The following is a 144,179-nucleotide window of genomic DNA, read 5'->3' as shown; positions in this document are numbered from 1 at the left end:
GAATCTGAACCTACATCTTCTCTGTGCAAACCAGAATCCTTTCCCTTTAAAAGCATAGGAATGATTCTACTCTGTAAATTCAGCAATCCCTGTGTAAAGATAGAGATGAATCTCATTCACTTCTGATCACTCTTCCTTACATTCTTTCTATGGACACATGTACCTTGACAGTAACTCTGTGGTATGACAAAAGGAGCACTCATCACACGCACATAGAAGCTATGCACATTCTTTCATTTCAGTATCTTTTGTGGCATACAATATTCTAGCTTAGATTCATCTTCACAGGCACATAAGATAGTGATGTTACATATCTGTATAACTTCAGAATATCTTCCAAATTAAGATAAATTACTAACCTTAATTAATCATTATCCAATCCTCTCCTAACATTGAAGGGTATGACTCCAAGTGGCCAAAGGGGAATCCTGATCTCCTAATTGAAAGAGTTTTCTCCCTCTTCACTGTGTTCTCAGTTCAATTTCCATCTCTAACATACAATGGTTATGAGACACTGGACCAGTCACTTAACCTGTGTGTGTTCTAGTCTACTCCTGTATAATTCAAAATTTTAGAGAAGCTATCATTCTACAGTGAAATCACAGATCAATCTCTGTATTGTCAAGTTATCCTAGAGCACATTTTCTGGATCGTATCCTCCGAAAGATCCACCTCATGTCACATATCTGTGGTATGCAGTTAATGAATAAACATTTATTAAATATTATTAGTGTGTGAGATGGTGTGCTAAAGACTGGTGATATAAAAAGGCAAGACAGTTCCTGAAGATTGCATATAGTAACCCCAATACTGAATGATTAACTGGGAATAGTATCTATTCTCAGCAACAGAATGATTCAAAATAATTAATTTAAAGGACTTATTATGAAAAGAGATGTCCATCTCCAAAGAAAGAACTAATTTTAATCCAGATAAACCCATGTTTCCTTTATTTTTTTTGCTTGATTTTTTTTGTGTTTTCTAACTTACATGGAAATGTGTTTTGCATGAATATACATACATAACATGTCAAATTGCTTGCTTTTTCAATGGGGGCATTGGGGAAGAAGATTTAGTACTCAGAATTTGAAAAAAAGTAAAAATTGTTTTTAATATAATTGGGGAAATATAAGATGCATTTTTATTAAAAAAAATGTGAACTAAATTGAAAACCTAAAGCTGGATCCTCCCTTCATCATTTACTAACCATATGAGTTTAACCAAATCATTCCGCTCTATGGTGAAGTCCAGTTTCCTTTACTTCAGGTTCCTCTTCTGTGTAATGAGGGAGATATCAGTGATGGGTGTGCCCCATCAGCTATTTAAGCCTCCCTGCTTTTGAATGGTGATGACAGTGTTTCATAGCAAAGTCTCCCAATCACTATAGATGCATAGGAATGTCTCATAGATTATACTATCTAATTGATCCTGTTTCCACACACACTGATGGGAGTGTCACCTTAATTTTACCATCTCAGCCCCATCATCTCAGATCTTAGATTGAGGTTTGGATTACATGTTAACTAGCCTCAGAGTTTAATGGCAATAATATTTGCATTGAAAAGTCTCTTTCATCTTAAGAATAACATAAAAATAAAAGCAGTTTAAAACATAAATTATAATTAATTATGGCTTTTAGGATAGCTAACTATTATGTTCATTTAGCAAATGAATTGGATTGACAGAGGTGGTTTAACAGCTGACATTGAAAGCTGACATTTAGAGGCTCCCTTTGGAGTTACAAAGCATTTAATTCAGATTATCTCAATCAAGCCTTGGGACATCCCTGAGAAGGAGGCAAGGAAGAGATCACTATCCCAATTTTACAGAGGAGGACATTGAAGCTCTGTAAGGTGAAGTTATTTGCTCAGGGCCACACAGCTAGAAATTGTCAGAGGCATGACTTTAAACCATTTCTTTTAACTTCATTTCTAAGGTTCCTAGACACAGGTTTCTGAAAAAGAAGTACTCAGAGCAGCCCTATGGGCAGTCTGAAGAAAGTCCTTTGAAGCCAAACTAAATTAGCAAAAACAGAAAGACTGACTAGAAGATATATAAGCATAAAAAGGTATATGTGAACAGAAGAGACAGAACCAAGAAAGGTGATCACTAAAAGTAGGGAAAAAAAGAAAGAAGAAGAGAAACCTTGAGATAGAAAAGATGTCAGAAAATGCTGATATGCTCCACCCATTCATTTCTTTCCTCCTCATTTTCTTCCTCTCCTTCTACTTACCCCTTCCTCCTCTTCTTCTTTCTTCTTCTCCTTTTCTTCTTCTTCCTTCATTTTCTTCCTTCATCTTCTCCTCCTCATCCTCTTTCTTCTTTCCTTCTCCCTTCATCTTCTTCTTCCATCATCTTCCTCCTTCATCTTCTTCCTTCATCATCATCTTCTTCCTTCCCCATCATCTTCTTTTCTCTTTCTTCTTCTTTTTCTTCTTCTGCTTCTGCTTCTGCTTCTTATTCTCCTTTCTCATTATTTATTTTATATTTTCTTCTATCTCACATTAGCACTTTTCTTCCCTCTTTGATGCCTGTATAAAGAAAGTCAGCAAGTCATAGCAAGTCATGATCCAGACTAAATTTGACCTCCATGGAGTAGACTGGCTTCATTTGGAATTTCTCCTCATCTGAGGGAAGGCAACCAGCTAGGAAATTGCTTGGGAGCCATAGTATTTCCACTACCCCACTATTAAGTGACAAGAAAACTTTGGAACCTCTAGGACTGAAGGCATAATCTATCTATATTTGTGAAATATAATGAGAAGTATCTACTCAAATACAGAATTCACTGACTAGGTGAAACTAGAAAAAACTAGCAAACTCCCTGAATTGGATGTAGTCTCTGGAATGTACACAGAATATATACAAGATACCTGAATATGTGACCTTGGACAATTCATTTCCCTTCTCTGCTGCTTAATGTCCTTAACTTTAAAAATGGAGATATCATTTTCATTATCTATGTAATTGTATCACAAAAGAATTATGGAGAAAGCTATGTAAACCTTAATTTTATGATCTAGGGAAATAAAAGGAATTATTATCTTCCACCTTAGAGGATTAGTGGTAAGGGTTAAATAACATTATGTTTATAGCAATACTTAGAACAATTTAATACAGTATACATATGACTTCCTAGCCCCTGGTTCTAAATTTTGCTGCTTCTACTTTTAGCCTTTTCCATATCTCTTTCTCTACTGGACCTTTGGACTCCATAGCAGCAACAATCCTGGGTCCTAAAAGATGTCCTCTAGCATTCTACTACCTTGAATCAAAATTTTTATTCACTTCCTGCTACCAACTCTAAACTATGCTATCCTAGGAGGAGCTCATCTTTCATGGCCGCCTTTTTATGTGCTGTCTTCTCTTATTAGAATTCAAGCACCTTCCATCTCCCAAATGATAAATGGTCAGAAGATATGATCAGGCTATTTTCAGGAGAATAAATAAAAGCCTTCAATAGTCAAATAAAAATGCTTTAAATCATTATTGATCGGAGAAATACAAATTAAAGCGACTCTGAGATACCACCTTACACCTAACAGATTGTCTAAACTGACAGAAGAATTAAAATGACAAATACTGAAAGAGATGAGAGAAGATTGGATCATTAAGGCCTTGTAGATAGAGTTGTGAATTAGTCCAACTATTCTGGAGAACAATTTGAAACTATACCCAAAGAGTCATAAAATTGTATATATCCTTTGACCTAGAAGGTCTGTATTACAAAGAGATCAGAGAAAAAAAGACCTATTTGTACAAAAACATTTATAGCAGCTCTTTTAGTGTTGGCAAAGAATTAGAAACTGAAGGGGATACCAATCACTTGGGGAATGGTTGAACAAGTTGCACTATATAAATGTGCTAGAATACTATAAGTCCTATAAGAAATTAGCAGAATGGTTTCAAAATATCTGAGAAGACTTTTCTGAATTCATGCAAAGTGAGCAGAATCGGGAGAACATTGTTCACAGTAACAGGATTCTGTGTGATGATCAACTGAGAAATTATAATTAAGACAATGGCTACCTAAGAGAATCTCAAAAGATCTATGTTGAAAAATGCTATCTGTTTCTGGAGAGCAAAATTATGAACTCTGAGAAAAGATTGAAAAATACTGTTTTCTTTGTTAAAATGTTAAGCTTTTTGTATCAATGTTCATTAGGAAGATTGATCTATAATTTTTTTTTTGCAAGGCAATGGGGTTAAGTGACTTGCCCAAGGTCACACAGCTAGTTAATTATCAAGTGTCTGATATCAAATTTGAACTCAGGTCCTCCTGACACCATGGCCAGTGCTCTATTCACTGCCCCAACTAACTTCCCAGTCCATCATTTTCTTAGTCTCTTGATTCTTACTGATTTAGGTATCAGCACTATTTTGGTCATAAAAAGAATCTGACAGAACTCCTTCTATCCCTGTCTTTTTAAATAGTTTATGTAGAATTGGAATTAATTGTTCCTTAAATGGTTGGTAGAATTCTCTTGAAAACCCATCTGAACCTGAAGACTTTTTTTTAGAGAACTTATTGATGATTTCTTCAATTTCTTTTTCCTAATTGGGGTTATTTAAATATTTTATTTCCTCTTCTGATAATTTGGGTAGTTTGTATTTTTGCAAATATTCATCCATTTCATCCAGGTTATCAAATTTATTGACTTAAATTTGGGCAAAATAGCTTCAAATTATCTTCCTCCTTTTTGGTGACAAGTTCACTCTTTTCCCTTTTAGATTGGTAATTAGTTTTCTTCTTTTTATAATCAGATTAACCAAAGTTTTATCTATTTTATTGTTTTTTAATAAAAATCAATTCTTAGTTTTATTTATTAGGTCAACAGTTTTCTTGCTTTCAATTTTATTTATCTCTCCTTTGAATCTCAAAATTTCTAATTTGGTATTTAATTGGGGATTTTTAATTTGTTCTTTTTCTAGCTTTTTTAGCTGTATATCCAATTTGTTGACCCTTTCTTTCTCTGTTTTATTCATATAAGCATTTAGAAATCTAAACTATAATCTAAAACTTGCATTGGCTGCATCCCACAAATGTTGGTATGCAGTCTCATTGTTACCATTTTCTTTTTGAAATGATTATTTCTATAATTTGTTGTTTGATCTACTCATTCTTTAAGTTTTATTTGCTTTCCAATTAAATTTTGGTTTATCTTTCCAGAATCCTTTATTACATGTAATTTTTATTGTATCATGATTTGAAAAGTATGTATGTATTATTTCTGCCTTTCTGCATTTGATTGTAAGGTTTTTATGCCTTAGGACAGGGTCAATTTTGGTATAGGTGTCATGTATTGCAGAGAAAAACTCAGTTTTCTCCAGAGGTCATACATAAGTTTTCTAAAATTGTATTCAACTTCTTAACTTCCTTCTTGTTTATTTTATGGATAGATTTATCTAGTTCTGAGAGGAGGGGGTTAAGATCCCACACTATTATAGTTTGCTATTTAGGTCTCTTTGTAATTTATTCAGCTTATCCTCTAAAAATTTAGATGCTATACTACTAGGTATCTTTTAAGTAGACGTAGTTTCTTTCCTTAACCTTTTTTTTAGGTTTTTGAAAGGCAAATGAGGTTAAGTGGCTTGCCCAAGACCACACAGCTAGGTAATTATTAAATGTCTGAGGCCAGATTTGAACTCAGGTACTCCTGACTCCAGGGCCAATGCTCTATCTACTGTACTACCTAGCTGCCCCTCCTTAACCTTTTGAATGAGATCTAGTTTTTCTTTTGCTTTGTCTGAGATCAGGATTGCTACCCTTGATTTTTTTTTTACTTGCACTGCATCAGTCTTTTATCTTTACCTTGTGTGTATCTCTCTGCTTCAAATGTGTTTCTTATAAACAACATATTGTAGGATTCTGGTTTTTTAATCCATTCTTCTGTCTGATTACATTTATGAGAGAGTTTAACTCATTCATATTTACTGTTAAGATTACTAATTCTGCATTTCTATCCATGCTATCTTTCCCTGTTTATACTTTTCTCTTTCCTTTCCTCTCATTCTTCTTCACCAATGTTTTGATTCCTTTACCCTTTCTTTAACTTTTCTTTTAAATTTTAACTTTGAATTTACTTTCACTTGTACCTTTGCCATCCCTTTTATCAGTCCTATCTCCCCTTTTTTCCATTTCCCCTGCCTTCTCCATAGGGTAGGATAGATTGTTAAACCCAATTGAGATTCTATTGGGATTCTATTGGCATGCTATCCCTTTTCTGGACCATACCTATTGAATAAGTTTTACTTTGTGTTCACACCCTCCCCTTTTTTCCACAACAATAATGGATTTTTGTGACTCTTCACCTGGTGTTATTTATCCACTAATGCCTACCTTTCTCCTAATGTAGTCCTTTTTATTGCTTTAACTATGTCTTGTACTTACATCCCCTTTGTCAAAATATACTCTTTTTATCTGACCTGGTAGGAGAACTATTCTCAAAAGCTGATTGATTAATTACTTGAGTGTTTGATAAGCAATATTGCCTCATAGTCACAAAGTACTTTCCCCCTCTTCTCTCTCTTTAGAAATTCACTTCTCTCAAGATGATCAAGTAAAGGCAAGGACTCTTAAAAGCTGACACCAAACTATTCCAAATACCTTTAAATAATGACTCTAACCAAATTCTAGAGTGACAGAATCTATAAAAAGGACTGAGCAAAACAATTTTCCTGCCAAAGGCAACTTGGAAGATCTGTGGGAAGGGTCTATTGCATCAGGAATAGAAAGGGCCCACAGCATAGGGCAGTTGCACTGGAGTAAACCAGTTATAACCATCTAGGAACAGACTCTGTAGCACCTGGGTCCTTGGGGCACCTGGGTCTGTGGCAGCAGTGTCAGTTTCCAGACCTCTCAGTCCAAGGACTTCCAAGGACAAATGGGAAGGGCATCAGGAAAGCACTACCACACCAGAGTGATAACAGAACCTAGTCCAGACCCCAAGGAGCCACCTGGCATCTGGGCATGGACATTAAAGGAGTTTGGCAAGATTGTAGAGGTCTTTTTGCTAAGCCTGGGGCAAAACTTTGTTGCTTTGCTTATACTCAGATCCAGGTCACAGTCTGGCAACCCAGTCTCAGGAAAATGATTTGAAGTACAACAGAGCCCACTATTTGCAGTGGAGTGGAAACTCTCCTCAGAGTTCGAAGGCAGAAAGGAGTGCTTATTGTCATCCAAAAAATAGAGCACAGATCAGAAGGGTAGTTGTAGCTTCACATAAGATCTTGAAAGAATTGAAAACTTGCAGGTCCCTGAAGGATGTCCTTGAAAACAATTGCAAAAAACCTCAAAAGCTTGGGAGAGTACATCTTCTACTGTGGAAGCAGAACCCCACCTTAACGAAGAGTTAAAACTAAGTCACAAGTTAAGGAATGAGCCAACAACTGAAGAAAAAATCCAGCCACAGAAAATTACTTTGGTCTTATAGAGGATCAAAATAAACACTCAAATTATAACAAAGTGGAAGCTTCAGAAACCAAAGTTTTTAAGAACAATATGAACTTTTCTCAGGCTATGACAGAATTCAAAAAAGATTTTGAAATCAAAATAATGGAGGTAGAGGAAAAATTGGGAAGAAACCAATTTGGTTCGAATGGAAAAATCAGGGTGGCTAGGTGGCATACTGGATAAAGCATCGGCCATGCAGTCTGGAGTACCTGGGTTCAAATCTGGTCTCAAACACTTATTACCTAGCTGTGTGGCTTTGGGCAAGCCACTCAACACCATTTGCCTGGCAAAAATCTAAAAGAAAATAAGTGCTTAAAATGTAGAATAGAACTAAGGGAAACTGATGACTTTGTGAGAAATCAAGAAAAAATAAAACAAAACTAAAATAATTAAAAACTAGAAGAAAATGTGAAATATCTCATTGGAAAAACAACTGACATGAAAAACAGATCTAGAAGAAAGAATTTTAAAATTATTAGACTACCTGAAAGCCATAACCAGAAAGACCTTATACTTCATTTTTCAAGAAATTCTTCAGGAAAATTGCCCTGATATCCTAGAAGCAAAGGGTAAAAAAGGAATTGAAAGAATCTACAAATCACCTCCTGAAAGAGATCCTAAAATGAAGACTGCCAGTAATATTTAGTTAAATTTCAGAACTCCTAAGTCAAGCAGAAAATATTACAAGCAGCCAGAAAGAAATAATTTAAATATCATGGAGCTAAAGTCAAGATAACACAAAATTTGGCAGCTTCTACATTAAGGTCTTGTAAGGCTTGAAACATGACATTCCAGAAGACAAAAAAGCTTGGATTACAAAAGAGAATCTACTACCTAGCAAAACTAAACATACTCTTTTAGGGGAAAAGATGGACATTCAGTGAAATAGATAATTTTCAAACTTTTCTGATGAAACATAAAGTTTGATCTGAAGATCATGGAGAGGGTGGAATGGAAAGAGCAAATCATGAAGGACTTAATGATGCTGAATTGCTTGTATTCTTCCATGAGAAAATGACACTGATAACTCATATGAACCTTCTCATTTATAGGGTCAATTAGATGGAGCATTTATAGCAAGGCACAGATGGGAGTTGAATTTGAAGGTGTAATATATTAAAAAGATGGAGTTAATGGGGGGCAGAAAGGAAAAGGAGAAGTAGAATTGAATAAGTTATTTCTCATAAAAGAGGCAAGAAAAAAGCTTCTACTGTGGAGTGGAAGAGGATGAAATTGGGGAGGGGGGCAGATGAGTGAGTCTCACATTCATGAGAAATAGGGGATAGCTAGGTGGTGTAGTGGACAGAGCACTGACTTTAGAGTCAGGAGAACTGGAGTTCAAATTCAACCTCAGATACTTACTAGTTGTGTGACCATGGGGCAAATCACTTAATCCAGATTGCCTCATATCCAGGGCAATTCCTAGTCATTCTGATTCATATCTGGCCTCTAGACCCAGATGGCTCTTGAGAAGAAAGTGAGACTGGTGAATCAGCACAGAATCCCCCTCATTCAAATCTAATTCATGTCCTTGCCATGATATCACCTCCCTGATGTCATGGCCTTCTTTGATAATGAAGGACAAACATCATCATCAGAAGTGGCTAAGATAAGGAATAACATAAATAGTGAACTGGGTATAAAAATCTATCTTTCCCTAGAGGAAAATTGGAAAAGGAAAGGGATGGGATAAATGGGATGATGAGGAGAGGGAGGCTTTAGGTGATAGAAGAGAGGGAAGACTGTGGGAGAGGGTAGTCAGATGAAACCCACATATTTGAGGAGGGACAAGGTAAAAGGAGAGAGAAATGAATAAATGGGGTTGGGGGTATGGAGGGAAATAAAGCTATCAATAGCAACTGTGGGTAAAAAAATATTGAATCGAGGCAGCAAGGTGGAGTAGTGGATAAAGCACTGGTCTTGGAGTCAGGAGTACCTGGGTTCAAATCTAGTCTCAGACATTTAACAATTACCTAGCTGTGTGGCCTTGGGCAAGCCACATAACCCCATTTGCCTTGAAAAAACCTAAAAAAAATATTGAATCAATTTCTCTTATGGACTTATGATAAAGAGTGCTATCCATCCCAAAAACAGAGATGATAGTGTTTGAATGCAGAATGAAGCATATTTTTTCTCTCACTTTATTTTTCTTAAGGATTCTCTTTCTTTGTGTGAAGCTATGTTAACTTTTACCATATGACTATTGGAGTAATGTTTTTCAGGGCTACAAATTTTTTTTTAATTTTTTTTTAAATTTATTTATTTCGGGCAATGGGGTTAAGTGATTTGCCCCAAATCACACAGCTAGGCAATTATTAAGTGTCTGAGGCTGGACTTGAACTCAAGCCCTCCTGACTCCAGGGCCAGTGCTCTATCCACTGTGCTACCTAGCTGTCCCCTCCCACTGTACCACCTAGCTGTCCCCTATGGCTACACATTTTTAAAGTATATCATACTATGGAAGGAAGGAAGAGAATTTGGAACTCAAGATTTTGGAATTAAATGTTGAAATTTGCTTCGAGGGGGAAGCATTTAGGCAGTACAGTGGATAGAGCACCAGCTCTGGAGTTAGGAGGACCTGAGTTCAAATGTAGTTGGGGAAAAATTTTTAAATTAAAAAAAAAATTATGGGACAATCCCAGATTCAGAACAATGTCTTAAACTGGGTCCAAATAGCATAATTTAACAAAACAGTTAAGTAAAATAAAATTTAATGGCTTTGCCAAAAAAGAAATACACTTCTCAAGAATCATGAGTCACATCAAATTATAATCATTTTATACCTTATCCCCTTTTCAAGTACCTTCCCTGGACACACACACAATCAATCCTCATGAACCAAAGCATCATGCAAATCCAAATCATTTTATGAACCATTTATACCCAACTTCATAATTCAAGCAAACTCCCTCCAGTTGTAGACAAAACGAAATCTTTTTATGATGTTTTTATTTTTCTCTCACTGTCTATAGCACTCCAACCATAGCCCTACAGTTCTCCCCTACTAAAGTATTGGGTACATTCTCTCTCTTGTGGTCCCTTTAGCACCCAAACCATGATTCTAAAACTCTAGTTAACTAGAGTTTGGATTAATATAAGATCACTTCCTAATTTCTTTTGGCTCAAACTTTCTAAGTAAGCTCCTATCCTCTGCCCCTATTGTACTACAAACCTCTGGGTATCTAGTAAAGCAAAGTCATTTCTGATTAATTTATATGTAGAGCCTCTAAGCACTCTTTTAAGTTGTCCAGTGACACAGTCTCTCTTAAGAACTTAAGAACTGGTTGGAAGGCAAGGAAGACGCTGGCACAGGATGGCACGGACTGCTTGCATCAAGAGAAAATGCTGAGCTCTCTGAGCAAGGCAGAATTAAAGTAGCTCAAAGGAAATGTGAGATACATAAGTTTAGAGCACACATCCCAGATGTTCACTTGGACTATTGGTGTCCAACCTGTGGTAGAGTTTTCCGAGTTTATTGATTGGTCTGATCAGTCATTATTGGATGCTCTGTAATTTGTCTCAAACAGAGTGATGGTATTTTGGGCTTCTTCAGTAATGAAGGACAAGAACCCACCATACCCTTATCCTCTAAGTTCAATAAGAACTACAAGTGTTATTTTCCCTTGTAGGGCTATATAAAATTTAATTGTCTGGACTAACGTGTTTTTTTTCCCCTTTCCATTTACCTTTTTATGCATCTCTTGAGTCTTATATCTGAAGATTGAATTCTGTGTTCAGTTCTAGTGTTTTTATCAGGAAATTTTGAAAGTCCTCTATTTTCTTGAATATCCATCTTTTCCCCTGATAGAATATGCTGAATTTTGCAGGGTAGTAAATTCTTGATTGTAATTCATGATCCTTTGCCCTCCAAAATATCATATTCATATCATATTCCAGGTCCTTCCATCCATAAATGTTGAAGTTGAAAAGTCCTGTATAATTCTCACTGTGTTTCCTTTGTATTTAAATTGCTTCTTTTTGCCTGCTTGCAGTATTTTCTCCTTTAATTGAAAATTATGGAATATGACTATGATAGTCCTTAGAGTTTTTATCCTAGGGTCTCTTTCTGGAGGAGTTCTATGCATTCTTTCAAGGATTATCTTGTCTTCTTTTTTCTCTTTAGAAAGAGTTTATTAATTTTGAATTTTGCAATTTCCCCCCATTCTTGCTTCCCTCCCCCCACCCCCCACAGAAGGCATTCTGTTAGTCTTTACATTGTTTCCATGGTATGCACTGATCACAGTTGAATGTGATGAGAGAGAAATCATACCCTTAAGGAAGAAAAATAAAGTATAAGAGATAAAAAAATTACCTAATAAGATCACAGGTTTTTTTTCCTAAATTGAATAGTCTTTGGTCTTTGTTCAAACTCAACAATTCATTCTCTGGATACAGATGGTATTCTCCATTGCAGATAGCCCCAAAGTATCGCTGATTGCTGCACTGAAGGAATGGAAAAGTCCATTAAGTTTGATCATCACCCGCTTGTTGCTGTTAAGGTATACAATATTTTTCTGGTTCTGCTCATCTCACTCAGCATCAGTTCATGCAGATTCTTCCAGTCTTCTCTGAATTTCCATCCATCTTGATTTCTAATAGACTAATAGTATTCCATCACATACATATACCACAGTTTGTTAAGTCATTCCCCAATTGAAGGACATTTACTTAATTTCTAATTGTTTGCCACCACAAACAGAGCTGCTATGAATATTTTTGTACAAGTGATGTTTTTACCCTTTTTCATCATCTCTTCAGGGTATAAACCCAGTAGTGGTATTGTTGCATAAAAGGGTATGCACATTTTTGTCGCCCTTTGGAGATAATTCCAGGTTGCTCTCCAGAAAGGTTGTATGAGTTCACAGTTTCATCAATAATGTATTAGTATTGGGGGCGGCTAGGTGGCACAGTGGATAAAGCACCGGCCCTGGAGTCAGAAGTACCTGGGTTTAAATCCGGTCTCAGACACTTAATAATTACCTAGCTGTGTGGCCTTAGGCAAGCCACTTAACCCCATTGCCTAGCAAAAAAAACTAAAAAAAAATAATGTATTAGTATACCAGATTTCCCACATCCCTTCCAACATTGATCATTGTCCTTTCTGGTCATGTTGGCCAGTCCAGTCTGAGAAGTGTGAAGTGGTATCTCAGAGATGCTTTAATTTGCATTTTTCTAATAAGCAGTGATTTAGAGCAATTTTTCATATGACTATGGATTGCTTTGATTTCCTGATCTGTAAATTGCTTTCCATATCCTTTGACCATTTATCAATTGGTGAATGGTTTTTATTTTGAAAATTTGACTCATTTCTCGGGATATTTTACAAATGAGTCCTTTGTCAGAAATACTAGTTGTAAAAATTGTTTCCCAATTTACTACATTTCTTTTGATCTTGGTTACAGTGGTTTTATCTGTGCAAAAGCTTTTGAATTTAATGTAATAAAAATTATTTAGTTTTTTTAGTGATGTTTTCCATCTCTTCCTTGATCATAAACTGCTTCTCTTTCTATAGATCTGACAGGTAAACTATTCCTTGCTTAAAATAATGTTTTTTATGTCTAAATCCTGTACCCATTTTGACCTTATCTTGGTATAGGGTGTAAGGTGGTGGTCTAATCTAAGTTACTTCCATACTAACTTCCAATTTTCCCAACAGTTTTTATCGAAGAGAGAGTTCTTATACCAATAGCTGTACTCTTTGGGTTTATCAAACAGCAGATTACTATAATCATTTCCTACTATTGCACCTAATCTATTCCACTGATCTACCACTCTATTTCATAGCCAGTACCAGACAGTTTTGATGACTGATGTTTTAATATAATTTTAGATCTGGTAAGGCTAAGTCACCTTCTTTTGCACTTATTTTCATTACTCCCTGGAAATTCTTAACTTTTTTATTTCTCCATATGAATTTACTTACCACTTTTTTCTAACTCATTAAAATAACTTTTTTGGAGTTTTGATTGGTAGGACACTAAACAGATAATTTAGTTTTGGTAGAATTGTCATTTTTATTATGTTAGTTAGGTCTATTCATGGGCAGTTGATGTTTGTCCAGTTATTTAAGTCTGATTTTATTTGTGTGAGAAGTGTCTTGTAATTGTTTTCAAAAAGTTTTTGAGTCTGCCATGACAGATAGACTCCTAGGTATTTTATATTGTCTGAGGTTACTTTGAATGGGATTTCTCTTTTTAGATCTTCCTGCTGTATCTTGCTAGTCATATATAGAAATGTCATGGATTTATGAGGGTTTATTTTATATCCTGTGACTTTTCTAAAGTTGTTAATTATTTCTGGTAGTTTTTAGATGATTTTTTGAAATACACTCGCTATACCATCATGTCATCTGCAAAGAATCTCTTCCTTCTTAATTCTAATTTCTTCAATTTCTTTTTCTTCTTATTATTGAGGATAACATATCTAATATGATACTGAATAGTAGTGGTGATAACGGGCATCCTTGTTTCACCCCCTGATCATATTGGGAATGATGCCTCAAGCCTATCCCCATTGAATATAATGCTTTTTGATGGTTGCAGATAGATACTGCTTATTATTCTAAGCAACAAACCTTTTATTCCTATGCTCTCTAGTGTTTTAGTAGGAATGGGTGCTGTATTTTGTCAAAAGCTTTTTCAGCATCTATTGTTATAATCATGATTTCTGATAGGTTTGTTATTGATATAATTAATTATGCTAATAGTTCCCCTAACACTGAACCAATTCTCAATCCCTGGAATAAATCCTACCTGATTGTAGTGTTTTATCCTAATGATAACTCCTTGTAATTGATTTCCTAAAATTTTATTTAGGATTTTGGCATCTATATTCATCAGAGAGATAGATCTATAATTTTCTTTCTCTGTTTTAACTCTTCCTGGTTTAGGTATCAGCACCAAATTGGTGTCATAGAAAGAGTTAGGCAGAGTTCTGTTTTCACCTATTTTTCCAAAGAGTTTATGTAGAATTGGAAACAATTGTTCCTTAACTGTTTTATAGAATTCACATGTAAATCCGTCCAGCCCTGGAGATTTTTTCTTAGGGAGTTCAATAATGGCTTATTGAATTTCTTTTTTTCTGAGATAGGGTTACTTAAGTTCTTAATTTCCTCTTCACTTAACCTGGGAGACTTATATTTTTTAAATATTTGTCCATTTCACTTAGATTGTCAAATTTATTGGCATAGAGTTGGGCAAAATAATTCTGAATTATTACTTGAGTTTCCTCCTCATTGATGGTGAGTTCAACTTTTTTATTTATGATATTAGTAAATTTGATTTTATTCTTTTTAATCAAATTTACCAGAGGTTTATCAATTTTGTTTTTTTCATAAAACCAACTCTTGGTTTTATTCTTGCTTTTGATTTTTTTAATTTCTTCTTTAATTTTTAGAATTTCTAATTTGTTGTTTAATTGGGGGTTTTTAATTTGTTCATTCTCTAATTTTTAGTTGCATATTTAGTTCATTGATTTCCTCTTTCTCTAATTCATTCATGTAAGCATTTAAAGATATAATATATCCTCTGACAGCTGCCTTGAGTGAATCCCATAGGATTTGGTATGTTGTTTCATTATTGTCATTATCTAGGATGAAATAATTCTTTTTATTAATTTGTTTGATCCACTGATTTTTTAAAATGAGGTTATTTAGTTTACAATTAGTTTTGAGTCTGTATCTCCTTGATCCAGTATTGCATATGATTTTTATTGCATTATGATCTGAGAAAGATGTATTCACTATTTTTGCCTTTCTTCAGTTGATCATTAGGATTTTATGTCCTAGTACGTGGTCAATTTTTGTGTAAGCTCCATGTATTCCAGGGGAAAAAAAAGTATATTCCTTTCTATCCCCATTCAGTTTCCTCCAAAAGTCTATCATTATCTAAGTTTTCTAGCAATCTAATTATCTCCTTAACTTCCTTCTTGTTTATTTTATGGTTAGATTTATCTAAATCTGAGAGCAGGAGGTTGAGGTCTCCCACTAGTAGAGTTTTGCTGTCTGTGTCTTCTTATAACTCATTCAACCTCTCCTCTAAGAATTTGGATACTATACTATTCGGTGCATAAATATTTAGTATTGAAATTACTTTATTGTCTAGGATACCTTTTAGGAGGATATACTTTCCTTCCTTATGTCTTTTAATGCTATCTATTTTTACAACTGCTATAGCCTGAGATGAGGATTGCTACCCCTGCTTTTTTCACTTCAACTGAAGCAAAATACATTTTGCTACAACCTTTTACCTTTACTCTATATGTATCTGCTTCAAATGAGTTTCTTATAAGCAGCATATTTTAGGATTCTGTTTTTTAATCTACTCTGCTATTCACTTATGTTTTAAGGGAAAGTTCATCCCACTCACATTCAAAGTTATAATTATTAACTCTTTATTGCCCTCCATGCTATCTTCCTTCACTTTGTGTTTCCTCCTTTTTCCCCTTTATCCATATTCCCCAGTATTTTGTTTTTGAATACCACCCCCTTCAGTGTATTAGCCCTCCTATATATCAATCCGCCTCCCCTTCTCTTTTCTCCTTCCCTCCCTTCCTTATGTTAGTTCCCCTTTTTCTCCTCCATCCCATTCCCTCCCTCCCCCTTTCCCCTTTTAATACTTGAAAGGTAAGATAAGTTTCTTAAATTAACTGAGTGTTTGTGTAAGTTAATTTTAAGACAAGTCTGATGAGAGGAAGATTCAGGTAATTCTCAGCACCTCCCTTCTTCCCCTCTATTACAATAGGTCTTTTGTACCTCTTCATGTAATGAGATTTACCCCATTCAATCTCCTCCATCCACCCATTTCCATACTGTACCCATTTTTTAAGGAAATATTGTTTTTAAATCATTCCATTTGAGTCACAGAAAGGTCATGAGTGTCCATCACTTCTAGCTAAGTATATTCGCTCTAATAGAGTCAAAATTCTCGAGAGTTATGAGACTCTTTCGCCCAGGAGGGATATAGTGAGTTTCATCTAATTGGATAGCAGTTTTTTTCTTTACCTTTTCATGTGTCTCTTGAGCCTCCTGTTTGATGTTCAAATTTTCTATTAAGCTCTGTTTTTTTCATCAATAAATTGAAGTCTTCCATTTCGTTAAATGTCCATCTATTCTAATTCTAATATGAGCCTCCTCATTTGATAGAGCAGGTAGAAGGAGCTTTTATAGATGAAGCAAAGGAGAGATCTGAATTTGAAGATATAAAATATTGCAAAAATGGAGTCAATGGATAAAAGGTAAATGTAATGGGAGTAAGAGAAAGAAGAGGTATGATAGGCTAAGATACATCAAATAAAAGACTTTTTTTGCAATGAGTTTTCACAAAGATATGGAAGGGGGAAGGCAAGGGGGGAATGGGGGAGGCTTCACTCTTATCAGAAATAGCTTAGAGTGAAAACAACATACACACTCAATAGGGTGTAGATAGCTGGAGTAAGGAGGAGAGAAGGGGATGGTGGAAGGGGGGTGTGGGTGATGGAGAAGAGGGTAGATCATGGGAGAGAATAGTCATATATAATGCACTATCTTTTTTACTTTTTGCAAGATGCTGGGATTGGGTGGCTTGTCTGGGACCACAGGGTTGGGTGCTTGGTCGCTCTCTGGGGTGGTATATGTGCCTGGGGGCCTCTTGGCCCCAGGGTGGTGCTTTGTCCACTGTGCCACTCGGCTGCCATACAGCACATTTTGGAAGAGGGATGGGGTGAAGGGAGATAGAGAATATAGTATATGGAACCAGGGAGAAATGGATGGAGGGAGTTACAGTCAGAAGTGGCAACTATGGAAATGTATGGAGGTGGTTTCTGTGATATACTTATGATAAAGAATGTGATCCACCTGAGAGATAGAGCTGATGGTATCAGAACACAGGCTGAAACACATTTTTTTCTCTCTTTCTTTTACTTTATTTCCCATGAGGTTTTATATTTTTGTTGGGGAGGGGGTATTATGTTTGCTCCTCAACAAGAATATTTTAGAAATGTATAAAGAAATGTGGAGTTTTAACAGAGACCAAAGACTATTACCTTTAGGATATTTCTCTCTCATCACATTCAACTTGGATCAATGTATATAGACAATGAAAACGATGTAAAGACTAGGACTGCCTTCTGTTAGGGATGGGGGAGCAAGCAAGATTGAGGCAAAGATTGTGGAACTCAATCTCAATGAATAAGTAAGTAAATAAATAAATAAATAATGTCATAAGAAGTAATGAAATAATGTTAAAAGAAACTGGATGACATTCTTGAATTGAAGCAGAGTAAAGTGAGCAGAACCAGGAGAACAATTTATAAAATGGAAACTATAATATTAATAATATTAAGAAAAACAACTTGGAAAGATCCTAGATATATGATCTAAAACAATCACATACATTTTTGGACATGTTCAATGAGATAATTTGCTTTACTTACCTATGTATGTTATTATATGGATATGTTTTTCTTTCTTTTATTTTCTTTCTATTCTTTATTTTATTATAAGGATTTGTTTTTCTTTCTTTTGGTGCTGTTGCTTATTTGGGGGGGGAGGGATAACTGCTTTATATTTTTAAAATATGCTTACAAATTTAAATCAATGACATATCAGTGAGGTCAAAGACTGTTTCATCTTTGTTCCCCTGGAGCCTAGGCTCTCAATAAAAACTCATTAATTGAAAAGAATGCTTATCTTTTCCCCTGGAAGAGAAGACTCAGCTTTGCTGGGTAGTAGATTTTTGGCTTCATTCCAAGCTCCCTTGCTCTTTGGAATATCTCATTCCAGGCCCTTCAATCCCTTAATGTTGATGCAGCCAGGTCCTGTTTAATCCTTACTGTAGTTCCTTGGTATCTAAATTGTTTCTTTCTGGCTGCTTACAGTGTTTTCTCTTTTATCTGATAGTTCTGGAATTTGGTCACAGCATTCCTTGGTGTTTTCATTTTAGGATCTCTTTCTGGAGGGGATCAATGTATTCTTTCAATAATGATTTTTCTCAGGGCAGCTAGGTGGCTTAGTGGATAAAGCACTGGCCTTGGAGTCAGGAGTACCTGGGTTCAAATCCACTCTCAGACACTTAATAATTACCTAGCTGTGTGGCCTTGGGCAAGCCACTTAACCCCATTTGCCTTGCAAAAAAAAAAAACCTAAAAAAAATAATGATTTTCCTCTCTGGTTCCATGATATCAGGGCAGTTTTCCATCACTAAATCCTGTCATATTATTAAGTCCAGGTTTTTTTCCCTTCAATGTCTTCAGGAATAACTATAATTCTTAGGTTGTCTCTCCTCATTCTTTTCTCAAGGTCAGTGGTTTTGCTGATGAGGTATTTTACATTTTCTTCTATTTTTTCAATTTTTTTTCTGGTTTTTGTTTAATAGACTCTTGCTGTCTCATGAAGTCATTAGTTCCCACAGACTCCATTCTTTTTTTTAGAGAAGAATTTTCTCTATTTACCTTTTGAAGCTCCTTTTCCAGTTGGTCAATTATATTTTTGAAAGAGTTTTCCATTTGAACAAATGAAATTTTGAGAGAATTATTGTCTTTTTGCATTTATCCAATTGTATTTTCCAATGATTTGATTTCTTGTTGCAAGGTGTTAATTGTCTCTCCCAAATTTTCCAACTGATTTTTAAACTCCTTCCTGATTTCTTCAAAGAAGTCTTTCTGTGCAGGAGATCAGATCATATTCTCCTCAGAGGTACTAGGTCTCTCTGAGTTAGGGTCTTTTCCTTCTAGGAATTTCTCTATGGACCCTCCTTTTCTCTGATGACCTTTCTTCATTTTACTAAGACCTTATGTTGTTATGGGATTGGTTCACAGAGGTTTGGTGTTGAGATTCCATAGAGGCTTTACTCACTGGACTTAGTAAATTCCAAGTGGGCTGGCTAGTAGACTCTGTTGGCTGCTTTCTCTGGAGTGGATGTGACCTTAATTTGAGGCCCTCTCCCTTAGCCTGGAAGGGGTGGATGAAGCTGTTGAGTACTTTTATCTTTGTCCAATTGTGGATTTTGCCCTAGGTCAAGGTAATTGCTCTCCCTAGTCACAACTGAGGGGACTCTGCTGCTCTTAGCCTGGGGCAGAGGTGGGCTGTAATTGTGTTTGTTTTGGGAAGAGGATTCATTTGAAATGAAGGTATGGCTGCAGCTCTCCCACACTGGAACTCACCCTTCAGCTCTGCAGGCAAGTTCCAGATTGTCAGTGCCACAACCAATGCCTCTGCCTTTAGTTTCCCCTGTAGCTGACCAGGCTTGCCCCGCTTTTAGGCTTCCAGGCTCTAGTCCACCCCTCTGATTAGGCTAGTGGAGCTCTCAGGCTCTGACCCTGTCCTGTGCTCCCAGCAGAGTCTTCCCTCTGTTCCTGGATTCACTCAGGATCCTGGAGGACAAACCTTGAGGTAGATCTTCTCCTAGTTTCTCTTTCTAGGTTTTGCAGATCAAATTTCTGTTAAGAAGTTTGTGTCATATTATATATTAGTGAAGATCCGGAGAGAAAATCAGAAGACTAGCACTGTGCCTGTCTTCTCTCCATCATCTTGGATAGAAGTCTATCTTTTCTTCTTGATGTATTATATTGAGACAGTTTTCCCTGATGATTTCCTGAAAAGATATTTCTCAAGCTCATTTTTTGGTCTAGTCTTTCTAGTAGACCAATAATTCCTAAATTATCTCTCTTGGATCTATTTTTCAGTTCACATGTTTTTCCTAAAAGATACTTTATGTGTCTTCAATTTTTTCAATCTTTGGATTTTGTTTGATGAAATCTTGGTGTCTCATAGATTCATTAGTTTCTATTTGTTCAATTCTAATTTTTAGGGTTTTATTTGCTTCAGTTAGCTTTTGTGTTTCCTTTTCCAGTTGGTTAATTTTATTTTTTTGCTGAGTTGCATTTCATTTTCAATTGGCCAATTTGAATTTTAAATTAATTGTGTTCCTTTCCAGCTGGTCAATTTTAATTTTTGAAGAATTATACTGGTTGGTTATTTTTACTTTCAAAGAAGTTGATTTCTTTGGACAATTTGTCATAAGTTTCTTGCATGACTCTCATTTCTTTTTTTCCCATTTTTCATCTTCCTTTCTTTGTTTTTCCAAAAAATCTTTAAGCTCTTCTATGAGGATTTAGATTTGAGACCAATTCATAGACTCTTTTGAGACTTCCTATGAATATAATTTGGCACTACTTTCTTCTGAGATGCTATTTTTATTTTCTCTGTCTACATAGTAGTTTTCCATGGTTAGTGCTCTTTTAGGCTTTTTTGGCTCATTTTGATTGTTGAACTCTGCTTCTCAGGTATAAGGAGTACAGTACTGAGCTTATTTTGCAGCTTCTGGGGTCTGATACCTGGCTTTTCACTGGTCAAGATACTGCCTATGCAACCCTGGCATTGCTTATGCAGAGATTTGTTCGCAACCCTATCTTGTCTTTTGCCACAGTGTTCAGATTTGTCTATGGTTGTGACCCTCCCTACTGGCTTGCTATCCAGCTGCCAGGACCTGTGCTGCTGTCTAGCTACTGGGACTGGACTGCACTGTGGCTAAAAGTCTCCTGATGGCTTTCTTGATCTTTCACTTAGAGAGGCTTTACTTCCAGTGCCCCCTTCCATCACTGAAGATCTTCCATGTTATCTACAGTTGAAAACTTATTTAAATCTTTTTTTTAGGGACCTGTAGCTTTAATGTCTGGTTAGATGCTTTATTTAAAGTTTTGTACAGGAAAGCTCTGGGAGCATGCTAGCTGAATGCCATCATCTTGGTTCCACTCTGAAATCAAAAATTTTTTTTACTTTATTTTTATCATGTGTTTATTTTCTTTTGCAACATGGCTAATATGGAAATATGTTTTTTATGACTTCACATGTCTAATTGATATATCATCTGCCTTCTCAAGGGGTACGGAGAGGTAGGAAAGAGAATTTGAAACTCAAAATTTAAAATAAAGAATGCTAAAAATGTTTGCATATAATTGAGAAATACACATATATACATACCTATAAGTTTTTAAAAAATAATTTAAACCTTTTGATGTCCTGAGTTATCTTACTTCCTTTTATTGATGATTCCCAATATTCAACAGAGCCAGACACTGAAAGTACTCAATATCTATCTATCTATCTATCTATCTATCTATCTATCTATCTATCTATCTATCTATCACCAGGGAAGTATAAATATCATTATGCATAATTATTATTCTTACTTGATTCAAAGATCTTCCATGTAATTATTGGCTTATGTTTAGAAGGTCGTCTGAGTTGGGAAGGGGATGAGAGGAAAATGATTAAAAAATAATACAACTTACAACGAATGATCAATTGTGGTCCCAGAGAAGATATGAAGAAACGTAACTCTCTTCTTTTGTTTGATCAGTGATGTACCACATGTGTGGCATGTGATATGTCCTGTCAGCAATGTCCTCTGTGTTGATTGAGTTTACCTACTTTTTTTTTTCTTTTTTGTTGTACTGGATAGAAGGGTGGAGTGTATTGAAATGACTGATGGAAAAACAAAAGACATCCATAAAACGTTTAAAAATAAAAAAATAAATCACATAAAAATAACAACTAAATTATTGTGCCTTTGTGACATCTGGATAGAAAGTGAAAAATTCAGTAATTTGGATTTCCCAAGTACCCACTACCCAGAAGCATGGAGACCAAATGTCAGTGTGCTTGGCTGAGTTTTTGTTTTTTTAATTTTTATTCATATGACTGGTCTAATGTAAACACAGTTGCTATGTCAGAAAAAATCAGAAAAGAAATTTTACATTCAAAATACAAATCAAAATTCTATTTTTATGGAAGGACATATACTCCCTCCTTCCGAGAATGAGCAGGAAGAAAAAAATGCTACTAAATACATTCTTATGCATTGAACTCAAATAAGATCTTCACAGAAGTGTGGAGGTGGAAGAAATTTTTGAAACTTAAATGTAAGAATTGGAACATAAAATGGAATGTCAGGACTAGAAGGGACCATGAATGTCAAAGCCAGGAATACTGTTAGAACTGACCTTAGAACATAGAATATCCATGTTGGAAGAGGCCTTAAAAGTAATTTACAGTTGACAAAATTGAGACAAAAAAAATTGCCCAAGGCAATAGAGCAAGTTAAATAGTAGATGAGGAACTAGAACCCAGGTCTCCTACCTTCTAGTCCATTGCTGAAGAATTATATTTTCCAATGGCTTCATTAACCTACACAGATCTTAGATCAGCAACTGAGCTTATGCAGAGAAGGCTGACCCAAGTCCAGTTATGAAACCAATCGGAGAAGAGCCAATTTTTGCATTTCAATGGAGCCAGAGTGGAAGGAAAAAACCAATCAATCCCGATTTGGGCTGCCAAACCACATGGCTCCCTGTGAAAGTCAAGAGTTGTTACTATTGGCAAAGGGGATACAACACCCTATGGTGTCTTGATTGAATTAGATCCTGCACCAGCAGCATTAACTCAGCAATTTCTTCTTCTCTGCGATGCGGCGAAGATGTTATTAGTTCATCATTAAGAAAAACCATTTGCAGAAATTAGGGAAAATTTCTTGCAGAGGGAGTTGTCTGCCCTTGTCCAGAGGAAACTGGAGGGCCCCAGCTCTGTTTCCTCTCAGGTCTGATTTTAGAGCAGAATGGGTCTCTGGCAAATTTTAGTTCCCTAAGAGTGCTCTCTCCCAGATCCAATGCAGAAATCTCTAAAGGAACACCAGGGAATGGAAAATCTACTGCAAGGAAATCCCTCCAGAGATACGATTGCAGAAAGAATATGGATTGTCTTTCTGGACAACAAAGATGACCAGGGCTTCAGATAAAACAAACTTCCTCTGTGGGAAGGTTTCTGCCCTAGGGAATCACTTTCATTCTCCAAGAGGAGAATCCAAACTTGTTTCTGAAGGGTTAATGGTATATCTTCTCCCTTTGGCATCTCTCCCAGCCTAAATCAAGCCTGCTTCATCTCATATGGAAAGGAAAGACAAACTGTACAGATTGAAAACATCTGTATAGTGAGTGAATGAACCACATGGCCACAGTGTCATGCCGAGATCTACTTATAACTGTCCCCTTTTGTTTGACTTTAGAAGAACAGCACAAATAAATACAGTAGGTTTTGTTTAAACAAAGAGGACTCTGATCAATAGAGGTTTGTATAGCTTACGACCTTCAACCATAAACAGAAATTTGAGGTAAAATCCACAAATCTCAGATCAATTACCCGATTATTTACCCTTTGGCACTCAGAAGGTTCAAGTCTGCCTTGCATATTAAACAGGGAGGAGAGAGAAAGGGTATTGGGGGGGGGGAGTGTAGATGGAATAGGGAGGGTCATGTGAATTTATGATCACCAGCCATCAGAGATATGCCAGCCATAGCTTTTCAATGTAAACATGGTAGTTGGAAACATGTAAATCACTTAAGACAAATTGTAAATTCCAGTTCATTTAAGCTGCTATTCCCAGTAGTTTTTATAGGTTTTTCTGAGTGGTCCAACCATCTGCTGTTAACCCCAATTGTTATCAGTGAAATAATACTATACCTAGAGACAGACAAAAGACCTGGATTCAAATTCTAACTGGTATTTCTCACCTTACATAATCTTGGGGATGCTTTTTTCTCCTTCTTTGAGTCACTATCCTCATGTATAAGAGAATAGGGTTGAATTTGATGTCTGTTGAACTGTGTTTTTTTTTAATGATATCCTATCCCAAGACCCAGAGAGTATTTTAAGGTGATTGGGAGTCTGAGGGATCTGTGGGAGAGCCCACCATCTTACCCCTTCAGACACAGTTTGTACTGTATTGAAGAGTGAGGGGACATGAAAATGGGGAACATCAATGCCTTTAGAATATAATGCTGAGGGTTCTTCTGGTTCATATCATATCTTTCCTGGATGCTGACTGAAATAGACCTGCCCCTACCATCCCAAATTTTCAGACACATTTCACTGCTTCCCCTTACAAAACTGCCTACCAGAACCACAAATTCTAGTCCAGGGCTAATTCAATTCAACAAAAATATATCAAGTACCTCCTATGTATAGCATTCACCCCACTCCCAGCCATCTTGGGAATTACCATTGAAATATCCTCATTTCTCATTATTTCTTATATTCCAATTTTTTTTTCTTGCTCCCTGATCATCTGCTAGCAAAAGGGTCCAACCCCACCCCTCTCTCTAAATTCCTGGAGAATCTGGTTTTTCTCCAACTTACTTAAGAGATATTAATAAATGAAGACATATCAGCCACATTTCATAAGCACATTCATCTCCTCCCCTTCCTTGAGAGATACAATATTAGATACAATTTTAGCACAATCTGTGTTAAATCATTCATTCTTTAGCATTGAATCTGAAATTTACAATTACTATCCAAAAATGGAAGCCTTATTAAGCTCGACATTATGCTTCTGCCGAACTGGCCCACATATTGCTCGCCTTTCAATCTGGATGCTTTCTCAGATGCCTGGCACACATTTCTTCCACATGCATGCCTATGGAAATAATAACCATCCTTCAGGTCCTTACTCAGATGATGCCTCTTCCATGAAGTCTTTCCTGACACTTCCAGATGAGAGGTCCCACCCTTTCTCCATGAATTCCTCCAGTCAGTGTTTGAATTAAATTGTTGACATTGGAATAAAATGTTGAATTCTAGATCTGTTTATCTAGGAATTGACTAAATCTTGAAAACTGATATCACAAATAGTGCCCAATTCCATTACTTTAAGCCACTGTTCATTATGTTTCTAGCATAGCCTTTGGCCAAAATCCTAATAGGATCCAAATGGATGAATTGGAATGTTACCTTTTGCACTGATATCCATTCCCCTACACACATCAAGAAAAAGCAGGAGGCTTCCAAATTATCCTAGAATAATTGAGTCAAAAGTCATTGACATTTCTCCTGATCCAACCTGAACTTTTTGGTTAATCTGCCCTGATATAGACAGTTCTGAGCTCAATCTTAGTAACATACCTAGATATCACCTCTTTCCACATATTAGAACAGTATCAATATCTTCTGTCACTAAATTAAAACTTATTAGGATCAAAGATATAGAGAAGAAAAGGTTCTTTGAGATTATCTAGTTTAATCAACCCTCCTTTCCCTTCTTTTTCTCTTTTCTCCTCTTCCTCTTTCCTCCTTCTCCTCATTCTCTTCCTTCTTCCATCTGACTTTTTTTCCTTTAACTAACTATAATGTCTCCACCTTGTTTATTGGAGAGAGTTTTGTATTGTTTGCTAAATTCATATACAAATGAATAATACGATATATTTTTCCTTCTTCCAAAATAAATCTGGTGATGTTATTTTTTACTTATGTGGTCCTTGGAAGGTTTTTATAGATATCTGATTGATATCCACATATGTTGCTATAGGCTTGGGAAATATGTAAGTTGATGAACTAAGAACCACATAAAAGAATCCATGTATTTTGTGACTGTTCTCTAGAATATATATATATATATATATATATATATATATATATATATAATCACAGACAGATGATCATGGGTTACTTTATATTATAAGGAACTCAGGAGAAATAAGACTTAATTCTCTAATATATGGGTACCTGGAAATGTCAAATAATACTATTCTTAGGGACAGCTAGGTGGTGCAGTGGATAGAGCACCATCCCTGGAGTCAGGAGTACCTGAGTTCAAATCTGGCCTCAGACATTTCATAATTACCTAGTTGCATGACCTTGGACAAGCCACTTAAACTCCATTAACTTGCAAAAACCTAAAATAATCATAATAATCATAATCATAATAATATTCTTATAAAGATAAATAAACTGGGTATCTTCCAAAAAACTACTGGGAACATATTTATAAAAGTTTGGGGGACCTGAGGTCAGAAGACCTTGGTTTTAATCTCTGCAATGCCACTGATTAGTTATGTGACTTTAGACAAGTTATCTCCTTTCTCTGAACCTCTCTTTCCTCATTGGTAAAAATGAGAGTCGTAATAATGGCCCTTCTTAACTCAAAACTGATATGAGTCTCAACTGAGATGCTCTATGCAAGGCATATTAGAGCAATTTTCAAAAGTCTCAGATGCCCTTCTTCCTAGAATCTACTATTACTTGGGCCTTAAAATTCTAAGCCCTTCAGGGTTCAGCTCAAGTCGCTTGCTATCTGAGGCATCTTTTGATCTCCTCATTGGCTAATCTTTTCCTCTCCTCTACAAAACATTTTGGGTTTCCCTCCTTATGTCTTTTGTATTTACTTACCTGGGTACATGTTTTTTCTCCCAAAAGAATGTTAGCTCCCAGTCTCAAGTCTCCTCTTGCTTCAATCCATCCTCTATACATCTGCCAAAGCGATTTTCCTTAAGAATAGATCTGATAATGGGGTGGCTAAGTGGCACAGTGGATAGAGCACTGGTCCTAGAGTCAGGAGTACCTGAGTTCAAATCCGGTCTCGGACACTTAATAATTACCTAGCTGTGTGGCCTTGGGCAAGCCACTTAACCCTATTGGCAAAAACCTAAAAAAAATAGATCTGATACCTTGACTCTTCTACTGAATAAATTCTACTAGCTTTCTAATGTCTTTTGAATAAAATATAGCCTCCTTTTTGTTTTTTTAAGTCCTTTGCACCTCATCAAAACCTTCTTTTCTAAACTCAGTCTCTGTACTCTGTCTCTGTCCATGTCTCTATCTCTCTCTCCCCTCTCCCACCTTTCCTCTCTTTCCCTTTCTTTCATTCCTCCCATATAAATATATATATATATATATATATATATATATATATAATATATATATGTTGCCCTTAATAATATATATATACACATAGCTTAACAGTTAATAATAATTAGTAATAATAATATTATTATTTAATTAAATATTGTATTAAAGTTTGTAAAGCACTTTACAAATATTATCTTATTTGATCCCCTGGGAAGGAGGTACTATTGATTATTCTCATTTTACAGATGAGAAAAACTGAATTCTAGAGAGGTAAAGTGACTTGCATGGGTCACATAACTATTTAGTGACTTAGGCACAATCTGAGTCAAAATCTTCCTGAGTCTAGGCCCAGTACTCTATTGTGCTCTAGATGATAGGTAGATGATGATGATGATGATGATGATAGATAGATAGATAGATAGATGATAGATAGATAGACAGAGGAAGAGATGGAGTGACAGAGACAAAGAGAGATAGGGAAGGAAAGAGAGAGAGAGACAGAGAGATAAATAGAGAGCTAGAGACAGCGAGAGAAAGTGTTAGAGGAAAGACAGAGAAAGAGACACACACACATAGAGAGAGAATCAGAGAGACACAGAGAGAGACAGAAATGGAGAGAGGAGAGAGAGAGACAGAGACAGAGAGAGGAGAGAGAGAAAGAGTCAGAGAGGAAACAGAGAAAGTTAAAGCCAGAAACAGAGAGGGAAGGAGAGACAGAGAGAGAAGAAAGGAGAAAGTGAAAGAGTCAGAGAGACAGAGAATGAGAGAAAGAGAAGAAAGAGGTAGAGAGAGGAAGGAGAGTTAGAGACAGAGAGAGGAGAGAGAAAGAGAGACAGAGAGAGAGAGACAGACAGACTGAGACAGAGACAGGAGGAAACAGAGAAGGAGAGATAGAAAGAGAGAAAGAGATAGAGAGAAGGAGAGAGAGTTAAAGACAAAGACAGAGAAGGGAGAGGGAGAGGGAGAGAGAGAGAAAGAGTTAGAGAGAGAGAGAGAGAGAGAGAGAGAGAGAGAGAGAGAGAGAGAGAGATGAACCAGCTAACCAGCTAGAGATCCTATCCCAATACTGTCCCATTCCTTCCATCTCCCATGCTGGAATTATGTGTCTTCACCTTCACTTCACAGAATCCTTCATATGCATGGGTGTGTGTGGCCCCGAGGTCATTCATACAGCTCATTCATGCAGTTTTATTATATATATATATATATATATATATATATATATATATATATATATATATATATATACTATTATACTCATTGGTAATATGGATTCCACTGTAGTCCTAAATAAATATTAAATTTTATATGTTGCCCATAACAAGTTCTGGTTGGGCAATAAGACCCAGAAGAACTAAAATGTTAGACATCCATGTTTTATAACCTTCAAGTTTCAAGTTTGGTCCCTCCTTCTCTAAGAAACTGTTCCTGATACCCCATGTTCACTGTGTACTCCATTTATGAGTTCTTCCTAGAATGATTATTTTGGGGCCCAGACTGAGCAACCTTCATTGCCCTCTTATCTCTCCTCCTCAGTTTTTGGCCTTGAGAACAATGCTGCTACATAGGGAGCCCTCACTTCTCCACTTCCACCACATGCCCTCCCCAATACATTGCCCCTTTTCAGCTTTTTTTTTGTTCATTGTCTTTCCCCATTAGAATGTAAGGTCCTTGAAGACAGGGACTTTCTTTATATTTGTATTTGGATCCTCAGTATTTAGCACAGTGACTGGAATGCTTTCAATAAACATATAATAAATGCTCTTTTCCCTCCTTCCTTACTTTCCTCAACACCATCTTCTGAGGGTAGATTTTTCAGATCCTCCCCCCTCAACTTCCACTAGTTACTTTCTCCAAACAACCTTGTATTAATTCTAATTAGTCTACAAATACTTCCATGTGTTACCCCTACGTGTACATAAATATATGCATATATATATATATATAAAACATATAGGTTTATATGTTACTTAATACCTATCTTATAAAATATATGATATATTACATTCTATATATTTAATTTAGTCAATTATCATGTTTTTGTGGATTTTATACACATGTTATACAATCACCTATTTTATATAATACATCATATATCACATTCTACATAATAAATATTTACTCAAATATACATGTTTATATTGGGTTTTATACACATTCAAATATAAAATATGCCATGTAATATCTATCTTATATAACATATGACATATTATAATCTAGATACATATTTTATTTACTAGACTATACATGTTAGTGTGGGGTTTGTTTTCTTGCTCTCCCAGTTTAGGAGGGAGAAGGGGATGGAGGTAAAAGGGACAAAAGCTAGATTTTTTGATTGAAAAAATACAATTAAAAAATAAACAAATTCAATACAAAATAAATCCCCTAAGTTGTCATTAGGTTTTTATTTGAAGACATACTGGTGAGGAAATTACTACCTCTCTAGATAACCCATTCTATTTTAGAACAAATCTATTCCTAGGCTCAGCTAAAATCTACCTCTGCAACTTCCAACCATGCTCTTAGTTCTCTCTGAGTACAAATAGAACAAATCTCTTCTCTCTTCCATAAATGCTTAAGGATAACTGTCCTACAATGATCATTGTTGGAAGGGATGTGGGAAATCTGGTGGAACTGTGAACTGATCCAACCTTTCCAGAGAGCATTTTGGAAAATTATGCCACCTACCCTTTGATCCAGCAATACCAGGACTGGGTTTATACCTGAAGAGATCATGAAAAAGGGTAAAAACATCACTTGTACAAAAAATAGCAGTTCTATTTGTGGTGGCAAAGAATTGGAAATTGAGGGGATGTCCATCAATTGAGGAATGGCTGAACAAGTTGTGTTATATGTATGTGATGGAGCACTTCTTCTGTTAGAAATAAGGAGGAATAGGAATTCAGAGATACCTAGAAAGACTTGCATTAACTGATGCTGAGTGAAATGAACAGAACCAGAACACTGTATATCCTAATAGCAACATGAGGGTAATGATCAACTATGATCCAAAGATTATTACCTTCAATTTTTTTTAAAAAGTTGTCTTATGTATTATATAATTTTGCTATCTCTAATATTTTAATTCTTCATCAAGAATATGTTTTTTTTCTTTCAACATATTCAATTTTGTTCAGTGCATAGCAAAGAAACAATAAAAAGATTATCAGATTACCTCCTGCAGGGGGTGGGGAAGAAAGGGAAGGTGGGGAAAAATTGAAAATTCAAAACCTTACAAAAATGACAGGTAGAAACTACTATTGTATATAATTGGAAAACAAATAAAATATGTATAAAATAAAAAGGATAACTTCTAAAGATATGCTCTATTATAAATTCTTTCTCTCATCTCCTCCCTCTTCCCATGGAACATGGTTTCAAATTACCTCACCATCTTGGTTATCCTCTTCTCTACATTCCCCAACTCATCAATGTCTGAATTCCATTTCTATTATTTACCACCTATGTGATGGTGGGTAATACACTAAAACTTGCTTGGCTTGATTTTCTTATCTATAAAATGAGGTCCTTTCCAATTCTAAATCTATGATCCTCAAAAAAAAGAGAAACAAAAGCCATATATACCCCCCCCCAAATTTATAATAGCTCTTTTTATAATGGCAAAGAACTGGAAACTAAATGCCATAAATTGAGTGAAAACTGAAGAAAATTATTTTAGAGAAACCTGAGAAGAGGTAAAGGAACTAATGCATAGTGAAATCAGCAGAACCACAAAAAGAACTAACAATATAGCAATAACATGATAAAAATGAACAACTCAAAAAGATCCTGACCATTGCAATGAGCAACTATAATTCCAAATGAATATGATGAAAAATTTGTTCCATCTCCTAGTGATAATCTAAATATGCACAATGAAGCACACATTAGGGTGATGTCATCATTATGAGAATTTGTTTTGCCTGACTATGTGAATTTGTTGTAAAAGTTTTCCTTTTTCTTTTTCCAAGGATGAGTAAAAAAGAAGAAAAAAATAAATGTTTATGACTTGAAAAAATAAAAATGTAATTTAAATAATTGTTTTATGATCTCTCTTTAAAAGTATTACTCAGACCCCACAGAAGGCTCAGAACTAGTTTGGCAATGAGATTGCCCAATGTCACCCATGGTCAATCTCCAAATTGCTTCATTGTCATAGATCTGACTCTTGCAAGCCTCTTATCTACATTCATGGAAAGGATAGGCTGTATCCTGATCTATTTAGAATAGCTCTCACAAAGGTTCACAAAAGAATGAATCTAACTTCAATTAACCTCCCCAAATCTAGTTCACTTTATTCCATTTCCTACATTTTGAATTTTAGTCATAAAGGATTATTAACTACTTCTGTATTTTCTGGCCTTTGGGGATTCACACCTGTGACATAATCTGTCTTCACTTCTATCACTTCAAATTCTTCTCTTTCTTAAAGATGTGGTTCCACAGCTGACAGGAACCTCTCCCCTCAGATTTCCTTAGAATACCTTGGACTACTCTTTTGCCCCTACCACACTCCTATCTTTTACCATACACACATAATAGAAAGTATATCATAAAATGAAGAACTGAATGAGACTTTAGTGGACTTGTAGTTCAGTTCCTCATTTGTTAAGTAACTGGGTGGAGTCAAAAACAGATCTCAAACTCTGACATTTACTAGCTGTGTGGCTCTGAGTTATCTCAACTTCGGGTAGGCTCAATTTCTTTATCTGTAAAATAGAGATAATTAAAGGATTGGTGGATGATTAAGGAAGATAACATGAAAGTGCTTTATTAATCTTAAAACACTATATAAATGCTAGCTATTATTATAGACAAATAATTGAAGAACTAGAATTGTTTGGTGATATGTCCAGGTTAATACAAGTAGGAAATGACAAAACTAGGATTCAAATTCAGGTCCCTGGACTTAAATAATATAATTAGCTGCTGACCCCGTGTCATTATTATTATTATTAATGATTAAAAGAATTTAATAAGTTTGACCATACTCATACAACCTAAAATGAATGGAGCTATGCTAAGGATTGTTTCTGGGAGACAAGAAGACTGCAGCTTGCCTGGACATTCCAATTTAGTCTATCATGTGGTTGGTAGCAGTTTCTTTTCTCATTGGTGCCACAGAACAGCCTGAATCTTTTATTCTACCTATTGAAAGTATAATCATTCAGTCTTCCCAAAGGCATCCAAGGATGAAGGACTAGTTGACTCACAGCATGTACTGAGCTATGTAGCTAAGTAGAAGTGTCTGAAGGCCATTTCCCTCTCCCCTTAGATACTTTGGCTTTGAGAAACAAAGGTTTTGGGTCTTGTTTCATTTGTCCTTTTTAGTTCTGAGTACAGGGAGTAGATTCTTAACCTGGTCACTTAAGCCATGGAGACCTTGGAACCCAGAATTACAAGCTGATTATGAACAACCCAGCTGGAAAGTCCTAAGGCAGAATCCCCCAAAGAAGGCTTCAGACTGAGCTTGATACCATTAATGAAAAATGATGCCATAATAAAAAAAAAAACAACTAAATTATAATCTACTTCCCCTTCTCAGAAACCAAGGTCATAAAGGGGAGAATATGCCCTAAGGTGTAAGGGGGAAATGTTTCCATGTTTATTCTTCTTCTATCTTTGAAGTAAAAATTAATTTGATGGGTATATGTGGTTAAATGGAACTGGGGTACTTACACCCCTTAAATTACAGGAACACAATCTATGGAAGCTTGAACAGTAGAAAAGACCAGAGACTCTCCAACCCCCTCAAGGTACCAGAGAACTTTGAGGATGAGGTGAAACATAATACACCTGACCTTTCAGCAGTAGGACCAGAGTAGTCACTGTTAAAATAATGGTAATAATAATAATAGTAGTAGTATTAATAATACAGGAAATTGCAGAGAACAAGCATCTATATACTACATCTTATAAGTATCCATATATTTTAATATAATGTTATTCCATTTGTTCTCCATAACAATCTTGAAAGGTACTTTTATTATCTCCCTTTTATAGTTGAGGAAACTGAGGCAGACAGAGGTGAAGTGACTTACCCAAGGTCAGACAGCTAGTAAATGTCCGCAGTCAGATTTGAACTCAGGTCTTCCAGACTCTATGCCCAGGTCTCTATTGACTGTATCACTAGTGCAGTGGCTAGAGTACCAGTCCTGAAGTCAGGAGGACCTGAGTTCAGACACTTATCTGTGTGACCTTGGGCAAGCCACTTAACCCTGATTGACTCACACCCAGGGCCATCCCCAAATCAAGTCTAGATTCATATCTGGCCACTGGATCCAGATGGCCCTAGAAGAGAAAATGAGTCTAGTGACTTAGCACAACAACCCTTCATTCAAATCCAGTTCACATGTATGTCATGGCATCACCTCCCTGAAGTCATGGTCTTCTCTGAAAAACACAGGACAAACATCATTAGCTTTCAGTGAGTAATGAGGGTAAAAACAATAACATCAGCAGCAATAAAATAACAACAGAATTTATTATTTTAAGATACTGAAATGCTATATTATTTGATTGGAAGTTTCTTGAAGGCAGGAACTGATTTAGTTTTCATCCTTGTCCCATTAGTACTCCACACAGCTCCTTCTATGTCATCTGGGTGGGAGTCCCATCACTTCGCATAAACAGAACTGTATAGCTGCTACTACCCTACCACCTCGCCTCTCAGTATCCATTTGACTATTGCCAGTGGGCAGTCTGGGACCCCATCCTTACCTTCATTGTAGAATTTCAGATCTGTTCTTGGTTAGCAAACCAATCTGAAACTTGATTCAGCTTTTTGAAAGTCAAAGTGGCCTTTGCATTTGGAAATTAACTTTTTCTAGCACCTGGGGGTAGTTATTACTTGTAGGACACTCTAGGAATTTAAATTTGATTGATTAATTGATGGTAAAAATTATATTATGTAAATGCAAATACAGAATTGAGTTGAGTGCTCACTGTGCCCTGAAAGCATTTTTTAAAAGGCCAGGTTAGGCCTGAGGAAATTGGAAGTTTTTTAGTCCTTGCTATTAAAAAAAATAATAAGTCAGACTATAACAATACAATGAATGAAGGCCAGAGTTTCCTTCCCTCTTTCCGCCATGTTATCGCCATGTATTATCACAATGTAACTATTCCCCCTGTAAACTCTGATGTAAAGAAATCGGGCTGAGCTTTTGTTAAAGTCTTTTTTTTTTGCTTCCCTGTCTTATCAAGCTTATGAAGCTCATAAACATCAGTACACCAAACAACTTAGGCAGATCGAAAGACAAGGCCTGAAAACATCGTGATAAAATGAAATTGAAGAGGGCGGCATAAAAGAATCCGTGGCCATTAATTTTTATAGCTGATGCAGCTACTAATATTTTATGAGGTTTGGAACTATTGATATATATAAAAAACCCTAATATCTGGCCTTTGTCTTTTTTGTTTTTTAATACCAGAGATGAAATCGAGGGCGTTGTTCTTTGGAGTCTGCTGCAGTCTAGCTAATCGCCATTCTCAGGAGAAAGTGATGCTTTTCCTTAGTATTTCTCAAAGGAAGCATGGTTTTGCTTCTCTCAACCCCCAATCTTGCCCCACAGAAATTTGTGAGCTCCTTTTCAAAGTATTTCCTCTCCCTTCTCCTGTTTTTGTTCCAAGACCTATTTCTAACCCACCAGGATTCTGTTTATCACTTCTCTGGACTGAGTTGTATGCAATGTTTCTATTTAAATGTAGATTTTTCCTTTCCACTGAGGAGTCTAGTGCAAAGTTTTTCCAAAGCAGAATTAGCATCAAGGTGAAAACAGGAATCCAGGAAACAGTGCTGTCCTTCCCTGGGTCTATCCTGAACTGGACTAATTCAAATGCTCCTAGTCATTTATTCACCACTTGTCTTGTATACCCCTGGGAACTACATTGCTAGACTCAGATCTATATATTTACTGAGGCCAGGATACAAAGCTTCAGGTCAAGGAAATCAAATGCTAAGGGCTAGCCCAGAGACCATTAAAGATGCCTCACCTAGCACATTGGAGGGTTGGATTTGATGACCCTCTAGAATTAATAATAAATATTATTACACAAGAGTATTTAAGGACAGTATGTTATCTGTTTGGCATTTGAGAATGATTCATTTTCATGGACTGGAGACTGGGAGACGAGGAGAGCAGCTGGTCCACTTTAGAGCTATATGGGGGCATAGTAAACTGTTTCTCCTAGAATAACATTTATATTGCACTTGAAGATTTGCAAAACATTATATAAATATAATCTCATTTAATGTTCCCAACAATCCCTGGAAGTCAGGTGCTGCTATTATTCTGATTTCACCAGTGGGGGAGCTAGAGCACAGAGAGGTTTAATGACTTGCCCAGGGTCACACAACTAACTGTCCCAAGGCAGGATTGGAAGTCAAGTCATCCTACCTGGATCCACATCCAGCACTGGGCTATCTAGTTGCTATTGTAAGTAATAACTGTGGAGTAACTTACAGAAGAACTGTTGATCAGTATGGCTGGGATTTCCATACCATGAGCTCTCTGAACCAAACAAATCACTGGACCAAAAGATAAGTTTCAAAAGGGAACAGGCCAAACACTTTACAGGATCAAAGTCAGATTTTTCTGATATTTAAGATGCAAACCAGCTAAACAGAAGTTGGAGACAAGAGTCAAAACTAATTTGATTGTAAGTAGACATTTTCAATTATGTCTGATTTTTTGACACCCTTTTGGGGGGTTTCTTGGCAAAGATATTACAATGCTTTGCCATGTCCTTTTCCATCTCATTTTTACAGGTAAGGAAACTGAGGCAAATGTAGTTGAATAATTTTCCCAGGACCATACAGTTAATAGTTATCTAAGGCTGAATTTGGACTCATCTTCTTAACTCCAAGTCCGATGCTCTATCCACTGTGCCGTTTGGCTGCCCATCAAGACTTAAATAAGTTTATTAACTTTCAGAAAGAGGTTACTAAAGTTTATAGGCAGTGGTAAGAGTGCTAGCTTTGGATTCAAGGTTTTGATTTCCAACTCTAATACTAGCTGTGTGACCCCTCCCCACCCAGGAAGTGACTTATCTATTCATAATCTCATTTTACTTATCTATAAAATGGGGTTAATAATAATTTCACCCCCTGCCTCATAGGAATAAAAGAAGTTTCATTTATATCTTTATTTTAAATCTGGTTTTACTATTTTCCTATGAATTTAAAAGGAAATAGTATCAATTCTTGCCTATGATATTTATCAACAACTGTGTGGTCACAGGGCTCAGTTTCTTCATCTGTAAAATGAATAGCAGAATGCAACAAAATGAACAATAGAATTAGGGTAAAAAAACTGAGTTAAAATACCATCTTTGCCATCTTTATGACCTCAGAAAATTGCTTAACTTCCTCTGGTCCCATTGATTTAAAGGGCTTCAACAAGATAATAACTGAACTCTTAATAGTGCTTCAACATTTTCTAGGTGCTTACTATCTTATTTGAACCTCAAAACAGCAACCCTATAAGGTGAGTACTACTGGTATTATTATCAATAACCTCAGATAAATGAAATGACTTATCCAGAGTCAAAGGGCTAATTAATATCAGCAGGAGGATTTGAACCCATTCCTATGATTCGCAGTCCAGGCATTTATTAGGTTATGGTGCCTAGTACTGATCTTTAAGGTTGTTATTCACAAGTCCTATAATCTATGAGAAGGTTAAGCTAAATCAATAATGTCAACCTCAAATAGAAATCAGGGTCAATAATCTATATAGAAAGTCCCAGTGCATTGCATATTGACATAACTCTAAAATGTAAATATTATCTTTGTTATTGCTAGTTTTAGGCTATATTTATGTGTTAAATATGTCCCAATTAAATTTTAACCTGGTTCACGGGGTACTCAGGGATGCTAAAGGCTAGGGTCATATGCCTAACATTTCTAGGCTTAGACAGCCTCTCAGGTCCCTTCTAGCTCTAAGTTCTAGAATGGGTTAAAATTATTATCATCATGCTGCAAAAGATGACTGATTTCAAAAGAAAGAAAGGAAAGGAAAAAAGAAAATTCCACATGCACCAAAATATTTATAACAAAAATTTTTGGAAACAAAGAACTGAAAGCAAAGTAAATGTCCATAGAAAATAGCTAAAAAAATATGAGATGTGATATAATGGAATATTAATGCATTATAAAAAGTAACGAACAGAGTGAATATATACAGACAAGTATGAAAATATTTTCAAATATATATACTGAAGTAGAACGAAGTAAGCACTACAAAGGAAACAATATACCCAATGATTACAACAATGTAAGTGGAATGAACAACCATCAAAAAAGAAATGCAAATGAATATAACTATTACAAAGAACCAACATGAACCCAAAAGAAGAAATATAAGAAACTTCCATCTATTGCTTTTCTGAATTGATGGGAGAGAGTCCACAGGTGTGGGTCATTTTGATATTATCAGATTTTTTTGATATGTTAGTGGGTTTTACTTTTATAAATTTTCATTTTAAAAACTATTCTAAATTATGGAGGATTATTCCTTGTGAGGGAAAGGCAGACAGAGAAGCAATTTGAGACAATGAAGAACAAAAGATATCTTTAAAACTATTTTTACAAATTCATCATCGTTTCCCCACCCAATCATTCCTGTTCCTATCATACTGGTAATCGATTTTTCTAGACTATTATTATCAGGACACAGCCAAAAGCAATAGAAAGTGACTATAGTTGACACCACAGAAGTTAGCCGACTGCTTAAATAACTGAAGGGGTCTAAGCTAACATGGAACTTCACTGGGACTCCAGAAAAAATTCAAGGTTCTTTTCCCTCTTTGACAAGCTGATGGAAAGTACCAGAGTTTGCACCTCATCTGGTCTAAATATTCCATTTACAAATGAACGTTGTCCTGCATCATGGGTTATGGGCGATTTATGTTTATTTAAGAACTCAGTTTGCAGGAATGTTTTCCAGACGTGCGGTTTGCCGCAATAGACAGTTGTTGATATTCTGTTCCCATGAGCATTATAATATGTTTTAAAATTGCGACACTTTAAAACCAGATGTTCCTCATAAGCTGAGCAGAAAAGGAGCTGGGTAGGACTGTCACTTGGCATGAAACCTAGACTTTTCAGACACACAATGGAAATAAGCCCCATGAAGGGCTCCATGAATACTTTCCTGTGAAGGGGATTAAAGAACAGTAGCTATAGTATAGAGGGCATTATGATCTCTAATCAAAGCAACCTGGGAAGGGGAAAAGTCATCTATCCATCTATCCATCCATCCATCCATCCATCCATCCGTCTATCCATCCATCCACCCATGCATCTGTCCCCTATCTCCTTTGATTTGATAGTCTCAGAATTCTAACATTTGGATAAGTATCATTGCTTAAGTTGAATAGTCAGAGACATATTGAAATGCCCCAAAACTGGACTTTGACATCACTTGTGGCTTCATTAAAAAGTAATAGATTTGGGGTGGCTAGGTGGCACAGTGGATAAAGCACCGGCCCTGGAGTCAGGAGTACCTGGGTTCAAATCCGGTCTCAACTTAATAATTACCTAGCTGTGTGGCCTTGGGCAGGCCACTTAACCCCATTTGCCTTGCAAAAACCTAAAAAAAAAGTAATAGATTGGGTGAAGCTAGATAGTGCAGTGGATAGAGCACCAGACCTTGAGGCAGGAGGATCTGGGTTCAAATCAGAATTCAGATACTTACTAGTTGTGGGACCTTGAGCAAATCATTTAACCCCAATTGCCACAAAAACAAACAAAACCCCCCCAATAACCTGGAAGTCAGGAGATCAAGATACTTACCATTAAACTGTTATAGGAAGAATGCAGGGCTCTGTCAGAGACTCTGGATTCAAATTCTGAATGATTGTGTGATTTTGGGCAAATCACTTAAACGCTCTGGGATTCATTTTCTGAACTTGAAAATGAAGGCATCCCTACATCTATGATTCTCTGGGCTTTACATTCTTCATCTGTTAAATGAGGGAGCCACTAAGTTCATCCTTATACCTTCCACATGATATCATGACTTTCTGATTCTTACAACAGACTAGATTTGAACTCAGGTCCTTTGGCTCTAGGGCTGGTACTCTTTGTATTGTAACCACACTGTTTGGAGTTTACCCCTATGAGAACTTAGCTGGCCTTTAGTTGTTATCCTTCTTTGGGTATCAGATTTTCCCCATCTGTAAAATAAGGAAATTGGAAGCCATTTCTAAGGTCCCTACTAATCAACACTTCTAGGAACTTTGAGTTCCCAATAATTTGTCTACAGATCTTAACCATTTAGTCTTAAGTGCACAATTTTCTTAATTAAGTTTCATCTAGTTCAAGGCAATGGCCATTAAGTGAAATGAATGCAAGGTTCTGTTAGGAGAAAAAAATAGGAAAGCCCTTACTTAATCCTGTTAGATTTATACTGTAATGCAACATTTACACAAATTATTATTGGATCAGTTGGGTCAGAAATGCATATCTAGGTTTATGTGAACCAGATACCATTTTGAGGACTTTTTGATAATCACACCACTTTTTGACTAGGGCCCCAACTCAAAGCACAAAGAATTTATTTCATTTTTCTTCCTCTTGGGCTATATATTCTGGGAAATTCAGAATGTATCAAACCTTCTTCAGGAGACATCATCAAGACCAGAGCAGAGAGAGAGCTACCTTATCCCTAGGGAAACAAGAACTCAGAGCAAAACAAATATGCAATGTCAATGAACTGATCTTATCCAGGGAATTCACCCCTTGTTCAGGACAAAATATGGGAAACAATGACTCTTTCTGGGCCATGCATGCATAGCTCATAGAATATGAAGGAGAAAGGAAAGGTCTAGACAGAGTGTTTTGGAAAGTTTATTAAGGAAGAAAATGTTTTTGGTTTGGGGATCAAGGAAAACATAACACTTAACCTGAACCTTAAAAGAAGAGAAGGATTTCAATAAGTGGGAAGGTCACAGAGGCAGGAGAGGGCAGGGTAAAATCCGAGTAACTATCAATATAATTTGACAGGACAATAGACTATAAGAATGGTGGTAATGTGAAATAAAACTAGAAAGCCAACTTAAGGAGGACTATATGCCAATTTAAAAAGTTCATATGTAACCCAAGAGAAAATGGGGAGCAACAGAGGTTTTTGAACAGGGCAATAACATGGCCATTTAAATTCTCTATAGAGCTTTCTGATTCCAGCTGTCCATAGTATTTTTAAATTTGATTTTTTTTACAATTAACAAATATCTCTTTCTTTCCCTTCTGTCAACTTCCTCAATTTAAAACACATTAAACAAAAGTAAAAAGTTAAGAAAAATACCCACATTGATCATATCCAATAATGAATGGCTCATTTTATATCTTTCATTTGATCATTTCACTGCAAGGAGATGGGTAGCCATTTCCCATTCTTGAACTTTAGAATTATGGTTGATCATTGCATAGATCAGAATTGTGATGACTTTCAAAATCATTTTTCTTTACATTGTTGTTATGATTTTTTTCTCTTGGCTCTGTTCACTTTACTCTGTATCACATTTCATAAGTCTTCCCAGGATTCTCTGAAATAATTCATTTGTCATTTTTCTATGGCACAACAGAATTCCTTTGCATTCGTAAGCTTTAATTTCCACAGCTATTTCCTGATTGAAAGGTACTCTTTTAGTTTCTAGTTCTATAGTTGCTATAATTCATTTAGTTTACAGAGTTGCTATAGTTTATTTTTGTAATATAGGAACTTTTTCTCTAGGAGTAGTATTCCTGGATCAAAGAATATATTTAATGAATTTGAAGGCATTGTTCCAAATTTCTTCCTGGAATGATTCTTTCAATTTTCAGTTCCACAGGAATACATTGATGCACCTGCTGACTATTATACTAAAAAGTCCATTGGTTTTTCTGTCAGTCAAAATAAGCCAGACCCAGTCTAAACACATCAGACCCCTCCATTCCCAAGTAATCCAGGGAGTCTTAGAAAATATCTCATTATGAAATATTTTGGCAAAGTCATCAGGACCTTGGCCTTCAAATCCATTGTGCCACATCCCATTAGTATTTGCCTTGTCATTCATGAATCTTCTTTTTTAATTTTTCTTGGATGGGGGGTTTCTCAACCAGATCTGAGCTACATATTAATATCAGTCTAGGATTCTTTAAATCACTAGTGATTCATTTTACTTAAATGAGTGGACCACCATCAAAGGAATAAATTCAATCAAGGATAAAAATAACAGATACCCAACTTTGAAGAAGAATATTTCAGTATCTGGAAGGGAAAAAAAAAACCTGGAAACACAACCTTTAATATCTCTATATTACAGTGTCTCACTCACTTGACCCTGAACCACACAACAAGGTTGAACAATCAACTTCCTGTGACTGGATTTTCTTTGCATACAGCACCAATCCTGAACTAGTCTTTGATCCAGACCACATGGTTAAGAAAAGACAAAGGGTTCAACCACTATTGGACAAACGAGTCAAATAATATTCCCTACAAGTAGTGACACCTCAAAAGTCTTATGCAAAGAAGGAGTTCAGTCACTTAAGAAGTATTCACAGGAACTAGACAGTAGTTCATTTTTTAAAAATCTAGTGACTTCAGTGAACCACAAATTGAATGATTCAATAGTGTAACAGTCATCAAAACAGGTACTGTGAACTTAGATTACATGAGGAGAGGCAAAATGTCTAGTTGGGGTAAGTGAGAGTCTAGAAGACTGTTTAGTAATCAAATTTTAGGAATGATTTTGACAAACTGTACAACATTTAGAAAAGAATGCCTGAAATGAGGAAAGAAGTGAAAACCAGGACACACTGGGATCAGCAGAAATAATGGAGTGTTCAACATTGAAGAACATGAGGTGGGCCTAGAGTTTAAAGGGAGAAGGAAAGAGGGTTAGATTGATTATAGGATATTTCAAAGCACTTTTACTAATCTATCTTCTCATAACAGCAAAATTTCACCTTTTCAATATAACTATTTTACCAGTGATGATGGAAGGTGTTGAGAACTGGAACACTTCTACCTCCAAAGAACTAAAGATGAGCATCACAGCAAGGGCAAAGGGTAGGTGACTGGAGACTGCAAGAAGGCTGAAACATATATCTACTGAAGATTACAAAGAAGAATGGAAGTAGAGGAGGTTGCCACATGGTAAGAATGAGGGATGACCGAGAGTGCTTCATTTCTCAATGTTGGAAGAAATATAGGAAGATATCTGATGGACACCTTTCTGTTAAGCTTTTGAAAGAACACAGGGAAGAATCACACAAAATAGTCAGACAGAGATAGTCTGCTCTGTGTCTTCTTGAAAGAAACTCCAGAAATAATGAGATCCCAGAACCATTTAAGTATCTGAGAGTTTAACCTTGGAGGAAAAGAAGACATAGGTGAATATAATTTCTGTCTTCAAGCATTTCAGAATTTGTCATATGAGAAAGGGATTTAGAGTTATTTTACTTGACTTCAGTGGGCAGATAACTAGGATCAATGACATAAAATTATAGGAGAGTAGATTCCAGTTCAATTTAAGGGAAAACTTCCTAACAGAGTTATCAAAAAGCAGATGAGGCAATTGGCAGATAATGCATTTCCCCTCACAAAAAGCTTTCAAGAGCAGATTATATGAGCACTTGCCAGAGAGTCAATAGAAAGTATTCCTTCTCAGGTATAGGTTGGATTTGACCTAGAAGATACCTTCCAAGTTTGGATTCTGGGATTCTATGAAAAGGATATCCAGAGGATTATAGACCATTAAATAGATAAAGGGATAAAGTCTATTTTGGTGCTATGCAAATCAATGTTGAGCCAGAGCTAGTCACTGATAATTCAGAATTGGGAGTCAGCACAAAGCCCTGTTCCTGTTCCAGTCTAAAGACTGGAGATAGATTAAGGTGATATATACATACATATATATATATATATATATATATATATATATATATATATATATATATATATATATATATATATAAAATATATATATAAAACACTGAAAGCCTGAAAAGTCCTGAATACTTTCTCTACTCCTACCCCTATAGCCGCAGATAATGACACAATGGATAGAACTCTGGATCTGGATTCAGTAAGACATGAGTTCAAATCTCACCTCCAATAGTTACTAGCTGTGGTGGGACTCATTTGATTGTAAATTCCATAAGGACAAAATTTGTCTTTTGTTTCCTTTTGTATCACCAGGGTTTATCACATGAAAGTGATACATAAATGTTAGCCACCACCATCATCATCATCATCATCATTTTAACCACCCAGCATTCCCAGACAACTCACAGCTTCTGATTAGAATTGTTAGAGGAAACTTCCTTTCCTGAAGTTGCCTCTACTGATGACATCATAGATCTGAACTACTACAACAAAGGGTAAAAACACATCTTTCTTTGATTGAGGTCTCTCATGTGGAACAATGCTTCTTTTAGTTACATTACATGCTTGATCAAAACTCATAATTGCCTTAGTCAATGAGATTCTAATTTTGTCCTTTCTCTTCCCCAATACCTTCTTCTAACATTATATAAAATGGTTTATGACCTACACAGCTAGCAAAGAAGGGAATAGGCCAGTCTGTTGAATCTATTCCAAAACACCCTAAGTACAGCTGAAGCCAACAGGTTAAAAATGTGACCTGAAACCTGGGATCCCTCCAAGGGTGTTTTCACACACCAAGTGAATGGGGACCCCACTGAGCAACATGGATGGAGCAAGCAGGGAAAGAATGTTGACCCCCATGGTCCACAGGTTTGAACAAACACAAGTTGTCCTGCAGAACTATACTGTGGAGTTTGGGCAATTTTTACAAATACATTTGCCTTTTCAAGAAAAACAAAATCAATAAGAGACAACACAAATGGCTTTTCCTAACTAGAATCGGAGTCTTTCTTGGCACAGTATAACATACCACTCATGCAGCTCATTGGCTCAATCCCAAGTAATATCTTAGATTTGAACTGAAGTATGGTTATATTCATTCTAATAATCAAAGATATTTAGAATTGGAAGATCTTACCTTAGAGGAAAAGATTATAGTTTTACAACTGGAAAATACTAAATATCTTACCCATTCCATCTTTCAAATATGAGGAGATCATCTATCCCATCCTTGTCATTATGTGGAATACTACCCTAAGATACACTGAAGCTAAGCGACTTATCCTTAAAGGTTTCACTGTGAGGAACAGAGTCAAACTGGAATCCAGATGTTCTAAGTGCTAAATGAATATTCTTGTCCCTAAAGTTCAGATTCATTATTCTGAAATTACATCTGGTTTTTGACCAAGGGAGATTTTTACTCAGAATAGGGAACAAAAATTAGCAAAAATGGGAAGGTTCTTAGAATACAGAATGTAAGAACATTAGAACATAGAATGTAAGAGTTAACAGGAATCATTGAAATCATCTTGCCTGATCTCATTTTGCAAGTGAAAAAACAATACTTCCATAAGACTAGGGTGGATTCATTCTCAATAGCTAAATTATTAAAAGGCACAACAAGAAATTTATTTAAGCAGTTTCAACTGCCTTGACATGGCTGCCTACATTTTCATTGAAACTGATATTGGAAGTGGTAGATTCAATACCAAATATTTGAGGTTCTTTTCATCAGTCATCTCAAATTTTATTTTTTTTTAATCCCAAAGATCTTTGGGATGAGCATCCCATAAAAGGTCAGAAGGTTTTCTAGAAGTTATAAAATTTCCCTCTCCACCGTAACCTCACACACAGACACACACAAGCATACACAAACACAGACACAGACACACACAGACACAGACACAGACACACACACACACACACACACACACACACTCCCCTTCAGACAGAACATCCTTAAGCCATTGAAATGCAAGATGCATATCAATCTTTAAAGACAATCAGGGTAGATAGAGTATACTTCCCCAGGGAATCCATTCATTGATTCTCAACCTTCACCAATGAAGTCCTTCTCTACCTCCACCACTATGAAGTTCTTCCAGATTCCTCATATCATTGGCCAAATTCATGTTCTTTTGGTCTGTCTTCCAAGAAACAAATATTTTTTGAGAACTTAAATTCTTTAAAATCACATTTCAAGCTGAAGATACATTTAAATACTTTGTAAATAATTTACTGTGTTCTCTAGATTCCACATTCTGCCCACCACAAAGAGTTCCTTGGCCTTCATTAAAAGAGACCTTGAACACACTATTTCAAAATTACATAACTACTCCATTATAGATTCCTGCCAGGATCAGACAATCCATTGGTCATGTCTGGAAAAAACTATCTTTTTTCAGAGAAACAAAGTGTTTTGCCTCCTATGTCTAGGCTGAGCTGCCAACTTCAAAATGGGAGTTGGTGTAGCTGGGGCTTGCAGTAATTACACCTCAGGCAAGGTAATCATTCCAATTTGATGTGATCATAATAAGTAGCCCATTTTCATATGAATTATCGCTCAGCAGCTTCCCACAGGTAAGCACATTTTCCCCTAAGCCAACCAGTAGACAGTGGCCCACCCATTGAAGAAGGCCCATCCCAGGTAGAGGGGATGTGGCTTCATCTGCTGGTCAGAGAAAAACCACAGAATTCTAAAAGTCAGAAATGAATGGCCTGGTCAGACTTCACTAGAAGTTCTGTTTAGTTTCCTTCAGTGAGCTATGTTTTAGAAAGGATGGGATAAAGCCTGGAGAGTATGGTATAAGAGAACCAGAAAAAGCAGAGGGAGGATGGGATTGCTGGCTTCTGGGACATATGGGAAGTTTTATCATATGAAGGAGGAATTAGCTTTATTCTGCTTGGCCCTATGCAGTCGAACATGAGTAATGGATAAAAATTGTAGAAAGGCAAATATTTTCATAAAGGTTTTCATATGACTATATACTCTTTTAGGATCATTAGGAAATATCTAGAAAAAAAGGATGAAATGATAATAAATAGAGAGCATGGTTTCATTAGAATAAGTTATTTCACACCAACCTAAATTAACTTTAAAAAATAGTTTTCTGGGGCAGCTAGGTGGCACAGTAGATAGAGCACTGGCCCAGGAGTCAGAAGTACCTGAGTTCAAATATGACCACAGATACTTAATAATTACCTATCTGTGTGGCCTTGGGCAAGCCACTTAACCCCCATTGCCTTGTCAAAAACCTAAAAACCTAAAAAAAAAGATATCCAGTGATGAGAAACTCATACCCTATAAAGACTGCCATTTTTAATTGCTTTAATTTTAACCTTATAAGAGATCAAATAAGAAATATGCAAACACATCCAAATTTAGATACATATATGTGCATGTGTTTGTGTGCTATTTGGTGTTCCAAAAGTCTTAGTATAAATTTAAACTATTAAAATTTAATCTGCCCTAAGACTTTTGAGGTATTGTGTGCATATCTTTGATATAATTCATTTTTTCAATGAATCAAAAATAACTTTTAAGTACTTACTAAGTGATAGACATTTCCCTAAGTGATCAGCACTGGCATATATACATATATATATATATATATATATATATATATATATATACACATATATATACATATATATATATATGTATATTTGTTAAAACATAATTCTGAGAATGGGTACATATGCAAAAAGGATCCATAACAGAAAGAAGATTAAGAACCCCTCTCTATATGGCATCTGAGAATGCTTCATTCTGAATCTACAGAGACATAACCCTGAGTCCTACCTTTGCTTTTCAGATTGGACATTCCAGCCTATATTCCCCTCTGAGACTCAGTTTCTTCTGCTACCCAAGGATCATACTTCTGTTCCTATCTGCCTATTGGGGTATTGGGTGAAAAAGTTTAGAAAAAAAAAGCAACTGAAAAAACTATTGACATGTTAAGCTCCCTGTTATTTATCTGGGACTTCATTTGGCATAAAGAAAGAGTCCAGAAGTAGCTTCCATTAATGAGGCAACTCTTCTCAAAAAGATCTAATCCCTTTTACCAAGACAGATCCTAGGTTCCCTGGACAGGCTGTTGGGTTGGTCAAAGAAAAGCCTCAACCACCTACAAGCTTGGGGAATATCAGGGACTGCTCACATAAGAGCCCTCATCTAACGGGATTTGTCTCATTTTCATAATAAGGCACCAGAAACAGTTCTTTTGATACTGAGCCATGCTTCATTGAAGTTATATTTTTAACTTCATATCACTTTCTATTTTGAGCCATGTTTGAAAGATTCTAAAGAGCTCCTCGATGGGATTGGAAAAGCAAGAAACAAGACTTGCTTTGAAAGGAAGAGAATGTCTCCCTTTATATTTCTATTAAGACTCCTTGAATTCAGTTTTTTGAGAGGAGGGAGGACCCCAGGCCCAATGAAAGCTACATGTAGAAAAATTCAGAATTTGCTAGCTCAAACATTTCAACAAGATCTGTTTGATCTATGTTTTCCACTTCTCCCAAAAAGAAAATTGTCAATTAAGGCTACAGGATTGTATCTCTCCTAAAACCTGGTATAATGTTTTCTAAACATCAGGTGCTAAATAAATGCTTATCAAATTAAATTGATTTTTGTTGTATCACTTTCTGTGGGAGTCTACAAATTCTAGTGAAAGCAAAGACTTAATCTAAATGAAACTTTGAATCTCCCCCAGCCACAAGCAAAATGCATGTTTGGTATGAAAACAACTCACTACTAGCTATATCTAAGGAATTGTGGTGTAGGGGTAGGGGGGGTGGCCTCTAAAGATTAATGCTTAACATTGAGAGAGTAGTTGTTCATTCCCTGGGTAGATTCAAACTGTCTACTAACATATATTACACTGTGACAAGCACTTTGATAAGTTATGGGAATGCAAGGAAAGGCAAAAATTATAAATGATGTAATGAAAGAATAGAGCCTGCTCTCAAGGAGCTCACAGTCTAGTCAGAGATAGAGAATGTGAAGAACTAGGTACAAGTAAGACATTGCTATTATTATTGCTCAGTCATTTCAGTGGTGTCCAATTCCATGGTTCTACTTGGAGTTTTCTTGACAAAGATATTGGAGTAGTTTCCCTTCTATAGTTCATTTTGGAGATGAGGAAACTGAATCAAACAGGGTTAAGTGCCTCGCCCAGGATCAAACAACTAATCTTCCTCATTCTAAACCCAGTACTCTATCCATTGTGCCACTTAGCTACCCATGTAAACAAAATATAGACAATATATATTGGGAATAGTCTCAGAGAGAAAGGATTAAGATTAAAAGACTGGAAAAGATTCCTTTTAGAAAATACGATTCTCATTGAGATTTAAAGAAATCCTGGAAAGTCAGAATATGAAGATGGAATAGGAAGTCTCATTTGGGAGTAGAGAAAGGGAAAGAAGATAGTTAAAGCATACCACTGGACACTGACCAGTATATCTTTGAGAGAGGGAAAAGGAGGGAGGGCTCCTCTGGGCAGATAGCTTCAGTCTTTATTTTCTGTGTAGTGTGAGAGTACATTCTCTTCAGAGGTCTCTGAGGATTCCAATAATAGGAACTCTGGAGTGAAAAGCAGGAGGGTTAAGGTGAAAAAACCCAAGCCCACATTTATTTTTAGGCCTCCAATCTATTCTGCAAATCATTGCCAGAAACATCTTCTCATACATTGATCTAGTCAACAATTCATGTGAAATTATCTGGGGATTTTCGTTGACCACAACTTCAATTTGAGTCAACAGCACAGTCATAACTATAGTGGAAAGAACGGGACATCGATCTAGGACTCAGCATCCAGAGGGGCACAATTCTTGCCTTCTACAGAACAAAGACCACTACCCCTACAACCTTCCTGTTTTCTGCATACTAGATCCAATGTGTTACTTGATCCCAGGTTACCTACCCTAGGTCAGATTTTTGGGAAAATGAGTTGTGTCCATCCTTTCCTAGAGTGACTTTACCCATGATCAAGGAATTTATTTGAAATTCTATTCCTAATCCCAGTAGACTGTCTTCTGTACTGTCATTGCTTTGTCTTTAAAACAGGGATTGAACTCAGTCCCAACAACTACCACTCTCTATACAGATCTGATATGAGAATTCTGATGTTGAACAAAGTACTCCAAACAATTGCTTCAATTACTTCACCAACCCTTGGAGGCTAGCATAAGTACTATCATCAACCCCATTTAACAAAGGAGAATATGGAAGTTCAGAGACTGGAAGTAACTGATACTTGGTTATGCAGAGTTAGGAAGCCAGAACTTAAAACTCAGGCATCTCTGAATCCACATTGAGGGCCCTTTCCTCTCCATCATTTTGTCTTTTCTAAAAGTGGTTTTCCTATGAAAGAACTCATAGAGCTGTCATTCCCACCAAATTCCAAGAATTCAGTCAATAGGTTCTACTGGTGTTATCGTTAATAATATATCCTCTGAAAGTTCTAAGCATGAATTATTTGCAGCCAAAGTTTAATGATAATGGTGAGCCTCGTGCATTAATTCCCGAAGCTGAATAATGCAGTACCTGTGCCCAGCCGGTCGATAGAATTTATATTTCTCCAAATGTTCCCCATCCTTGTGCTCACAGAAAAGATAATCAATCCTTCCTGTGGGCCATAGCTCAACCACAGAGGAAAGACTTGACTTCCTTCATTGAAATTAGTGACAGACCTCCAACTCCTGTTTACAAAAGAGACTTCACTCCATGGTCTGGACTCCTCAATAGAGCCTCAGACAATAGTTAGTTATTAATTAATGAGGGCTTTCCTCAAAGACCCATTGCTAGAACGTGTTCTCATGTTGCTGAGTGGGCAAGGAAACTCATCTGACAGAAAGTACATTAGATACTACCCTCTGCCCACACCAAGAAAATAAAAACTAAGGCTCCACTCTTATAGATTCTCTCTTTTCTCTAATTCTCCACTTACTCTTCGTCATTTTCTTTCTTCTCTTTCCTTTAGATTCCCCTTCCTCCCAATTCCTAACTCCTACCTATTTCAAACCTCCTGCCTGCCAAATTGCAAAATATATGATGGGAGAAAAGTTGGTCTTTTTTTAATGAAAGTAAAACTATCTTTCTCTTGGAATTACTAGAGTTATATAAGGTCAGGTCTTTTCATGTACCAAAAAAAATGGCAGAAAGTTAAAGCTGGTCTGCTCTATAATGACTACTTACAAGATGCTCCTATTAGCAATGGAAGAAGAGGTTTTATGATCAGAAGACACTTCAAAATGGAAAATATAGTGGTTCATATCTCTCCAATTTTATCTAACCTCAGAAGTAACTTTGAATTGTAAGCTTGGATCAATAAGGCATATGTTATCTTTAAAAGAAATGAATGAGACTCTGGGCATGGTTCATTTCCTAGATGAGGTCTGTATCACAAAAAAAAATCTAAAAAGGGGAAAAAGACTAACAAGTACGTAAATATTAAAGTAGCTCTTTTTTGTAGTGACTTCAGAAAAGTCTGAAAAGACTTACATGAACTGATGCTGAGTGAATTGAGCAGAACCAGGAAAAAATTGTACATATTAGCAGTAACATTGTGTGATTATCAACTATGATAGACTTAGTTCTTCTCAGCAGTACAAAAGACAATTCTAAAGGACTTGTAATAGAAAATACCATCTACATTCAGAGAAAGAGCTATGGAATATGAATGCAGATCAAATCATAACTTTTTCAATTTAAATTTTTTTTTGCTTTATGTTTTTTCCCTCTCATACTCTCCAACTTTTGTTCTCATTGTTCTTTTAAAACACAACTCATATGGAAATATGTTTTATATATATATATATATATATATTTATATATATATATATATATATATATATAATAACTTCAGATTACTCACTGTCAAGAGTTGGGGGTAGGAAAGGAAGGAGGAGGGAAAATGATGTTGAACTCAATATCTTGGGGAAAATGAACATTGAAAACCATCTTTGCATGTATTTGGGAAAATATGTAAATAAATTTATTTTTAAAAAATTAAAAATGGGGGGTACAGCTAGGTGGTGCAGTAAATAAAGCAGCAGTCCTGGAATCAGGAAGACCTGAGTTCAAATCTGACCTCAGACATTTAATGATTACCTAGCTGTGTGACCTTGGGCAAGTCACTTAACCTCATTGGCTTGCAAAAATAAAAAAATATATATAATTTCTTAGATCTGTGATTTTAGTCCAGTGTCATAACCTCATTGAATCTCAGTTTACTTTTCTATAAAATAAAATATTTAACTATATTTGGGATCCATACAAAATTAAGGGGTATATGGATAGAAGACATTAAATCTGGAAGATCAATAGGTGAAGCAGAAAAGAAAGAACATTGATTTTGAAACAGCCAGGAAACCAGTGTCACTGATTCAACGAGAATATATCTAGGTGTAAGGTGTAAGAAAACTGGAAAAGTAGGAGGGGGGCTGGGTTATGAAGGACATTGAATACCAGATGGATCATTTTGTATCTGTTCCTGAAGGTGATAGGGAGCCATTGGAATTTATTGAGTATGGTCATATGAGTATTTATGTCTATATGTCTATATCTGTATGGGTATGGGTACGGGCATATGAATAAGAGAGAATAAGAGAGACAGAGACAGAGAGACACTGAGACAAAGAGATATAAAGAGATGTGAACGTGCATCTTAGGCAAACCACTTTAGTGACTAAGTGGAGGACAGATGAGAGTGGGGAGAGACTTGAGGCAGGCAGACCCACAATAATCCAAGATTTGTCAGAGAAGGGAAGGGGACCTATAGGAGAGATGTCACAAAGATGAAATCAACAGGTCTTTTTAACAATTTGGATATGGGGGGGTGAGGGTAAGAAGAAGAAAAGGAATCCACTATCTCTATTGGGAGTCTGAGAGACTGGGAGTATGGTGATGCCCTCTACAGTAAGTGGGGAGGTAGGAGGACGAGGATTTAGGGGGAAAGATAATGAGTTCAGTTTTGCATGAAATGACTTTATGTTGTCTCACATGCAATCTGAGATGTTGGAAAGGCAGTTGATGCTAGATTGGAAACTGGGGAAGAAAAGATAGATTTGAAAATCATCAGTTTAGAAACAATCATTAAATCCATGGAAAGTGATGAGATCTAAAAGGGGACTATGACACAAGAATGTTAAGAATCTCAGTCTAATTAATATCAAAGATTCCTTGTTGTTGTACATCCATTTTACTTACTAGTCTCAGACTAAAACACTCACCTTTTGGTCTCCAGTTGCTATAGCATTCCCCTTTCAGGTTACCTGCCATTTACTCTGTATGACTCTTGTCTGTATTCTAGTATAACCACATATTCTCTCCTCCATTAGAATGCAAGCTCCTTGATGTCAGAGACTGCTTTGGCCTATTTTTATATTTCTAGCAGTTAGCAAAGTACACAGTGAATGCTTAATAGATGATTATAAATGAAAAATTAGACCATATGAACTCTCAATATCATCAACACTCAAAGAAAGAAATCATAAAACTATCTGAGCATCATGTATTTCATAAGGAAAATGAACATAATGATTCTTATATTATTCACCATACAGATAACCATTGTATTCACAGAGGATTCTCCTTGGAATGCTTTAGGTGTTGGATGGCATGTCAGTAAACATATTGCTTTCCCTCAGGGAGATTAGTAAAGTCTCTGAGGAAATGCAATAGGTAATGAGATGATGTTGGAAGGGGGAGTAGCAATCTCTTTAAAATTCTAACATTGAGCTGAAAGTTCTATTTTACTGTCTAAAGCAATGGTCTCCAAAGAGGTAACCAGGGCCCCCTAGAGGACCATGGCCTGATCCCAAGGAGAATATAGTCAATTTTTTCAATGGTGAGATGGGTTTCATCCCACAATTCCCATGAGAGACAGTTGCTATCATTATCACTCACCCCACCTCCTCTTTGCAACTGCCTGGTGTTCTCAAGATTATTATAGCTTAACCCTTCTCAGGGGGCTCATAGCAGGAGCTAACCTAAAAATCCCTTCTCTTCCCTGAACGTGGATACCCTCTAACCCCTAAATCACCTTGTAGCTCTAGGGAAGGAACTGGTTAGTAAAAGCCCAACTTTACTCTTTTAATTCTGGATGGACAAAGACAATAGAGCACGGACAAACTTGGATTGTGTACAATATGCCTTGAAGATCTTATTTCATTATCTCCCCTTCCAAACACATTCCTTTTCTGAACATCCTTATTTTTGTCAAGAGCACCCAAGTTGCCATCTGTGATATGGTCTCTGTTGTAACTTCAAAGCCATCTTTGACTCTTTACCAAATATATCCCAATCAGCTGCCAAATCTTGTCATTTCTAATTCCACAATATTTCTTAAATCTGCCTCATTCTCCTAGCTCATAAAGTCATTACCCTCCTTCAAGTTATCATCACCTCTCCTTTGGTCTCTTGCAATAGCCTTCTAATTTCTCCCTTCTCTCAAGTTTCTTCTCTCTCTAATATAGTTTCCACTGATGCCAAAGTGATTTTTCTTAGGTGTAGCTCTAACTACTTCATTACCCTACTCAGTAACTCCAGTAGCTCCCAACTGATTCTACAACTAAATATTTGAGCTTCATCTCATCCATTTTAAGTACTATTTTGTTGAAGTTTTGTGATGTATATTATTTGCAAAACTGTTGTACATAGTTGTAATTTACCAGAAGTAGGGGTGCCTCTTTATTTTTTTTTTTTACTAATTTAGTACATGATTAAAAGAGTTTAGAGACTGCTACTCTTAGGAGCTAGTAATATATTGCTTGTAATGTTGCTTATACCAGGAAGAGAGGTTGCAGGCTATAGAATGAAGAGCTGTAGAATTGGAGTTAACCTCAAGTCTTGGCTATGCCACTGATGACGTGTGTGAAATCAGGCCAAGGCCCTTCTCTCTGGGTTTCAGTGTCTTCAACTTCAAAAAAAAAAAAAAAACGGTTGGGCAGGAATCTCTAAGGCCCCCTTCAGCTAAGTCTTCTGATCTGTATAATGTGGTGTAGCACCTTGCCAAATTGATGATGGTGCTGTATCTGCTAAGGGTGGCAGTGGATGGTAGCAGCTCATCTCTCTGAGCTGGGGTCTCCCCATGAGATAGGGAGATTTCTATCTTGCTCTTTTCTCTAAGATTGATTTAACTTCAATGTTTTCCTGTTGGCCATCAATTCTCTCTGCATTTTAAATCCCACCTTCCTTAGGTGTAGAACTGAGACCTGTCCTCTCCAGGCCTGAAAAATTCCGTCACATAAATCATAGAGCAAGGAGATTTTTATGCAAAATAAAGCACTTTCCATGCCTTTCCCTCTGCAATGATTACATGATTTCCCTCTGAAACTGAACAATATACGTTTCATAAATAGAGCCTCCTTTCTGTTAGCAAACCTTGAAAATGGATTATTTGTTGGCTTTGCATTCCTTCTCCCACGGCTGAAACCATCACGGGGCTGCTGGTGTGGGCACCCAGAAAGAAGATGAGAAATTAAAAGGGAAAGTGATCAGTTAGTCTCTCCTTCAAAGAGAGAAGGAATGGCTCACAGAGAAAAGCAAACAATTTACCAAGAACATGGATCATGGACCCTGTCCTCTTCACCCCAAGTCTTGTCAACAGTTGCAGGATCACAGAATATCAGAGCTGGAAGGGACCTAAATTTCAGAACTAGAAAGACCCATAGAATAGGGAACAGAAGAATTTAAAGGAGATTCTAGACTGTAAGATGTCAGACCTGGAATATTTCAAGGAGATGATTATTTCATCTGACCATTTCATTTTTTAAAATGAGGAAAATGATGACTTAAGTATAGTTGTCTGAAACCAGATATGAAATTCAACTTTTCTCATTCCATTAGTTCTATTAAACCTTGCCATGTTCATATCCTAAAGGGTAGTATTTATATTATCAGCTAAGCCAAAGGATTCAATAGAAAAAACAGTCAGTTTGCCATCTTTGATCATTATTTTGCTATTAAAATGTTCATTCTGTTCATATTCCTAAGGAGATTTGAAGAAGGGGGAGGGATAGAGACTTTGAAGGCACTTCTGAAAAAAGCACTGTGACTTTCAGTGTATTAGAGTATACCATTACCTCTCCATTCAGCAAGATGAATACTCCTAAAGCCAGATGCATTCTTTGTCTTTGATTGTGAGTCACATCTTGGCTGAGTCCAAAACAAACTTATGAAAGAGTGAAAGGGAATACCTGTGGAGTGATAATAAGAGGATTGGATTGAGATTTCAAAGACTGACCCTGGATGCAGGTTCCCCTTTTTGAAGCTTATTAGTTAAGTGATCATGCTCAAAACAGTTCTCTGGGCTATAGTTTTGTCCTATATTAAGATAATTGCAATAAAACAGTACTGAAGATTGTTGTGAGGAAAATGCATTAAAAGTTTGCATTATTGTTAATACTGTTCTTGCTACTATTACTACAACTGTTACTATTACTACTAATATTATTACTATTATCACTATTGCTATAATTATTACTGTCATAATTATTATTACTACTATTACTAATTTTACTACTACTATTTTATTGTTGTACTGTATTACTACTATTACTAATTTAAACTGTCATTATGGCTACTATTACTATTACTGTTGCTGCTACCACCCCTCCTATCTAAGGGTGAGAAGGTTAAAACCTGTTTATAAGAGAACACCATAGATGATAGAGTAAGAATAGGCTGGTACTCTGGGCCTTGAGCTGGCCTAAAGCACAGTGGATATCTAGAAAAGACTCTAGAATTGGTATCAGACTTTGTAGATTCTACTGAAGCTTTTGATATATTCTTGTTGCCTCACTCTGGGTGAATTCTTTCCTCTTTCTTAGCCTCAGTTTCCTCATCTATAACACAGGAATAATAGTGCCTGTACTCTCAAACATGAACTTGTTTTATGAGGGATGTGCTTGCATAAAAGATCTAAATTGATTATCTATCAACTATATAGTGTTTTAAAGTTCCAGAATATCTTATTTGATCTTATTTGACCCTTTCAATAGTCTTGGGAGGTAGATGCATTATCAGCCCATTTGACAGATCAGGAAACTGATCCTTAGAGGGGATTTGCCCAAGGTCACCTGGCTAAGGTATGAGGTTGGATTCCAATTCAGGTCTTTCTGAATTCATTATCAACATTGTACCCACTAAGGGCTTTTCAATGATGCTAATTCATACTCATTTTCTGAGCATCCAATAGGGAAAAAATGATCCAGTCACATATTTTAATGAAGATTTAGAGACAAAAAAATTAACCTATCATGCATGTTATAATAGGGATTTGTACGTGTGCAAATGAGTTATCTTTGATGACTGATGAGGTCTCTTCCAATTCCTGATTCTCTAATTTTCTCACCTTCAAGTTTGTTGTTCAGTTTTGTCCATTTCTTTGTCCATAGACCATAGCATGTCAATACTGTCCATGTAGCTTTCTTGGAAAAATAGTTTGCCCTTTCCTAGTGGATTAAGCCTAAGATGGAATGGATTGTTCAGGGTCTCACACAAGTGTTTGAAGACAAATTGGAACTCAGGTCTTTCTGAGTCCAGGTCAGCATTCTATCTACTGAACCTCCTAGCTGTCTCCAAGATTAATGGTGTCCAACTCTAGAAATAGAGTCACTGAATTCCTCATATGAACCTCTGTAGGTCTCCCATTGACTTAGGAAATGACACTTTTGCATTTTCTATGTTCTATTATACTTTAGCTAATTTTGTTAAAAATTTCCAATTTGCCTTTTAAAATTGTTCTGGCTAAACTGGGTAGTGTTGCTAACCAAGATGGTGTGTCTTATACCTCTTTTTAGGATTTATCAGAAAGTCAATTTTCCCTCTATTATTGAAGAAAAACTGAGGCACAGACAAAGAAAATGACTTACCCTAGTTTGCAGGTAGAGCCCAATCCCAGTAAGAATACAATGGCCAGTCTAAGAAGAAAAAACAAAGAGGTAACATTCATCCCTTGAAAATGATCCTGAGACCTCCTGTTTATTCAAATCTGCACAATTACCATTTAATATCATTTAGATAGCACAGGAAAATTACCTTTAATTTAAATTGGACTTCCGTGAAAGATAGTGGGGTTCCCATCACTCTGGGTCTGTCTAGTTATTTATTCGCTGGTGATGTAGATGAGATTCTTGGGTCAGATACATTTTTTACTAAATGACAGCTGAGATGCCTTATAAAACACTTTGCTGAATATATCTTTTATCAACTTAAAGGGAGGTAAGGGAATCTGCTTAAATATTATAAAGAACAAACTAGTTTGAATCCTTCCAATATTCTAAAAGCCCTCGTTTGCATGTAAATAACTGATATGCTAATCACAGGTGATTCCTATCTATTTATTCAAAATAATCTCATAATTTTTTCTAAATAAAGCATTATGAACTGGATTTGATATATTTATGTACTTGAAATGAAAATTCTTTAAATGAGCACTCCCTTGTTTGTACTTTCCCTACTTCATACTGTCTTTCTCATCCTTCCCCATCTCAACCCCATCCAATAGAGTAAATTAACTTTCATACTGAACCCTAAATCTTCTCCTTGGTGATTATCTACCATATCCAGCTGCCCCCTACACCACATAGTTCCAGGCCGTCCTCCTCCCAAACTCCTGCCTCTTCAGCCTCTACCTCCCACCTAGTACTTTCTCTTTTGATTAAAGAATATTTTCCAAATCTAGCCCCAAGTCATACCCACAGTGGGGGCCCAGAGATTTTTTTTTATCACATGTCAGTCATATACTTACCATTCATCTCTGGCTCTGAAACACTGATCAAACACTGAAACACTGTCATTTCCGTCTATCAATCACTCTGTGATTCCATTCACTCTATGACCTCTCTAAACAAAGCATTCCCCTCTACATATGCCTTTCGCCTATTATACTACAAACTTCTTGAGATGAGGGCAAAGATTTCCTTATAAGTTGTGCTTATAAAAATTGGGAATCTTCATTCTAATTTTCAATCCTACTTATGAGTCAGGTTCTCTAGAGTAAGATATCGCTTCCCTCAGGTTTCTGTTACCACTAAGAGCTCAGGTAACTTTCCCTAATGTTATTGGCAAAATCCCAATCTGGTATGTTCTCTCAACTGTTAAATATCAGTGATTGATACCCCAATTCCATTTAACAAATTAACTTTCACAAATAGTATATTTTGCTGTTGTCAGTTGTTTAGTAGTTACAGTCATGTCCACCTCTTCATGAACTCTTTTGGGGGTTTTCTTGGCAAAGAGATTGGGATGGTCACTAATTCCTTCTCTAGTTCATTTCACAGATTAGGAAACTGAGGCAAAAAGGGTTAAGTGATTTACCCAGGTTCAGTCACACAGCTAGTAAGCATCTGAGGGTGGATTTGAACTCAGTTCTTCCTGAATCTATACCCCATGCTCTATCCACTGTGCAACCTAGCTGGGATATTTAGTACAAATATATAGCAAGGAGTGAAGTACAAACATCCTCCCTTCATCTCCTCTAATACCTGGAGTTAAATTCTGTCCTATAAGATCACCATCACAGGAAATAATAGTCTCAAACTTAATGTCATTACTACAAAAATTTGTCCACCAATTTAACTCTAAAGATTGGGTAAATCTAGATTTCAATCACTTCTGAGTTGGGTCCTATAGGTCAATCCCTAGGGTTTCACTGCAAGCAGTCTGGAGATTGGCCTACTACAAAATTCAATATGTACTACATATTGCCTCTGATGGTACACCATTCTTACCTTTTGAAATTTATGAAGTCATGACAGATTCAAATACCTCTTTACTTATTGGAAGAATAGACACAATAGAGGGAGAGAGAAGCAATAGTGAAGTCATGTCCATAAAGGTCCTTTTAGGGTCCAATGATCACAGATTAAGACCTGAGATCTCTCATTTCACTAAGAGATTTACAACATTTTTCACCTCTTCATGTGACTTGGCTAGCAAGGGTCAGACAAAGAGGCCCAGTTTGGCTTCTTAGGGCCTTTTGGATGCACCCCATTTATAATTCCACAGCCAATCAAAAAAAGTTGCTCATTAGCACATGATTAATGGTTCAGAACAAGTTGTCTATACGTACTCCAAGTCAAGTCAAGCATGCTCTATATGCTTTTAAGAGACTGACAATTTGCCTATCAAATAATAAGTCATTAATAAATATTTTTTAATTCATTGATACTTTAGAGACATAATATCCTTCTATCAAGAATACCTGGATTCAATTCCAGCTTTGAGTATAACCTGAATCAATAGTCATTTAAATACTCTTAGACTATAAATAGCAGTGAAAGTGCCAAAATATCCCACATATTCCAAAATATTCATAGCAGTTTTTTCCATAATGGCAAAGAATTGGAAATTGAGATGTCCATCAATTGGGGAATGGTTAAACAAATTATAATACATGAATACTATGGAAGACTATTGTTCCATAAGAAACCATAAATGGCCAGACTCTAGAGAATCGTGGAATGAATTACAGGATCTGATGCTGAGCAAAAGGAGCAGAACCTAGAGCATAATGTACACATTGATAACAACATTGTGAAATGAGCAACCCAATTGCTCTCAGTAGTCCAGAGAACTGGGACAACCCTATTAGATCAGTTTGGACAATGTTATCTCGATCCAGAGGAAGAAAAACAAAATAAAATAAAACAACAAAAAATCCTTCAGAATCTGAAGAAGACTACATTCACTTTAAAAAATATTTACGTATTTATTTCCCTTAATCATAATTCCTCATACCAAAATGCTTAATTTTAACCATGTTTAACACAAATGACTATTTGCCACTGAGTGGAGGGGAGTGGGAAGGAAGGATGGAAAGAAATTTTGTAATTTAAAAATATACATATATAGTTGAATGTTGAAGAACTTTCATATCATGTATTTGGAAAAATAAATTATCAATAAAAAAGAAAGTGCCAAAATATATTGGTAGAAGAAGTTCTTAGGAGTTCCCTGAATTACTGAAATCACAGGTCCATGAAAATAAGCAATTAAATATAAATATAATATTTAATATAATATTTTAATCAATATCAGAATGAAATTTTAGGCTATAGAGGAGGAGCCCTAGCAGCATCTTATTCACTCAAATCTCCGATTTTACACAAGAGAAAAATGGAGATTCAGAGAAGCCAAGAGCTTACCTAAGGGAGCATTCTCATCATAGTGATAGAATCGAGACTCAGATCAATGCTACTGATTTCCATGTCATTTTCTTTCCCATACATTGCTAGGAGATCAGTGATATCTCTTGATGTGTCTTGGGGATAGACCAGGGGAATGGAGTCTATGTAGGTGTCCCTTCACTTGCATCTCAGCTCCCACCCCAGGGCAATTAAGTCCTTCAACAACTACTTCCTATCTTAAATTTTCCTTCCTGATGTTTTCCAGGTTCTTTTATTGATCCAGGATTTCTAGTAGTCTGATGATCTGTACATTGTCTTTCCTGCATCTATTTTCATGGTCATTCAATTTCCCTAAAAGGTACTTTACATTTTCTTCAGTTTTTTCAGCCTTTTTATTTTGTTTGATGGAATCTTGTAGTTTTGTAGAAGCATTAGTTTCTATTTGTTCAATTCTAATTTTTAGGGTTTTGTTTTCGTCAATTAGCTTCTATGTTTCCTTTGCCAGGTGGTTATTTTTATTTTTAATGGAGCTGATTTCTTTGGTCAATTTTTCATAATTTTCCTGCATGCTTTCATTTCTTTTTTCTATTTTTTCTTCTTCCTCTCTTCTTTAGTTTTAAAATTCTTTTTTAAGCTCCTCAATAAGCTTTTGTATTTGAGTCCAATTTATAGACTGTTTTGATACTTCCTGTGAGTGATTTTTCACTGCTTTTTTCTTCAGACATGGCATAATTGTCATGTTTGTCTATAAAGTGGTTTTCTATAGTGAGCCCTCTTTTAGTTTTTTTGGTTCATCTTTGCTGTTTTAGCTCTGTTCCTGGGATACAAAGAATATAGATCCAAGCTTTTCTTTCTTTTTCTTTTTTTCTTTTCTTTTTTCTTTTTCTTTGCTGGATCTGATCCCTGGCTTGCCTTGGCCAAGATGTTACTCATACAGTCCAGGCCTTTCCTTTGCAGAGGCTTTCCCCCTGCCCATTATGTCCAGGTTCTGACTTAGCAGTGATTTGTTCTTGACCCAGTCTTGTCTTTTGCTGAAGTATTCCCATGGTTCAGACTTTGTTTGGGGTTGGGATCCCCACCGCCCATTGCTTGCTGTTTTGCTGCCAGGACCTCTGCTGTCAGGACCTGGATTGCACTGTGGCTAAATGCTCCCCACTGGCTTTCCCCATCTCCTGCCTCCTAGACTTTATTTCACCCTTTCCCTCAAAGAGATAGACCTTCACTGAAGATCCTCTATAATGTCAACACTTGAAAACTCATTTGAATCTTCTCTTTTTCTTGGTGTGATCTGTAGTGGGAATGTCAGAGTAGAGATTTCACTTATCTTTAGTAGGGAAAAGCTCTGGAGCACACCGCTCCGGAAGTCTCTATCTTCAATTTTCACTCATATGGGTGGGATTGGAGTAGGGCAGGTGATGATAATTTTGGGAAAATAAGCAGAAATAAAATCAACAATTGCACTAAAGAAACTTTTAATGTGTGTAAGCTAATTTTCTAAACACTGGTGCCAGTGTGGAAAAAAGCATGGATCCCTAGATCTGACACTAACTCATTGTGTGACTTTAGGTGAATTATTTCCCTTAACCAAGCCTCAGTTTCCTGCTCTTTAAAAATGAGAGATTGGGGGTCTAGATAATCTCTGATATCCCTTCAAAGTCGATCCATCATAAAGGTACTCCAGTTTTTAGAGACAGAGATTTTTTTCTGAATTTTTTGCTGTGATCTAGTATCTCATCCCCTAGAAAATCATAGCATTGCTCAGGGAAGAAATTCAAAGACAGACTCCTTGGGGTCAGAAACCGTGTCATTTTTGTGTCTTTTTCATAATGACTTGGCAAACTATCTAGTATTCATCAGGTGCTAAATAAATGTTTATCAAATTGAATAAAGTAGGGAAGCTAGGAGCACAGGAATAGAGGTATAGACATGGAAAGAATCTCAGAGGTCATCTAATCAACCATTACAGATGAGAAAACTGAACACCCAGGCAGATTAAGGGACTTGCCCCAAATCACATTGGTAGTCCTCTGACTCTAAGAGACCAAAAGTAGCTAGGTGAAGCAATGGATAAGAGGGCTGATGTGGGATCAGGAAAATCTGAGTTCAAATCTAGCCTTAGACACTTTACTAGCTGTGAAATCTTGGGCAAGTCACTTAACCCTGCATGCCTCAGTTTTCTCATCTGTAAAGTGGACTGGGGAGAAGGAAATGACAAACCACTCTAGTACCACTGACAAGAAAACACCAAATGAGATCACAAAGAGGCTGACTTGACTGAAATTACTGAATAATAACTATCTCTGACTCTAAAGCCAGTACTCTTTCCAGTGCCTGAGGATAGCAGAAGATAAAGAATAATAAATTTTAGACCCAAAGAGATCTTTAATAATAGCTAGTGAAATATGGAACTAGCTCTCTATTTGGAGTGAGAAGTTTGTGGCTTTCATCTGTGTGCCTCTGAAATAGTCATGTCTGTCTAGACTTCAGTTTACTAATGAGAAGGGGGAAAAAAAAGATGGAGCTAGATCAAGAGTTATTGATTTGAAGTACATGAATTCTCTTGTATAGATTTCAGAGGGTCCATTATCTAGGAGAGGAAAACAGATGCATCTTTATCTTAACTAACCTCTAAGAAATTTATCATTTCTTCAATTATGAAAATAGGCAAAAACAAAATAGTATTAGGTTTCACCAGAAGATCAATACATTGGTCTGTGCTAGAAGATCGCTAAGGTAACTAGGTGCTGTTGTAGACAGAGCACTAAGAGGGATGTCAAGAAGAGTCATCTATAAAATGAACTAGAGAAGGAAATGGCAAATTATTCCAGTATCTTTGCCAGGAAAACTCCAAATGGAGCCATAAAAAATCAGACATGACTAAAAAACAACAGAAGACCCAAGAGACTATAATACATACAACAAAAATGTCAAGAACCTCTTGGTTTCATGATCCCTAAGATGCTTTTCATCTTCAAACCTGAAGAAAACTGAAATCAAAGACATGACCAAAGGAATAGGGAGTAGATTGGATCGTCATACCCAGGTCTTATGTCTAGCACTCTGTTCATTAAATGTTACAAGACCATTGAGGCCCCCTCAATGTTTGCATTTTTTTGTGTTACTGTGACTAGGGCCTAGAACTTCCAAGCCTTGATAGCCACTATCACATCTCTCTCTAAGAAACTAGGGAAAGGTTAAAAATTCATAGGATCATGGGACTTAGATCTGAAATGGAATATGGGGAATCATTTTGTCCCATTCACTACCTTACAACAGAAAAAAGACATCAAGGTGATTTGGGGGGAGATAAAATAACTATTTTTGGTCATTGTACAACTTTAGGCAAATTATCCATCCCTCAATTACCTCTTTTATGAAATGGGAGGTTTGAGACAAGATGATTTCCAATGTCCTTTCAAATACTTTTCAATACTTTTTGAGGAAAAACTAGCCTCCCTTACAAAGACCCAGTGTGTCAGAGACATTGCTCCTACCTTACCCTTCCTCTTCTCAGGTAATGAAACTCACCAAGAAATTGTTCTATCATACAAGCAGTCTCTGTCTGACTCCTTTACTACTCTCTCTCCTAACAATGCATATTGTTGCTTTTTGTCATCCTTCTCCAAAAGGGCCACAGCATCAGGGATGTGATGCCCTGACATTCAGGTGAATTGGATTTAAGTGAGAGGGAGATGTGCAAAAACACCAGCCTCCCCTTCTCCTCCAGAACCATGGTCCAGTGGCATATAGATCAGAATGCTTGCAGATGACCATGTATACAAAAGGAGATCTTGACCTTTTTGAGTTGAGGTTGTTCCCAGGTCCGTTTTACCGAGGCTATGTGCATTCAGTGTTTAAGTTAAATAATGCATAAAGAAAGTTCTGAAAAAGAAAGTATAATTTAAGAAATATCTGAACAGAATCTGCTGTAGTTTTCCTTTTATTGACTAGCACCAGAAAAGTTAGGAGACTGACCACCTTATCTGAAAGCAACAACTGCTTTTCTTTATGAATTCTTTATTCATTTGCTCTATCTTCTTGATGTTAGCAACACTGCTGAAGACCAATGAAAGTTGAGACTTAGGATGCTATTGATGAAGCAAGTTTTTCTAGGACACAACAACCCATTTGCTTTCTCTTTAGCCTAATGTTTGCCAAAGCTTTTGTCTGTGTTATATGACTAACTGATGCACTTAAGTGTGATTTTAACTTCTGTGATTATTCCCATTTTCAATCTATGGTCACCCATAGCAGCTGTTAGATGAAAGAACTAGAAATGCAATCTGTCAGGGCAGAAGGAACTAGTCAAATGGCCAGGCAAATTGGGAATAAACTCATTGTATGGACCCATCTGATTCAAGGGAACGCAAGAAGAAGTTAGGTTCATTAATGTGAAAAGAAATCACAGAAATTGGGGTATGAGGTAGACAATTCAGATTCAGTTATGATTAAGATCACATTGTTAGCCAGATTCTTAGAATCATAGATCTAAAGTGAGAAGGGACTTTCAGTCTCATTTACCAGCCCCTTCATTTTCCAGATGAAAAACTGAAGTTCAGAGGTTCAGTAACATGGCCAGTTTCACACAGATGTCTAGTTAATAGAGATGGGAATTTAAATCCTGATCCTCAGACAAGGAATGCAGAACTCTTTCCACTGTTATGATTTTGACTCCAATTTTTAAAAAAGTCTTACTGACCAGTAACTATTTTCTTGGCCTGTGCCAAGAAAAGGGAGAGTTATCATTTCTTTATAAAATATACATCTCTTAGATTTGTGTTGCCTTCAACCACAAGAGAGGAAATTTGCTTTTTCTCAACGAGAAAAATAAATGATTTCCTATAGGCCCATATGGCTCATACTGTGACTGTGACTCACAGGTCAGAACACAGGCTCATTTCCAGCTTTTACAAATGTGCTCATTGACCCTACCATCTAACTTTATTAGAATACTAGAACTGGAAGAGAGCTCTCTCTCTCTCTCTCTCTCTCTCTCTCTCTCTCTCTCTCTCTCTCTCTCATATATATATATATGTATATATATATATATATATATATATATATATATATATATATATATATATATATATATATATATATTCCAATCTCTTCCTGAGCGGAATTCCCCTTGGAGCACCTGTGACAAAGGATCTAACCTTCTCCTAAGGAATGCCAAATGATGGCCAATCTCCTAATGATTATAGGACACTTTGCATTTTTGAAAAGGCCTAATTGTTAAAAGTGAACCTCAGATATTCGTTAGCTATGTGACCCTGAGCAAGTCACTTAACCCTGTTTGCTTCAGTTTCTTCATTTGTATGAAGAACTGGGGAAGGAAATGGTAAATCACTCCAGTACCACTGCCAAGAAAACCCTAAATGTGATTATGAAGAATCAGTCATGACTGAAAATTGACTGAGGAGAGAAGGTTCCTCCTATTTAAGTTCAGAAAGACTCCTTACAGTTTAGCCAAAGAATGATGGATTAATTATACTTGAAGAATATTTATTAAGTTGTAAGAATGTTTGTAGAAGTTATTCAGTCAAAAGGCATTTTTTAAGCCTACTATGTACCACCATAAGTGCAAACTTAACTAAGGTATGTTAAGGGCAGAAAATGCAAGGAAAGTCAAAAGATAATCTCTTATCTGCAGAAACTAACAAACTAATGGGGGAGACACAAATAATTGTTACAAACTATGGACAGGAAAATTGGAAAAAAACAGAGGGAAGACATTTTGCCCCATGACACATAGTAGGTGCTAAAGAAATATTTATTATTGAGTGACCGAAATTAAGAGGGATAGGGAAAAACTTCCTATAGAAGGTGAGATTTTACTTGAGACTTGAAGGGAAGACTTTATTTAGATTCTGAGATCCAATAAGATAAAATCCTGAAGGTTTGGGATAATGAGTTTACTAGAGTAGATGGTGTGACTATAGTTAAATCTAAGTGACTTAAAACTAAAGGAGGAGTTCTTTAATTATTAATTATTCCTCTCCAAAGTAGATATGGTTGTTGTTGAGTTGTTTCTGAATCCTCCAGATCCCATTTGGGTTTTTCAAGATACTGTAGTGTTTTGCCATTTCCTTCTCCAGTTCATTTTACAGATAAGGAAACTGGGACAAACAGGGTTAAGTGACTTGTCCAGGGTCACACAACCAGTGTCTGAAACTGGACTTGAACTAAGAAGATAAGTCTTCCTGATCAAAGTCCAGGACTCAAGTCACTGAGATATCCAGTTGTCCTAGGTAGATGCCATACTATTTGAATACACTGAGATGATTGACATCATCTAAGATAAGAGGTGAGAATAGTTCCTGGGGCCTAAGTACTATGTGACTCATTCACACCTCATTCATATGGTAATGGAGGCCTTCAATGCATTCAAGCAGAGCAATTTATCTGCTTCTACAACTTTCACCCAGAATTTCTAGTTTTGTTGTCTAGGATTTATTGGAAGATAATTAATCCCTTTTTGGTTGTTGGTTTTGTTGTTGATGGTGGTGGTGGTGGTGGTGGTGGTGGTGGTGGTGGTGGTCTTTCATTTTCAAAGAGAACAATAACATCAGGGGTAGGATGCAAGTGAAATGGATTTGAGTGAAAGGGTGCTATGCAAAACTACCAGCTTCACTTTCTCCTTCAGAACCAACTGTGTCCAGAGATCAGATATGCATGTATTAGATAGCCCTGCATGGGAAGAGACCTTGACCTTTTAAAACTAATATCTTTAACAGATCTCTGTTTAACTGAGACAACGCCCGTTCGGTGACTAGGCTAGGTGTGAAAGAAATAAAACAAAGAATAGTCTCTTTTGCCTAATCCAAAGGAAAAAAAAATTAATTGGGGAAGGGAAAAGACCCTTAGATTCTGATTGTCTCAAAGTGAACACAAATAGCAATTGTTTTGTCCAGTATCTGCAGCCCTTTAGCTACTTAAAGAAAAAGACACTATCCTCCCTCCTTAATTTTCTCTTCTTCAGGTGAGTCATCTCTGGCTTCTGCAACTGAGCCTCAGGCCCTCCATGATCTTGCTGACACTCCTTTGGATATGATTCAGTTGTCAGTGTCTTCCCTAAAATGCATTGCCCAGACTAGAGAATAATCTTCCCAATTTGAATTGGCAGAGCCAGAGAGAGCCAAACATCACCATTGCTCTGGTCTCTGTGCAGCCTAGGATCTCATTAACTTTTGTGGTTTCCAGGCCACACTCCTGACATTGACTTTACACATGAGTTCACTAAAACTCTGAGACCTTTCCCCCTCAAAATATTGTTTAGTCCATCCCCTGCTGCCTAGACTTCAGTTTCCCTACCTGCCAATTAAAAGAAAATTTTACTTTCTACTTTTCTATCATATTCTTAGGACCACAATCATAATAACAAGAATGATGAGAGTTATTGTCATATTAAAATATCAACATGCATTGACTAAGTACCAGATGGAGTAGAATTCTGCACCCAAGAGTTATGTTTCATGGCAATTCAATGATTCCCAGTATAGTGATGGCAGGAGAGTCTTTGGGAGAGAGGAGTATAGGAAAAAAGACCTTCCTGATTTTGGGGAATCCAGGGGAGGAGGGAAAGTTTCCAGAAATGACATATATGACAGGAATATAAGAATAAAAAAATGAAATAAACTATGCTCTCAAGAATCTTACATTTTTTCATCTTTGTTATCCCAAATCACATTTATGTGGTGTTTGAAATATATGAAGAAGGCAGTGTGGCATAATATATAAGGATTTAGGCTTAAAGTCAGTGAGTTCATCTTCTGATACATACTGATTATGACACAGATAAGCAAATTCTACTAACAATCACAAGACATGTGTTCAAATTTGGCCTTAGACACTTATTAGGTAGATGATTGTAGGCCAGATACTTAATTTCAACCTCAGTTTCCCTAGCTGTAAAATGAGCATGATAATAATAGCAAGCATCTCCTAGATTTTTTCTGAGGACCCAATGAAAGATTTCTAAATTTCTTTATATGCCTTAAAATCTTATATAATGGTAACTTTTACCATAACTACTATAAGAGAGATACATTCTTGTGACACTGGATTGGCAACTGTTACTGCAATTTGGAAGATGAAAGGTTGAAAAAAGATTAACAAATAAAACATATTCATTCTACTTCTCTATTCCACAGGGTCAAAGACTATTATCTTGATCTAGAACTCCATGGATTTATCCAGGACTTTCAAAAATGGCACTCTTTCCCCACCTGGCTCCCAGAAGACAAGAAGCTCTTTCCCATTCTCCCATCATGCTGGTGGGCATAATGTAAAATGGTCAACAAACAGGACTCTTAGTTGAGTAACTCCACTTCATCTGGAGCCAGAATATCAAAATTCAAATCCCAGATCTTCAATTTATTACCTGTGAGACTTTGCAAAAAAAAAAAAAAAAAGGTTCTTTTCTGAGTTTCAGTTAAATTGTTATAGATTTAGGGGTTAACTAGGAAATATCTGGGATCCCCTCCAGTTAATGCTAAGATCTCACACTCAGGTGTATGGGGAAACTCAGGGGATGCTTTTTAGTATAGAGGAGAGAGACTTTTTTTTTTTGAGAAGAGTTCTGCAAACTGGAGGAGAGAAAGATGAAGGGACACATGTTTATATACCAGGAAATTACACACTTCTCTGAGTTGATTGTATTTTTGCTCACCAATTGTCCGGTGTCAGGAGGAATTATGCTCGCTGACTCATGAGGGGGTCACATTCATGGCTTTTCTGATATTACCCTCCCTCACCTCAACTTTGTGTAGAAGTAACATGCTGACATATAGACCGTCTGCGAATGGTCTTGTAGCAACTGTGCCTCTAGAGACATGGGAAGCCGAGCACATGGCACAATGGGTGTGATCCTGCCACATCACCCAGATTTACATCTGCTCAGTATATTTTTAGCTCGACACATTTCTTGTCACTGAAATGAAACTGGAGCTGTCAAACACAATTGAGAAAGAAAGGACAAGGCTTAGATTGCATCTCCTCAAGTATAGCAGGGTGGGACCTAAGTGAATCTTCAGTGGCTCCTGGCCAAAAGTGGAAGGGGTTGCTCCATAAAGTAGTGATGTTCCCATCTCTAGAGTTAGCCAATGAATCTACAAAGCTTAGAGGGCTACCAATATACTGGATGATAGATACAGAGGTAGAAAATGTTTTAACAGTGTAGGATAATGTACTAAAGATCAAATTTAAGGGAAAAATGCAAAATTCCACACTTGAATAAGTAAGTATTGGACAGGGCCATGTAGTACTAGACAAAAGATCATAAAAATAATCTAGAAGTTTTAATGGATTACCATGATGGTTGGAATTTGCATAGCATTTTTAAAAATGCTTTATTGATACTCTATTCTTCTTTATGACCTTGTCACTTTGAAGTGACTCATCTCCCCTATACTAAAAGAGAATCCTACTTTGTAAGAAATAAATATAGACTAAAAAAAGACAAATCAACACAATGAATTTGCAAAAACTGTATGCATCAGCTCACATCTCTAAACCACCACAACTTTACCAAGAGAAGGAAAATGCACTTTCATAATTTGTCTTCTAAAGTCATTCATTTATTATTGTTCACTTTACCGATCAGAGGGCAGAAGTCTCTCAATTTTGCTAGTGTAGTGTTCTCTAATTTCCTTTCTTCTTATAGCACAATAATATCCCACTGCATTCAAGCTGCTGCAACCATTCCCCTGTGGATGGGCACCTCTCTGTAATTAAAAATAAAATGATTGTAAGAGATAAAGATCTGAAAACCTTGGTAAAGAGAGATTAAGCGACAGATGAAAGGTTGTTAATATTTTTGTACTTGTATTTATATACGCTTATATACTTTACCATCTTTCTTGTTGGGATTTGGAGAAATATTTTACAAAAGATTATCTGAAATTTTTAAAAGATTTTATAGGCATGATTGCATTTGATCTTCCTTCTTCTCTAGTCAATTCTAGATCTCTCCTGATTCCAAGACCAGGCCTCTTGCCACTCTGCCAAGGACCAGCTACAGACTCAGTAGAGGACCACAGCTGAGAAAACAATCAATCTAGCCCCCAGACACCAAAAGGTAGATGTCACAGAAACACTATTGGATAGGACAGTTAGGTGGCATGATGCACTAGGCCTGGAGTCAGGAGGACCTGAGTTCAAATCATACCTCAGACACCTAATAATAATAGGCATGTTACTTAACTCCATTGCCTTGCAAAAATTAAAAAAAAACTTTAAAAAAAGGAACAACATTGTTCTAAAGCCCATCTCTGCTCTGAGTAAAATCAAGGTATTGAACTAAACAGCTTCTAAAATCTCTTTAACTTCTAAAGTCTAGGATTCTTAGATTCTAGGACCTTCATGGCTTGGGGGTGAGGGATTATCTATAGCAAACTTTGTACCTTTTGATATACTTTTAAAGGAAGTAATCCAAGAGAAATAAGTTCTTAACACACTCTGTCTCTCGATGTATATGTGTCTGTGTCTCTTTCTCTGTCTTTCTCTGTCTCTCTGTCTCACTCTCCCTTTCTCCCTCCCTTCCTCCTACCACTGTTTCCCTCCATCTCTGTCTCTCTTGTTTCTCTCTGCTTTTCTGTGTCTCTCTCACTTGTCTCCCTTTGTCTGTCTTTGACTCTTTTTCTCTGTCACATACACACACACACACACACACACACACACACACACACACACACACACACAGAGAGAGAGTCAAAAGAAAGAAGAAAACCTTTACAAAAATTCTGCAAACAATATTTACAGTCTACTCACCATTTTTCCCTAAGCACATGTGACCCTGTGGATTTGCTTCAAAGAGGGCTAGAATTGGTCATTTAAATGAGTTACTTAATTTCTTACTCATGTTTTTCATTGAGTCATATGATTTTTCAAATATTCTCAGTCACGCATATGATGGAATCCTGGCACCTGACATGTATATAGTACTCTTATAGGTGAACATCTGTTGATACTCATTGGTAGCCCAGCATTGTATAAGTTCTCAAAAAGGTGAATGCTTATTATACTTAAGGACATTTAAGGCACTACTCCAGATGCTGATGCCACAAAAATGATAAAAAGAAAATAGTCTCTGAGAATTTATTTTTCAGGGTTGTCACTTGATTAGGTATACATCTGTAATCATTTCTTAATCAGGACTTAGAAATTTATAGATTTAAAGTTAGAATGGATCCTCTAGATGATTGAATCCAATCCCATTTTACAGTTAAGACCTTTGATAAGTCACTAAGCAATTGATCTAAGTGTGATTGGTATTGAGGTATCCCTACATGGGAATAGATCTCTTGCTGCAGAAAATATCAGGCATTTATCCAGTAACTGTCTAGTAACAGGTACTTGCAATCTAACTAGGGAGGCAACATATATGGGTGTATCAAACATAGCATGCATGTATGTGAATTTGTATGCACTTACATGTATGTATACATGTGGGCAAATATAAATATATATGTATACACGTAGATAAGTGAATGGATATAACATATGTCTGCATGTATATGTTTCATTGTTGTTCAGCCATGTCTGACTCTGTAGTCCCTTTGGGGTCTTTCTTGGCCAAGACAAAGGCGTGTTTTGCTATCTTCTTCTCTGACTCATTTTACAAATGGGAAAACCGAGGACAATAGTTAAGTGACTTGCCCATGGTCACACAGCTAGGAAGTATCTGAGAATGGAGTCAAACTCAAGTCCTCCTGATGCCAGACCCAGTACTCTATCTACTGGGTCACCTAGTTATCTTATATGTAAGTATGAATGAATGTATATTGAATGTGTGTATGTTGAATATATGTACGCACCCATATACATGTATATAAATACTGTACATTGTTCTGTGCTTCACATACTGCACAACTATCACATTCTTTGGTTGCCTTTGTGAGTGCTGTTCAATTAGAATTCCTAATTCTTTTCCAAACTCATCTCCTCCTATATTAGACCTTTCTCATCCTTTAGTTGTAAAAGCTGTATGCATTGAATGACCTTCTGTTTCTTTTGTATAGAATTAAAAGGATATGTGGTGTCCCTCCTGATCAGCTAAACCTTCAGAATAGGCAATGTTTCATGTTTTGTCTTCCTATCCCAAGAACTGAATACAATGTCTAGGACTGAAGAATTATTTACTGAATGGTTGATTGGTAATCCTAGTGTGTTGGGGTGTGTGTGTGTGTGTGTGTGTGTGTGTGTGTGTGTGTGTGTGTACACACAGGGATTAGAGGTCAGGGCTAGTTCTGACTTGGGCAGCTTAAGGTGATGCTTAATAAAGGCTCAAGGCTAGATCAAACCATTGGTTTGGGGACACAGGTGTGCATGGGGTGTGGACTATCTAAACTATAAATGTGTCAGTTGACACAAAGGAGATAAGAGTCCCTGATCTATTCTAATTTTTTTTTAATTTTTAGAGAAGAGGAAACTGAGTCTCAGATGAGATGAAGTAATTTGTCCAAGGTCATGAATCTCATCAACAGCAAAGTGAGTATTCTAACCTAGGTTGCATGTTGGATCTCTCTCTCTCCAGTCAGCTTAGGTTTGGAAAGCATCTTGGCAAGAGAATATCAAATTCAGGTGGAGGATCTAGCTATGGGTCACTCCCTCCCCTGGCCCTCTCTTTGGACTTAATAAAAATAGCTGACATTTGTAGTTCTTTAAGGCTTGGAAAGTACTCTGTATATATTATTTCATTTGAGTCTCATAGTCACTCATTACGATTGGTACCACCAATAACAATATATCCATTTAATAGATGGGAAGACTGATACTGTTAGTAGGTAAGTGATTTGTCCAAAGTCAAATAACAATGAAAAAGAAATTGTGAGCCAGGTCCTTCTGCTTGTAAACCCAGCACACCCTCCACCAAACTATTTGACTTTTCCCTGCCAAGGGGAGGGCTGCCCCAGTGCCTGTAGGAAAACACTGCCTCTGACACATTTGTTACAGCCCACTTCTTTTTTCAAAGAACTGAGAATGAGAAAGGCATATTCACACTCATTTCTGCACTGACCTAATTTCAACCTAATTGCCGAAAAGAAATTCCCCAATTTGTTATAGTGCCCTAGCATTGTTGAGTGTCTAGGTTGGAGGGGTTTTTTTAATTTTTAATTAAAAAAGGCTTCAGGAGTTTCCTAGGCTTTCTCTCCCACCATCTTCCAGATCCTGACTCCTCTTCATGTGCCACTCCATTCTGATAGAGGTATGGAAGGGTACAAAGGAATAACATTGGCATTCTTACAGTTGTTTTTAATACTGAACTTTCTAGACAAATCATTTCTCAGTCCCTTTGCACCAACCTCGGAGTGAGTCGTTGTGTCCTTAGTTTTGCTGGCTCAGAATCCAACTTTCCTGCCACATTAGGTTGCTAGAATAGAGGGAAATTAATGGCTACAAATGGACAGCCAAATGGTGGCCAGAGGCCAGACTCACAAAGACCAGATAACAAGGACCTACTTAAGTAGCTTTGCCCTTCAAAGCCACTGGGGGCACTAGGTTCCAATTTCCAAAAAGTCAAAAACCTGGAAAGAACCAGATGCAGGTATAAGGGGTTATATGCCACTCTGTCTTAAATTAGGTTACCATTTCTCTAGGATTTTTGTAGCTTATGAAAGGGTTTTCACATATGCCCCTGGAAGGCAGTGAAGATTGGTGGAAAGAACACTGACTTGGAGCAAGGGGTTTCCTAGGGTTTATATGTTACTTCTGACACATTAAATCCCACCCCAGCTGTAGAGACCTGAGTTTAAATTCCATTTTTTCTATTTAAAAGAAAATGGTAATTGATGCTGGATAAATCCTTTAATGTGTCCAAGCCTCAGTGTCCTTATTTGTAAATGAAGTTAGGGTCTATCTGACCTAACTCCCAAGGCTGTTGGGAGAACCAGATGAGATAGTCTGTGTGAAGTTTTTTACAGTATTTGACATACTAGGGAAAATAAAGTATCTATTATTAAATGACAGCCTTGCAATAGTGGTTCAAGTCTGGACAAACTGGTCACAAAAGTAAGCAAAGGATGATTCTTTGATTCTTGTGGTTCTTATTTCTGCCAAATCTCCTGGTCAATTTGATAAATTCTATACAAATAGATTTGATTAAATAGTAGGGTGTGAATTCTGATGCAGTCATCTGAGGAGTATTTCTCTGGAAGTGGATTCATCACCTAGCATTCAGACCATCAAAATTGTCTGCCTGATTGGTGTCCCTGCCTCAAGTCTCTTCTCAATCCAGTTCATTCTTTCAGTTCATTCTGCAATAATATTGTTCTTTCTAGATCTGACCATGACACCTTCCCCCACTCAATATACTTGATGATTCCCTATTATCTCCATAATTAAATATTAAACCCTTTTGATGATTAAAATCCTTGGTAACCTGGCCCCTTCCTATCTTTTCAGGTTTTTTTTACAACTCACTATCTTCTATGTACTCTATGACTCAGTGACAAAGATTGCTTGCCATTTGTCTCATAGAGTTCTTCATCTCCTGACTATGAGTTTTCATTGGCTACCCCACATTTCTGTAACTCTCCCTTCTTATATTTCCCTCCTGGCTTCCCTAGTTTTCTTCATGTCTCAGTCTTCCTAAATCTTAATGCCTTTTCTCTAAGTCTACACTCAATTCTCCCAGTATACATCTTGTTTATTTCCAGTTGTTCACATATTGTCTCTCTCCCCTTACATTGTGGACTCTTTGAGAACAAGGATTGTGTTTTGCCTTTCTAATGGTTTAACACATTAACTTTATGTGTGGAATATAATAGGTGCCTAAAAATATTGCTGATGACTTTACTCCCATACTGCCTTCAGAGATTAGGGTGATCTTTTCATTAGTGGTTGTTTAAAGCCTTTTGGAAAGGCTGCTGGGGAGAAAGAGACAAGATGGTAGAGGCAAGGGCTGCTCGTGTGTGTGTGTGTGTGTGTGTGTGTGTGTGTGTGTGTGTGTGTGTGCATGTCTGTGTGTCTGTGTTTGTGTTTGTGGGTTTCCATTAATCCTTTATCTCTTATGAACTTTCTATGGTGGGTGAAATGAAAGTTGACCCAGACCACTCATACTGAACAGTGAGTACCTAGATAGGAAATGGGGATCCTGTTATACACATCTGAGGAAACTTAGACATAAAATATACTAAAGTGTTGCTTTAAAATTTCTCCCAGAGAATTCTAAATGGAAACATAATATGTCAAAGAGACATAATTCCTTAGGTGTAAAAGTACCTAGGTTTGAATCTAGTACAACTATCCTAGTCTCTTTAGAGAGTCCTGGGTCATAGGTAACATCTACAAAGAAAATATAAATATATAGTAATTAAATAAAAAATTTTAAATAATAAATAAATATAAATTAATTTTGATGGATGAGATGGGTAATCTCAACAGATCTTCTATAGAGGTGGCATTTTCTTAGCCATAAAAGAAATCAGTTTCTAAGAGGGAATGCAAAATGTCAGGAATAAAGGTCTAGAAAGTTGCCATTGATTCATCAACTTCCTCACTGTGTCTTTCTTGGAAGTCTTAAAGGCTTAAGTAGGGCTGGCTTTGTTTGCAAATCTTGTTTAAAAAGAGAAAAGCTTTTAAAACTTCCCAGGTATGGACACAGGTGGTCCCTCACAGGGGGAGCCATGCACTCTTCGTGTTGAGCTCTGATTCGTGCTACATTAAAATAAACCTTCAGTGTCAGCTGCTCGGGCTCACATTATGACTATTCTAAATGTATCGTTTTCACCAAGATGTTTTCAGTATTAATCAACTGGGTACCATGGATTTGACGCTCTGGTATTGGAATACAGGTTTTGTCGTTATTTATTTACCGAGAGGGAAATAGAACAGTAGTTCCATTTGCCACTCCTAAATTTATTGTCAATCCTTCTGTGTGGTGTAAAATTGTTAGTCATCTCCAACAGCTCTCGGAAATAAGCATTCCAAATATATTCTCCTACTGTACATAGATGTGCTGATGCCACTCCTTGCAATTTTGCCAGAGAGTATCTGAAATAGTAGATCTAAATGGTAGGGAATGAATCTTTGGAAGGAAAACATAAAAACTGGAGGGCTCTTAAAAGCCTAGGAAATGTAAGGAATTGGAAAGAACTACTTGGCCCACTTAAATGCTCCCCTCAAGTTAAATCACCAGTCTGGTTCTGGGGCAGGCAGCATTTACTCATGCTTATCCTTGCAGCAAATATCAAGAGCAATGACTTTTTCTATTGTGTTTTAGACTCATGTTTTTCACACCACCTATTCAGGAGCCTCCTCAAAATCCTACTCCCCACAACCCAAAGATGTTCAAACTATACTGGCACAAATTCCACCATCTATACTCTTCTTACTTTTTTTCTGCTCTGTTACCTAAATTAGGAGATAACCACTAAGGGAATTTGAATTTGTCTGTCTTAGGACTAGATAAAAATCACCAAACATTTGCATCTCACTGGCAGAGTTGACTTGCTGAGATATGGCCAAAAAGCATTTGTGGCAGCCCAACTCTCTTGGAGTAGAAGTACTTGGAAGTCACCATTCCAAGAACCTTAGCCTTAGGAGTCTATCCTCAAGTCACTCACCTCTAGAGAAAGCCAGTAAGAAGATCTAGTTCTTTAGATGACTACCCTTTGGTCCTCACAGAGCTACATGATAATCATTTATCTTTTCCCTGGTCAAACAAAGCTAAGCCCTCAACCCACTCATGTATATAGATAGGCGTCTGTGGATCCCTTGGTTTTACTAATAACTTTACAATAAAGGGAGCCTGTCCAAGAGAAAGGAAATATAAGGAAATTCAACTTTGCCTGTACTGTCCCTCTTTTCAAACAATATGGTTTGTGTGTAGTATCTTCTCTTCAATAAAGGGAATAAAAGGTGCATAGATTTAGAGTATTGGAATTAGAAGTAACCACTGAATCATTTCCTACTGTGGTCTTTAGTACTCTTAGCCTTTGTGAAATATACACATTCAAATATATTCACATACACATGCACACATACATAGGTATATACAAACATACTGGTTCTTGTCCTTTGTTACTGAAGACCAAAATGGCATCACTATGTTTGAAACAAATTGCAGTGTATCCACTTGGGGTTGATCAGATCAATACAAGCTCAGAATGTTCTGCCACAGGTCAGGTACAAATAGTTCATGTGAACACCTGCAATGCTTACTCCAAACTTACATATCTCTTGACATACACACACAAATATATATGCATGCATAAAGGCATATATGTGTATACATGTATAAAGACAGTATGTGTGTGTATGTGTGTATATATAGTGAGACAGACAGACAGACAGACAGACATAAATAGAGACAGAGACAAATAGCAATAGAGGCAGAGAGAAAGAGAAGGGAGAGGTAGAATAAAGCAGGGAAGGGGGAGATAATTGTATTTCAATATAATTATTTCCTTAGAAATCTTATTATCTTAATGTTAAAAAATAATCTGAGAAAGGGGACATGGGCTTCTTTAGACTGTCAGAAGAGTTCATGACACAAAAAAGGTTAAGAACCCCTAATGTAATCCAACCCTCTCCTTGTAACATGACTGGTTCAAAGTAATGACTGCTAGTAAGATAGGATTTCAAATCCAGGTCCCTTGACCTTAAAGCCAAGTCCCTTTGTACTACACCATGATGCCTCCCTTTTCTGGTCTGATAAAATCTAAGTTTTCTGACAGCTAAGTCTTTCAAATATGGGGATGGTAAAACTTTCTGAGAGCTCAACTGTCAGATGGTTTTCAGCTAGATGACTAGGGTCAGACCTAAAAAAGCTACCTTCCTTCCCAACTACCTTCCTTCCTTCCTTCCTTCCTTCCTTCCTTCCTTCCTTCCTTCCTTCCTTCCTTCCTTCCTTCCTTCCATTCTCTCACTTTCTGTCCCTATTTCTTCACTCCCCCCTTCTCACTCTCTTTTTATTTTAGTCTTTGCTTCTGTGCACACATGCACACACACACACGCACACACACATATACAACATACAGTCAGGAAAAGAACCAAGAAAAAAACATTAATGCATTGAAATTAAAAGAAATGAAACACTATTCCAGCCTACAAGGAGCTTATAACAATACATTTGTAGCTGGAATGGACCTTTGAGATAAGCAAAGTCAACTCTCTCATTTTGTAAATGAGTAAACCAAGGCTCAGGGAGGAACAGAAACCTTCTCAAGGTCACAGAGTCAGTAATTTGGCAGGGTTGAGATTCAAACTCACACTCTTGGATTCCAAAGCCACTGCAATGCCTAGATTCTACAATGTGGAATTTATTCCCATAAAATAATCAGAAAAGAATATATGGCAGTCTACCATCCATTGCTAAATATTGAAACAACCAACAAGGAAGGTGATCAGAGAAAAAGCAATAATGAGAACCTTCCTGAGTCTCAGTCTCCTTCCCTGTAAAACAGGGATAAAAATTCTTTCACTGTCTTCCCAACAAGGTTATTATCAGGGGCAAATGAGATAATGATGTTCAGGAGATGAAAACACTGGAAAGTCACCATTCCAAATGGGACTTTGGTCCCAGAAGGCTTAGCAAGCCAATTCCCATTCTGTCACAAGACCCACATCTAGATAATAAGGACAGCTGCTGAGAAATCCTGCCCCACACCCTACCTCCTGCCACTCCATCCATACCAGAAATCTCTTCTCATCCAAAAAAGAAATGCTCCCATTTATAATGATTTGCTTCTCTTAGAAGCGTGTAAGGCATCCGAGTAGTGTTAAATGGTTGAATCCAGTTGGGCTCAACAATCCAACATAATAACAAATGTTTTTATTTTATTTTATTCTATTTTTCTCAACCATATGGACTTCCCAGTTCAATGCATCATCGCTTGTTTACCCTTCAGCAGCTGTCAGCACCCAGCTGATGCTATAGAAACTCTCTGATGCAGAGTTCCAAACCACAAGTATATGGAAATCATCTCCCCAAACCCTCACATCCCAATGGGAATTTCTGGAAAGGAGGGGGGGGCACCTATAAATAGCCTAAGTTTTGCTATTGTTTCAGCTGTGATATAACAGCCTAAGAAGCTGCTTAATCAGAGGCAGGCCTTGACCTTTTGAAAGGTACAATTTACATCTCATCGCCAAGCGCAACTTTGTGCTTTAGTCTCTTAATGACTAAACTGATGATTCAGAAGTCAACCACGAGAACGGGAGTTTGGAAATGTGATCCCCTGTTGGTTTTTCATGCTCTTTTTATTTATTTATTTATTTTCACTGTGATCAGGAACAAAAGAAGCCCCATGACCCTGAGAGCCAGCCAAAGACATTTAACCTGACCTCACTTCCTGGCATCCCCCTCCTTTGTCTTGAAAACCAATTGCCCAAACCATCCTAAAGCATTAGCACATTAATAACAATAACCTGCTTACTATGAAAGAGTCCATGAAGTCTGTGCTGATTCTTCTCAGCATGGGATTCAGCCAAGTTGGTAAACCCTTCCCCCTTGGACAGCATAAAGCTTTTTGGTTGGTACCTCTCCTGCATTCATATGCATTATGGCTATCTGAAGGCAGATGCTTCATAAAAGAGGGAAGAGAAAAGTAGACTTGGAGCCAGAATTAATACACTCATTTCCTGGTTCTAATACTTAGCACCAGTGTGACCTTGGGTGAGTAAATCACCCGAAATGAAACCTCTGAACTTCAGTTTCCCCTTTTATAAAATGGTGATAGTAATAGTTGTACTGTCTCCTTCACAGGGTTAGTGAGAAATATCCTTTGTAAATTCAAAGCATGGGATAGAGAGGAATTAACTTAATTATTTCTGCACTGATGTTAGTTGCTCATTCTCTAAGAAGACCATGACATCAGAAGGTGATGCCATTACCGGCACATGAATTGGATGTGAGTGATGGGGGAGGTGCTAAGGCACCAGTCTCACTTTCTCTTCCAGAGTCATCTGGATTCAGTGGTCAGAGATGAATCAGCAGGTAGGACAATTTGATCTTCAAGAGATCAAGGGACCAAGTTTTATCTGACCATTATATCTGCCCCAGCACAATGATCTATGCATTATAGAAACTTAATGTTGATGAAATAAATGAACTTAGAGCTGTCTAGGGCAGGGTGCCATGAATCCTTTTGACAGTCTTGGGAAGACTAGGTACCCCTCCTCAGGGGGAAAAACATTTTAAATGTATAAAATAAAATATACAAGATTATAAAGGAAATCAATTATTGAGGGTACTCCAAAAGTCTTTGTTATTGTTAGTCATTTTTCTATTATGGCAAATCCTTGTGACTTCTTTTTGGGGTTTTCTTGGCAAAGTTACTGGAATGGTTTGCAATTTTCTTCTCCAGCTCATTTTACAGATGAGGAACCTGAGACAAACAGGATGAAATGACTTTCCTAGGTTCACACTTTTAGTAAGAGTTTAAACTCATATTTGAACTCAGGTTTTCCTGATTCAGGGTCTGGCACTGTATCCATTCACCACCTAGCTGTGCACCTAAAAGTCTTTGTGAAACCTAAAACCCCCCAGTGCATTAAGACTTTTGGAATTCCTTATACTGAAATAGTTATCAATTAAAAAAAAAAAAACTAACTGATGTACTTCAGGCTAAAAACCCCTGGTCCTAGGTTTCAAACTTTATAAAATACTTTCCTCAAAATAACTATAAAGATAGTGCCCCATTTAACACATGAGGAAATTGAGGTTCACCTGACAGAGAAGTCTGGTAGCTCACCCCTAGTTACACAATTAATAAGGTGCAGGTGTAGAACCCTGTTCCCTTTCTGATTTTGGTTAAGTAAACATTCCACTAAGCATAGAGCTCCTAAAATCAAGAAATCATTTGGCAAAGGGTGAAATAGTCATTAATCAAGTGAGAACTCACCCAGATTGTTTACCAACTGTGAACAAAGTCTGGTGTGGACACCTTATTGAATCAAAGACATTTCAATTAAGTGCCACAGGAAAGAAATCTGTTCTGATTGGTCATGCCCTTAGGAGCTTGTATTAAAAAACCAGTTAGTTCAGAACAAAGAATGAGCAAAAAGTGGGGAACCAGATAAAAAGAAAATAGGACTGAGTTATGGTGGTAAAGGGAAAGATCAAAGAGGGTCATTGGCCCTACAGATAGATTGGGCTAATGACTTCTTCAAGGACTGCGAGAATACCAAGAAAAGTCTATTCTTTTCCCAATTTCCTTGCTGGGTGCCTGTTTATTTACTCTGCATTTCAGGAAATTGGAATTTTGGCTCAACCACAAAAAGGCCAAACATTATCAAAAATAACTGTAAATATAAATGAAGGCAGAGAGCCAAACACCTGCCTAAATGTTAGGAATTTTTTTCTGACTGGGGGTTCAGAGGAGGTGTGATGGTATTCCTAATGTTTCCTATCATTAAAAAAAACTCTTTAAAGTAGCAGAAAAGGGAACCTCAAGGATATGAGGAGCCTGTGTATTTCTTCTAGGCTTAAAATAAGACATTATTATTACTAATTGTTATTCCACTTTTACAAACTTCCCTTACATAAAGTCAAAAATTGTCTTTATGTTCAATGTGCAGTAATAGTTAACCTTTCCAAGACTGTGTGTAAAATGTGAAAATAAAATTGTTAGCAATGATTTATAGGTTGTGAATACCCTGACAATGTTTTGTCTTTTGTTCTCGAAGAAAACCCAAAACATCAGAGAGATGATGCTATGACAAGCACACGAATTGGATTTGAGTGAAGGGGTGTTGTATTAAGCCACCAGTCTTACTTTCTCATCCAGAACGATCTGGGTCTGGTGACCAGATATGAATCAGGATGACTGGAGATGGCCTTAGATATGAGGCAATCAGGGTTAAATGACTTGCGCACAAGTGTCTGAGGCTGGATTTGAACTCCTGTCCTTCTGACTCCAAGTCCAGTGCTCTATCCACTGTGCCACCTAACTGCCCTGGGCTGTAACTACCATATTGAGCTCATATAAGTTGCCTGATTCCTTTATTCATTCATTCATTCATTCATTCATTCATTCATTTATATATCTGAGCAATACTGAAGAATTCTAGAAACTGAAGGTGAACCCAAGGGTATATCACCATCACCTTCCAGCATAGTTAGATATTATGTCCTTTCCAGATGGGATAAATATCTATAGATATTAATATGTGCCTATTGTGTGTTTCTTTATAATAGTCATTTCAGCTCAGAGGGAAGAATCATAACTAGTAAACTGCATCCTCAGTGAATATAAGAATTATAATAGGATCCCTTATACAGCATTTTACAATTCATAAAAATGTTTTCTCACAACCATCTTTATACAAATTTTAAGATGAGAAAACTGAAGCTAAAAGAGGTGATTTCCCCAAATTCACATTGCAAAATAAATTTTAGAAGTAGGATTCAAACCCAAGACTTTTGATTTCAAGTCTCATTCTCTTTCCATTATTCCATAGTGATCAATCACTAATCTTTGATTAAATATCTAATACGTGCCAGGAGCTGCCAATACAGATAAAAAGAATGAAACGATGGCCTCTCTAAAGAATTTTATATAAGGACTATGGGACTGAGAAACATCAGGTTATTTATGCTGGATTATGCAGTGCCTTTATATCTCTAGGTCTCAGTTTCTCCATCTGTAAAAATGAGAAAGTTGGAATGACTTCCTGGGTACTATTCTAGGTACCAATTCTAAAAATTCTGTGCTTTGAAGGAGTCTAAAGAAGAGAATACGGTGCCCAGTTGGGTCTGGTACAGTAGTTTATAGCTGCCTCTTGGCAATTGTTTTTTCTGTTTAGTTCCTGAACAAACAGGTCCAACCAGTCTGGCTACCCCAGCTCTCCAGTGATTTCCTCAATTATTCAGATTCCCAAGGAGGAGACGTTCCCCATTCCCCAGGGACATTACATCATTTAACCACTACAGTGAAATTTGACCTGGGTCACTTTGATAAGGTGAACAGGCTCTCAATTGACAAAGATAAATCTTCCCAAAGAGAAAGTCCCTAATATCCCCCACAGCCCCCCCACCCCCACACACACACACACATACAACCCTCTAAGCTCCATCCAGGTCAAGATTGAAGCTCATATTTAAATCAGTATTTCTTATTAAAGCAGAACCAGAATGTTTGTGATTCAGGTGGTCTGCAAAATACTTTCCATACATTACCTTTCCTCCTCACAAAAAAAGCCCAGGAGATGTAGAAACTGGGCCTCAGAGACTTCAAGTGATTTGCTCAGGATCACTAAGCTGGTGCAAGATTTCAATCTATGCATTCTTAAACTTTAAATACAGGACACTATCCATTATACAATACTGCCTCCATACATAGTCCCTATGTGATAATCGTCATATTAACCTTATTATTGTGAGCAGCTTGAGGTCCTCAGCAAAAGCATGACTAGTGATGTCCTAGTCCTCTCTCCTCTCTCTCTCTGTCTCTGTCTCTCCACACACAACCAAAAGTTCCCTACTAGGAGACTTTCACCATCAGTGATAATATAATAAGGCAGAGCTATATTACCAAGTCACCTTCTTGATAAGATGGTAGTAACCCATTTTCCCTGACAATTCCCTCAAGGCCTAACACCCAACACAATTTATAGCAACTCTTGGAAAGGGACTGAGGCCAGATTCTATCAATCAGTTCTTGAAAATAGGTCTAGAATGGAAGTCAGGAGACCTGGGTTGGAAAGATCAGCCCCATGGGAAGGAGGGGAATAGGAGCATAGATATTTGTCTTTCAATAGAAGATGTGGGTTTGAATCAGGCATTTATTATCTTTATGACCACAGACAAGTCACTTACTTTTCCCATCTGTCCAAATGAAAGGGCGGATTTCCTTCAACTCTAAATTCTACAACCTGGAGATGAACTGACCTTCCAATGCTAGATTGCAGTTTTCTCCTCCATCAGATGAAGTGGTTAGAAAAGATGATCTGGGGGTGGCTAGGTGGCAGAGTGGATAGAGCACCAGCCCTGGAGTCAAGAGGACCTGAGTTCAAATCCAGCCTCAGACACTTAATAATTACCTAGTTGTGTGGCCTTGGGCAAGCTGCTTATCCCCATTGCCTTGCAAAAAAAAAAAAAAAAAGATGATCTGAAAGGATATTTTCACCACTAAAATTCTATGAAAAGTAGAAACAGCTCACATTTATTTATCACTTTACCCTTACAAATATTTTTCCTATTTACTGGCTCATTTCATTTTTACAACCCCTTGTAATATAAATATTTTAAATTGATTTTACAGAAGAGAAAACTAAGGTACAGAAAAGTGAAATGATTTTTGCAGGATCGCATAACTGATAAATGCCTGACCTGTAACTTAAGATCATAAGATCTTAAGAAGGAACCCCAGGATCAACCAATCCTAATTCTTCTTTGTATAAGTAAGGGAACTGAGCCTCAAGGAATGGAAAGGTACTTCCCTAATACCACAAAGGGTTAGTACCAGAACATGGGCAAAAGCCAGGTGAGTTGACTCCATATTCAGTTTTCTTTCCACTGAACCAAGAATGGAAAGAAGGCACTCTCTCCACTCCCATATCCCCCACACACACACACACACACACTTTCCTTAACAATTCACAGCCCTGGCTAAAGAGATCAATTCTTCCAGGGGAACAGAAGGAGAACAATAAATGCATTACTGAAAGTAATTGGTTTATAGAACTGCAGTTATTTAATCCATGAATTCTAGCAGTTTCTACATCCCCTCACTCTAGAGTTGCCACTTGGGCCTCTAAACTGTAACTGAAAAAGGGGATGTTTCTTTTCAAGAGAAAAGCAGCTCTACTCTTTTCACTCACCTCCTTCCTTTTCTATAATTTCTTCTAGCATGACTTGAGAAAAGACAACTTTCAGCAAGTCCCTTAACTGAAAAAGAGGAGCAAGTTAAATGGAGGAGGGATGGAAGAGAGTTTTTCTCTTGTCTATAAAGTTCAGTCATGCCCAATGAGTCCTTTGGCTTAAATGCCATATAAATTGACCGACTGATTCCCCTACCTCTGAAAAATTCATCATTATTGCTCTTGGTTGTCAAACACTACGCACATTATTCTTTCAGTCGTTCATTCAACAAACATCTAATAAGTGCCAGCTGAGAAAGCAACTGAAGCGGGGACTGTGGAGAACTTAGAACTTGGTCTGACATCAAAGATTCTGCATCCCAGGCCATCGCCAGTCATCTTAACTTTTGTCCTGCCACTGGATTTCAATGACTCAGGAGGAGAGAATGAGACAGATAGCTTTGAGCAGCTCTGCCTCACTTCAATTCAATTCGTGTGAGTCAAACACACCCTTGGGATTGATTCTCTTTGAAAATTAAGGACAAAAACCAGGGAAGGCCTACAGACATCAAAATACTACTCTAGATTCTAGGGAAGATCCAAAGGCTGATACCAGTTCCTATTTTATCAGAGCTTACAACTTATTGAGAGGAAAGACAAAAGCTAGTAACTAATAAACCAGAGAGCAAGATAAATGCAATGGAGAGATTCAGGGAAAGAAATGAGACGTTTGAGATCATTGGAAGACTTTGCAGAGGGCACAGTCAGTCAGGACTCAGAGACAGGGAAAGATTTAAACAGTTGGAGTTCATCCCAGTCATGGTGGATGGCAAGAGTACAGGGATTGGACAAAAATAGGTGATGATAAGTAGCCCATTTTTGGCAAGAATTTGGAGTAGATTAAGGGAGACAGACTGAAAACATAGTTTGGTGGTGGATATGGAAGGCCCTGAATACAGGATCAATAGTTTATATTGCATTCATTAGGTAATGGGGAGTCACCAAAGATTTTTGAGCAAAGGAATACTATGTAATTGGAGCAGTATCTTAGCAAAATGACTCAGGCATCTCTCAAAGGGTCAACCGGAAAGATAAGAGAATGGAAACAAGAAAGTTGGTTGCAATAGCAAAGATAAATAAATATAAAGACCCAAACTAGGGTGATAACAATGGAATTGGAGAGAAGGATGCCCCTTCAAAAAATATTGACACAGTAGACAAGGACATTCAGAATGAAGGGAGATTCCTGTTTAGGGATTAGACTTCAGAGGTTCATTCCACCTCAGATTTTGTGACTCTGAGACTAAGAGGAAAAAGAAAGTGAATTAAGGGAAAGTCATGGCATTTAGTGACAATAAATAACAAATCTAAAGGAGAGAGGATTCACTTTTCTTCAGGCTGCATTAATCACTACCAATATGGCAGCTCTATTTTTACACCAATATTAAAGGATAAAGTCAATGCAATTTTTGCATTTTCTTTCTCCTTCTCAAATTACTTTGGACTCAGAGGAGAAAAGATGACCTGCCAGGTTGCTGACTGGAGTCTTTATGCTGATATGGTGAGACAGTAACTATTGTGTATCCGGCACAACGCCAAATGATGATTTATCAATCATCTGACTCATTTGGTCTAAATAGATATTTTGTCCCCATAATCTCAAAGCCCAGGGTAAGTACGGTAGGCAACCTGTTGGTCACAATACTCCTCTTGTTTGGTGGTCTACAAGTGACTAAATGGGGGAATTAAAGGAGAGGAGAAAAAGCCGGGACACTGAGTTGACCTAAGTTTGAATTGACCTTCAGATTGCTTATGCTAACTGTATGACTTCTGGCAAGTCATGTACTCTCTGGGCCTCACCTTCTCTAACTGGAAAAATGACACAATAGCATGTAACTCAAAAGTGTTGTAGTAAGAATCAAAAGGGATAAGTAAAGGGATTTTCAAAATTTAAAGCACTATATAAATATAAGCTAGTATTAGTATTTTGTTATTATTGTTGCTATTACCTCTACTATTACTACTACTCTGGGATCATCAGACTTTCACATTGTACTGCATAAATGAAGGCAATTTCTCAATAATAGGATTAAGCTGACCATTAATTAAAATTTACATTCAATTGTTTTAAAGAGTCACTGGCACTCAGGTGGTTTGGCCATCAACACTGATGCAAGATTAATTAATAATGCATTAACACAGGCAAGAAACTGAACCAAGCATCCACAGCCTTGCCCACTTTTGGGGGGCACACTTGCAAACTGGATTTCCCAATTGTATTCCATATTAACAGCAAAGATCTCTGGAGAAAAAGAAGGCAGATTTACCCAATGAGGTGAAATCTCAGTGCAATTGTTTAGAATGATCCTGAAACTTTACCGTAGGTGAAAAAACAAAAAATGAGCATTTAAGTTCCAAAAATGCTCAAGGACATTGAGGCAGGAATTGGGTTGTCACAGATCATAACTGACACAAATTGAACAAAAAAGAAATTTATCTTCCCACATTAGCAACCCCCTAGATTGAAATCTGTCTATACAATCTTTTACCTGAACTTGAGTGATGGGCAATTGAATTCATCTGTTTCTACTTTGCTAATTTAGTCTGTAAAAAGAAAGCTACTCTTGCTGTACCAATTATAATTTTCAATATAATTTTTTGATGTGTATTTGAGAATGTATAAGATAATATACATATATTTACATATTTGCATATATGTAATATATATGCATATACACACATATATATACTGGAAGTAACAGATTGGATTCAAAGACAGTGGCAAGAATGTGGTCCTGAAGTCAGGAAAACCTGGGTTCAAATTTTGACTTTGCCATTTCCAAACTGAATGCTCTTAAGTCAGATCATTAGGGTCCTTAAAATTCAGTTTCTTTATCTGTGTGGATGAGGTGTTTGTCCTTCTTTCTTGAAGAAGACCATGACATCAGGGAGGTGATATCATGACAAGCACATGAAATGTATTTGAGTGATGGAAGTCTATGCTAAGTCACCAGTCTCCCTTTCTCCTCCACAGCCATCAGCATCTAGTGGCCAGATATGAATGAGGATGACTGGAGATGGCCCTGTATGCAAGACAATTAGGGTTAAATGATTTGCCCAAGGTCACATAGCTAATGAGACTCAAGTGTCTGAGGTTGTATTCAGACTCTTGTCCTCCTCACACCAAGGCCAGTGCTCTATCCACTATGCCGTAAACATCATCTATGTGAAAGGAAGGGAGGTCAGATTTGAATCTGGATTTTCCTGACTTCAGATCCAGGGCTTTTTCCACTGTGCCACCTAACTGTCTCTAAGAGTTGACCTTTCACAAACCCAACCACCGAAAGGAGTACAGATAACAATGTTTAACCAGAGGATCCTTTTATGAGAGGTGAATGAGCCCTTTGAGTAGTTTAGAAAGAAAGAACTTTAGAGTGAAGACAGATCAAGCCTCCAGGTGACTTTGACAAGTTAGTTCAGTGAGTGGAGGAGAGTTATATGGAGCTAGGAAAAGTCATATGGAATTGAGAGACTGAAAAACAGTTAGAAGCTAAGAATCAGGGAGAAAAGTGGCTTGAGCCAATTGGGCATGAGGTGTATTGGGAGAGAAGTTGTAAAGTTGTGTTACCGAAATCCCCCTGCCTCAGGAATTTTTACTACAAGATGGTACTGCAGTATCTCCTTATCCCCTTGAGCTTCATGGTAGACTTCTCTAAAGACAGGGAAACCCATTTCCTTTTTTTTTTTTAAACATTGTTTGTTTGCTCATTTGAAAAACTGTGCTAACCACTGGCATTTTCTTGTCATCTCCTAAGAAGAAATAGAAATAGAACTAATCCTGAGGAGCTTTGCCAGAAATACTGCCCCTGTCTTGGGGCTCAGGGAACCCAAAATGATAAAGAAAATTTCAGAGCTATTGGAACTACTTCCTGGGATGGAGGATAGTTTATATTGGGGAAATTATCTGAGCAAAAAGTCAGCAATAATAGGGTGAAGGGCAAATAGAAGAAATTAAACAACCAGTGATTTAACAACCTTGATTATCATGAAACTGTTACTTACATCGCAACAGGATTGTGAGGCAATTTCATTGTGAACTATAAGATACTTCATAAACCTTTTACTATTGATAACATTATTCATATATATATATATATATATATATATATATATATATATATATATATGTATATCTGTTTATGTACCTAGGCAAAAACACACATCTATGCATCTGATGGGTAGTTCAGTGGATCGAGTGTCAGACCTGAAGTCTGAAAACTTATCTTTCTAAATTCAAATCCAGCTCCAGACACTTCCTGGCTGGGTGACACTGGACAAGTCATTTCATCCTGTTTGCCTCAGTTTCTTCATCTGTAAAATGATTCGGAGAAGAAAATGGCAAACATTTCAATATTTTTGCCAGGAAAAACTAAAATGAGATCACAGCATCAGATATGACAGAAATGATTGAATAACCACAGCAATATTTACATCTTTATACATACATGCAGCATCCCATCTGAAGTATTGTGTCTAGTTCTAAATGTTACATTCTACCAAGGATAATGATAACTTTAAAAATGTCCAAAAGGTGGTCAATAAACTGAGAAAGGTTGCCTGTTCATGCCATACAAGTTAGAAGAACTGCAAATGGATTGCCTGAACAAGAGAAGATTCTAAGAAGGATGGCAAAGCTGTGGGAGTCCTTCAAAGACTGTCAGTGGAAGAGAGGGACAGTCTTTTTTTGTCTAGCTTCAGGGAGCAAAAACTAGGGCAGAGAAGGGGAAGTTAACAGTAGAGCAAATTCAGGCATCAAATAAGGAACAATTTCCAATCCCCTAAAGCTATACAAGAGTGGTTATCAGTAGGTTCCTTCTCTTTGGATCTCTACAAGTCAACATTAGATGAACGCTGATTGAGTTTATTGCGGAGAAAATTTAATTTCACCTATAGTTGCTCTAAGTGGTCACTGAAGCACTTCCAATTTTGAGACTGGAATTGTGATAGATATGGTTCCTTTGCAAAGTCACACACACACACACACACACACACACACACACACACACATACACACACACCCCTACACATACGAGTATGGTATAAGAAAGACATTTATTAAACCTTGGGAAGTGATGTGTTTACTCATCTTTTCCCAACTATTAGTTCTACTGATTTATTCCCAGAAGCTGAATTAGGAAAAGCTAATTCCAATAGAAATAGGCAGAGAAAATAGGCCCAATCTAATCTAACCTTTTCTCAATTTCCTAACAATCTCTGTTGATAATCTCTAATTTAGATCCTCTCTATCTTGTTTGTACATAGTTGTTTTCATTTTACCTCTTCCATTAGAAAGTAAACTCCTTGAAGGCAAGAACTACTTTACAATTTTATGTAAAAACAATTTTTTAACATCTTTTTTAAAATTTGAGTTTAGAATAATATTTTCCATCATAAATCATTTGCAATTGTGTTGCTGAGAAGAGCTAAGTCATTCATAGCTGATCATCACACAATGTTGTAGATACTATGTACAATGTTCTCATGGTTCTGTTCACTTCTCTTTGTAGCAGATCATGTAAGACTTTCCAGGTGTTTATTGTTTTTTTAAATCCACCTGTCTATCCTTTTAAAAATGTATTTTTAATTTATAGAATTAAACAAACATTTCCATAATGCAGCATAATGAAAAAGATGATTACATATGAAACTGCAACTCTACTATATACAAGTTGCTATTCCTTTCAACTCTACAATGAAGTAAATTATCATGTTAATTTCTTTAATTTTCTTCTACCATATAAATGGTCACCTTTATATCCAAATAAATATTATCTCATTTGATCCTTACAACAACTATGGAGGTAGATACTATTATTATCACCATTTTCTAGAAGAGGAAAACCAAATAAACAGCAAATCATTCAAGGTCACACAGGTAGTAAGCATCTAAGATAATATTTGAAATCAAGTCTTCCTAACTTTTTGACTTAGTACTCAATTCAGTTCTGGAACTTCCATTCTACAATCCCTCCATTCCCTCCCATCCACCTATCCACTATTGGTAAGTTCATACCATGGCTCACGACATCAGGCCACCTCTGATCATTCTTCTCTGGATCCTTCAGGTCTCTCATTTTGATCTGACCACTCCTCTCTTGATTTCTAGTTCTGGGCTATAATCATTAGGCTTGATATAGCTACTAGAAAAGATAATATCTAACTAGAGCTCTTTGATTCAACTTATATCCTTGTAACTTTCTAAACCATATTTATCCTCTCTGGCAACCACTCCTGCATGTATGCACTCACATGCATGTGTGTGTGTATGTGTATGTGTACATATATGAGAGATAGATCTATGTGTACATATGCATATACTCACAATGATATGTATATAACACACATATATGTATGGATATGTAGGAAAACCTGGAATGACTACATGACTACCTCTCCTGGCTATTGTGAATTATGAGGCTCAAATGAAAAAAAAATATATGTATATATATTTATCTTTCATTAACTATATCATCCATTTTGCTGGATGTATTATCTCCCTCAATAAAGTCAGATTGCCATGACACATAGCTGGCTTATATTTGTAAGCCCTCATGGGATTAACTTTTTATTTTTGTCCTTCTTATCCTGTACATATGAATAAGAATATACATACACACATACATAAATATAGATAGTTTCATGCTCATATATGCATAAAGATATAAGAATATATGTGACCATATAAACTTATATAGAATTATATATTTATGTTGTATAATACACACATGCATGCATATAGCTATACACACACACACACACACACATATCCATGTGTATGTATTTGTCTCTGTTCTCCTCCTCCTATCAGAACACAAATTCCTTCAGGGATGAGATTGTCATTTAACATAGTACTTAGCACATGGTTGGTATTTAATGCATTTTTTCATTCCTTCTGTTAGATGGATTAAAAATAATAAAATGACATGGCATGACCCAAAGAGGAACCATTAATTGTTTAATGCCAATTGAAAGGAAATCACATTCCCCAGAGCCCTCTGCTTGTTTTTTTCTTGTTGTTTTAATTCAACGACCCAGATAAACATATTTTTGTAATTTATCAAATTTGCAGATGACAAACACCTAGACAGTCCAGCTAACAAGTTGGATGATGCAAAAGGGAGAAAGCTTTGTTTACTGGATAGAGCAAGGCACTTGAAGGAAGAAGAGCCTGGTTCCAATTCATATTAGTAAGTCAGTTTTTCTCAGCTTAGATTGTCTCATCTGTAAAAAGAGTGCAATAATAGCTATAAAACTTATCTCCAAGGTTTGTTATGAGGTTCAGATTAGATTATATTTGAAATTACATGCAAGTTTTAAAATACTATACACATCAATTCTTATTATTAATCAGGACCCCTTGTCGGTCTTGAATATCAGAATGTACCAAGATGAAACATAAGAGAATAGATGCAAAAGCTTGTAATTACATTCTCAAAAATCAGCTGCATATGTACAGGATAAGAGGGACATGAGTAAACGGTATTTCTCATGAGGCATTAATAAATATAAACCAGCTGTGTGACATAGCAACCTGGCTTCATTGAGAGAGGTAGTATATTCAACATGATAGATGACATGTTTATGAAAGCTACATATGCATATTCTCATATTCTCACAATGCACAACAACTCTGTGAGATGAGCATTCCAGGTATTATTGGAGAAGTTAAGGGACTTCCTAGTCATACCACTAGGAAGTATCAAAACCAATATTCAATCCCATATGTCTCCCGACTTTTAGGTCTGATGCTACAAGTTGCCACAATCAGGTAATAGGATGATGAGACATCCAGTTCTGAGAAACACAGTAACAAGCTAAAACATATATGGAGGGAAAAGGAGGGAATTCTCTACCATTTAGGGGAGAGTTGAGGAGAGAATAGATGACCAGAAGGACAAAATAGCCACCTTCAAAGACATAAAAGGCTGTCTTTAGAAGGAGGGATTAGAATTGTTCCGCATGACCTCAGCATTAGGAGTGGGAAAAAAGTAGAACCAAGGAAAGAAAGATAAGAATAAGATAAGAACTGATGGAGTTAGAACTAGCCTAGAGTAGAACAAATTGCCTTAACATCATCTTTGTAAGTCTTCAGTTGGAGACTGAATGATCACTTAAACCTGAATTTTGTAGTATCAGATCCTTTTAAGGTAGGCATTGGACAACAGGTCCTGCAAAGTACCCCTCCAATTCTAAAGTCCAGAATCACTCTGAATTTCCCTTATATATGTAACATTGGTTTCATAAGAAAATGTGGAAAATGTACATTTTTAGTAGTTGTAGTCTTTATCCTCACAAGCCCCATCTTTTTCCCCTCTAAACCATCCCCCTACACACACACACACACACACACACACACACACACACACACACACACACACACACCACTTCTGACAGGATCCTAATATTCACTATCTCTGTTTTATTGGCAAAAGAGGTCACATCCACTGTGAGAGAGCCACATTTGTAAGTCTTCTCTTTCCTTTTCCTAATACAATTAGCCAGATGGCATGGCATTATAAAATGAAGGAAAAAGCTAAAATATATTGATTTTTTTTCTTAGGAGTCATAATATTGAAAGTATCATTCCAAACCTAGAGAAACTCATTTCAAAGAGAATTATAAATTAAAAACAGTGACATTTTGAAGAGATGTATAACACAAAAATACAAAAATAGGTCTGTTATTTTATTAGCCAGTTTGGATTTTCACTAATATAATACTAAGGGCTAAGGGCTTGCAACTGCATCAGAAAAGTCACTAGCATTATTAATTTGCCAGATAAATGGCTTCTGTATCTTGGAACTTTAAATGAAATGGAATTCACTAATCCTAATTGGTTTGCCTTCTACCAGAATTATTTCCCATTAGTTCAGCCCGTTTCCTTCTTTTTCTACTTGAACAGAGGAGACTTCTCCAGCTCAAAGCCTTGGGGTATACTTCATGGGTTTATTAATTACCAGGTCTTCATTCAAAGGGGTTAATTAAGCAATAACTTTCTGTTGACTGGAGTATACAAAGGCATAAAAGGCTCGACTTCTCCTGCTGATTAAGCACTGAGATGATGGTCGCCATCCTTTTACTACATGGGATCAGATAGAATAAAATTCTTTGACCAAGTTTAAGAACACAACCAGCTCAAGTTACTTGGTAGCCATTAAAAGAATAGAACTATACTTCTCCAAAGAGCTAGATTTAAAAACTACAACAACAGCAACAAGAAGAAAACAAGCTTCAGTGGCTGAGTTTTACTTTTTTCCTTCTCGTCCTTAGTAACAAAAGTTCACATTTCTGTTACATGCTTTGGTTTACAAAGCACTTTCCTTGTCATTCAATCAGTCATCAAATATTTGAAGGCTTCCTTTGTGCCAGCATCTGTATTATGTTCTGAAGGTACTATAAACCTCGAAAACTTGGTGAATCAGATCAGTAATATACTATTCTCACTTTTGAATTCCTTGCCTCCTTGTCCCAGGACTGATCCCCTCTTTCCAAACCCCAATGCTGAATTATTTGCACCATCTCTTCCTTTGCTTCTATTTACATGTTGTTGAATGGAAGTGGAGGAAGCACCAAAATTGTCCTTCACATTATTGTGGGTTCAGTCATTTCAGTTGTATTCGATTCTTTGTGACTCTTTTTTGGGTTTTCATGGCAAAAGAACTGAAGTGGTTTATCGTGTTCTTATAAATAAAGAGACTGAGGAAAACAGGGTTAAGTAACTGGTGCAAGGTCATACAGACAGTAAGTGTCTGTGGTTGGATTTGAACTAATGAAATTATGTTCTCAATTCCAGGCACAGTATTCTGCCCACTAAGCCATCTTACTGGACAAGATTGCTGTTATTGGCCACTTAAAATTTTATGTGATCTACTCTCAACTGAAGAGAACAACTATGTTATGATACAATATATAATGTGCTAGACCTAGAGTTAGGAAGACATGAATTAAAATCCAGCCTCAGATTCTTATTGGCTGTATGACCCTTGGCAAGTCACTTAACTCTGTTTGCCTCACTTGCTCATCTGTAAATTGAACTGGAGAGGGAAACAGCAAACAACTCTAGTATCTGTGCCATTTCTCTTTTGCATTCACCACAGTGGCTGTCCCAAGTCTTTTCTTCTATCTTCAAATATCCCCAGTCCCTATCTCATCCCATCCTCTAAAAAATAAAACAAGCAAACAAAAAAAGGGAACATTTACCAAGACTATATTTTATATTCCTCTAACACAGTGACGAAGTCACCTTTCTCCTTGCCTTTACCTTTGATCACACCCCCCTTCCATCTTCTTCAACAGATTGCCCTATCATCTCTTTCTGTCCTTTTCAGTCTCTCCCTATCCCCTGGCTCCTTCTTTGCTGCCTATTAATACACTCAAATTATTCTAAAAACTTTCCTAGATCTCAGTATCTCCAGCTAAACTCCTTGAAAAAGCATTCTAGGACAAGGCACTTATTCTCACTATCTTATAAACCCCCTACAATCTGGTTTCCAAACATTTAACTAAAACAGTTCTCTCTAAAGTTACTTATGATTGCTTATTTGCCAAATCCAATGACCTTTTCTCAACCCTCCTCTTTCTTGACCTACATGCATCATTTGATGATGCTGATCACTTTTCCCTCCCAGATACTTTCTCCTTTCTGACTTTTCCTGACACTGCTTTTTTTTTTTTGTTCCTTTTCCTACTCAGCTAACTGTTTTTTGTAAGTCTCCTTTATTGAATCTTCATCCATGTTATACCCACTTACTCTGGATATACCCCAAAACTCTCATGGGATGTCTCTTTTTTCTCTATATCATCTTACACAGAAATCTCCTCAGCCATGAGTTTAATTATTATTTCTTCTCATTCAATTTATCTGGCTCTAGTCTAGTCTCTCTCCTGAACTATATAGTTCTGCATCACCAGCCGCCAATTGAATCAGTGTCTGTTTGTGTCCCATAAGTGTCACAGACTCAACATAATACAAGACAGAGCTCATCAGAACCACCCCTTTTTAGAACTTCCCTATTAACTTCTATGGACAAAACTGTCCTCTCAGCTCCTAGGTTTGTAACCTTACTATAATTTTCAAATCCTCATTCTCCCTCAACCAATATATCCCTTATTTGTAAGTCCTTCATTCTCAAAGAGGACCAAAAGTACCAGGAGGGTGATGTCTTGACTTGCAAGTGATTTGGATTTAAGTGTGGCAGGGCTATGGAAAGTCACCAGCCTGACTCTCTCCTCCAGAATCATTAGTCCTGTGGCAAGACAGAGGTCAGGATGACTCCTTCTGATATATTTAAATCCATCATCAAAAGACTTGAACTTAAATATGGTTCTGCTTTATTAATAACTTGTATGATCTAAATTAAGTCACTTTCTCTTGTTTAGCCTTAATTTTTTGTTTTGTTTTGTTTTGTTTTGTTTTCCACTTCTAAAGTGAGGGCCCTGGAAGGCATGAACTTGGAGGTCTTTTAAAGCTCTGACTCATAAATGTGATCAGTCAACAAACTTTTGCTAATCATTTACTGAATACAATTAGTCCAATGTACCATGCTCAGTGCTTTTAGTATAAAAAGATGGAAAAAAAAACAAAAATAACACAATAGAACTGCTTCCTTCTAGGGTTGCCTTTTAACAAAAGGCATACAATGTTTATACACTATAATCAAATGTGTATACAATGTGTAACTCTAATCCAAATTAGAATGTGAAGAGTAATTGAGGCCCAATAGAGACTGAGGAAAGATTAGAAAGAGAAGGATCATTTGTTAGGAAGACCAAGGGAAAGCCCTAGTGAGGAGGCTGCAATTCCTAGGGTTTAGCCCTGAAGGTAAAGGAAGAATTTAGTAGGCGATGGCAGAGGAAGACACTTTTCCTAAAAAAAAAATAGAGGGTCAGGCAACTAGGTGGCACAGTGGATGGCCCCTAGAATCAGGAGCACCTGAGTTCAAATCCAACTTCAGACACTTAATAATTACCTAGCTGTGTGACCTTGGACATGTCACTTAACCACACTTACCTGTAAAAACAAAGCTCAAAAATAGGAGATCAGTGTTCAAAATGCCCAGAGAGAAGACTATTCAGGTCAAGATCATAGAATAGATAGTGATACAGGTGAAAGAAATATAGAATGCATGTAAGCAAGTAAGTGGAAATAAAACTAGAAAGATTAATGGAATCCATATCATGGTGGGCCTTGATTGTGGGATCAGGTGTTTGTAGTTTATTCTATAAGTAGTAAAGTATGCTTTCAAACAGAAGGGAGAAAATAGTGAATAATAAGTGGACAATAAGCCAACAAAATAAATGACTCTGCCAAAAAACAAAAAACCAAAACCAAAAACTTCCAGTTGTTTCATGTCTGGTATTCTTGAAATAATTATTAAGGACTTTATTCAGAAAATCCTTCTATTTAATTAACTTGGCACTTGGGGCCATTCCTTAAAGGCAGGTTGGGGTAAATGCATTGTACACCTACAGGAAGGTAGGATCTTGGAAGGCTGACCAAGTTCTTATCAGAAGAGAGCTAACAAGTGGTTGATTTGTGAAAAGCCTAGTTCATTTGAAATAAGGTGTTAAGACAATTTCAAAAGAAAAGTGTTATGGATACCTGCTATCCCAAAAAAGCAGTAGGAGGAAAATAGTTTAGAGTGCAATGGTCAAACCTTACCTCCCCTACAAAGAACATCAAGGAGCTGGATTCAGGACAGAATATAACAGAATGTAAATTTCTTGAAGGTGGGATCTGTTTTGTTTTGCTTTTAATTTTTATCTCTAGTGACTACAGAATAGTAGTTGCTTAATTGGTGGTTGTTCAGTTGAATTCAATAAAGTTACAGAATCATAGAATCACTGGGGAAGGGAATTTAGAAGCTAAAATTCAATCTCTCAATTTACAGATTAGAAAAGACCTCCTCCTTCATTGGAGGTCCTTCAGTTGGGGGATGATCACTACTTGCCAGGGAACCATGAAGGGAATTACTGCATTAAGACCAGAAGGTATCTAATTCATTGGATTGTTTTGAACCCCTATTATAATTGTCTATGGTACAGGGAAGAGGCAGCACCATATAATCTCATGATTCCTTTTAACAAATTAGCTTAAATTAGACAGTCTCAAATGAGCTAACAGAACCAAATTAAGAAGCTTCTACTGATCTAAGACTATTTGAGTGTCTCATCACAAATGTGAAATAATTTAGCTATTAAGAGTCCTAAGGAGGTCACCAGGCTATCTCATATTCGAAGAGATTTCCAGAGTTTCTAGTTCTGATGATAAAATGAACACAGGTTCTAAATCTAGGTCCTGCCACTTCTCAATATCCTTGTCTCCCCAGAAGTGATCACTGAATCTATCCCTCATAAAAAGATAAACACACATAGAAACATATGGAGGCCAAACCTGCCAAATCAAACTGGTATATACTCAACAACATGCAATTGCACAAGACACAACAAGATACACACTCAACAGCTAACAAATACCACACATAGATACTGACACTTCCCGTGAGTAGAGAGTCCTCCAAATAGTCCAAAGTGTCCAACTCAGTATCCAGATATCATTGCAGATGTTAACCCCCATGTTAACACCTAGGTTCTGAATAGCACCGAGTGACTGGATCCCTGAAATCCCTGTGTTCCTGAAATTAAGAGGATAGAGGGATTTGAACCCTCTTCTAGTCTTCCTAGAACCCAGTTATAAAAAGAGCACAAGCTGGTTCTCAAAATATGATTATGAGGCTAAATTGACTGAAAATGAGAGCAAAAACAATCCTTTGTAGCCATTAAGCACAATTCTAGAGACTTTTGTTACCTAAATTGATTTCGCTGTGTATATGTGTTAGTGTGTTTTCCTGCTGTGTGTGTCCCAAGAGAATGTCCTGTACATTGTACTGTTCTTTGAGCTGACAAGGTTATTAGGCACAAGAGAGCATCAAAGGTCTTGGCAAGGATGACTTTTTGTCACATGGTCAGTGGAAGCTACACCATTGTCTTTCCTAGGTTTTTAAACATGCCTGTCAGAGATCCTATAACCATTAGTTTAGATTTAGAACTGGAAAGGACTTTTGAGGACATTAGATCCAGCCAATCTCCTCATTTTATAGATGAGAAACTTAAGCCAAGACTTTCCTTAAGCAAATTCCCAGACCACCCCCCCCAGATAGAAAGTTGAGGTTTGGATCTGAATCTTGATCTTCTGACTAAATCTAACACTCTTTCCACTATACTTTTCTTGGCACATATTTTTAAAAATCTTTGATTTTAAGACTTTACATTTTAGATAAAACAAATCATCAATTTTAAACAGTCTTCATTTAAAAGCCATATATAGCAAAATAACACCCCACAAAAAATAGGGCAACTCTAAGACCTATTTAAAAAACATACCCAAACCCTCCTCTGGGGAGGACTTATGGTTCTGCTCAAGAAAGGATTAACCCAACACAGAAAGCAGAGCACCTCAAGACCTCTCTGAAAAATATGTATTAAGTGCTTATTAAGCTTAAGTCACTGTGTACCATGTGGGAATGGGGAAAGGGGAACAGAAGGACCATTTATTAAGCACCTAGAGGGCTTTCCACATCCCTCATTTGAGATACTGGGAATACAAGGACAACACCTGCTTTCAAGAAGCCTCCATTCTCTTGGAGAAATATGATATTCACATATAAGCCAAGAAAAGACAATTTGATGAATAATAACTCAAGGATAAAGGAAGGTTTCACATAGGAACTTGAATCCCCAAGCACTAGAACAGAGCTCAGAAAAAGACATTTCTGCTTTTTCATTTCTTGAGAAGCTCAGTCACCCCCAGCTACTTTGATGTTGCAATTGTAGTGGGAAGGGCAGGGATATATAAGTGGCACCTCTAGGGACTGTAGAGTTTTTTTAATCTACCTTGGAAACAAAAAGGAGATTTAGAGAATATGGGGAAGAAAATGGACTCCTACATGAAAGGAAGGTGGCAGAGAGGTCAAAGCCTCATACCCTGGCAGGCTGCTGAAGTGGCCCATTGATCCTGGTCAAGGGTGGAGGCACTGTGGTTAGGTCCCACCAGGTCCTTGCCCTAGATCTAGAAGACCCTGTCCAGAGCTGATTGTGACTCAGGCCTTGGGGGAACTGCCTGGTCTGGGCCAAAGCATTCAAAAGAACAAAGAGAAACAGTTGTGACCTGGAGTTTACAAATGTTTTTCTTACAGAACCGCAGGGGACAGTCTCTTTGGTGAGTGTGTGCACCAGATGGCGGGGGCTCGTCAGCTGGTTACAATCAGACCTTGCACCACTGAGTTAGTGTATCCCACACACTCAGCAAGATTCTACTGAGTGGAAAAACTCTGATTTGCTCCATACCTAGAAAGTGCGCTCTTGGGGTTTGGGGGCAGAATCCAAACCCAGCAAGGAAGCATAGAAAGAAGGTCACGGAAACTGGAGGCATCTCGCCCTGTGCCCGATGTCTCAGTTATGGTTTTTGGTGTCAGCGTTGGGGAGAGAGACCAGCTGGTTCCTCAAGTTGGCGTAGGCTGAAAAGAAGGAGGGGTTGGGGGGGGTGTTGTAATATGAGAGGGAAAGAGAATGAAGAAAGACTGAAAAAAAGAAGGGAGAGAAGAAAGGGAAAGATGAGAAAGAAGACAAAAGGAGGAAAAGGGAGAGATGAGAAAAAAGAGAAAGAAGAAAGAGAAAAGGGGGAAATGGGAAATAGAAAAGGAGGAGATGAGAAAGAAGAGAGACAAAAAGAGGGAAATAAGGGAAAGAGAATAGAGACAGATCAAGAGAGGAGAGGAGGAAAAAAGAATGGAAAACAAAAAGGAGAGAGAAGGGAAGAAAGAGGAAGAAAATAAAGAGAGAGAGGAATAAGAAATACAAAAGGAGAAAAGTATAGAGGGAATGGAGCAAGAAGAAATAGAAAAAGAAGGAAATGGAAATAAGAAAAGAGGAAGAGAAAAAAGAGTGAAATACATATAATAGTACAGAAAGATAATGAGGGTGAGAAGAAAGAGAAAATAGAAGGGGAAAAGGAGAGAGAGAGAGAGAGAGAGAGAGAGAGAGAGAGAGAGAGAGAGAGAGAGGAGAGGAGAGGAGAGAGAGAGGAGAGGAGAGGAGAGGAGAGGAGAGGAGAGGAGAGGAGAGGAGAGGAGAGGAGAGGAGAGGAGAGGAGAGAGAGAGAGAGAGAGAGAGAGAGAGAGAGAGAGAGAGAGAGAGAAGAAGGGAGACAGAAAAGAGAGGGGGAGTTCAATATTTAATTTGTAAAAAAGACCAAGCCATTTTAGGAGTCTGTATTTCATGATGGAATCTGGATGAGAGCACAGGACATGGAGCATGGAAGGCAGCTCAGCTCCTCTAGGCACATGTAAGGCTCAGTACTGAGAGATTCATGCTTTGGGATAATGAAGAAATCTTATTTTTGCTCTGGGGCCTCATCTACTCTCTATGAAGTATTGACCCTTGAGTCAGGAAGAACAGCCCACTCACCAGACTTCATATTCCTCAGTCCCTAGATTCTACTTTTTAATGCCTCTGCAGCTAGAATGGCCACCCCAACATGAAAGTGGACCCGTGGACTCTACTCACTAGACAAGTCTAAGTCTGGACCTCAAGTCCTAGCTAACTTTTCTGCTTATGTTTCCAAACAGGAATCTCGAGTTGGACTTTTGGGGGATTCCTAAGTCCTTCATTCAGAGCTGACCATCAGCAGGAGGAGTTTGAGAAAGAAAGACCTGAGTTTGAATCCTGATTCAGCAAAGTGACCCTAAGCAGATCACTTAACCTCTCTAGAAGCTTGGGCTTCATGGTTCCTTCCATCTTTAAATTAATGTTATTGTGATTAACTGAACCTTTCCCAGAGAAGATGACCACTAGCTGGAAGACACCCTTGATCCATGACCTGGCATGCCAGAAGATATGGGCAGTGAGAGAGAGAGAGAGAGAGAGAGAGAGAGAGAGAGAGAGAGAGAGAGAGAGAGAGAGAGAGAGAGAGAGAGGAGGTTTGGACAGTTCAGAAATCAGGTGAAGGTAAAATGACTATTTAGTAGTCCCAAAAAAATCATTTTTGCTTTGATGCTTTAAGGATGAACCTACCAGGAGAATCTAGTAGGAACTATGTGGCATTGTTCATAATTTTGTTTGTTGTTATTGAGTCATTTATTCAGTTTTATTTAACTATTCGTGACTGCATTTGGGTTTTCTTGGCAAAGAGACCAGAGTATAGTAGATTGTTGTTTCCATCTCCAGGTCATGTTACAGATGAGAAATTGAGGTAGAAAGGATTGTGACTTTTCCAGGATCACAGTTAGTAAGAATATGAGACCTGATTTGAGTTCAAGAAAATTAATTTTATGTTAATTTGTGCTTAGGAGTTTGTATTTTACGTGTGTTATGAGTGCATATCCAAAAAGGAAGTAAATGATTGATCTACCTTTATAAAAGAGACTTGCTAATCCCCTTTGAGAAAACCATGGACCTGAATGAAACTTTTTTTAAGAAAGTATTTCTTAATCTGGGATAGATGGATAGATTTCAGGGAATCCATGAACTTGGGTGGGAAAAAAATGCATCTTTATTTTCACTAATCTTTGTTTTCTATTCTGACTGAAACTAACCCTCTGTCTATATTATGCTTTACTATTGTGCATGGAGATCAGAGTGAATAAAGAAATAGAAGTAAGTAAAGCAACTTTTGTTTTCCATCCAAAAACAGGGTAAAAGAAGAATTGATATAAGAAAAGTAGAAAATATGTGACTATTTCACCCATCGGGGGTTAGCTAAGAATCAGGAAGACTCATCTTCATCAGTTCAAATCTTGCCTCAGATACTTAATGAGCAAATCACTTCACCCTGTGTGACTCAGTTCCTCATCTGTAAAATGAGCTGGAGAAGGAAATGGCAAGCCTTTCCAATATCTCTGCCAAGAAAACCCCAAATGGGGTCACAAAGAGTGAATTAAATTGAATAAAACTTCACTCATCTTTTTTTTTTTAGTTTTTTGTAAGGCGAACGGGGTTAAGTGGCTTGCCCAAGGCCACACAGCTAGGTAAGTATTAAGTGTCTGAGACCAGATCAGAACCCAGGTACTCCTGACTCCAGGGCCAGTGCTTTATCCACTATACCACCCAGCTGCCCTGACTCATCTTTTTTTAAAGCAGATCTTAGAGTACTATCTTTCAACTCCTCATTTTATGAGGAGGAAGTCGAGATTCGGGGAAAATAAAAATGACTTGACCATGTTTACACAGGTAGTAAATATCAGAATGGGAATTTGAACCAACTCTCACTGACTCTAGAGCATTAGTTCTTAGATTTCAAGGGGTTCATGAACTTAAATGGGGGGAAATCACATCTTCATTTTCACCAACCAAGCTGAAATTTGTTATTTTCTTCAATTATTTTTTTTAAAACAACCTTTTTTTTTCTCCTTGAGTTGTTTATAGACTTCCTGAAATGGTCAAAGGGATCCATGACAAGAAAATGGTGAAGAATCCATTATTGTTCCACTGTATCAAGCTGAATCTTTAAATTAGTTGTTAGGATTATATACTAGGTTCTGTGGAGAATGATCAGAGTCATAGGCACACTCTTAAACTTTTCCTTCTTCCTGGGTAGACAACTTGGTGGAGATATGGCAAAAAGACTACAGGCAATCAGGGGGAAGTGAAGCAGGTCCCCATGGGACAGAAGAGTTCATAAAGGCCTAATGGAACAGATAGGACATGAGCTGGACCTTGAAGGAAGGTGAAATCCAAACACTGGTTGGAATCCTTTGCTCTCTTTAAGACTCAACTCTAGTATTACTGCTTAGATAAAGTGATCTTTGATCATCTTTCTTGATTCCCTTGATGTTAATACTTATAATCCCCCACCAAAATTAAATAAATCCACATTTATTTTTTGTATCTATTTATGTTTTCCATTTTAGTGTCATGGCCCTCTTTGTCAGTATCCAAATATTTTCTCAAAATAATATTTTTAAATATGCAAAGTAAAATATAATTCCCCCAAACTCAATTTATACTGAAATAATGTTACCAAAATATTTTTAATGACAAATTAATTGTCCCCACATTAAGGATCCTTGGTTTTATTTCCCCCATTACAATGGAAGGCTCTAGATGTCAGGGACATTTTAAAGGGTGTTATATCCTTAAAACCACTTAGTACATAGCAGGAATCTAATAAATACTTGTTAGATCAAACTCTAATGGAAATGTTTGTTGGTTTGTGTGAGGGATGATGTGTTTGTGTGTGTGTTTGTATATGTAGTTGCATACATTTTGCAAACCAAATTCTAAGTGACTGATACAACTCAATTTTTGCTTTTATCCACTTTCTAAAAGTTTCATAAAATCCTAATTTCTTAGACTTTGAAAGGATCTTAGGACTCATATAATTTCACCTTCCATTCCAGCAGAAAAAGGTAGACATTAAGCCTGGTATATTATCTCTAGGAAGTGATTATGCCAACATGTGCTTTGGACAAGTGATCATTGATTAGAAAATTTGAATTGTGGTGGTTACTAGATGTTTTAAATATTGACTTATAAATACTACCTGTGGACCCTTGGGTAAAGTACAACCTTCCTAGCCCTAAGTTTCCTTGTTTGTAAAAATAAATAGATAAAAATAAGTGAGAGAGATGAGGGGTTATTGAACTAAATGGTAGAAGAGGTTCCTTCCAACTGCAGATCTATGATCCCATGATTTCTAAGGTTCCTTCCTACTCTAAATCCCAAGGTATTCCTCAAAACATGATACCTTCACTTTAAAATCATGAAAACTTGCATCAGGAACCCGCCAAAAAACTGCCTTCTTGGCCAGTAACATCTGAAATCACATAGATCCACACACCTCTCTATATCCTTGAGCTAGAAGACTTGTTCTGACCTGCTTATCATCCCAGGTCAAAAAGAAGGCAGCCTTGTCTTCTTACTCTGTTTAAGAGAGAAATCAAAGATGTGAATTCAATAAATCTCTTAGGTCTCTTATCACTGATCATTTAGGAGAAGAAAGTTGTAAAGTATTTGATTGGGGATTGGGTTTGGTGCCTACCCAATGAAATAGTTTGCCTTTCCAAGTAATAAATACCACAGCTATGAAAGGAAACATTCAGCCATGCTACTCTCAATAGAAGGAATTCGTTAGACTGGCTCATCAGGCTATCGAATCTTTCTGTCTTAAATCATAGAAATAATACCATGACTTCTGTGAATTAGAAATGCCTACCTGGGAATTAAAAGCACAACATTATGGGATGTTATCTCTTAATTCCCCAGGTGATGTCTAAGCAATAAAAATAATGCAAAGCAAAACAGAACAAAACAATAACAAAAAAAGACATTACTTAGGAAGTAGAACCAGATCATTGCTGGCAAAGGATAGTCTAACTTGGATCAATGTCCTCCTTTTATTTAGCTTAGCATACTGGAAAGAGTATTGACTTTGGAGTCAGAAGACCGGGGTTCAAGTTGTTTCATTGATATCTATAACCATTAACAATCCCCTCCTACATTTTCTTTTCCTTACCTATAAAACAGAAATAATATTTGCACTGTCTTCCTCACAGGGAGAAGTTCTTTGAAAACTTCAAAGTTTGGGGCAGCTAGGTAGTGCAGTGGATAAAACACTGACCCTTGGGTCAAGAGGACCTGAGTTCAAATTCAACCTCAGACACTTAACAATTGTCTAGCTATGTGACCTTGGGCAAGTCACTTAAACCCCACTGCCTTAAATAAATAAAAATTTTAAACAAGAAAGCTTCAAAGGTCAATATTAACATGGTTTATTATTATTATTTTCATGATGAGAATATTGATTAAAGTTTGGTGCTTTATCTTTAAAAGGGATCGTAGTTCTTGATTATGTCTCTAATCTAAGACAGACAGATGGATCCAGTGCCTGGCGGGTTAGATTTCATTCAGGAAGACCTAAGTTGCTAATCCTCTCTCACACATACACTTATAACCTGTATGTCTTTGGGCAAATCAAATAACACCTCCAAACCTCATCTGTAAAATGGGCATAATAATAGCACCTAGCTCCCAGGATAGCTGTATCAAATGACTTAATATATATTACTTTTGCAAACTTTAAAGTGCTATATAAATATTAGTATCATCTATTAATAATAATAATAATAATACAATAATAACTTCCATGTTATATCATTTCATTGGTTTAAAGTTTTCATTTTTCCCTGTTAGAATGCCAAAAATAAATACAGGACACATTATGAAGCTCAAGATTCCCCAGTTCTTCTAGTTGCTGTGTTTTGGCTTGAATTTTATTCATAAAAGCACTCACAGAAATTTAACATCCACCCCTATGCTGCTTGGAATGGGAACAGTAATGAAATCATGCAAGTCAGGAGACCAAATGGGTAAAGTAAGGCATTTGCAAAAAGATGATTTTTAAAGTCCTTCAGTTTTAAGTCCCACGATGTTGCAAGTTTTTGTTGAATTTTGTTCTACATCAGCTTATTAGTGGAATGTCAACTGCTTGAGGACAGGGGCTCCTTTTGTTGTTTTTATCAACCAATCATTGCCATGCACCCACAATAGTGTTTTACGCATAGTAGGTACTTACTAATTGTGTGCCAAGTTTAATTAACATTTTTAATTTCAGCACCAAGTTCCTGATCATCTTTCTGCTCTTCCCAATCTTCCAGTGACTGGCTTAGCGGTCACTGGAGGAAATGACACTGATTCCAGAATAGAAAACCATCTGTCACTATATCATCCCTCTCCAAACCCATCCTAAACTGTTGTTGCTAAAATAGACCGAAGGTCAATTTTAACATTACTTAAGAACCACTAAAGTTACTAAAGAACTACTAAGTTACTAAAGGTACAAAAACAAAATGGAAAAGCTGACCCTGTCTTTAAGGAGTTTCCATTCTATTTGAGGATACAAAATAAAAATATAGGATCATTAGAGAAGGGATAGAATAGTAACAACTAAAGACAATCAGCAATGGCTTTTGAGAGGAGATGGTTGTTGGGCAACAATTCACTTAGTCTAGAGCTTTAAAGTGTCTTTTTTTCACCCACTATGAAGTAAATAATATGTGTTTATTTTCCCCATTTTACAAACTGAAAATTTGATATTTGAAGAGGTAAGTGACTTGACAAAGTTCATACTTTACTAGTAGATTGCAGAGATAGGATTTGAATTTTGGTCTTCTGGTCCCCTAGTACAGTAATCCCTTTGTATGGTAGAAGACACACTGAATTGATAACCTATAGACCTAGCTAGGTTCAAATGTCAACTTTGTCACTTTAAAAAAAAATAAATTTTAGGGGCAGCTAGATGGTGCAGTAGATAGAGCACCAGTCCTGGAATCAGGAGGACTTGAGTTCAAATCTGCCCTCAGGCAATTAATAATTGCCTAGCTGTGTGACCTTGGACAAGTCACCTAACCCCATTACCTGAAATAAAAAAAAAAATTACTGAGCTTTTGGTGTTGTTTTTTTAATCATCTAGACTATCAATTTATTTTCCCTCCTCTCTCCAAGGAGTTCTTCTTTTGTCCCTTATTCTTGAAAAAGACCATGACATCAGGGATGTAATGCCATGATATGCACATGAATTGGATTTGAGGGAGGGGCTGTTAGGCAAAATCACCTGTCTCACTTTCTCCTCTGGGGCCATCTGGTCAGATACTGATCAGGATGATTGGAGATGGCTCTGGATACAAGGCAATCAGGGTTAAGTAACTTGTCCAAGGTCATACAGCTAATGAGTATCAAGTGTCTAAGGTCAGATTTGAATTCATACCCTCTTTTTTTGCTTGTTTTTTTTTTATTTTTCCAAGGCAATGGAGTTAAGTGACTTGCCCAAGATCATACAGCTATATAATTAAGTGTCTGAGGTCAGATTTGAACTAAGGTCATCCTGATTCCAGAGCAGGTGCTCTATCCACTGCCATCAAGCTGCCCCACTTGTGTCCTCTTGACTCCAGGGACAGTCTTTATCCACTGCGCCCTAACTCACCTAACTCCCTTTCAGGAAGTTATTACGAGAGAGAGAGAGAGGGGGGGGAGAGAGAGAGAGAGAGAGAGAGAGAGAGAGAGAGAGAGAGAGAGAGAGAGAGAGAGAGAGAAAGAAGACATACAGGCACAGAAATAAAGAGACAGAGTCAAAAAGAGACAGATAGATAGACACCAAGAAAAAGAGAGAGAGAAAACCAAGGCATGGATGGTGATCCAGTACCCATACCTACCTCTGCAAACTTTGGTATTTTATGCAAATAATTTCCCTAGCCCTCAGTTTCCCCATTGGTAAAGTGAGGGAGTTGAGCTATTAATTCCCCCAGGTCCCTCTGTGTTCTGATATTTTATGATTCTAAGAGCAAACATAGTTCAAAATAATTTTCATTTGCTGGTCTTCTTGACATATTCATCAGACAGAAATTTGTGTCAATCACTTAGACAAAGAGCAGTGAAGCAGATGGAATGAGTGAACAGGACCATCATCCATTTTATGGAACACATAGAAACAAAATGGAAAGCACACTCACTGGCCATCATAAAGGGAGGAGGCTTGGAATGTTCCTTTATCCCACCTTTAGTGGGACTTTGAATAAGCCTTTTCACCCTACTGGGCTTCAAAATGAAGATCAGAGGTTAGGTGGTCTCTGAGCTCCTCTCCTGCTCTCAGATTCCAGTTCTAAGACTGTTTTTCTGTGCTATGCTGGCAAAATGAGTCTGAGTTAAGCCCCCAGATTTTTCCTCTAAACCTTCACACCACCAGTGACTCATTGCTAATCTCTTAATTTAGGGATGAAATCACCATAATCCAAAATGAGTGTAAGAGTCCCAGCCTCCCTTTTGCATTAAAAGGTAAAGAAATTATAGTTCTTAAAATGGTTGGAAACAAAATTGGGGGAGGAGAGAAAAGGATAGGGTATTCAGTCAACACACTTAGACCCCCAAGGACTATGCTTTGGCTGTGTCCCAGCCAGAACACTCATATGGCCTGGTACTAAAAGCTACTAGAAAATCCCCAAAATATGTATTTCATAAAATAGGAGACTGTTCCAAACCCTCCCTAATGTTCCTGCAGGGACAGAGCCCAGTTGCTAATCAGCTCTTTGCCTGTCTATTAGAAAATCCTGAATCCCCCTTATCTCCTATTCATACCTTCTCCCAAACACATACTTCGGTGCATAAATGCAGCCATGAAAGTGTATACTCTCACCTAATAGCCTGGAGCTTTGAATTACCACTTCAGAAAGCAATAAAAGCAGACTTACCAGGTGGATGAATGTGTGGGAGAAAAATGGAGACAATGCAATTGAATGCAACCAAATTTCATTAGAGATCTACTCCTTCAGGGAAGGGCCCTGTGATTAGTTCAACATGAAAAAAGATAGGCAAAACCCTAACCATGTTCCCTGCCCTAAAGTAGTTTATAGTCTTCTAGATGATGGAGAGAAAACATCCTGCTAATGTGGAAAGAATAGTGGATTTGGTGATAGAATCCAAGTTCAAAACACCCCAAAAGTATTAGATATCTAGGTGGCACAATGGATACAAAAATGAAAAACAGAAAAATATTAATCCATTGGTAGTCTATGATGGGTAGTTAGGTAGTGAAGTCCATAGATTGTCAGGCCTGAAGTCAGGAGGACTGATCTTCCTGAATTCAAAAGTGGCCTTAGATGCTTATTTAGTAAGTGACCTTAAGCAAGTCACTAAACTCTGCCTCAGTTTCCTCATCTATAAAATGAGCTGGAGAAGGAAATGTCGAATAACTTCATTGTCTTTTCCAAGTAAACCATAAATGGGGTCACTAGAGTCATTCACAAGTAAATACCAATAACTCATATTGAAATAAGGATAAATTAAACTATGTTTGCCTCAGTTTCCTCATTTATAAAATGAGTGGGAGAAGGAAATGGCAAACCACTCCAGTGTCTTTTCCAAATAAATCACAAATGGGGTCACAAAAAGTCATAAATGACTGAACACAAACCTCTTATACCTTACCACTTCAGAACCTCAATTTCTTTATCTATAAAATAAGGGGATTGGATTAGAGAGTTTTTAGACCTTCTTCCAACATTAAATATTTGAATCAAGGAAGGAAACTATGAGTGACTTTTGTGTGCCAGTCATTGTGCTTTAGAAATATTTGATTCATATACCAACCCCAAGAGAAAGGATCTCTTGTTATCTAAATTTAGTCAAGAAAGTAGCTTATCTTGGGTCAGACAATGACCCAAGTCAGAGTCCAGATTTGAACTCTGTAAAAATACCCACTAGAGCATAACATAGTATCTGACATATATTAACCATTTAATAAATACATGTTGAATAATTGACTTGCACTAAAAAAAAAATTGAAGTTCTGTAAGAACTCTGAGGAGTCAGATCAATATGGGGAGGGCAGGGCAGGACAGGGAAGAGAAGGGAGACTTCATGGAGGTAAGCTTGAAAGGTAAGTTAAGAACAAGAAGAGATAAAGATATTTGGGGAGGGCAGTGGGGAAGAAAAGTGATTGCATTCTAGTCATAAAGGACTTTAAGAAATAGGGGGAAAATGGAGAGGCTAAGTGTCACAGTGGATAGAGCACTGGCCCTGGAGTCAGGAGTACCTGAGTTCAAATTCGACCTCAGAGATTTAATGATTACCTAGCCTTGTGGCCTTGGGCAAGCCACTTAACCCCATTGCCTTGCAAAAACTAAAAAAATAGGGAAAAAAAAGTATTGGTTAGGAGAAGGATATAACAAAAACAGAACCCTTTTGGAGGCATTGGGTGATATGGTCTAAATTTTATTCTGCAGAAAGATGGAAAGACAGGTGATCTTCATTAAAGACAATATCCTGCCATCCTTTCACTTCCCAATGAAAAACAAACAAACAAACAAACAAACCAGAGATGGTAGACAAGAAAAGACTCTCCATAACAGTGAAGGCAGCCCCAACTTTATAAGTGGACATCCACATCTGTATATGTCTTTAACTTCAAAAGTCATCTCACTGGCATTTTGTGCTCTCTTATCAGGTTAAGAACTGGAAGGGACCTTAGAGATTATCTAGACCAAAGGTTCTTATTCTTATTCTTTTTTGTAGGGGTTTTTCTTTTTGCAAGGCAATGGGGTTAAGTGGCTTGCCCAAGGCCTCACAGCTAGGTAATTATTAAGTGACTGAGGTCATATTTGAACTCAGGTTCTCCTGACTCCAGGACCTGTGCTCTATCCACTGCGCCACCTAGCTGCCCCTAGACCAGAGGTGCTTAACCTTTTTTTTTTTGGTAACCTAGATCCTTGATGCCCTTGACACCCTGATGTGTCCTTTCCAGAATGTCTTTTGAATATATAAAAAGATAGTAATGATGCTAAATATAATTTATGTATTTTAAGGCTTACAAATCACTTTACAACACCTGTAAATTGGGTGATATCATTATCTCCAATATACAGTTGAGTTACCTGAATCTGAGAGAGGTTACCATGGGCCACACAAGATAAGAGATCTGAGACAGGATTTGAACTCAGGTCTTCATGAATTTAAATCCTCGAAATCCACTGTAACATATAGAGAATCAATTTTATTGAAATACAGTTATCAACTTATTAAAAAAATGTTCACAGCTTCTAGGTTAGGAACCTCTGATCTAGTTCAAACCCCATCTAAAAAAAAAGCAAACAAATAAACAGAAAAACAGGGAAAACCAAGGCTCTGGAGAGGTCAGTGAATTGTCTAGGGGTCATTAGGGTTCAGAGCCAGAGAAGCTATGATAAGAGATGGTCATACAGGAAGTAAACCATCAGAAATTGGAATCTAGGCCTTTTGACTAAATTCAGGATTTTCCTTTAAGTTTATGACTTTCTGATAATTAAAATCCTATTGTATAGTTTAGTCTGTAACAGTGTAATTCAGAGGATCTTGGTCTTTTTTGAGTCATGGCATTTTTTTTCTTCATATGGAATTTTTCCTCATAATAACTAGCTAACTTTTATAGAGTTTTAAAGTTTGTGAAAGTGCTTTACATGTTATTTCATTTGTGTATTTTAATGCATAAAATACATCTAATTACCCTACAAACCAGCTATGTAGAAATAGTTATCTATTTTTTTTAATTCTCAGACCTCAGTTTAATAACTCTTGCCTTGAAATTAGGAAAACTTGTGTTCATATTCCTTCTCTAATACACACTTACAATCATTTAACATCCTCATGACCAAGGCACCTTGTTCATTATAGGCAAGTGATAAAGGGGGTTTCCATGCCTAGACCACAGGAATTTGACACAGGTGAAGTCACAGACCAAGTCACAGGTGTCTGTTGTAATACATGTAGATACACTGTGACCTTGCTCCCGTCATGCATCCTTTGTGAAGGGAGTGACTGAAGGAGCCTCCAAGGGCTCCTTCCTTCTATGGAACCTATGTGTCACATGCTGTCTACACGCATTGGAGGGTGGAAGGGAGGATGGGGTGTCCAGAAGGGGTTGGAAGGGGAGTCCAGAACAGACCCCCCTTTGGCCTTCAAAGTTTCTCACTTGGACCATGGGGAAAGTCAGCAATGATGGGCAGGGTGAACTTTGGAAATAAAGGGAGGAGTACCACAACTACGGGCTAGTGAAGATAATTTGCAAAAGGAGGAGAGAAACTTGAACTCTGGCGTCTCCAAAAGCGCCCTTGTTTGTTTTCTTGGCAGAGAAAAGCAGCTTTGGGCCCCCCCAGGGCTCCTGGCTCCAGGCCCAGCGGTGCACAACTCCTATTGGTCCTTGTCCAGTTGTTGCTGAGCCGGCTGCCCAATGACCGATGAGGCCTTCGACAAGCCCCACCCCACCCTTGGCCTGATCCCCATCCCTGCAGACTGGGCTGTGGCCGTTCCTCACCCAGGGGATTCAGAAAAAGGCCAAGTTTTTACAAGAGAAGCTAAGGCAGCAGGGCCTGAGCCAGAGGCCCTTGTGCTGAGGACCCTTAGGGCCCAACTCATCTTGTCAGGCCCATTCTGTAAGGGTCCTTGCCCTAGTTCTAACTCTCAGGGGTTTATAGGCCTATGAGCACCCCCTTTCTCCACCCCCCCCATTTTACAGATGAAAACATTGAGACCAGAAGGAGTTACCTGCCCTAATTCTGACTCAAGAACTCTTAAAGCTAGGATAGTATTAAAAGATGATCTATTCTAGTCCACTCCCATCCCCACCACACCCATACACTTGATGGAAAAGAACCTGAAGCTGAGAGGGGAGACTGGCTCTAATTTGGGCTCTTTAGAGTATTACTAATAGTAAGCTCTCAATAAATTCTTGCTGATTGCCTGTCAGTTTTAAAAGATCATTTGACCCACCACCACACTTTCTATTTTACAGATGGGAAAGTAGGTGCAGAGAAGGGGAATCTGTTTTAGTTATTTGGTTATTTTTTATTTAGTTATTCATTAAACTAGAAAAGAACTTAGAGATGATCAAGTCCAACTTCCTCTAACCCCCTTTTCCCATTTCATTGATGAGGAAATGGAGGATAGAGAATGAAAGGCCCAGCCACCATCACTCAGAGTTAGTGGAAGGGCTAAAACTAAAACCTAACTGGTTCTCTTGAGTTCCAGTCCACCCCAGCCAAGCCTGTAATCTTGCTTGGCTCTCACAGCCTAGAGGCAGAGGGCAGGACTCAAGGTTTTCTTCTGTTTTCTTGTCTGTCTCTAAGTCTTTAATTTTTTTTGTTGTTTAATAACTCTATTAACTCGATAAACTCCTAAGTTTCCTTTCCCAACCTTTCTCTCTTCCCCCATTTGTTCTCTCTTCCCCTCAGCTTTTGGGTCTCTTCCAAGGCTAAAGCTTCTCTGAAAGTTATTAAAGGGCATTATTAACTCTTTCTATGCCTTTTTCCTAATTCTGACTTTCTCTAGAACTCTAACTTAAAGAGAAATAAAATAATCCTACTTTGCCAAATTGGGTGACCTTGAATTCATTGTAGGTAATAGAGAGCCACTGAAGGAGTTTGAAGATTTTGATACAAAGACATCTAGAGCATGGTTGGTTTGTTTTTAAAACTTTTTTGACTTTTTTGTGTCTCTTTGGCAGTCTGAGGAAAACTATGACTATGTTATCTTAATAATTATAAGTTAATAAAATGAAAAAATTTGATTACAAAAAATTGTATTGAAATACATGTATATATATACATATATATGTAGTATGTATGTATGAAATACATACATTATTATCCTCATTTTGAAAATGAGACAACTGAATTTCAGAGAGTATATTTTTTATCCAGGACCCCACAACCTAAGTGACAGAGACTCGGCTAAAACCTACCCTTTCAAAACCCTTCTAAGAACTCTTCATATTTTTAAAAGAAGATTGATTGGCAAGCCAAGGCTTTAACCCAAGGGAATGAATTCTCAATGATGAAAATTTTTAGAAGTCATGATAGAGCCCTGGAAATAATTTTGTGTAGAAAATGATTCACCTGTACCCCTGAAATCCAAATATCAGGAAGAAAAACTATTTTGTCTACTCTTAGCTTCTAACCCCAGATGAAGAACCTAACCACCTATTTCTGCCCCTAGTCCCTAGCAGATTTCTTAGGAAGATCATAGACTAAGAGATTGCTTAAACATAGAACACCATCCCAGGGACAGAACAAATATTGAGACTGGTCTTTTTGCCAAATGTTTCCACCCTTAATATAGTACTCTGCTCTCCCATCTCACTGCTTACATGGGTGTGTAGACCATACAGGTAAAGGTCACTCTCAGAACAGATGATGGATCACTTGGCAGCTCATGGGATCCCCAAACCAAGATGCTATGACTTCTGCCAAACTTTCATTTCAGAGAATAGGGAAAGGCCATAAGAAGTTGCTGAAGATATAATAATCATTGTTGATCTTGGATCTGTTGCCAATCTGCTTGATGAGTTCTCTGACTGAGACCTCAGGCAGCTTATAGAGTATCCCAAAACAGAAACCTTTCCTAGGGAACATATTAAACACAAGAAAGCACAAATACAGATACAGAGGGACAATCATTTAGTTGCTCAGACTTCGAAAACCTATGGCTACTTTGAAAACCTATGGCTACTTCAAAAAGTAGTCACATCTCTCACCTGGTTTTATTGTTCTCTCTTCTGCCAACACAATCTCTTCTCCAACCACAGTACATAGGTTACTTTAGGATACACCAACTTAGACATCAGTGATCCCTTTTTCTGCTTTTTTTTTCCCAAATATGCTGCCTATAGACAGTCTCAAAAGAAAAGAGAAGGTAGTGTCCTCATTAGGACTATTGACAACAGCTGCTTCCTTCTTGCCTCACAGCCCAACTTCCCTGCCTCACTGACTGTGCTAACATTAAACTCAATGGGAATCTGGGATTGGCTTCCGACCCCCAACTGCTGTTGTTCTGCTCACAGTTACTGTGCTGCCCAGACATCTGCAAGCATCTGTTTTCAGTTCAACAACAAACAAGTATTAAGCACTTACTGTATGAAAGGCTCTATGCTCAGACCTAGTGTTACAAAAATGAAAAACAGCAACATTTCTGACCCTAAGGAATTACAGTATCAATAGGTAGTCTATATGGGTAGTTAAGTGGTGGGGCTGAAATCAGTAAGACTCATCTTCCTGAGTTCAAATGTAGCCTCAGACCCTTATTTGCTGTGTGACCTTAAGAAACCTCTTAACTCTGTTTCCCTCAGTTTCCTTATATATAAAAGGAGTTGGAGAAGGAAATGGCAACCACTCATGTATCTTTGCCAAGAAAACCACAAATGGGGTCACAAAGAATTGGACTCAAATGAATAACAGCAGGTTATGACACATTTTGAAAAAAAAAACATAATACTACAGAATGGATAAAATGAGTGATGCAGAGAATGAATGAAGAGAACAAGGGAAATTTGACAAAAGATGAAGGACAATTCTCATAGAAACTAGCCCTTAAAGGAAGAAGAGGATTTTCATGAAGGAAATAAGGATTTATTAGCCTTTACTTGATAATGATTGTCCTTCATGACATCAGGGAGGTGATGACATGACAAGCACATGAATTAGATTTGAGAGAGGGGACACTGTCCTAAATTGCCATCCTCACTTTCTCCTCCAGAGGCATCTGGATTCATTGACTAGATATGAATCAAATAAACTGAAGATGGCCCTGGATGCAAGGTAATCTAGACTTGTCCAAGGTCACCCAGCTGGTAAAGTTTGAAGTCAAGGCTTCTTGATATGAAGAATCAAGTCTTCTTGACCCCAGGTCCAGCTCTCTATGCTCGTCATCACTCTTTCAATTTTACCCAGTAGAGCTGAAAATGGAGCATGTTCCAAGCATGATGACCCCAGAAATAGGAAAGGGCAGGCCAAGATTAAAAACACCTAGTAATCTAGTTTGGTGGAAACATAGAGTATATGATTAAAAGGAATATAAGAGAGGGCTGCAAGGATAGATTGAAGTCATAGGGTAAAGACCTAAACACTAAACTAAAAAGTTTGTATTTAATCTCATAGTTCAGGGGGTTCAACTTTAATAAAAACAGCTGCCACTAATCCTTACCCAAAGGATAGTTGTGCATTGTCAGTTTAAAAATGTAATGTTGTATATACTGTATTTTTTATTTGTTTTGTTAAATATTTCCCATTCACATGTAATCTGGGTTCAGGATACTCCCAAGTATGTGGCTTTTGGCTGAATTTATTTGCACTGTGGCTGGCCATAATAAAAGATTTTTCAAGGGGGAAAGTCAAATGACTAAAAATGTGCCTAGGGAAGACTCCTAGAAGGATAAGGCTGAATTTGAGATAAAGGCCAAAAGGTTGGAGACTTCTACCAAAGTCCAGGCAACTTAACAATGGAGTGGAGTAAAGGAAAAACCAATCTAGATATCAAAGATGTGATAAACAAATACTTAATTGAAATTGGCACCTGAGTGGATATAGGATCGATTTAAGGGATAAGGGTTATGGCAGAAGAGTCAATGAAGACTCTGAAGCTCAGGAGAGGGAAAGTCTGGGTGAACTGGCTTAGCCAACTTTGGCAACTGTGCAAGGGTGGAGAGAGGGCTTGGCAATTGACTTCCAAAACCTATGGCTACTTCAAAGAGTAGTCACATCTCTCACCTGGTTTTATTGTTCTCTCTTCTCCCAACACAATCTCTTCTCCAACCACAATACATAGGTTACTTTAGGATACACCAACTTATTATACACCAGATCTAAAAGGAATCCATCTACCCATGCCCAAGGCTGTTCATTTTACATATGAGGAAAACTAAACCTGGGAGGAAGAGGAGGACTGGGTTCTGGATAATAGAATGAATTTGTGATGGAGATTGATCGGCTCACAGTCTCAGTAAGAGTCTGCTTCCAACCCAAAGAACATAGTTGTCAATGAATTCCGGAATAACTTTATGATATATGGTGAGAGCTAAGACAGATTTTATTTATGTTTTCAAAATCTAGTTTATCTATTGATTTTTCCTCATCTTGCTACCATATTATATTTCAAGTAGGCTTCCCATCTGTATGCAGATTATGTTTGAAATGTTGAAGTAGGATCTTTGTGTGGTATTCCTGTTTTAATAACTATGTAGCAGAAATTTAGGAAGGACTTCACAGTTGTTTATCTCCAGAATTATTTTTTCTAACTTTTTTCATTGGTGTTTTTGTTTTATTTTGTTTCTCCCCCAAAAGCCATGAGGCAAAGGAGACAGAGTCCAGGTCTTGGTAAGAGGGGAAATGCCTCCTAGATCTAGTTCTGCTAATTGCTAGAAGTGTTACTGTGGGTAAGTAGAAATAATAAGTGAACATTAATAGCAGGGGGAAAAGTCAGTTTTTTATAAGGGAAAAACAAAACAAAACTCAACATTTAGAACTCAACATCAGTAGAATGGGCTTCTTTCAGCAATACTGAATGGAAACAAATGTCCCACCTTCTGCAAAAAGCCTTTCTTGGTCCTCTTTAATTAAATTTAATTTGTGACATCTTTCTGAAATTAACTTCAAATTTTCCTGTTTATCTTATTCCATATAATTATCTACATGTTGTCTCCCCCCTCCCATTAAACCATGGTTTTGTTTTTTCCCATCCCTAGTACCTGGCACATAGTAGGCTCTTAATAATATTTGCTAATTTAACTTGATTTGGCTTGATTTAACTTCATTCAGATGCAAAATGAAAATATTGTTGAAGATGTAGAGGGTCAGATTCCTGTTTGGGTAGTGGTTTGAATAGATGTCCATAGTATTATTAACACAATCACTCGATCTGGAGTCAGAAGAGCTGAATTCAAATGTGGATTGTGTTTGACTTTAGAGAAGTCATTTTCCTTCTCTGAGTCCTGATTTCCCCATCATATAAATTGAAGGACTGAATGAGATGATGCCTATATCTCTATCTTATGGTTCACAGAATCTGTGACTCTGGGTCAATGACTTTTCTGAATGTTTCCTCCTCCAAAAAAATAAGTATAATGACTTGGACTTGGACTTTTTTATATTTTGTAAATAATTAAGATGGTATAGAAATAAGGCCTATTATTATTGGTTATAAGGAGTCAAGAAATAATTGCCCTATATGTAATATGTGTATAATTACTTCTGTTGCAGTTGAAGGGGAAGTGCAGGATGGATTTTGTCCCTAAATAGTCTATCAACACTGTAGAAAGTGGTAAGACCTAGAGTTATCCTGAGCTGTACATATTTTCCTTTTAAAAGACAATGACTATTGTTATACTTGCACTATGTTTTCTAATCATTTCTACTCATCACTCTCCTCAGTAAGTACGGAATTATCACCTATTCACGGACAAGGAAATCATGGTATAATAGAAAGAATACGGGGTTTAGAATTCTTTGCTACTTATTCACTATGTGACCCTGGACAAATCACTTAATCCTGTTTGCCTCAGTTACCTCATCTGTAAAATGAGCTTGTCAAGGAAATGGCAAATCACTCCAGTGTCTTTTTAAGAAGACTGCAAATAGGGAAAGAGTAGGACACAACTGAAATGACTCATCATCAATGCCAGTAACAAAAGTTTTCTGTCTATGTGACTCCACAACAAACAAATCCATTTCCTCCTCTAGGTCTCAGTTTATACACCTAAAAAACGACAGAGTTTTATTAGTTTAAGTTTACATCTAAAAATCTAAAAAAATCCAGAAAGGGCGAGCAAATTCCTAAGGATTGTCCAAAGGTCAAATATGACCTACAATATCCAGAGCTAAACCTCGACCCTTGACTTTATCCTTCCCTGATTTTCATTGATTAATAGCAGGCAGGGAAGCTGTTTTTAATATAAGGGTAAAAGAAAAAAAAAAAAAGTAGAGCTGTCCAACAACAGAATGGGCTACCTCAGGAGGTTAGCACCTTCCCCATCATTGGAGGTGACACCAAGGGGGCTCAGATTTGGAATTAACCTCAAAGTTCATGTAATTTAACTTGGACTCCAATAGAAATGTCTTCAATAACTCCCCTGTGTGACGGTCATCTATCCTGAAGATGTCCAGTCAAGGATTATAATCAAAGGCAAGTTATTCTTCTTTGAGGTAGTGCCAATCTTATAGTTTTCCTTACATCAAACCTCTGTGAAACTTCTCCCCATTGCTCCTAGTTCAACCCTCAGGGGGTCAAGCATCTCTTCCACATGACAGCCCTTCAAATATTTGACAACAGTTATCATGTTTCAAGCAGAGACTAGATGACCCTTTATCTGGGGGTCATGAGTTTATGAGGGGTTCCTGCTTGGATGGGCTGCATAACACATAACTCATAACCTTGAGATTCTAATTAGTAAATGCTATGTTTGTTGACTATGCGATAGTTGTGATAGCCTATAAAGAAGGGCAACTTCCATACCTACCTTATTTTACATAAAACACATAATAACATCAGTCATAATAATAATAGCTAACATTTATATAACACTTTAAAGTTAACCAGTGAGACACACTTATATACATTATTTTAGTTCATCCTCAGGACAAACCTGAGTGTGGTGACTGCTGTTATTATCGCAGATTTTTACAGATTATGAAACTAGGATCAGGGAGGATCAAAAGGTTTAATTGAATCCCATAAATGATAACAATAGCAGATGGGATTCAAACCCATGCATTCTTGAGCTGAATTCTGGTGGTTCATCCATTATAACATTATGAATTTCCAGAAATGAAATAGCCTCTTCAGAGAAGTTCAGAATTAGACTGAACTAGTCTCTGCCATCAAGCGCTATGCTCAGACCACCAGTCATTATCCTGTCTCTCCAGTAGCACTAACAATTAGGCATGCAGTTCCTCATTTCCAAATTGCCGACAAGGAGAGAGAAGCAGTGGAATGTCACTGCAGGATGCAGAAGATGGATAATAGAATCGGTTTCCTCTTTCCTATTGACTCAGACAACACTAGTCTCTCCATCTCTCCTGTCTACATCACCTCCAATTTGTCCAGATGGACATCACTGTGATTTTCAGTCTGGACTAGAGTTCTTAAAGCTTTGGCAAGGGGAGCAAATACATGGGAGAGAACAAGACTTTGGGCCATTAGAAGGTCTGAGTTGTGATCATCAGGAAATAGGAGAGTTCAAATTTGTGCTTGTCTAGAATCAGCGGCTGTCTGTACTGATAGACATAATGGATTCAAATACCTTTCCTCATTTTTCAGACACAGAAACTAATATATGAAGAGTGTATCTTTTCCAAGGTCAAAGATCCTGTTAGGAGAAAAGTTAGGAGTCAGACCCAGGGAGTCTGATTTCAAGTCCACTGTTCTTTCTGTTACAATAGTATTTCTCTATCTTGTAAGAGTAGGAACAATAGTTTGAAGGGATGAGAGAGATTTCTGCAGACCTAGTTCTCTTCCACCAAAAGAGACTAGTTGTGTGCCTTTCCACAAAGCAAGGAGTAGAAACAGAAAAGAATAATTAAGACAGAAATGGGATGTTTGACAGTTAATTTATATCTTTATTTAGTTGCACCTTAATGAGTGGAAATTTATCAAATCCTCTAATTTTTCAAAGAAGTAAAATGAGGCGCAAAAAAGGAAAGTGATTTTCTAAGGTTAAGCAAGGTGTAAAAAAATAGTCAGTTTCTAGTTTTGATGTTCTTTTTGATGCCCCTATTTCTGACTTTATAGAAGATGATGAGCACGTAATAGATGGAGAACTAGACCTGGACTCCAGAATATTCCTCTCCTTGAGTTAAAATCTGGCCCTCAAACACTAGGGGTGAGACCTTGGATAAACCACTTAATTTCATTTGCCTCAATTTTCTCACCTGTAAAATGAACTACTAAAGAAAATGTCAAACCACTCCAGTATCTTTGCCAAGAAAACTCCAAATGGGATCATAAGGAATAATGACTGAAAAGCAATTAAACAATACAGAAAGTTATGGCCCCAAATCTCTGGTATGTCCAGGACACCCTTTATTTTTCCTTCATTGCTGAACACAGACTCCTTTCTTTAAAAAAAATCCTTCTAATATTAAGAGAAATCTCTGCTTCATTTTTCTTACACCTAGTTCCAACCAGGACTCAGTGATATCATTAGCCTCACCCTGTTGGAGCCCTAACAGTCAATGCTGATGTTGGAGGGTAATATCTTATAATGAAATGAGCAGTGAACTGGAAGCCACGAGAGATGGGGTAGAAAGCTCACCTGTATGGTATGGTATTGTACCCCTTGACCTCTGGGCCTAAACTTCCTCATCTAAAAAAGAAGGAGCCTTGGTCTTGGAGATCCTTTACAAATCAAGGGCTTATGAGCCTATTCATTGGGACCAATTTGAACTCAGGTCTTCCTGACTCCAGGTCTAGGACTCTTTCCATTGTTGCACCTATTCTCAAAAAGGGGAGCTGGAGAATTGGTGAGAAAGAGGACCAGCAAAATTCCTTATGGCATGGTTTAGAAATGGCAAAGATGTATCAAAGTAACCTGATAAAAATTCACATCTCTTCCCCAGAGTCCCAGAGATGATCAGTTTCCTCCACTGTAAAATGAGGCTGAACAAGATGATTTCTAATATCCCTCACTTTTAACGTCTTCAGTCTTGTCCATCTTGACCCACAATGCCTTCAAATCTCACTCTTTTCTTTATTAGAGGCAGGTCTTCTATGTTCTAGTTGATTTAAATGGATTTATGACTAAAGACTAAATTTTTATTTTGGTTGAATTAGTTTCTCTGATTTTTTCTACTCTGTATTGGCATTTGGGCCCAATTCTCTCTGGAGATCATGATGCTTGCCTCTTTTATAATCTAATTATAAATCTAAGAGGCCGAAACATTTCTCATAGCAAGGAATTTAGCCAACACTCTGTATTTATATCAAACATATAGTAAAAAGGACACAATATGACATGTGATCATCAGTGCTACTGCCACTTCAAGTCCCTACCTTATGTTCTAATCCTGAGAGGGAGCAACAACACCCCCTCACTTACATACACACACACACACACACACACACACACAATCTATGAATGAACTAGCATAGCCAGGACTGCAAATTGCTATGAATGGTCCATTTACATAGACTCACAAACTGATTTTTATTTGAGTAAACAGTAATGCCTTTTCAAGTATACTCATTGGAAGTAAGCAAATTACCAAGTACAGATAACTCACTCAAGAATGTAGACTTAGGGAGAATCAAATGACTTTTAACATAGTAGGTAATTAACAAAAATTTGTTTTATCAAAGTGTTTAATTTGATTAGTGCAGTCCCTTTGGCTAAACTTTATGAAAATACATGTAATTAGGGGCAGCTAAGTGACAGAGTAGATAGAGCACTAGCCCCTGGAGTCAGGATGACTTGAAGTTGAAATTCAGCTTCAGACACTTGAGTTGTAAGACCTTGGACAAGTCACTCAATTCCATTACCTTGCAAAGACTAAAAAAAAAAAAAAAGAAAAGAAAGAAAAAAGGAAAAAAAGGAAAGAACATGTGGTCTTCCCCTTTAGAATGTAAATTCCTTGAGGGTAGGGATTATTTTTGTTTTTTCTTTGTATCATCAGTTCTTAACGCTGTGCTAGTGCATAGTAAATACTTGATAAATTCATGTGCACTGATTGAATCCATGTAACATCTTTGGTTGTTTAGATGAATGAGACCTCTTGACTCTTCCCTCTCCCTAACACCCCATATGCAATCAGTAGCCAAGTACTGTCTTAAAGGCCTCAGCAATAAATCCTGGATCAGTACATTTCCCTTCAGTTGTACAGCTTCTGCCCCCTACATAAGCCTTCATCAGTTTTCATCCAGAATATTAGAATTACCTCCTAATTGGTCCAATTGCTCACAATCTCATCCCTATTCAGTACAATCTCCATAAAAATGAAAAATTGATATTTGTAAACACATATTACCTACATCCCTTCTCTAATCTCAACAAAAATCTTGGGTGACCACCACCTCTGAAATAAAATATAAAATCTTAAACCTTGCATTTCTACAAAAATCTGGATCCCTCCATGCTTCCATTGTTATTTCTATTATACTCCTTTCTGTGCTAGTCAAGCTGACTGGCCAATTGTCTTTACGTTTTATTTCCTATCTCTGCTTTTTTTATGTGTTGAATATGACCCCTCTTGACCTCTTTCTCAAAGGAATCCTAGCTTTCTTCACAGTCAGCTAAGTAGTAACCTACACAAGGACTTTCCTTTTCTTCCCTTGCTCCTGTCTAATTTTTGGTAATCTCTCCTTTTTGAAATGACTTGGTTTTTCTTTGAATATGCTTATTCTTTATTTTGAATATACATTACTTTGAACACCTGTGGACAAGCTATAGCCACTGCAAATCTGCCAACTACTTTATCTGGCAAGGGTCTCAGATCTTAGCTTCATTTTCATTGGTGACCTTTTCTTATTTTACCCCAAAATACATTCATCTTCCACCAAGGCTCTCTTTTCAGGGCTAGCCTGACTCCAAAGCATAACCAAGATAACATAAATAGAATATGGCCAATAAATGGTTAAAATATTTCCTCAGACTTGCTTCTTAGAGGTCACTAACCCTCTTTCAGGTTGATGAATTTTCTTATACTTCTCTCCCCGTCCCTTTCAGGAACCGTCTAGAGAGTTTACCCACTCCGACATTTCCCCTATAGGATATCAGTGAAAAAATGTCCTCTATTCAGCAGTTAATACTAAACTAGCTTATTTGCACTGAGGAAGACAGGGACATAATACCATACTTTCACTGGCACAGAAAGATATATCTTTGTGTAAGGAACAAAGATATTTGGAATGCAATCATAGAATCACTTTTAGAGAGGTTAGGGAAAAGTTAAATATATTATTGTTACTGTTATTGTAATTATTATTATTGTAGGGTGAGATGAAAGCATCTAGGTGGTGCAGTGGATGGAGCACTGGACTTGGAACCAAGAAGTCTCATCTTCACGAATTCAAATCTAGACTCAGAAATTTACTAGATGCATGACCCTGGGCAAGTCCTTATCCTTGTTTGCCTCAGTTTCTCTTCTATAATATGAGCTAGAGAAGGGAATGCTAAACCAGCCCAGTATCTTTGCCAAGAAATCCTCAAAATTGCATTACAAAGAATTACAGTCAAGAAGAATCAGACATGATGAAACAACTCAATAACAAAATGGTGGAATAGTTAAAAAAAAAAAAAGGTTAGATCCACCATAATCTGACCCATGTAGTTTCCTAGGAAGATTATGTCATCCAAACTAGCCATGTCTGTGACATACTTGGATTTCAGTGCCACATGGTGTTTTGAAGGAACCCAGAGAGCACATGAAGTAAAGTCCAGGGAGAACCATGTTCTCTCAGGCATTAACAGATACAAGTAATCCCAAGAGTTTAGATTGAGTTAAACCTTGTACAAATATCTGGGGCTTTTGGAGACTTAATTAAAATAAGTTTTAACTTAAAGATTTTGTGAGGTACTCCTATTGCTAATTTCCTTAGCCAAGTTGGGGTCTGTGCCTGCCGAATAGTAACTTGCCCAGGAAGTGATTGTTTAACTTGTGAACACTAATTACATTTCTTCTCAATCTAACAATAATATCTCTCTTCTCTCTGTTTTTAGTATATATATATATATATGTATATATATATATATATATATATATATACACATATATATGGAAATCTATGTATATATGAACATATATATAAATACAGTGTATGCTATATTTATATATGTAGATATATAAACATACAGATACATAATAAAATATAAACATTTATGATATCAATCATGCTCCAGAGTCCTGGACAGTCAGTCCACTTCTGCAAACCGTCATATCAGTAGCCTCTGGTGTACCCCTTCCTAGTCTGGCTAGGTTCAAAGTTTCAGAAAATCTTCATCTTTCCAGTCTCTTAGCTGTGAGCTAGAGGGCTGCCAGTTAACTTACTCGACCTGTCAAAGATAATGAAAAGAGAAAGAGCTAGTCCAAGCAACCTATCAACTAATGTTGAAGAGTGCCTACTGGGAGAACCAAGGCCCACTCTGGAAAGGAGAGGAAGGCAATGAGCAGACTAGATGAGGTACATCTCACACCTCATCTGGGAGAGGTACTTCTGGGAGAAAAATTACTTATGTGAGAGACATAGATGATTCCCAAAGGCTCAGAGTCTTTTGCAGTTCTGACAAGCTTCAGATTTTTATCTAAAACTCTGCAAAACTTCTTGAGGGTTAGGTGAGGGTAACTCTGAGACTGAGAACTTCCAAAGGATAAGTGTTACTTGCATGAGCCTGATTGAAGAAGAGGATTTCTCTTTCTAGATTTCTTGAGAGGGTCCCATGAGACAGTGGTTATGAAAACACTTTGAGAAGCAAATGTAATTAGTATTTCTACACTATTAGCCCCATTCCCCTTTAGGGAAGGAGAACTTACTTCTTTAGGAAGATTTTTCTAGTCTCCCCCTGTTGATTATCTCCAGTGTCTCCTGTTTATATCTTGTTTGTATATAATTGTTTGCATATTGCCTACTACAATAGACTGTGAATTTCTGGAAAATATAGATAGTTTATTTTTATTATTTTAACATTGTTTTATTTGTATTTTGGTACTCAATGTAATAGCTGAGCCATAGTAGGCCCTTTATAAAGACGTGTTAATTTAACCAAATCTGTCTCCTTGATTCTGCCATGCCTGGAAACAGAAACTGGGAGGCCTCGTGATGTCAACATCTGGTGCGGTTTTATTTCCAACTCAGTGAGTGTTCCAGTGAAGGCATGAGCCCAGCAGGACACTAACTTAGCTCTGTTGAGTCTCAAAGGGAGTTTAAAGATACCCATCAGCACACCTGCAGGCCAGCCCTTTTCTTTGCCCACAATTTGTCATCTTTCAGTTATCTGGTGTCTACATGTACCAAAATTACTTATTTGGGGGAGGTTTCCCCAATTCTCCCTCACCTTCCATCATTTCCACAGTGGTCTATTTCTACAGTCCCCTCAGATTCACAGGCATCACTCATCCTGGTTCAGTTCTTCCCTAAGTAACCTTGAGATCAATGTTCCCTCAAAAGATGAACTTTTCCATCAATTCATCCATCATACAGTAAGCATGTATTGCATGTCAGACAATGGGTTAAATCTTGTGAAAACAAACACAAGCAAAAAGGAAGACAAGCCCTGGCTCTAAGGAACTTACATTCCAATGAAGACAACACAGAAAAGAAAGCTGGGAGAAGTAGAATGAGGAAAGTCAAATGTTCAAGCAGGAAATGAATGAAGACAGCTCTGACCTGAGCACCCTCCTTCATGGGAGGAACCAGCCAATCAGAGGATGAGGCTGACGAGGGTCTGGGTATGTCCACTGTATGAAGTCTAGGGTGCAGTAAGGTTCCAGAGTGAAGAGGTACCTATGACAATGTAGAGAAAGTCCAAGAGAGTCAGGAATGCATCCCAGAATGGAAACAATTACAATTAGCAAATTAAAAAAAGATTAACAAATTAACAAATATCTTCTTCTGTTGCTTGGCCTCCCACTGAATACTGACCTCTCCCCAGTAGTTCTATTTCAACACATTCCAGAATGATGACCTCCCCATAATACACAAAGATCATGCTCTGCCCACTCTAGGTTTTCTTTTGCCATATGCATTTACTATGGAGATCAGCATTGTAATACATTTCACCAAACTATGACAGGCATAATTCCCCAGACAGTGTGTAGGAAGAAGGTTGTGAGTCACATTATAACCTCTCCTTGGAGTATACCTCTTTCAGGAGCCCAGATCTTCTCTGTCTTCAGGAATCTATGAGCTAATGTTGAAGAAAAATTGACTATAATAAAGAGACTAATTGCTCTAAGATCATAGAATGGCACTAAACCCAAACACTGAATGGTGAGCTCTAACAGAATGTCATCCTCTTGAGGACAGGGGCTATTTCATTTATTCCATTGTATCTCCAATATCTAACAATGTTCCTAGCAAATACTGTAGTATATTTTCAATAAATGTAGGTAAATTTGAATTGAATTACACTACTGGTTGGCATTTTCCTGAAGGGCAAATCTTAAGGGCCTGAGACCAAAGCATTGCTTTTCAAACTTTTTGTGTCTTCATTTGGCCTTGAATTACACTGATCAAACCTAGAAGGTCTGGGAATTTAGAATAGCCACATGTATAAATGGGGGAGGAAAACTGAAACAAGGAAACTAATTCTCATTCCTCAAAATTGCTGCATATAATAAATATATAATATCATTCACATTTAAATTTTCCTTTGATGTTTGATCGTGACCTGGAGGTGAATCTGGAATCTCAAAGACTATGGCAGTTGGATGTAAATGCTGGAAAAATTTGGAGATTGGTCCAATAACAGACTTTATGACTGGTTATTGTCTCTAAGTTCCCTGACCTTGACCTTCTAGTTTCCTTCCAAATTCAGATTAAATTTTACCTTCTGTAGGAAGCTTTTCCTGGTTGTTTTCCATTGCACCCCAAATGCCTTTTCCTCATATCATCTGCAGTCATCTTATTTGACCACTGGTCACAGTCTCTGGAGGAGAAAGTGATGCTAGTGACTTAGCTCATAGACCTCCATACACACAAACTCAAATCGAATTCACATGCACGTCATGGCATCACCTCCTTGATGTCATGCTCTTCTTCAAGAATGAAGGACAAATATCATCATCATCTACGTACTTAGATGCATGCATGCTGTCTTCTCTATTACAAGATATGTTCTTGGAGACAAGGATTGTGGGATTTTTGGTGTTTTCATTATTTCTCTTTGAATTTCCATCTCTTAGTTCAATGTATGGCACAAGATAAGTCCTTAATAATCACTTGCTGACTGACTGGTTGTCATAAAAGTACCTGCCTAACTTAGAATATAGAGACTCTCCCCAAGAAATTAGGCCTTCAAGAAAATAGAACTTCATAAAAGTCCATCCTCAGTCAGGGCAATCATGCCCTGCAACAGTGGAGGGAATATCCTTATGGAGAAAAATTAATAATATTTGGAAGCATGGATGTATATAATAATATTGAACAAGAGAAAAATGTTTCTAGCACCTAAATTTCCTCATGGAATTTGTAATTCAATTGTAAAGGTTACAAGAGGCTTTGTGGAACATAAAAATTCCTAAAACTCATTTTAGGAAATGTTGCACTGGAGCTTTTCATTATGAAAGTGACCTAGTAAATATGAGATGTTGGAATGGCTTTTACCACCATTTCCATAGCATTGAAGCTCTCAATGAGATGGAACCACTGAAGCCCCAGACTGACCCAATTCAATCAGACTACTGGCTAGTTCAGTGAGAGTCAGGAGGAGGCAATGAGGAAGAAGGCAGATCTGAGCATGCTGTTGACCTCCACTCAGTGGCCCTGTCCAAAATTCATGGAGACAATTTCTACCGTTCGGGGAGTAAGGGGCTCAGAAGATGATCTTCACATGTTGGTGATGGGCCTTGTATCTCATTCTCTGAAACACTGACTGCTCAGGCTGCTGCTTAAATTGCTCTCTTCCTCTCTCTCTCTTCTCTTTTTCTTTCTCATTTTTCCTACTCCTAGCTATTATCAGGGCTTAAAACCAAGCCTAGGGGCTTAATAAATGCCCATAGATATACGGAAAGGGCAATAAAACTGTGTATACCCTCTGATACAGCAATACCACTACTAGGTCTGTATCCTAAAGAGATCAGAAGAAAGGTAAAAAATTCACATGGACAAAAATATTTATAGCAGTTCTTTCCATAGTGACAAAGAGTTAGAAATTGTGGTCATGCCCATCAGTGGGGAATGACTGAACAAACTGTGGTATATGAATGTGAGATAGAGACTACTATTGTTCTATAAGAAACTGTGAGGAGCAGGACTTCAGATTAACCTGGAAAGACTTGTATGAACTGATGCTAAGTGAAGTGGGAAGAACCAGAAGAGCATTGTACATACCAACAGCAACATTGGGTGGTTATCAACTATGATACTTTCTCATTTCAGCGGTACAATAATCAAAGACACTTCTAAGAAACCTGTGATGGAAAATACTCTTCATATCCAGAGAAGGAATGATGGAATTTAAGTGTAGACCAAAACTTACTATCTCTAATTTTTAAAAGTTGGCATATATTATTTTCCCCTCTAATGCTTTTTTCCTCTTTTCCCTTTTTTGATTTGATTCTTCTTTCACAACATGGTTAATACATACATATCTTTATACATATATATATATATATATATATGTTTAGCATAGTTATATATGTATAACCTGTATTAGATTGCTTTTTGCCCAGTGGAGGAGAAAGGAAGGGAAGGAAGGGGAAATGTGAAACTCAAAAGCCTACCCAAAAAATGATGCTTGCAAACTGTCTTTGCATGTAGTTGAGAAAATAAATAACATATTTTTTAAAAATAAATAAATGCTCATTGACTATCATATCCTCCATTTTCTTCATTGTCTCTGTTTTCCTTCTTCTCCTCTCTTCTCTTCTCCTCTCCTCTCCTCTCCTCTCCTCTCCTCTCCTCTCCTCTCCTCTCCTCTCCTCTCCTCTCTCCTCTCCTCTCCTCTCCTCTCCTCTCCTCTCCTCTCCTCTCCTCTCCTCTCCTCTCCTCTCCTCTCCTCTCTCTCTCTCTCTCTCTCTCTCTCTCTCTCTCTCTCTCTCTCTCTCTCTCTCCCTCTCCTCTCCCTCCCTCCTCTCCCTCCCTTCCTCCCTCCCTCCCCTTTGGCTCCTTTTTTACTTTTTCTTTACTTTTTCTCCCTTTTCCCTCATTTTTCTCCTTTTACTTCTCAACTTTTTCTCCACTTTCTTTTCTCCCTCTTGTTTTTCCTCCTTATTTTCCTCTAATATTTATTTCCTCCTCCTTTCTCCTTTCTTTTCTCTTTCCTTTTCTCCTCTTCCTCCTGTTTCTTATTTTCTTCACTGAGACAACCTGGTCTTACCCCCCATATGTTTAGAAGAATGAAACTAAGTCAACTCTTTATTTTATCTAAAGAAAAAAGATGATGTCTATTGATTTTTTAAGATTTTATATAAAAAATACACTTTCTTGATGCATTTTGTCGTTGTGGCAAATGTGTTTCCCACTCACCCCTCTAGAAAACTTGTTTTTTTTCCCTCAAGGGTTAAAATAAGGAAAAGTATATAATGCAAATGGCATTTAACAACATATATAATAGTCTATCAAAGTTACCTCCTGCTTCTCTAGCGTGATGGAAAGGGTAGAAGGGCTTCAAAGACACAAGTAAGCCAGAAAAGTAATATGGGATTCTTGAAAGAATTTGGATCCAGAGCTGAAAAATCTATCTTATATATTTACTTTTGGTAGTTTTTTTTTGTTTTGTTTTTTTTTAGGTTTTTGCAAGGCAAAATGTGGTTAAGTGGCTTGCCCAAGGCCACACAGCTAGGTAATTATGAAGTGTCTGAGGCCGGATTTGAACTCAGGTACTCCTGACTCCAGGGCTGGTGCTCTATCCACTGTGCCACCTAGCCGGCCCTGGTAGTTTTTTTTTTTTTGAGCACATTTGGGATTTATTTTAAAGGATACTGGAATGGTTTGCCATTTCCTTTTCATGTTCATTTTTCATAGATGAGGAAAATGAGACAAACAGGGTTCAATGACTATTTAAGGGTCACACAACTAATGTGTCTGAGGTCAGATTTGAACTCAGGTCTTCAGACCTGGCTCCTGACATGGCTCTCTAACTGCTACACCATCTCAGTTGCTCCTGCCCTGGAGTCAAGAGGACAAGAATTCACATCTGATCTCAGACCTTTGACATTTACCAACTGTGTGGTCTTGGATAAGTCACTTAACTCTTATTGCCTTACACCCAGAGCCATCTCCAGTTATTTTGATTGGTATCTGGTCACTGAACCCAGATAGCTCCAGAAAGTGAGACTTGTGAATTAGCACAGCACCTCCTCACTCAATTCCAATTCACATACTTTTTCATGGTTTCACCTCTTTGATGTCAGAGCTTCTTTGAGAATGAAGGACAAATACCAATTTTGGTAATTAATTTGTCCGTTTTTTCTCATATGTAAAATTGGGATGTTAGTGATGCTTGGATTATCTATTTCCTAGAGTTCTTGTGAGACAAGTACAGAAATTAGCATAGCAATTGGCACAGGGTAGGTGATTTAAAAATTTTATTGACTTATTGGTTAGAAGTTTTAAAGTATTATGGAAATGTAAGGTACTGAAATGAAGCATCAGATTTTCTTAGTCTGTTCAGATCTCCACCCTCTGTGGCTTGTCCCCTTCCATCAAGTTTGTACAAGATCTATTTTATAGGAAATTTCTAATTTATAGGCTATTTAGTAGGATGACCTCATCATCATCCATGTAAAAATTGGATTTCAAAATCACTAATATTGCCTTATTGACTTACTGTGAGCACCACAGTCTGTCATGGAGAAGGGGGGGGGGGAAGACTTGTGGGAGGAGAGTTACAAGGAGACCTGGTATGATTTCAGTTCAGTTTTAGCCACAGAAGTTGCTTAACTTGGATGGAGGGTGCAAGACTTGCCTTCCAGGGAAGGTTTTGCACTAATCCTCCCAGAAGCCTGTTTCCTATTGCAACTGTACCTGAGTTTTGCAGTTTCAAAGTCAAACTGGGAGTGTTCAAAATTGGTACTTCCTTCATTGTATGTTCCTCCTTCTTGCCCAGGGCTATGCAGCCTAACATCTCCATTGGGTTCCTGTGCTCAGTCTTACTAAGAATTTAGGTGACATATTTGCAATTAAAAGGGTGATGTCAGTTGATACAATGCCACAGACACCAGTTAAGTATTATTCCTTAGAGAAGAAGCTCAAGATTCAATACAAAAAAAAAGTTTGGTAGTGGTCCAGGGACCTGACTCACTTGGACTTTGGTGAGCGTCCCAGCTAGCTCAAACATGTTGAAGGGTTGGAAGCTTGTTCTTTTTACACCATAGAAGCAAAAACCAAAAATGACTATTAGAATAGCGCCACACCAGACAGTAACCATTCCTTCACTGTTTAGGCTTCCCTTTTGTTAGTTGAAGAAGTAGTGAAATTCTCTTTAATTCTCAGTCATTCTTTTACAGAATCTCATGGAAAACAAGAATGTCAAAGTTTGATGGGAAATTGGAGGATGCATTCCTAATAGTAATAGTTTTTTTTTTTTCTGAATCTCTGGCAAGATATCTAGCCTCTGCCTAAAGACATGCAACAATAAGGAATTCATCACTTCTCCAAATAATCTGTTCCAAATTAACCAGAGTATTCTTCCTTCTCACCTCTAATTCTTGGTTTATCCTGGCTTCCTTTATAACTCAGCTTAAATCTTACTTTCTTCATGAAACAAATCCCTTTCCAATTTCTTCTGCTAGTGTCTTTTCTCTGAAATGACCTTAATTTACACTTTATCTAGCTTGTAGATACATAGTTATTTCTATGTTGTCTTCCTCCATTAGAATGTGTGCTCCCTATTTTGACATTTCTGTGTATCTCCAGCATTGAAACCAGTAGACATTCAACATTCAGTATACATTGTGACTTTTCCTTTAATGTTAGGACTTTCCCTTTAAGATTAACTCCAATTCATCTTTTTGTTTTCTTTTGTTTTCTGGCCATTAAACTTAATAGGGTTAAGTAATTTGTCCAAGGTCACACAGCTAAGCAATTAAGTGACTAAGGGCACATTTGAACTCAGATCCACCTGACTCCAGGGCCAGTGTTCTATCCACTGAATACCTAGCTGCCCCTCCAATTCATCTTTAATAATAATAACAATAATACTACTACTTTTGAGCCAGGAACTGTAGTTCAGTCATTTCATCATGTTTGACTCTCCATAACTCCATTTTGGTTAAAACTTTTTGAGTGATTTGCCATTTCTTTCTCCAATTCCTTTTACAGATTAAAAAAAAAACAGAGGCACACAGGGTAAAGTAACTTGCCCAAGGTCACACAACTAATAAGCATCTGAGGCCAGGAAGATGAGACTTCCTGACTTGAAGCCCAGTGCTCTATCCACTGCACCACTTAGCTTCCCTTGATAGATATTATGTTGTGCTATAATAACCAAAATAACCAAAATAACAAATATTTATATACTACCTACTATGTGCTAGGCATTGTACTAAGCATTTTATTACTGTTATTTCATTTAATTCTCACAATAACCATGGGAGATCACTACTATTATTATCTCCTTTTTATAGCTAAAGAATTTGAGGCAAACAAGTTAAAGAAAATACCCATGGTCACATAGGTAGTATCTGATACCAGATATGAACTCAGGTCTTAGTGACTCTAATACCATCATAAGGTCTTTAATAAATGTTTGTTGATTTATGACTAAGTAGTCAATTTTTTTTCTTTACAAGCATCTATTAAAGGTTGGAAGGGGGAGAAATTTACATGGCAATTTTATTATGTATTTAAAAAGAATAGCAAGTTGTGCATATTAAATTTGGAATTTCATGTGCAGTGATCTTTTTATTATATATACTATGCTTTAGAAATGCTTATTTTATTCCATAACTTAAAAATAATTTTGTATTTTTTTTGAAGGAAGGAGGGACAGAAAAAACAAAACCAATCTGCCTCTCTGTTACTTCAACTCACTGTTATTTGTCCAATCTTTGGGGTCAATCAAAATCTTCCTAGTCCTTCTACCATAGGATAACCCTTCAAATCATGTCCCCCCTAGTTTTAGTTCCTCTAACCTATTCTCCCATTGCATAGTTACTACACTATTTTGGCAAATTTGTCTTTCTTTATATGTTGTTGAATGCCTGAGTATTACCTAAAACAGATAATAAAAATGTTCTAAGGGTACTCTGGTCAGGATAGAAGACAATAGATCTATCAGCTCCCTCTTTCTAGACACTAAGCTAGTATCACATAACATTTTGGATTTGAAAAGTGTTTTACAAATATAATCTTATTTATTCTTTGTGACAAACCTATGGGGTTATTATTATTATTATTATTATTATTCTCATTTTGCAGATGAGGAAATTTAGACCAATAAAGGTTCAATGGCATGTAATCACACAGTAAGTGATTGAAATCACACTTGAACTCAGATCTTCTTGACTGTCCATCACTCTAACCAGCTGTTAACACTTCTCTAATGTAGCTATTATCTCATATCCCATTATTATCTCATCCTCTGTTTGATTCAAGAGTGAAATATGAACTTATAGCAACATTACAATCATGCAAAACAGCCTTCTCTCAAAAACTATTTTCAGATGACTCACATTTTTCTCTTCTTTCTTGTCTATCTTTGTGTAATTGATGCTTTTAACCAATATTTGAAATTTCATTATTATTCTTATAATTCATCTTTTTTTAAGTTTTGTTTTTCCCCTCAAGGATATCTTTGATCTTTTATTGTTCATTCTGTCTTCCACCCAACATGTATTTGTACACTTTACATATACATACCAAGTTTTGTTATTAGTTATTACATTAATATTAATACTACATAACTTATTATATATAATTACATGTATATTATACTATATGGTATTCTATGCCCCAGCATAGAAGAGAGTGACCTTTTCCTTTTTTGTGCAATTTTGAGCAAGAGATCTGAGTTCATTCCAGTTTTAAATCTGTGTATACGCAACTATGATTCTAAGTGTTCACATTTTAGTATTATAGAAAGAGCAAGGATTTGAAGATTCAAACTTAAATTCTACCACTGACACATACTAGGCCTTTGACTGAGTCCAAATGTCTTTACCTATCTACATCTTGGTTTCATCTATCAAATGGGAATAATGCCATCTGCCCGCCCTACATTGCAGAATCATGGTGAGAAAGAGCTTTTTAGTATAATTGACTATAAAAGTATAAGGTGGTAGCAGTATTGTCTTCATCTTTGCTACATGGAAAGAAAAGTAATTATTGGGAGACAATCTATTTCTCTTCAGAAGAGCCTCCCAATCCAAGGGGAATACTGGGAATTCATTATATATTTGTTAAAAAAAAAAGTAATATACCTACATGGAAGCCTGGAGAAAAAATGCCCAAATGATTCTATGATGATGTTTTGCATGATTGTAATTTTGCAAAAATATGTAATTTAGGAGAAAAGCAATATGGCATCTCTGCTTGCACTGAGAACATAGTTATATTTCTTACTTATCCATGAAATAAATTATCCTGAGCAAATCCCAACTGCAGATAAGTCCTTCTCCATCTGTTTTTCTACAAAAGAAAAACAATGAAAATTGCCTTCACACAACAATTACACAACTGAGTCTGGAGTTATAAATTTATTGGAGAAGGAGAAAGGGTATTTTTAATGGGTTTTGGTTAAGAGCCAAAGATCCTTAAATAAAAATACTCTCGAAGTGCTGCAATAAACAGATGAAGATTAAACTTAAACAGTCGTCAAGTTAAGTTAAATTCAATTTAACTTAAATATTTATTAGGAGTGAAAGCAAACATAAATGAGGAAAAACAAAATCTTGATTCCTCAATTGTCTTCTCTTTTTCCCACAATGTATCTTCAGCAGTTTGGAGGCAATTCGGAGGTTTTATTAACTGGTACCAGAAGGGTTTTACAGTTAAATCCATTCAGGAGAAGAATTCATTTAGAATCTTATGGAATTGGTCTCAAATCAGAACTAAAAGGGTTAAAACAGAAAACATGGAGTTTGGGAATGAGGTTGAATAGGGGTTGGGGGTGAGAGTGATGGGCAGAAGTAGTACAAGGCAGAGATACTTGTTTGGAGAAATAGAGATCATCTGGACAGGCATCAACAAGTTAGCTCTCAGTAAAGGAAGCAGAGACTTGAATGAATGGACTAGCATCATCCTCCAGAACTATGACACATTGTCAGTAGGTGTAGAAGCAGATAGAGACCAATAAGCGAAGGAAGGCATAGGATACCTAGAAATCATTTAACTCCACTCTGAATTTTGACATTCATAAGAGAGACTGTGCTCTCCTGGAAGATTTCTATTCTCTATTACTTAAGTGGGTTTGGGGAAGGAATTGAATTCAGACAAACAACTTTAAACAAAACTGGTTAAAATCAGATAGGGATTTTGAGCATAGTGGGTTGGTTGATTTTATATATACACGCGAGATTTGACTGGACTCAGTTTTTTAAATGACTGTGTATAGTTTAAAAAAAAAAAAGATTTAGAACAACCTATTTAATATCCAACAGCTACATGGAAGTCCTCCTCTGAGAGGCTTCATTGTGGTTTAGGGATGACCCTGGGTTCTTCAAGGCTATGCCAGCTGAGAGCAAGTTTTGGCAGGCCTTGCCAAGCTGGAAAGATTTCAATGACAAGCCCAGCAATGGACAAAGTTTGTTATCTGAGAATCAGTCTACATGAAGAATAACCAGGAGAATGAGTATAAATGAATGTTTTCTTTTCTTCTCCCCATTACAATTGTCAGGATCTCTTTCCCTACAATTGCCATGTTCCCACAATATCATATAGACCTGCTAAACAAAGAGTACAGAAGGGTTCACAAACCTATAGAGAGTTTGGATTTTGATCACAACAATTCCCCTCCACAGAAGAGGAATGACCAAGGGTAATGCTCCCAACACTCTATATCCAGGCTCAAATGTGTGTCTATGTAGAAGACATTGCCAAAAGTACAGGAGCTGCTGATCTGTCATTCATCACTGTATAGTCCTTTGTTATGCTTTAAGACCCCGGAAATTACAGCCAGTTTGATGCTTAAACCCTTCCCTGGGAAAACACATGCTACTGGGGAAAATGAACAGTTTTATAAGCAAAGCCCCTCAGCTGTAATGTTCCACCATGATAAATATTTCCATACTCTTCTTCTCTCCTTTTCTTCCAAAATACTCAGCTCCATCCATACAACATAAAGGTCTATCTAAGTCTAGAGCTCTTGGCTCTCTTTCACAGTTCTATTAAACTATTAAGAAAGAAAGAGAGAGAAAAAGAGAGAGGAAAGAAGGAAGGAAGGAAGGAAGGAAGGAAGGAAGGAAGGAAGGAAGGAAGGAAGGAAGGAAGGAAGGAGGGCAAGAAGGCAGGAAGACTGTAATTGATACTTTTATTTTCCTCTTTGGTTTTTGGGGGGCAATGGGGTTAAGTGACTCATCCAAGATCTCACAGCTAGTACCAAGTGTTTGAAGCCAAATTTGAACTCAGGTCTTCCTGACAACAGGATTGGTGCTCCATCCACTGGGTCATCTAGCTGACCCTGTGATCTATACTTGTGTTTAAATTAAGTGATATGAGATTATTGCAGTCACAAGAGAACAGCACAAGAAAAAGGGGGAAAGTGGGAGATGTGACTCAACAGACAGAGAATTTGAAGACTTCTGAACTCAGCCACTTACTACTTGTTCCCTTAAGTCCATAACTGCTTTTGGGCCTCAATTTCCTCATCTTGAAAATCTTGGATTGGATGAATTCTGTGGGGGGTTTTTTTCAGTTCTCTATTTGGGATGAGATGATGTGTTCAAGAGACAGCAAATGGTTCAGTTTGCTACAAAAAAATAGAGAGTAGGAAGGGGAAACAGGAAATAGGTTGTAGGTAAGATGGAGTCAGATTGTAAAGGGGTTTTACTGTCATGTTAAGGCAGCAGGGGAAGGGAGCATTAATGATTTTGAGCAGAGAATGATGTCCTCATACTCGAGAATGAGGAAGACAAATCTGACAGTGATGTGGAGGTGGAAGGTGAAGAGTCTAGATCCAGGGTTCCTAATATTTATATATAACTGCAAGTTGTTAACAGTCACTTCTCCTGTCACTGACTTCACAAACATTTACAATTTGTAGATAGAAATCATCATTTTACTGAAATCATTCTCTCCACAGATGTCAAAGATCTCTCTTTTTAAAAAAAAAATTATTTAAGGTAATAGAGTTAAGTGCCTTGCCTATGGTTACAGAGCTGGGTAATTATTCAGTCTCTGAGGCCAGATGTGAATGCAGGTCTTCCTGACTACAGGGCCGGTGCTCTATCCACTGTACCACCTAGCTGCCCCCAAAGATCTCTTAATTGTTTATGCAGATGGTTTCACCCTTCTCTATCTCTCTTCTGCATGTAACATTATTGACTGCCCTCTGCTTTCTGGGATTTGATGACATTGCTTTCTCTTAGTGCTCCTATCCATCTGTTCCCTCCTCTCAGTTTCATTTCTTCATTCTTAGTCTTATTAAGAATCTCAGGACTCCTGTAGAGGTTCTCCAGAACACTGTTCTAGTTCTTTTTTTCTTTCTGACACCTTCTTCTTGTTCTCATCTACTGTGGGGTTAAATTATTATCTTTAAGATAATGACTCCTAGGGGGAGGCTAGTTGGCACAGTGGATAGAGCACAGGCCCTGGAGTCAGGAGTACCTGGGTTCAAATCCCGCCTCAGACACTTAATAATTACCTAACTGTGTGGCCTTGGGCAAGCCACTTAACCCCATTTGCCTTGCAAAAACCTAAAAAAAATGATAATGACTCCCAAATCTATCAAAATCAACCACTTCTCTCAGCTTCAATCACCAATTGTTTATCAGATATTTAAAACTGGATTTCCTGGACTGATCTCAAATTCAACTAATCCAAAAGAAAAAATATCCCACCCCCTCCAACCTAAACTTTTCTAAACTCACCTATTTCTGGCAAAGTCATACCCATTCTTCCCATTACTCCTGTTTATAACCTTGATTCTTCATTCTTCCCAAGTTGTATAACCAATTAGTCACAAAATATTGACTTTTTGTCTCTGCTGTCTATCTCATCACTTTTTCCCTAGATTAGGCATGTCCAACCCAAGGGTCTCATGTGGTTCTCTAAGCCCATTCAGCATTATTACATTTTATTATTATACTCATTTGTAATATGGGCTACTTTATCATCATAAATAAATATGAAGTTCTATATGTGGTACTTGACAAGTTGTTAGGCTATGTAGCCCAGAAGAGCTAAAAACTTGGACATTTATGCCCTAGATTACTGCCCCAACATCCTAATTGGTCTCTCTTCCTCAAACGTTTCCACATTTTTTGTTTATTCTCTAAAGATTTTCCTCAAGTGTAATTCTGATCATGGCATTAATTGACTCACTAAACTCTAGTGGCCTTCAGAATCAAATATAAATTCCCAGATTTGTCTTTTAAAGTCTTTTCCAAACTGATCTTGACCTCTTTCCTGCCTCATTGTATATCACTCCCCCATCCCCACCCTTTGATCAAGCCAAAATTTGTCTTTTCTCTGTTCCCCACATGAAACATTGAGAATACTATCACCCTTGTTTTACACTAGCATACCAATACAGTGATACACTCTCTCCTCACCTTCACTTTAGAGAATTTCTCTCTTTCTTCAAGATGCTGCCTCAAAGCCTTTCCTTCTACTTGCAGGCTTTCCTGATATTTTAAGCTGCCCTCCCTTAAATCACCTTATTTATAATATAATATCTTTAATATGTATGATATAATTTTTCATTATTTGTGTTCAATATAAACTCATTTTTCCCTGTGTTTTCTTCCTCCCTGCTCACCTCCCCTTCTAATGTAAATGTTGATTTGCTCTCTCTCTCTCTCTCTCTCTCTCTCTCTCTCTCTCTCTCTCTCTCACACACACACACACACACACACACACACACACACACACACACATATGCACATTATGGAAATTTGATTTGGAATCAGGAAGAGGGTTCAATTCACTCTCCAACAGGGAGAATTATCACTAGTTTGGTAATTTTGGATGACCCACTTAAGCTCTCAACACCTCCAGGTTACTCTTTCAGACTATAAAGTATATGCTGTTTGTTATCTACCATTGGTGTAGGAAGTTTACACACTAGAAATTCCCCACAAGAGTGATATGACAAGTCAGGTCTAGTCCCACTCTCAATAAGGGAAAGCAATTATTCCCTTTTCATATTTCTTATGACACCTTTCCTGATCTCACCTTAGAAATGATTATACTCAGCATTTTATTCTTCCCCTGCCCTTCTCTCCATCACCTAATCCCTCAACCCTAGCTTCTCTGGTAATTATACTGTAAACCCTTTGAAAATGGAGCCTGGTGTGTCTCTACCTTCGCATTCTCAGACTTAATCCAAGACCTTGTATACAATAAGCACTTAATAAATGGGTATTTAAATATATTGAATATCAACAGCTTAGATGTACATATACGTAATTTACATTGACAGCCTATATGTGTGCATTTCTATACAACTTTATAACCTGCAGTTATGAGTTGACCAAAAGAGTAGCCACACCTGCAGACACCACAGACTGGAGGCGCCCCCCTCCCCCCCTTGGCATGGATCGCTTTTTCTGTTAATTCCATCAATATCCTAAATAAATAATCAAGCTGTAGAACATAATTGAACAACAGAAAATAAAGCACAGACAATGGAAGTCAGGGGATGACAAGTGTATTGGAAATCCCCACCATCCATCATCCCGTCAAGACTATTGAGACGATGGCTGCCTAAAAGGTTCTCTCTGACTCATCTTGGCAGTGTAAACCAAAGCAGAGACTTTGGCTTGGCAGGACCTGGCCCCAGAGCCCCCAAACATGGTGGTTGTTAACGGGTATGTTCCTTAATTCCATGTGTTAAAATGATTCCTATGCTTTGAGGTTCAGCTGGGTTTTTTGTTCATTTGGAATAACTTTCCAGTGAGTGACCTCTATTTCCTGTGTTCATGTCCAGGGAGAATCATAATATAAAAGGACTCCTAGAGATGATCTAGGGCAATATTCACATTTTATGGATAAAGAATCTGAGACCCAGAAAAGACATTGCCCAAATTCACACAGTTAAAAAATGGCAGAACTTAGACTCAAGTTTCACTTCAGTTGAATTCAATAATTATTAAGCATCTATTAAGTGCAAAGTACTCTATTGGTGGTGGGGATACAAAGAAAATTGAAAATTTCTCCCCTCAAGGACATTACATTTTACTGAAGGGTGGTGAAGATATAAACACAGATAAGTACATATACACATGGCCCAGTGCTTCAAGATTTGGGTTTACATGGAACAGATTTAATCTTAAAATAAAGTTCCCAAATCAACAATATTTTGATTCATTTTGCCCCTATTCAGAATTCCCTCTGGGGAATCTCTGGATATAGCTTATGCATGGTGGCTGTGTCTAAGTCTCCTCAATTATAAAGGATTCTTAGGCATCATATAAGCATTCAAGGAAGCAATACATAAATATCACATGTGAGATTGAAATGGAAAAATGCAAAGAGTCATACAAAGGACTCATAGGATCCCATGAATGATGCAAAAACACATAAAGGGAAAAATAAATCAAGAAATTTTGTTAAAATTTTCCTCCCTCTCTGGTAATCTCACTTGATCCACAGATATCAGAACTGCCCTTGATTCACAGAATAACCAGTAGTTTAGCTTTTCCTCCAAAGGGAAACAAAATTAGTGTTTTAATGGGGCAACTTCTTAATAAGTTCTGTTTTTTTACTCAGAGCCCTATTTAGTCGCAGGATTCATAACACCACCTTGTGAATCAGATTCCACTCAGAAAGAAAACAAACCTAGGGAAACTAGACAGAACTCTCTTCCTATTAGATTTGAACTATCTACTATGGGAAGAGCAGAATGCAAAGTTTACTTTATTGATCCTACTCTTTTTCCATATTTTGGACTAGAAGGAATTCTATGAGGTGCAAGTGAGTTCCTTCCTCACTGGCTGTTCTACACATTTCAGGGGGCCATGTGGATGATTCTTTTCTCTCCAAAAGAGGCTAGTGCTATTGAAAATTTTTCAGGATTTCCTCCTCTGCTAGAAACATATTGTGGAACACCAGAACTTAAGTTTACTAGAGAGATAATCTTGGCACTGCCCATCCAATCGTGTTCTCTTCTAGCAAACAATGGATTTCAGAATCCCACTGACCAGAAAGTCACTCTTATTCCATTAAAGAAGATGAGGTTCAAGAACTCACCATGTGGCTGACCTGATTCCCATGGAAAGACCTGAATAGAACCTATTAGCTTGTGCAGACAAGAGCCTGAAGACCATCTATTGATAGTTCCTGTGGACAAGAGTGACACTGACCTCAGGTTCTATTTTCATTCTGAACTCATGTGTACTTTCAAGATTCCTTGAGAAGAAAAGAAAAAAGAAAAAAAATGAGCCCCAAATGAAAATTTCCATTTATAATTCAGGACAAATGTTGACATCCCCTTGTACATCCCATCAGGATGTTCATCATCAGTCCCTGATACCCATCTTCAAGGAAATACCTCAGAATATGTTCCTGCTCTATTTTAAATGTTGTAATTAAAGTCCTAAGCAAAAGTTCAGCACCTTATAAGCTCAATAAATTGATCAGGAAACTCCTTTGATCAATCAGTTCTCTATAAGTAAATAGAAAATAATTTAAAGAAAGAAAACAAAAGGTGACATCAGAGCTGACTCTTGAAGAAAGATAAGAAGTCTCTAAGGTGGAGGTGAGGGATAGGTGAATTCCAGGTAGGACCCTCTCCAACTTAACATTCATTTATTTATTCTACCCAAAAGCAAGCTCTTACACAAGTTCTAAGGGACAGTCTACGTATCCAGCTTCCTACTACTAAGGTTTACAAGACCCTCCCAATGAGTTTCCACTTAATGGTTAGCTAGTTGATACAATAAGCTCAAATCTAAGTATTTACTAAGAAGACTTAGTAAAAAAAAGTAAGAGTAGATACAAAACATTATCCTCCAATAAACAAAACAAACTATAGGAAGAATGGATCCAAAATTAGAGTGTGATGGTAGGGAGGTAAAAATAGAAGTAATAAATCTGGTCAAATTAACATGTTTCTCTATTTTTGAAGAACTTTTATGTCCTTTGTTTACTCATAGAGTTCTCACACTATTTCCCCTGAGCAGAGCTTCTCTATCAGGCAGGTTGCACAGTTCCATTCCTCTCTTCAACTATTCTCACTTTCCCGACATAGCTCTCTCTTAAACCCAAGACAAGATCTTGTCTTTGCTGCCAGAATACCCTCCCTTTGAAGCTAGTTTTATACTGCCTCCATGTATCTATGGGTTATTCATGAAGGAATGACTTGAGGACTTGCCAAGCCTTTCTCAGGGCTTTCTCATCCACCTTTCATGTCCTCCTGAATCACTCCATCTTACCTGTGACTCCAAGAAACTGGAGCTACACATGCAGCAGCCATGCTTCAATAAACTCAGCAGATGAAGTAAACCAGGATGAGGGTAACCAAAAGGTCTCAAACCTTTTGGCGACTTAGCGGGGGATGTCTGCCCCAGCATATCAAGATTTTCCTAGCAGAATGGGCTGAAAAGCACAATTTGTTCCAAAAGCCATGAAGGTACCTGAAGTAGGTGGTGTGAAAATCTTAGAGCTTGGTCAGATATCAAAGAAGCCAAGGACATCCCTTGCATTCTAGGTCATCATCAAGTCATTTTCATTTTTGTCTTGCCACTGGACTTTGATGATTCAGGAAGAGAGATGATTTCATCCCTCACTTAAATCCAATTCACACACAAGTCAAGATATCATCTGATAGCATTGGTTCTCTTTGAAATAAGTATAAACAACAACATTGTGTCTGTTGGATCAATGTGTGTCTCCTCTTCCTGACAAAGGCACTTTCTTCTATTGGGCAAGTCTCTCTGCTTCAAGATTTAATGACCAATAGAGAGTAAGGAGGAGAGAAAAATCGCCCACCCCCCACTGCCCTCTGGTATAGGTGCAGAGGTGATAGGCCACAAACTCCTTCCAGGCTTCACTCACCTAAACTGATCTGAACTGTGTTGACTGACTCCAGGGCTGACAGGTTTAGCTCTTTAAAGGCCTCCAGAGGAATGGTCAATTATCAGCCAGCCAATCCCAAACTCCCTTTCCAATTCAATCAACCAACTTGTGCATACTTCTTAAAAGAATGACCAGGCATGGTCAC

General features: G+C 37.2%; 1 long non-coding RNA gene across 1 annotated transcript; it reads right to left on the bottom strand.

The window, feature by feature from the left end:
* Positions 1–69,674: 69,674 nt before the first annotated feature.
* On the bottom strand, positions 69,675–127,877 carry LOC141513765 (uncharacterized). Its single transcript, XR_012475873.1, has 3 exons — positions 127,746–127,877; positions 126,584–126,700; positions 69,675–69,846 (listed from the first exon to the last, which is right to left on the bottom strand). It is a non-coding gene; the product is annotated as an uncharacterized LOC141513765 (long non-coding RNA).
* Positions 127,878–144,179: the final 16,302 nt, after the last annotated feature.

This window comes from Macrotis lagotis, chromosome 1, assembly GCF_037893015.1.
Source record: "Macrotis lagotis isolate mMagLag1 chromosome 1, bilby.v1.9.chrom.fasta, whole genome shotgun sequence".
Classification (NCBI taxonomy): Eukaryota; Metazoa; Chordata; class Mammalia; order Peramelemorphia; family Peramelidae; genus Macrotis; species Macrotis lagotis.
The sequence above is the reverse complement of the archived record's forward strand: the minus strand, read 5'-3'. Positions and strand labels throughout refer to the sequence as shown.